The sequence below is a fragment of the Sorex araneus genome, chromosome X (assembly GCF_027595985.1).
Source record: "Sorex araneus isolate mSorAra2 chromosome X, mSorAra2.pri, whole genome shotgun sequence".
In the NCBI taxonomy this organism is placed as follows: Eukaryota; Metazoa; Chordata; class Mammalia; order Eulipotyphla; family Soricidae; genus Sorex; species Sorex araneus.
The window spans coordinates 267,925,829-268,069,457 of record NC_073313.1 but is presented as its reverse complement, the minus strand read 5'-3'; the positions used below and the strand labels follow the sequence as shown (position 1 = coordinate 268,069,457).

General features: G+C 48.1%; 2 protein-coding genes across 2 annotated transcripts in view; one reads left to right on the top strand and one right to left on the bottom strand.

The window, feature by feature from the left end:
- MOGAT2 (monoacylglycerol O-acyltransferase 2) overlaps positions 1 to 2,852 on the bottom strand; it is a 22,459-nt gene extending 19,607 nt beyond the window's left edge. The window contains exon 1 of the mRNA XM_004610829.2: positions 2,762 to 2,852. Coding sequence (XP_004610886.1) covers positions 2,762 to 2,852 — 91 coding nt within the window. The remainder of the gene's footprint in view (positions 1 to 2,761) is intronic.
- A 27,161-nt stretch (positions 2,853 to 30,013) lies between these two features.
- Positions 30,014 to 132,463, top strand: MAP6 (microtubule associated protein 6). Its single transcript, XM_055119723.1, has 4 exons — positions 30,014 to 31,617; positions 112,432 to 112,645; positions 115,658 to 115,848; positions 131,158 to 132,463. The coding sequence occupies exons 1-4, from the start codon at positions 30,698 to 30,700 to the stop codon at positions 132,317 to 132,319; spliced, it is 2,487 nt and encodes an 828-aa protein (XP_054975698.1). The 5' UTR covers positions 30,014 to 30,697; the 3' UTR covers positions 132,320 to 132,463.
- Positions 132,464 to 143,629: the final 11,166 nt, after the last annotated feature.

The following is a 143,629-nucleotide window of genomic DNA, read 5'->3' as shown; positions in this document are numbered from 1 at the left end:
AGAGAGAGGGAGGGAGAAGGGGCGAGAAGGAGGCAGGCAGGCAGGATGGAGGCAGGCAGGCAGGAAGGGGCGCATCAAAGCGCCTGTGGCCGTGGCAGCCGGAGGGTGAGCAATTTCCTCCGTGTGCCACTGTGGTTCTGTGGTTCAACCGTGCGCAGGCAGCATGGCTGGGTGTGGCAGTGAGGGACACTGTGGGTGGGTGTGGCAGTCAGGGCAGGAGAGAGCCGAGGACACGAGCACTTGCCAGAGAGCCTCCTCCGCTCCGGTTTCCTCACCCACCCAGCGTGTGCCAGGAGCAGGGGAGCCCCACTTTCCTCTCCTTTCCCCTCTCCAGCCCGAGGGGAGCCCAGTGCTCCCCCAGAAGCCCCCCCCCATTCCCTCCCGAGGCACTGAGGTGCGGGCTTCGGACAGGTGCCAGGATGCAGCTTTCTGCCTCTGGAAGGTCACGCTTCGGCCCGAGCCCCCCCCATGCACCCTGTGAGCAGCTGCTGGGCCAACTCAGGCTGCTCCCCTGTGCCCTGAGCCCCCCACTGCCCCAGGCCCTGAGCCCCGCCAGTCTACACCGGTCGCTCTCTCTGTCCTTGTTCTTTGCTCCCCTCTGCTCCTGTCCCCTAATGGTGCTGGTGTGTGCGGTGGTGCTGGGGGCCAACTCGAAGCCTCTGGCCTGCAAGACAGCTGCTCTGGGGGGCTCCCTTCCCTGGACCTGCTTTTCTTTTTTGTTTGTTTTGTTTTATTTTGGGGGCCACAGCCAGTGGTGTTCAGGGCTTACTCCTGGCTCTGCACTCAGGAATTACTCCTGGCGGGCTCAGGGGACCCTATGGGATGCCTGTGTGCATCCCAGGTCAGCTGTGTGCGAGGAAACACCTTACCCACTGTACTATCGCTCTGGCCCCTGGGCCTGTTCTTTCAGGGGGGCACACCCAGTGCTACCTGAACTACTCCTAGCTCAGTGCTCAGGGACCACGCGGTGTTGGGAACTAAACCTGTGCCTCCTGCGTGCAAAGCCTGTGCTCAGACTGTTGAGCTCTTTTCCTCTGACCCTGCCCCTACTATTCTGTTTTGTTTGTGCCCAGTAGTCACTCCTGGCTCTGCACTCAGGGATCACTTCTAGCAGTGCTCAGGGGATCATATGGGATGCCAGGGATCCAACCTGGGCCGACCACATGCAAGGTAAGTGCCCTACCTCCTAACTATTGCTCCAGCCTGCCAGTAAATATCTTGGACTTCTGGTTCTCAGCAGCCTCCCCCTAGTCCTTTGCTCAGGGCACCTGTGTCCTATCTGTGCTGCACTGCGTTGCACAGCCGGGGCCCCAGGGGGCTGGAGGCAGCGTGACCAGCCAGTCACACATTTGCTGAAACTCTGAGAGTAGAGCAGGTGTCTGCCGCCCGGGGCCCCGGCCCGTGGCCTACATGGCTCTGGGCCACAGCGCCCTTTGTCCAGGAGCCAGCAGAGGTGTGGCCCGCCAACACAGACCCTCACCTCACTCTCCCCACACACGGGCTGCCCGTTTCCTCCCGTCCCTGCTCCCCTACTTGGGCAGCTGGGAGAGCCCCAGTAAGGGGGAAGCCAGGGCGTACGAACACTTGGAGAGTTGGAGGGAGAAGACAAATGGGTTTGGGTTTGAGGGTCACTTCCAGCAGGGCTCAGGGGTTGCTCCCAGCTCAGTGCTCAGAGGTTGCTCCTGGCGGTGGTGTGCTAGGACAGCGGGCCCTGGGGATCATGCCAGGCAGGCTCTCGGACAGGCTGAAGGCCCCAGAGGCGCTGGAGATGGAACCCAGGACAGGCTTGCTTGACCGGGGGCTGGGGAACCTTGGAAAGCTGTGGGTTCTGCAGGAGACCGTGATGGCTGAGCAAGTCACACAGAGTCTATTTTCAGCCCCGGGGATATCTGCAGGGGTGAGTACCGGCCCTGGGGGTAGGGGGTGTGGCATTCCTATTCAGCTGAGCCCCCACACTGGGAGGAGGAACCTGTCTAAGCAGACCTGACCTCGAATACCTCAGAAGTGGCTCCTCTGGGCTGGGACTGGGGCAGGGGGGGAGGGGGGAGGGAGCGGGGCAGGGCACCATCCTGTGCTCCCTTCAGAGGGTTGGGCACATCCCTGCAGAAAGGTGGAAAGGTCTCACCCTTCCTCCGTCCTGCAGAATTTGGAGCTTCCTTCTTCCTTCCCCCCCACCCCCAGGAAGACACGCCCACCCGACAGAGGTCAGGCAAGGCTTCCCCAATGGTCCATAGAGGTTTCTGAGGCCACTCACTCCCTGCCCCTACTCTAGCTGCACCCCTCCCTCCCGCCCTTCCTCTTCTCTCACTTTGGACAGGAAGGAAGAAAGGAGGAAGGAGGGAGGAAGGAAGGAAGGAAGGAAGGAAGGAAGGAAGGAAGGAAGGAAGGAAGGAAGGAAGGAAGGAAGGAAGGAAGGAAGGAAGGAGGAGAAAGAGGGACAGAGGGAGGGAGGGAGGGAGGGAGGGAGGAAAGCAGAAAGGAAGAAGGGAGGGAGTCGATGAGGCAGGTGAGGAGCCCAGTGCTGTCCCCCACCCCAGGCAGGGCCTCCATCCCAGTGTCAATGGGGAGCCCACAGTCCCAAAGGCCAAGGAAGCTGCCCCGCGCCCCAGCTCCCTCCCCTGCACCCCACACACCAGGCTTCTCTCTGCTCAGGGGCTCTGGGAGCCACCAAGCCCTCTCCACATCACAGGTGCCCCCAGCCCTTGCTTGCCCCCTGCCCCCTACACCCCAGCTGGCAGCCTGGCCCTGCCCGGCTACTCACCCATGGCCAGGAAGGTGAAGACCCATTGCAGCACCGCGAAGGTCTGCAGCCTGCGCTTCCAGGGCACAGAGTAGGGCGCGAACTCCACCATGCTGGCAGCTGCTCTGCTCACCCCGACACCACTGGCCTTTTGTTGTTGTGCAAGCCCTGAGAGAGGGCGGAGGGTGCCCTGCCCAGGCCTCTGCCCCCGCCCGCTTCCAAGGAGGAGAAACCTTTGCCTCCGCCTGCCTGGGTCTGGGCAGCTGAGCAGGAAGAGGGGAGCCGCAGGCCCAGCCTTCCTTATCTGCAGCCTCCAGCAGACAGGCGGAGCTCCAAGTCCACTGCAACCCGCTCCCGCCCGCCCCCTGACCCCGTCCGCTCTCCCTCACTGACCCAGGGTCCCATTCACTCTGCCCCCTGGCTGACCCGCTCTCCCTGGCTCACCCGGGGCCCCACTCTCTTCTCACCCCAAGACCTGCCCCGATGCCACCCTTGTGCCAAGTCCTTCCTACCACAAATTTGCTCTCATAGCTCCCAGCTAAAATCTTTTTTAGGGATTTATCTTTATTTTGGGGCCACACCAGGTGGTACTCAGGCATGCCTCCTGGGGGGATTGGGGGACCCAGGGGGGTGCTGGGGATTGAACCCAGGTCAGATGTGTGCAAGGCAAGCACCCTCCCCGCTGTAAGATCTCTCCAGCCCATCCTACTAAAATTCTCTTAGCTGCCTCCACCCCATTTCTTCCATTTCTTGCCTCTTTTCTCTGATCCAAAGCCTTCTTTGGGGTGGTGACCCAGGCCAGGTGGTTTAGGGGGATGGATTCAGGGAGCCGTGCACACGTAGCCCTCGTAGCCCTCGGGGACTCTCAGAACTGCTGTCCTGTCACCCCCCCACTGCCCTCTGCACTCTGTACCACCACCCACCCCACCCCCACCCTCTGTCCCCCCCACCCCACCCCGCATGCCCTCTGTCCCCTCCCCCTGCCCTCTGCTGCACTCCCAAGGCACCACTGTCTCCCAGGACAGTCCCCGACCAATTCATGGATGGCCTTCATAGTCCTGGCCAGCAGCTGTTTGTTTTGGGCCACTGGGGGTGGCACACCTATCGGTGCTGGGGAGCAGTGGTGTCAGGGTCAAACCCAGGACCTGGCACGCACAGGGCGGGGGGCACCTCTCGGACCCGCACGCCCTGCCTTGACCTATCAGCGGTCTTAGACACACGACCCCACCCTTCGGAGGACGCGCGCTCCTACCCCTGCTGAGGTGCCCCTGTGCCCCCAGACTCAGGTTGGGGCTTCTGTGCCCACAGCCCTTGGGCCTGCTTTGCGTCCCCCCAACTCCCTCCCTCAGGGAATTTACCCAGGCTCTGGGTCTTGTGTCTGTGGAGACCACAAACCGCAAGTCCAAGATGGATTTATTTCCTCTCTGCTGCCCGGACCTCACCAGCTCAGCCCAGGTCACTCCATTTACCTGGTCAAACCTCTGGGTGACTCTTGACCCTCCTCTACACACACATCAATTGGTTGGCACTACACCACTACTTCCCCTGGCTAATAAATACATATATATTTGGTTTGTTTTGTTTTGGGGTCACACTCTGCAGTGCTCAGGGCTTACTCCTGGTTCTGCACTCAGGGATCACCCCTGGCAGGCCAAGGGGACCATATGGAGTGTCAGGAATCAAACCCAGGTCAGCCATATGCAAGACAAGTGCCCTACCCGCTGTACTGTCATCTCTCCAGCCCTGTAAATGCACTTTCTGGATGGAAGGTCATTGAACATATGGTCAGTGTACATAGGGTGCATCTCCACAAAGCAAGCACATTCTGCACTTACAGAATTTGCTACTTGACATTCTTTTTTCTTTTTCTTTTGGCTCATACCTGCAGTGCTCAAGATTAACTCCTGGTGGGGCTACAGAGACTGGGGGTCGAACCTGGGTTGTCTAAGACAAGCAGCTTATCTTCTATACTATCTCTCCAGCCCCTGCTTGGCATTCCTATAAGCATCTTTTGGTCCACTTTGTACACATTTCTGCTAAGTGTGTGCCTGGAAATAAAATTACTTCATCTCACAGTATAAAGTCACAATCTCCCGCAACGGGTATCCAAATTACTACTCCCACAAGCCTCTAGGAGAATTCTGGTTGCTCCATATTCTCCTCAACATTCAAACTTTTATTTTTATTTATTTGTTTTTAATTAATTTTTAAATTGAACCACTGTGAGAGACACAATCACAAAGTTGTTCACGATTGGACTTCAGTCATACAATGTTCCAACACCCATCCCTTCACCAGTGTACATTTCCACCCGCCAATGTCCCCAGGATCTTCTCTCTCTCTCTCTCTCTCTCTCTCTCTCTCTCTCTCTCTCTCTCTCTCTCTCTCTCTCTCTCACTCTCTTACTCTCTCACTCTCTCACTTCCTCTCTCTCTTTCTCTCTCTCTCTCCTTTTGGGCATTATGACCCATATACTTCTACTAAAAGGTTATCAGGCATATATACCTTTGCCTCCTTTCAGCACTCATTTCCGACCATTACTGTTATAGTAGTCTCTTCTCTGTCCCATCTGCCACCCCCCCATACTTGTGGCCAGTCCTCCTGGCCCCTGTTTTTGTTGTCCTTGGGAATTAGCCTCAAACTGTGTTTTTGTTTTTTATATCCCACAAACGAGTACACTTATTCTATGTCTGCCTGTCTCCCTCTGACTCATTACACTTAGCATTCAAACTGCTGAGCTGCAATGGTACTTGATCGTGCATATAGACTGTTTCTAATGTCCAGTGTTTATTGCTTATGGGTGATCACAGGAGGTCATTTCCTCTGATGTTCTGTTCTTGTCTTTTGTTGATATAAGTTTCTCTGACGTTGGAAACCTGCTTTTCTCATCTGGGCCTGCCTCTTTGATCAAACTCTCTGACGATTATTTTCTTTATGACCTCTGTCATTCACCCTTCCTCCCTCCTACAGCCCCAATACAGCCAAGTGTCTGCCAGGCCAAAGAGTTCTTGGGAGTTGTGCCCAACTATTTTCTCAAACAGTTGCACCAATGTAGGCTCTTGCAGGAATGTAGGAGAAAGCTTAGAAGTCCATATACTCTCTGAACCTCAATCGGGGTCAGAGACCCTTCTTCATGTTTATTAAGGATGTAAATTAGATTTTTTTCCCTTTTGATTTTGGGGCCACACCCAACTGTGCTCAGGGCTACCTTCTGGTTCTGGGCTCAGGGATCACCCTTAGCAGGGCTCGGGGGACTATATAAAGTGTCAAATAGTAAACCCAGGTCAGCTGTGTGCGAGCCAAACGCCTTATCTGCTGTACTATCGACCCGATGTAAATCAGATCTTGCTGAGGTCTTGACACACACTCCATCATTAGTGAGAGCAAGTATTTCCTCTTCCATGAAAAGCTTATTTTGGAGGGTGAGCAGTGCTCGGGGGCTGCAGGGGCCTCTCCTGACAATACCCAGCCAATTGGGACGGACGGTTCAGTGTTCAGGCCAAGGATGTGGCACTGCTCTGGCCCTGGGAGCCAGGAGCAACTAGGGTCATTGTTGGCACTTGCAGGCCTCAGGCTACACTGGGGCCATGGCCACGTAGCATCAGGGGGCTGAACTGGAGTCCCGCACACAGAGGATGTGCCCCTGACTCCTGGCTCCCCAAATTTGCTTAACGTTGCCCATTTCTCAGCAGCACTTTTTGTCTGAATTTGAAGTTTCAAATGTGTGTAATCCTCCCTCGGTTGTGTGCATTGTGAATTGCTTCTCCCGATTTTAGCTTGATCTTTAAGGTGTCACTTGATGAGCAAACATCTAAATTTTTAATAGACTCACATCTCTCCATTTCTTATTAAATAGACATCGCTCGGTCTGGAAATCTTTTCCTATATTTATTTCCCAGTAAGAATTTGAGTCAGGGAGAAGGCTGGAGTATACGCTTTGCATGCAGACTCTCAGATTCGGTCTGGGCACCATCAGACACTGCCAGCAGTGTCCACCAGGAACCTGGCTTGGGGTAGCCCCCAAGCACAAAGCCCCCCAAATCAGAGATAAGTTTTCTATATATGAAAGTCCATATATGGAAATTTTATTTAAATGAGCTTGGGAGCGAGACATGAGTTTCACTCAGGTGATAGAGCCAGAAAAAAGGCCCCTGATGATTGATTTTCAGGCTGGTGGGGGAAACGGCTCTGCTCCCCCCCCCCCCAGCAAGCCCACTCTGCCAACTGCTCTCACTGGCCTATAGGCTGAGGACAAGTCCTGTCTTCCACTTCTTGGCATTGAAACTTCCAGAAGTTTATTCAAGAGCTATCTGTCTCTATCTCTTCTCTATCTCTGTCTCTTCATATCTATCTCTGTCACTGTCTCTATCACTCTGTCTCTATCTCTGTCCCTCTGTCCCTGTCTCTGTCTGTCTGTCCCTCTCCCTCACTCTTTTTCTCTCTCTCACCTTGTTCTTTCTAGAGGCATCTAGGGGATTAGCCTGCTCCTCTGCAGCCCCTAGTTGGAACAATTGTTGGTAAAGTGCAGAGAAGAGTGGCAGAGTGGGAGGAGGTACTGTTGACCGAGAGAAAGTGACAGACTGACCAACAAAGACCTCACTCCTGCCTGTTCACTGGGGCATACGCATCTGGCATATGTCTGGGGGGTCGGAACAGATCAAGTCTGTAAATGCTTTGCTCCAGCACTGTGGAACAGTTAGTCTGCCAGCAGCTCAGGCAGCCACCAGGTTGCACTGAGACCCCCTTGATCTAACTGGCCTGGGGGTGGTCCCCATCATTGAGATTTTCAGGCACCAGAGTTCCCAGGCTGAGGTGAGGCTCTTTGCAGGCACAGGAAGAGCCCACGTTAACCTCCATCCATGTCCACACTCTGTCTTTCATTACAGAAAAGAATTTCCAGAGAAGTAATGCAGCAAAATCATTTTTCTTAAAGGAAGGTACTTAGGACTGTGAGGAGAAGGGCCCGAGAGACAGTACAGGGGCTAGGGCGTGTGCCCTGCATGCACTCAACCAGTGTTTGATCCCTCAAATCTGCCAGGAGTGATTCCTGAGTGCAGAGTCAGAAGTAAGCCTTGAGCATCACTGGATGTGACCCTCCAAACTAAAGAATGTAAGGAGAGAGCCTCAGAGTAAAGGAAGCAGGGTACCCCAAAGAAAGGCCTGGGCAACCCCAGAGAGCAGTGTCATAAAACAAAGGGAAGAGAAATTACTCACCTTGAGACATGGTGTGGTGGCCTCAGAATGGGGTGCCCTGTGCTGGTTTGAGACACTGATTTTTTTTATTTTCAATTTTTTTTGGGGGGTGGGTCATACTTGGCAGTGCTTAGGGGTTACTCCTGGCTCTGCACTCAGGAATTTCTCCTGGCAGTGCTCATGAGGACCATATGGGATGCCAGGGATTGAACCCAGGTGCACTGTGTGCAAGAAAAGCACCCTACCTGCCAAAATATCTCTTCAGTACAAGACACTGATTTTTATAAAGTTTTTCCCCCAAGCTACCTGAGCTTGGGCCGAGGTTGTTGCCAGGCAATTGTCAAGGAGCAAACGTTTAGCTCAGGTGGCCCTTTCTGGACAGGGCCTGGACTTCTTCTATATAGAACCAACAACCTCCTAATGTCTATTACTACTGAGAAAGGTCCAGACTTTGGAGAAAAGATAATTACAAACTAGGGTGTTTCAAATGCCAGCAGTCCAATTCCAATGATGGGATTCCAAGAAACTAAGGATTTTTTTTTCAGTTCTTCCTCCTCATTGACTTAGAGAGATGATGCTCCAGATAGGGAACGAATCCCCGTCTTTGACATAAGTCACACTTTAAACACACAGCCCCAATTCTAAAATAGTCTACCTATGAGTATTAAAACAGTTCAAAAACTGGAGATTCCTTGTGAACCTCAGAAGTTTCGGTCCCTAGACCTCTCTGTTTTTAGGCACTTTGAGAGATATCAATGCTCTTCCTAAATCCCTCCATTACATGCTCGTTTTTCTTAAAGCAGTATCATGCTGGAATTTCTTTCAAAAGGGCCAAATAATTTTAGAACTGTAGTGCTGCACTGTAGCACTGTCATCCCATTGTTCATCGATTTGCTCAAGCATGCACCAGTAATGTCTCCATTGTGAGACTTGTTGTTACTGTTTTTGGCATATCAAATACGCCACGGGTAGCTTGCCAGGCCCTGCCATGTGGGCGGGATACTCTTGGTAGCTTGCTGGGCTCTCTGAGAGGGATGGAAGAATCGAACCTGGGTTGGCCGGGTGCAAGGCAAATGCCCTACCCACTGTGCTATCGCTCCAGCCCAATTTTAGAACAGCACAAATCAAAATTGTCAACCCAGTGAATGATATGAAGCTTTACTATTTTTTATTTGTCTGTAGGCAGTGCTGATGGCCGTAGGGTTTATTCTGCTCAACTATGATTGGTTCCCTGTTGGATGAGATAGCATCCTCCTGGGCAGATTCTCCTGCTGATGTTAGCAGAATCTCTAGGTGCTTCATTGGAAAACAACCCAGACGGTTTCATAGGAAGAGTAGGTTGATGTACCCCTTAAGTCCTGACTGGGGGGACCTAATAAACATGCCTGTCTTTGGCCAATTATCAGATCCCCTCCTTCCATTTTGTATGTGAAAAGGAAGAGAATGTCTTTGGGGGTACTCACCCAGATACAAGGGCACACCCACTGGTCTATGAAGTGTCTCGGTTTGCCATTGGACACTGTGATACAAAGATTCTCTCCTTGTATTGGTGGCTCTAAGAGAAAATTCATTTAGAATTCCTGCTACTGCTCTTTTCTTAAAGCCATCAAGGAAAGTCTTTTGCCAACAGACCTCCTTCTTACCATCGCTTGTTCTTTGCTTGTTACTGAGGGATCACCTCTAATCTCTTGTGATGATTTGCAAGAAATTCCTTTCGGTGATATTGACTTCTCGTGGCTGATTGATGGTTTCATATCTGAAAGGTGTAAAAGGCAGACATTGTGCTGAGTACACAGTATCAACAATGCTTAATGTAGCCCAGGAGTCTGGCTGCCACCCAGCTATCCGGGCTCACGCATGTCTGTACTTGAGTCAAAGATAAAACTGTCACACTAATACTGATAGTAATTAAGCTTTCCTAGTAGCTGATGGGTTTGCAACATTATGGAAGCAGCGGCCTCCTTTTGTTGCCAATGTGACAAAATTCAAAGTGATCTCATGCCCAGGAATTTGGGGGTACTATAGTTGTGCCTTCTGCCCTGGCTGTTACTAAGACTGTTATAAAGCGGTCTTTTCAGAAGCCGACAGAATGGTCTTGCTGACATTTCTGTGAGGAAGTCTCCTCTTAAAGGAACCAATCACAGACAAACTTCTGCATGGCCCCAAAAGACATTTATCCAAATGATGGAAGAAGCAGCGTGTTAGTAAGGAATTACCCCACTGAGCAGCACCAGACCCTGATGGTTTCATAGGAGAATTTTACCAAGTCTCTGAAGACTAGAGAGTCCTAACACATAAACATAATCTCAAGACTTTTTTCTTATCATTTATTTGTTTATTTTGTTTTTTGGCCACTCTGTGCTCAGGGACTGCCCCCTGCAGCGCTGGGGGACCACGTGGTGGTGACAGGGATCATACCTGGGACTTCCGTGTGCAGAGCAGCCTTTTGAGCTATCTCTCTTGCCTGTTACACCAGTTTTGAATATGTTTAGTTTATTTATTTTTTAATCCTGCTTGGGATTCACTTTATTCTTGGACCTATGGTTTCAAAGCTTTGAGAATTGGGTGTGGGGAGATATTGGTATTATCTCCTTAAATATTTTGTCTGCTCTTTAATTTTTTCTTCTTTTGGAACTTCAGTTACATGGACTTCAGATCCTTTCAGAGTGTACCAGTAGCTCTTGGATACTCTATTTTGTTTATTGATATCTTTTTCCACTCCTTTTTTCCTTCATATTTTATTTTATTCTTTTTTTTTTTTTTTGGCTTTTTGGGTCACACCCAGTGATGCACAGGGTTTACTCCTGACTTTGCACTTGAACTCCTGGTGGTGCTCAGGGGACTATGTGGGGTGCTGGGAATCGAACTCGGGTTGGCCATGTGCAAGGTAAATGCCCTACCCACTGTACTGTTGCTCCAGCCCCTCCTTCATATTTTATTCTTGATAATTTTCATTGACATATTCCAGTCCAATGATACTTGCTTTGGATGTGATTTGTCTGCTGATAATCCCAGCATTGTCTGTTCTTTATTTCTCATATTTTCACAGGGATCTTTGTCATTATTCATTTTTAATCTATGTTAGCTTTTGAGGGTGCTGATTCCTGGCTGGGTGCTCCGGAGCTGAGTGGGTCCTGGGAGACCATTTGGGATGCTGAAGATCAAGTCTGGGTTGGCAGCATGAACGGCAGCACCCAGCCCGCTGTACTATCTCTCCAGCCCCAGCTTTATCTTTTACTCTTGGGGTTTTGAGGTCATTCCCAGCCTTGCTCAGGGCTTACTCCTGGCTTGGGGCTGAGGGGTCGCTACGAGCCGGAAGCAAACCCAAGACTCCACATACGCAGGACAATTGCACTGTCCGTGAGCTGCATCCCCAGCCCTGTGCCGGGCTGGCTCTGAAAGCTGCAGCTCAGGACACTGAGTTATCGAAGCAGAAAAGACCAAGTGGACCTGAGACCAAAGTGAAGTCCACAGGCGGTGTGATGCAGAGGATTCCCTGAGCAGCGGACACCGAGCGTCCCCCACCCACTGTGGTCAAGGCCTGCCTGTTGTATCCTCATGCCCCCAGCAGCAGAAGGGGTCCTTTCTACTTAACAGTGCAGCTCTAAAGGCCAGGCTCTCTGTGATGCTTCCTTGTTCTGGGCACAAAAAAAAAGACATGGACGGGCCCCTGCTCTGTTCCTCTGTCCCCAGGTGACGGAGAAAATACAACCCCTCCATCAGCTCCATTTCTCTCTCTGTGGAACCGAGGTAGCATTAGAGCATTAGGAGAAAGAACTAACATTTGGGGCTGGAGTGATATTATAGCAGGTAGGGCGTTTGCCTTGCACGCGGCCGACCCAGGTTCGAATTCTCAGCATCCCATATGGTCCCCCGAGCACGCCGGGAGTAATTCCCGAGTGCATGAGCCAGGAGTAACCCCTGTGCATCGCTGGGTGTGACCCAAAAAGCAAAAAAAAAAGAACTAACATTCAGGACCTACTATGAGTTGCATTTTCCATGAATATTATTAGAGCTAACATTTTTATTTTGGGGGAGGGCCACACTGGTGGTGCTCAGAGCTTACTCTTGGCTCTGTGCTCAGAGCTCACTCCTAGCTCTATGCTCATGGCTCACTCCTGACAGGGCTTGAGGAAACATATGGGATGCTGGGGGTCGAACACTGGTTGGCTGTGCTCAAGGCAAACACCTACATGGTGTGCTATCACTCTGGTCCCAAGAAAGCTAGCAATTTTTACTACCGACTATGAAGAAAGCAACCTGAGCGCACAATTTCATTTCACCGTCAAAGCAACCTGATGAGGTCACAGCTGTTAGCATCACTAATTGAGGGGCATGACAATTGACACCTCAGGGGAAACTTAACACGGCCCCCGCAAGTGGGCACTGGCCCTGTCCCAGCTCTGAGGGGCGCTGGTCCGCCTGGGATCTCAGCATTCACGGCAGGCAGTGTGGGGGTGCAGCCCCGGTCCTCCTGCCCCAGAGCTTGCTCCTTGTGTGATTATCTCTGGCTTCCTTTCTTGACTCTCTGTGAAATCTTCAAGCTCAGGAGCCCTGAGTCCTCAAGTGTGGGAGACAGAGGACCAGAGAAGAAAGAGCATGTGGTTCTCCTGGGGTTTTGTTTGCTTGTTTTGTTTTCTTTGATGAAACCTAGAAAAGAAAAGGAAGGCAAAAGAGGGAAAAGGGAGAATGGGAAGGAGGGAGAGGGCCAGAAAGCCCTTCTCAGAGGAGATGCTCCCCCTGGTGGACATTCTGAGGGCGCGGGCCGGCTAGATTTCCAGAAAGGGCTGGGCAGCGCCGGGAGAGGCCCCATCAGAGAGCTGTGAGTCAGGTGGCAGAGATGGAACTACCTCTGGCACGGATAAGGTTCCTCTCCTGGCCTTGTCAGAGTGAAGAATTCTGAGCTCTCTTAGGCTTTCTCCTCTGCTGAGCCCTGTTCTGCGTGTGATCCCTGGAAGAGGACTCAGCTGGTTTTACAAACTGAGGAGGAAACAAACTTTAAAACCTTTTTGGTTTTACAAAAAGGAGGAAACAAACTCAGAGGCTGGGACAATTTCTGCAAGTCACACTGACAACCCACCTAAGACACATTCTTCAGCACATTTTGAATGGGCCCACTTCTTCCTCCTCAGCTTTCCGTCTCCCCACAGGCTGTCCTCCACGGCCCTGCTGCTGCAATGGGCTCCTACTATCGCATCTGCTGGCTTAGCCAATTTGCTCAAAGGAGCGATTCCGTCTACCAGCGGTGGGCTGTGGGGTCACAGTCACTGCAAGATCGATCCTCTTTGTGGAGTGATGCTATACACTTGAAGAAGGTTCAAGCTCATACTCACAATATAAATACAGAGTTTTAAGCAAGTGTTACCACATGAACACACACACGTGCATATGTGTGCACGCACACAGAAACACACTCATCCTCTGACTCCTTACCCTCCCACAGAATAGTCCCTTTTGTACATGTGCACATTTTTTTAAAATTATGCAACTTCTCAGCTTCTCACCTACATAGTGATGTCCAAACACTTCTCTGGCAGACACATGCCCACACGAGCTGCTCTCCCCACACTCCTCTGCCCTCTCCCTGCACACCTGCCCCCTCCCGTCTCTGGGCTCCTTAGATCTGCTTCACTGCCTCTCCCCTAGACCTTCAGGCTTTTTTTTTTTTTGCTTTCTGGGTTACACCCCGGCGATGCTCAGGGGTTACTCCTGGCTCTGCACTCAGGAATTACTCCGGACAGTGCTTGGGGGACCATATGGGATTCTGGGAATCAAACCCGGGTCGATGTACTATCATTCCAGCCCCTCCTCCAAGCTTTACGGTGGGCTCACAAGTGGTATGTAAGGTGGGAGCCCAAGGTGGAAGAGCACCCAGAGTTCCCCCCCGGAAATGTGAGCTCTGTGACCCGGGAGGGGCCCTCTTGACAGGTCATTGCACCTCGGACAAGTCATTCAGGCTTAATAAGGACATCGTAAGGTCCCAGTACCAGTTTCCACGGGCACCACCGCACAGTCCAGCTCCAGTCCAGGCCTCAGAGTTTCCTGGGGCCCTTGCTCTGTCACAGTTACTCAGAAAGCCCTGCCCCCAGGACCTCGGGCACACCTCTCTCCAATCCTCCTTCCTCCCTGTCTGCACTGTCCCTCCCGCACCACCAGGACCCCAGCCCAGCTCTGGGCTGGCCCCGGGTCAGACGTTCTTCACACCCCAGTCGCAGGAGTTACACAAACTCACACCTGAGCCAGTTGCTCTCCTTGCCCAGGCGGAGCAGCTGGCAGAGGGTGGTTTGGCAGCTCTGCTCCTTGCCCCTCTCTAGGGTTTCCTAAGAGATCAGAACTGCTGAGGCCCAGGGTCCCAATTGCGTCCCAGCCTGCTGAAGTGTGATGCTCAGTTCTGGGAAGCCAGCCGCAGCCGCCTGCCCCCGTGGCCAGCCCAGGACCCTGCTAGATCCTTATGATCTCACCAGGTCGAGGAATCTGCCTCATTATGACAGGGTCAGGAAGGGTTCCCACATCCAGCACCGCTTGCTGTAGGTAAAGCGTCATGGGGGATTTCTGTCATTTCAAGTTGCAAGTTTTGTTTCGTAACATCAACTTCACTACTTGTAGTTTCCAAAGTAAATAGGTTTGGGGTGCCCATGACTATGTATCATACGATATCTGCAACCTAATTTTTTTTACTTTAAAAAATTGATTTGGGTTCTGTTGATGAGATTCACAATACTGCTTATGATGATTTTAATGCACATAAATCCACCACCACACACCCCTCACTGCTGTACCCACCTCCCTGCCCTACTTGCAGCCATCTGTTTGCAATTTAACATTTGCTCATTTTGGTGCATGCTTTTTATGCTTGAAACTTTACTTAAACACCGCGATTCACAAAGTTGTCCATAATGCAATTATCTCATGCATTCAATGCTTTGACTAGCAATCCCACCACCAGTGTGACCTTCCCTCCACCAATGTCCCCAGGTTCCCACCCACCCCACAGGCCTGCTCCCTTAACAGGTACAAAATAATTCACTCCATATTTTTTGTTACAACATATATTTCACAATGGTGTTGCTCAAGTCATTATCTGGGATTTACTAATTTGCTGTGTGGGACACCAGGCTGTCAGTCCCGTGAAATTTGGAGCTGTCACATGACGCGTGTGCGGTTGTGTGCTCCAGGAGCTGTGGATCTGGGATGACTCAGGACTCAGAATCAGGGACCTGGGCCGCCCCCACCCCAGGACGCTCCTGAGATCTCTGCTTGGAGGCCAAGCCTACCTGTGATGACACAGCTGCAGCGTCTCTCCACTTGGATGAATTTTTTCTGTTGTTGTTGTTCTCACATTTTGGAGCAAATGTATTTTTCTTCTAGGGTTTTTTTGTGTGCTCTTTTGTTTTGTTTTGGGCCACACCCAGCTGTGCTCAGGACTTACTCCTGGTGGTGCCCATACACTATGTTGGGGATCAAGCTGTGTTGACTGCATGCAAGGCAAGCACCTTAACCTCTGCTTTTTTTGGGGGGAGGTCACACCCGGTGATGCACAGGGGTTACTCCTGGCTCTGCACTCAGGAATTACTCCTGGTGGTGCTCGGGGACCATATGGGATGTTGGGAATTGAACCCGGGTCGGCCGCATGCAAGGCAAATGCCCTACCTGCTGTGCTATCACTCCAGGCCCATGCACCTTAACCTCTGTACTATCTCTCCAGTCCCCCTTTTCCAGGCTTTAAATATTGGTACAAACCCTTGAAAAGTTCATGGGTTGTAACTATGAGGTCATAAAATGAATAAAAGTCTCTGGGGTCTGAGAGATGGTTCGAAGGCCAGGGGCAAATATTTTGCATACAGTAGCCCCAAATCTCATGGTCCTCCGAGCACCATCAAGGACAATCTTGAGCACTGCTGAGTGTAGCCCAAAACCAAAACCAAAATAAAAATCAGAAGTCTGTTTTTCTGTGAAGAGGATTGGTCTCCTAGAAAGTTTGGAGTTTGGTACCAGGGTCCCCTCTGCTCTCAAGGGTCTTAGGATGGTATAATGGGAGGGAAACCTGGGCAGAAAGAGAAGGAGGGAGAGAGGGAGAGAAGAAAGAAAGGAGGGAGGGAGGGAGGGAGGGAAGAAGGGAGAGAGGGAAGGAGGGAAGGAGGGAGAGAGGGAGGGAGGGAGGGAGAGGAGGAGGGAAGGAGGGAGGGAAGAGATCCAGGAAGTCGCAGGATTCCCTTCCTACCTCCTGACCTCCTCTGGCCTCTCCCTGTCCCTCCCCATGTGTCACTGGCTCAGGTCTGGTTCTCTTGAAGTGTTACCCCTCAGAGAACTTAAGGCTCTCAGCTAATTGGAGAGGAACCAGCACCTATCTCCTCTTCAGTATTCTGTTTCCGCAGAATTCCACCTGTTTGTGTGCCATGTGAAGGCAGGAGAGAAGACTTGGGGTTCAGAAAGGTCAGTTGCCTCACATGCTGACTCAGGCCTGAGTTGGTTCCATGCTCTGGAGTGGGTCACTGTTTCTCTGAGTCCCGATTTCCTCTGCAAATACACAATGAGTCAGATTTCAGCTCATGGCATTTTCTTTTGTTTGGTTTTGTTTGCAGGCCACACCTTCTGGTATTTGAGGGTTACCTCTGTCTCTGTGCTCAGAGTTCACCCCTTGTGGTGGTCAGCAGACCATGCAGTGCCAGGGACCTACCCAAGGCTACCACATACAGAGAGGCATTACAGCCTTTGCACCATCTCCCTGGCCCAGAGCTCATGGTATTTCAACTCATGGGTTATTGGAAGGGTCCGCTGTGAAGCCACAAGCACAGTGCTTGGCTGTAAGCTCTCAATAACCAGTGAGTTCTTCCCTCTGGGCATTAGGGTACACACAATCTCATCAGTCATTGAGTTTGGCCAACTGGGTCCTGGTGTTCTTTTTCTCGCAATCCTTGCCACCAGGGCACCGGGATGCCAGTCCTGTGTGAGAAATGGAATGTGTGGTCTATTTGCTGCATAACTGGTATCACTGGGCAAGCCAGATGCTTTATTTAGTGGCTCTATCACCTGTCACGTTCTGTCTGGCAGAATCACTTACCGGCCAGCTCTGCTCCTCCTGCCCTGCCCTTCACTTTTGCACTGTTCTGCTGCCCCGCAGACCTGCAGCAGGCAGAATGTGCATCCTCTTGGCTAAATTCTCAGTCCCAGTTGCCCCAATCAAGGGAAGGGAACATTGATTCTAACCAAAAACTGCTTCTCCCGAACATTAAACTTGACCTTACTATTTAAGACCATTAGAAATGCACCTCCCTCTGTCTTAAAAAAATGTAATCACTTAATTTTAGTGCTCATGATGGAAGAGTTTGAGTCAGCGAAACCATATGATAGATTGTGGTTAATGCATTTTCTTTGCAGAAAGTGGATGGCTTGTGTCCAGCTTCCATCAAAAATGCAGACATCCTGCAATGGATAGCAGCGCAAGCTTGGCTAACTCTTCTTCCCCTCTCATAAATAATGCCATGTGGCATTCTCATGTCCAGGAGCAGTACCTCAAGTATGTGAGTCAAGTACTGATCAACCAGCAAGGAATAAGGTTTCTAAATTGTCCTGCAGGTGCCATCACTGCTCTATTCACTGCCGTAACCATTATCAGCACCAGCTCCATCAACACACCACCACTCCCATACTGCCACCCCCTTCCCTACCACTATCACCCTCCTCACTAAGTCCACTAGGAAGCTACTGAAGAGTCTTAAATAGGGGGACAAGTGTAATCCTCTGGCAGGTAGGCAAAGAGATGCCACCTAAAGTTTCCAGATGTGGCTGATTCATAGTTTCATTAACTCAGATCATTAGGAAAGAGATCATTGGAATGCCATTAAACTTTATAGTGTACAGAAAAGGCATGAGTGTCTTCTTTTAGAAGGTATGTTTAAAATATTCATATTGATAGTATTATAAATCATGATACTCAATAGGAAAAAGGAGAACATCCAAATATTTTTTTTGTAAAGTCATCCTAGCACTACTGGTCACTGACCAAATGACACAGTAAAAAGAAAAGAAGAAAAGGACCAAGTTGATTTACAAGTAGTAATATGAAAAAGACGGAACATTTTAGAAATCAAATTCTGAAGCACAATAGAGGGACACCAAGCCCTCACCAGATAAGAATTTAGTGAGATAGGGTAATGTTAGCAACCTATATTATAATTAAGTAGCGTAATGTTGGTAATGTATATTATAATCAAGTATGCAAAATGATCAGAGCTTAAAAGACTTAATAATGTCCAAGGAAGCTGAAAAAGTCACACATAGTAAGTTTATCACGTATTCTTGAGTTTTAAAATATTTTAGAAAAATTGGAGTGGAAGGAGGGTTTCTAAATATTTTATGCCAAAAAGTCAACATCATCCTATTTAATGATGAGATACTGGAAACATTCCCATTAAAGCTGGGAACAATAATTCTAGAGGTACATTAGGAGTAATTGGATAAGAGAAATAAATGGGAAACATAAATAAGAAAGGAGGAACAGCTGTCTCTTTTTTTGGCTTCACAAGCGATGCACAGGAGCCTGGGGCTACTCCCAGTGATTCTTGGCTCATCAAGCTTATAGTTGGATGTGAGGACAGGAGGATGCGGGGAGGCTCAGGGGACTCACTGACCACCTGAGTGGTAGTTGGGGACCTCACAGCCACACCTGGTGGTGCTGGGGGTACCCAAGGTTCTACCTACTGATGCTCAGGGGAGCATGTGGTACCAGGGATTGCGCTGCGGTTAGCTTCAAGGCATGCTCTCTAACTCCTGACACTAAACTGTCATTTTGGGGACTAGATTCAGGAATATCAATAAACTATTAGAACTAGAGAATTTAGCAAGGTTGTTGAGTGATCAATGCATGCAAAAATCCAATCATCTTGTTGGTTATAATTATACTGAAAAATACAACTTAAAATATGTCATTTTAGAGGGTAGGGAGGTGGTAGAGGGGTTTGCTTGCTTTGCATGTGGTCAATTGGTTTGATCCCCAGCCCTGTGCCTGGTTTTCTGAGCTCCCCCGGGAGTAGCTCCTGAGCACCTCTGGCAGTGGCCTCCTCCCAATGGAAACAAAAAATGTCATTTTAAAGAAACACATGACAGGACAGTCATTATTCCTAGTCACTAGAGAAACGCAAATTAAAACCATGAGATACAGACCTATCAGAATGACTTAGATGAAAAAGCATGTTAGTACCCAATTTTAACAAGAGCGTAAAGAAAGTGGTTTGCTTGCCCACTGCTGACAGGAATGTAAAATAGTTTAACCATAGTGAAAAAGGATGGAGTTTCTTCAAAGGTAAACACGTACACACGCACGCGCGCGCGCACACACACATACACACACTTCCCATATAGTCTGTAGTCCCTGAGCACATACACTAGAGAGAACAATCTCACCAAAAGGCTTGTATTTGAGTATTTGCAGATATTTTATTTTGGAACCCTCAAAATGGAAATAGCCCAAATGTTCTTCCATGGCTGAGTCATTGCCTTGGCCCAGGGCAGCCCATTGGCACAGCACCTGCTTTGCAAGGTTGAGATCAGGAGTTTGACCCCCAGGATCTCCCTGTGTTCCCTGCATAGTGCTCCCCACCACTGCTGTCTGAGATCACATTGCCACAACAAAGTGTGCCTTTGCCACCATGGGGTTTTCAAGCACCACAACTGAAGTGTGCAACCCCCAGCGAGTATCACAATCAAGTGTGTGTGACTCTTAGTCATCCCCACCACCACAAAAAAGAATAAGAAAAGAGAAAAAGGTTTTTTTAAGTGGTATACTATACATTGGAATAATACTCAGAAAAAAAAACACCCCAAAACTATTGATATATGCATCAGCTTGGATGAATCTTAAGGGAATTATTCAGAGTGAGGAAAAAAATCATCTACATTAGATTATACACTATTTGAATCCATATAGGCAACACTCTCAAATGCAAAAATCTCAGAGATGGAGATCAGTGGCTGCCAAGAAAATCAGGGAGATTAAGGAAGGGTGCAAGAAGGAGTTCCGTTGTGGCACTAAAACAGTCACACATCAGTCTGGAGAGAGAGTGTGGGGTTCAGGCTCTTCCCCTGCATTCAGCCAACTCCTATTGTGTCCTCGGCTACACAGAGTAAGCCAGGAGTAAGCCCTGAGCACTGCTGGGCATGGCCTCCAAACTGAAAAGCAAAGTTAAAAGAAAAGAGTCAGGGGCCAGAGCAATAGCAGAGTAGGGAGGGCACTTGCCTTGCATGCAACTGCCCTGGGTTCAATCCCTGGCATCCCATATGGTCTACCGAGCACCGCCAGGAGTAATTCTTAAATGCAGAGCCAGGAGTGACCCCTGAGCATCACCGGACGTGACCCAAAAAGCCAAAAGGGAAAATAAAAAAGAGTCAAGTATCTTGATTATGGTGGTATTTACAAACATCGGTATATGTGACAAGCAGGCATAGAACTAGAGATGACACATGAAATCCAAAGAGCAAGGCCTGTAGCTCAGTTCATTGTCTGCTATGAATGCCAACTTGTTTGTTTAGATAATGTATCCTAGATATCTGAGATGTCATTGTTGGGAAAAGATAAGTTACGGATATAGGGTGCCTTTCTGTGGTATTGTTGCAACTTTTTGTGAATTTACTGTTATTTTAAAATAAAAAGTAGAGGCCAGAGCAATAGCATAGTGGACAGGGTGCTTACGTTCCACATGGATGACCCAGGTTTGAATCCGGCATCCCACCTAGTCCCCCAAGCACTTCCAAGGAGTGATTTCTGAGTGCAGAACCAGGAGTAACCCCCGAGCATTGCCAAGTGTGGCTCAAAAACGAAACAAAATAAAAAGTAAATGTCAATTCCAACTAAAACAAAAGCCAATAGAGAACATAAAGAACCCCCAAATCAGTGAGTTTTACCATCGCTACAAGCACAAAGTCTCAAAATTAATATACTATTCAGTAAACCCCATTTAATTTTATACAATGTTGTTGAAAATTTTTTGAGAAGTTGATGAGCTGATTCTGCGATTAAGAGGGAAGGAGTTAGAACAGACTTTTATTGTTGGCATTGTGAGAGCAGAGAAATTCCTCTAGTTCAATCCTGCTTGCCCGAGTCTTGGACAGTGCCTGGTCCCTAGGAGGTGCTCACAACATATAGGTGGGGGAAGTGACAAGGAGAAAGGGAGGAGAAAGAGGAGAGATTTAGTCTGCCAAATACCTACACGTACAATAATTTGAGACCATGATATTGGCACAGGGCCAAGTAAATAGGATAATAAAATAGAATTTGCAAGTTAATTTACACACATCTGAAAACTTATTAGATGCTAGAGGAAGCATTATTCACCTGGAAGGAAAGGATAAACTAGTTAAATACTTATGCTTAAAGAATTGGCTGCTTCTACAGAAAAAAAAAATCCTATCTCCTTCTCTGTATCAATTAAAAGCTCCTTCTCTGTATCAATTAAAATTACCTAACTAAAAATGGATTTCTTTTTTCTCACAAAAAGAATTCTTGGACTGGGCAGGTGACCCAGAGTAGAGCACTTATCTTTTTCCTTTTTTTCTTTTTTGGGTCACACCCATGAATGCACAGGGGTTACTCCTGGCTCTGCACTCAGGAATCACCCCTGGCGGTGCTCAGGGGACCATATGGGATGCTGGGATTCGAACCCAGGTCGGCCACATGCAAGCCAAATGCCCTACCCGCTGTGCTATTGCTCCAGCTCCAGTAGAGCACTTATCTTGCATGTGTGAGGTCCTGGGTTCCATCCCCAGCACTGTAAGTCAATCAGTCAATTAATCAATCAATCAATCAATCCAAATAAAACACTGAATTCTAAAAATCAGCCAAGAAAAATATATCATTACCAAAAATAAAAAAACAGAGGTAGCAGCCCCCTCCCCCCACCACCACCATGTCCCTTCCTTCTGCCTGTCCCTCCACAACCCTCTGCTGGCAGCTTCTGTTCTCAGGCTTGTCACCTCACGGTGGCAAAGGGCAGTGACTCACTCTAGCTCAGTCTTATTTACAGACAAAAATTAAAAAGAGAAGCAGAAAGAAGGGAGTAGAAGTCCAAGTACTGTTATTGGAAGAGCCGCCGTTTCCCCAGACGCCCCGGCGGCCATCTGTTAGGCCATCTGAGCACGTGGCCATCCCTGGGGCAGAGAAGTGAAATCACTGGGAACATTGCAAAGAGAGGAAGAAGGGAGGTCAGCCACCCAGCCTCACATCAGACATGAAAACATATTAAAAAGATCAAGACGTGCCTGGATTCTTAATGGCTTTTGATTTGCTTGTTTTGGTGCTACATCCGGCCATGCTCAGGGCTTCCTCCTGGCTTTTCACTCAGGGACCCTCTTGGTAGGACTCTGGGGGACCATATGGGGTGTCAGGGGTGAGACTAGGGTCAGCCACAAGCAAGGCAAGTTCCCTACTCACTCTACAATTGTTCTGGCTCAAGACTGATCTGTTTTAAGGAACTTGGGTTTTGAACCATCTCTAATACATAATTTCTTTATTTTTGTAGTAGAGGGATCAAATCCAGGCCCTCACACAAGCAAAGTAAGTGTTATATCTTCTATTTATTTATTTATTTGTTTGTTTGTTTATGTATGTATATATGTATTTATTTTTGGTTTTTGGGTCACACCCAGTGATGCACAGGGGTTACTCTTGGCTCTGCACTCAGGAACTACCCCTGCCGATTCTCAGGGGACCATATGGGATGCTGGGAATCGGGTCGGCCACATGCAAGGCAAACACCCTATCTGCTGGGCTATTGCTCCAGCCCCAAGTGCTGTATGTTTGAGTCACATGCCAGGTCCTCCAACATATGATCTATACTTAATCGTCTAAGCTTTCTCCTTCTATTTTAAGTTTTCTCTGTACTGTTTCTAATTTCTTGGATATGATAACTAATTAAAACACTCTAATTTTAAATTTTTGTTTCTGAATAAAGTCTGTACTTAGGCTAAAAAGTTCACTGTGAATATTGTTTTCAGCTGCCTCTCATAACATGCAGTGTTTTCATTTTCTTTCATCTCTGAATAGTTGTTGAAAAATATTTTGTGAACAAATATTTCCAGTTTTTATATTCATCACTAAATTTGAATAGGATGTATATTTCCTGATGTAGTAGGATGCAGAGTTGATTGCCTCTATTGATTTATATTAAAAAATTTGTTTTTCCTAAATTGAAAAGGTTCCTGACAAGATGCAGTTTGGCGTGGGGTGAAGGAGACAACCTGGGAACACTGGTGAAGGAAGTTGACAGTATAGTGGGATCTGTGATGGAACATTATATGTCTAAAACTCAACTATGAATAGCTTTGTAAATCATTGTGCTTTAATGAAATTAACTTAAAATTTTGTGGGTCCACTCCTTACAGAGCTCAGGGCTTACTTGTGGCTCTGTCTTCAGGGATTTGCTGGCAAACCTCAAGGGGCCCACATTGGTGCCAGGGATCGAACCGGGGTCAGCTACATGCAAGGCAAGTACTTACCAGCCCCTTAAATTTATTGATTTAATTTTGTATATTCCTAATAACAGTTTATGCCTTACCAGTGATTAGATGTGTTAAAAAATAACTCTCTCGTTGGTGATGGAATGTTGCATTCCTTCTTAAAATTTGTCTGTTTTGCTTTATATATTTTGAAACTGTATTCTTAAATGCAAAGCATGTTACACATTTATCGTGAATTATTTCTTTTATTTTTATGTGTTGACTGTTTTTGTCTTTTACCATACCCGTAAGTGCTCAGGGCTCACTTCTGACCCTGTGCTCTGAGATCACTCCTGGCAGTGCTCAATGGACCATAATACACTGCAGGAATTAAACCAGGGTCTACGTCATGCAGTGCAAGCACTTTACCTCCTATAGTGTCTCTCCGGATTGTTGACTATCTTTATCCCTAATAATGTTCGGTTCGGTTTGGTTTAGTTTTTTGTTTGGGGGCCACACCCAGTGATACTTTAGTTGTTACTCCTGGCTGGCTCAGGGGACCATATTGGGTGTGGGGGATTGAACTCAGTCAGCCACATGCAAGACAAGAACCCTTGTTTTGGCACCCCTGTTTTGTTTTGTTTTTGAGTGATGGGTGGGCCCCATCTATGCTCAGTCAACCAGGCCAGTGGTTCAATTTAAGGGCCTGAATATCTGGCTCTGTTTCGATGGGGATCAACCAGCCCATCCTGGAGGTTCTCGGGGCCTACAGGACAGCATCCTGTCATGATCAGGGGATCATGTGTGCTGGGAATCGAACTGGAGTTAGCGTCATGCCAGGCAGGTGCCTTAGACCCTGGACTATATCTACGGTATCTCTCTCTCCCACGAATTAATATTTACCAATACTGTCTTTTCCCTCAGCACACCTCCTTCAAATATTTGTCATTTTCCATTTTATTCTTTCATTTATTTATTTATTTTGGTTTGGGGATCACACCCACATTGCTAAGGGATTATTCTTGGCTCTGCACTCAAGAATTACTTCTTACAGTGCTTGGGTGACCATCTGGGATGCCCAGGGATCGAACCCCTGTCTGCTGCATGCAAGACAAATGCCCTACCAGCTGTACTATTTCTCCAGCCTGTCATTATATTAAATATGTCTCTTACAAACAATGTAGAGTTATAGTTTGTGTTTAAACCTGGTCTATATCCTCTGTCTTTTAATTAGAATGTTTCCACCATATACATTTCCCCCAATCACTAATTTGGAAATATTTCTACTCCCTTCTATTGTGTTTGCTCTTTGCTATGTTTTGTCTGTGGTAATTTTTTATCCCGTTTCCAGATTTAGTAGTTTTCTACATGCCTGTATTTCTTAATTCTTTCCTTTCTTCCAATGTGCATTAAAAAATTCTTTGGTGTAGAAAACTCCCACTCCACTTCTCCCTTCCCTCCCGAACAGCTGCTCTGTTCTCATCACATGCCTGTGTGCCATGGTGTGCTCACGGTCCATCTTTCGTGCTTGCAGGGAGTGAGGCTCTCAGAGAGTAGTGCAATACTCTCATACTGGCTGGGGTGCTCACGAGGTCTGGAGTCCTCTAGTTGCCGTTTCCGCATGTGTGCATAGGGGCTGCACTCTCTCAGTGGGGCACTCATGTGCATTATGCTTTTGCAGTGCTTGCAGGACTCACACGTGTCCTTGCTGGGAGTTGAACTGGCCAGGGTGGCACTGCTTGGCAGCCTTGGATGTTCACACATCATGGATGTTCACACATCATTTCAGGTGTGGTGTTCTCTGGGGGTTACAGACAACAGAGTTGTCAGAATTGCTTTTGGCGCATGCAGGTGGCACTGAAGGCCAGACTCAGGACCTCACACTTACTAAGGTCATCTCCTGGTCCCCCTCAAGGTAGATTGGGTTTTGTGTGTGTGTGTGTGTGTGTGCGCATGCGTGTGTGTATGTGTGCGTATGTGTGGTGTGTGTGGGGGGGGGTGGAGATCAAACAACTCAGAGCCTCATGCATGCAAGGCTCTAGTCTGAGCTACATCCCTACAACCTGCAATGTGTATTTTCACCTTAATAAATGTTTTAGGTTAACAATTCAATCACTATCTCTCCTCACAAACAAGGGTTTAGAATGTCTTGAATCTAATCATTCCTCTCAATTTAAATGACATAATTTTTCTTTTTTTCCCTTTTTTATGGCTTTTTGGGTCATACCGAGTAATGTTCAGGGGTCACACCCAGCGATGCATTCAGGAATTACTTCTGGTGGTGCTCGGGGGATCATATGGGATGCCAGAGATCGAACCTGGGTTGGCTGCGTGCAAGGCAAACACCGTACCCACTGTACTATTGCTCCAGCCCAATTTTCCAGTATTTTATTTTTTTATTATTATTATTTTTTTGGTTTTTGGGTCACACCTGGCGATGCACAGGGGTTATTCCTGGGTCATGCACTCAGGATTTACTCCTGGAGGTGCTCGGGGGATCATATGTGATGCTGGGAATCGAACCCGGGTCGGCCGCGTGCAAGGCAAACACCCTACCCACTGTGCTATCGCTTCAGCCCCTGAAAATTTCCAGTATTTTAGTTCCTTGCTATTTTCAAGTTAGTCCAAGTATGACCAGATCCGTAAGCTGAAATAACTAAAATACTAAACAGAGACACTAAAAATCAGTAATTCAAAAGCAAGAGAAAAATATCTTTTTCACATGAGTTGGGAAGGAGGAAGGTGTTCCAATGCTGCCAAGTAGTGCCATCCTGTTAGATTTTGCAAGATTGGGTTTCTTCCTCTTGTTCTTTTACCTTCTCCATTGAGAGCTTAATCCTGGCACCAGACCATTCTTAGCCATCTATCACAGTCGTCTTCATCACTCAGATGCTAACTCACCACTACTATGCCCACACACTACCCTTTGGAAAGAACAAAGATGACAACCAAGACCCAGAGACTATAAACTAAAGCTCCCGGAAAAGAGCGCCGCAGAGTGTCATGACCCCATGCTAGGCTGTCTTCACTGGGGCACCTCGGAGGGGGCACGGGTTGAGTTTCCCTCCCCACCCAAGCGAACCCCAGCAGCCTAAAACCTCCAGAACCCAACCGCTGCCATGCTCAAGGCCACTCTCAACATGCTCACAGGAGCCTCACCCAAGAGGATATGAACATCACCCAAGAGGGGACAGGCAGAAAAACCCAGGTATGCAGAAACCCGTGACTGAAATCTCCAAGCCCACTTGAATTGGGACTGGGCCTCCTCCCCCCAGTTCCCAAGTTTTCCAGTAGCTTGGCAATTACGCCCACAAACTGCCCCCAGCACCATGTAATCTCATCAATGGCTAAGACCCAGAGACTATAAACTAAAGCTCCTGGAAGAGAGTGACACAGAATTTCCTGGAGCACTCAGCCGTGACACTCTATCTCACTTACTTATCAAAAGTAGCACTCATTTGTTTGGTTTTAACATACTTGATTGCATTCTCTTATTTATGGGCTTAAATGGCTCCAGAATGAAATACAACAACCTTCTCACACTTACCTTTTATTGTGGTGGGAAGGTGCTTGGTGGTGGGATTGGTGTTTGAATATTATCTGTAATGAACTATTGTAAACTACTTTTATGAAAATAAAATTAAAAAATAAACAAAGATGAAACTGAGCACAGGTCTTTCAAGGAGATAACCTGGAAGAATATAGGTTACTCTTGCTGTGAGGGAGGTTGGGAAATTTAAATTCTGATTGGATGTCCAAAATCCCACTAAAATGAAGGAAGGAAAGAAAGAGAGAAAGAAAGAAAGAAAGAAAGAAAGAAAGAAAGAAAGAAAGAAAGAAAGAAAGAAAGAAAGAAAGAAAGAAAGAAAGAAAGAAAGAAAGAAAGAAGGAAAGAAAGGAAGGAAGGAAGGAAGGAAGAGGGAGGGAGGAAGGATGGAGAGAGAGAAAGAGAAACAAATGGAATGAGAGGGAAAAAAGAAAAAGGAAAAAAGACAGAGAAAAAGAATGAAAAGAGGGAGAGTGGAAGAGGAGAGAAGGGAAGGAAGGAAGGAAGGAAGGAAGGAAGGAAGGAAGGAAGGAAGGAAGGAAGGAAGGAAGGAAGAAGGGAGGGAGGGAGGGAAGGAGGGAAGGAAGGAAGGAAGGAAGGGAGGGAGGGAAGGAAGGAAGGAAGGAAGGAAGGAAGGAAGGAAGGAAGGAAGGAAGGAAGGAAGGAAGGAAGAAGGGAGGGAGGGAGGGAAGGAAGGAAGGAAGGAAGGAAGGAAGGAAGGAAGGAAGGAAGGAAGGAAGGAAGGAAGGAAGGAAGGAAGGAAGAAGGGAGGGAGGGAGGGAAGGAAGGAAGGAAGGAAGGAAGGAAGGAAGGAAGGAAGGAAGGAAGGAAGGAAGGAAGGAAGGAAGGAGGAAGGGAGGGAGGGAGGGAGGGAAGGAGGGAGGGAGGGGGAGGGGAGGGAGGGAGGGGAAGGAAGGAAGGGAGGGAGGAAAAAGAAGAAGTGCAATTTAGGGCTGGCGAGCTAGCTAGTCTAGTACATGCTTTGCAATCAGGAGTCCAGGGCCTGAGTTTAATCCTCCTCACTGGTGAGAACTATTAGGACCTTAATATAGAGTCAGAAGTAGGCCATGAGCCCCTCTGAGTTTCATTCCATGCCTCACCACCCCACCTCACCTTACCATCCAGCCAAAATAATAGCTGAAGGCTTCTATTAGCAAAAGAAAAATGGTCTTTGGGGATCAAACAAATGATCAAACAAATATCTTTTACTGACATCATCAAACATCTCTTTTGGTCTCTGACAACATTAGCCTCATAGTCTCTCATTAAATTTATCCTTTCCAGTAAAAAATGAAAAAAAAATGGCTCTTACAGATACTTCCAGCTAAAGTCTAGCATTTCCTTTAATCCACCCAACATGAGTCAGAGGCTCATCACTGGTTACCTTGTCAGGGGGATGTAGTGCCATGGCAAGCCATCCCTGAAAGCTAATTAAGACTAACTCCATCTGAATGATCAGGACTGAAAGTAGGACCCAAAAGGCCACTTGATCGTCATTTACGAGTCACGATTATCCTCCAGACAGAGGCTGAGCTGAGCAGGCCTGTAGCAGATAATCACTAGACTTCTCTGTCCCCAGGGGGCCATTGGTGGCTCGGGGAGCGTGTAGGTTGGTTTGGAAGTGGCAAGTGCTCCTGGTTGTGATGCTCCTGATGCACTTCCTCTTCCACTAGCAGAGCCCCTGTCTGTGTCTCCTCAGTCACTGAGCTCCGTGTAAATGGACCTGTTGTTCCCACCACACCGTCTGCTGTTTTTTTTTTGTTTTTTTTTTCTTTTTGGGTCACACCCGGCGATGCACAGGGGTTACTCCTGGCTCTGCACTCAGGAATCACCCCTGGCCGTGCTCAGGGGACCATATGGGATGCTGGGATTTGAACCCGGGTCGGCCGCGTGCAAGGCAAACGCCCTACCCGCTGTGCTATCTCTCCAGCCCCCCGTCTGCTGTTTATTGGTGTGTCTCTCTCCTAGTCCTCCCTCACCATAGCCTGCAGTTTAGGGTTAGAATCTCTCTGAAGTACAAATGGGGCACCAGGAATCCAGACTTACAGGAAAGAATGGAAAAGTCTCAGTGCCTCTTCCATTGTTAATCCCTTAAAAAAAAAACCCACACACAGAGAGAAAAAAAAAACACCTGTTGAAGTCTTATTGGAAAGGCTTCAAATCTCAGGGCGTTCTGTAGAACAGGGAGGAGGATGGGTCAAACCAGATTGTGTTGTTTATACAACTGTGTCTTCTGATCACTTGGAAAGAGCGCCAGGAATCATTTTGTTTGTGGAACTTAAATTAAATCACCAAGAAGCAAAGAGCCAAGTAGGAGGAAATTCAGCAGATAATTGACTTGATCCTAGCTGTCTTTTTTATCCTGTTTGATTCTGAGGTTAAAAAGAATGAAAGAGACATTCACAATTATTCCCAGTATAAACACTCAAGTAACTTTCTTCCCTAGAAACACCAAAGCCCCTGGCTTACATGATTCTGAAAACTCCATCCTATGGCAGAGAAGCAGAGTTGAAGGTCAGGGCATACAGCTAAGGACAGGGAGCAGAAGGCAGTCCAGAAGAAGATGGAGAAACATCAGGAGACCAAGAAGTACTCAGAGAAGGTGTCTAAGAGACAGGCCTGATTGGGAAGCTCCACCTATGAATTGCTTGGTGGGACTGTCTATACATTTAAGGGTGATGCTCCATGGCAGATGTGGTGGTGAATGATTTTAGAACAAAACTTAGTTTTTTTCTTTTTCGTGGTGTCAGGAATTGAACTGAAGGCCTAAATGGGCAAGATAATTGCTCTACGGCCCTTTTAAAAAAGCATCTATTCTGGGACAGACACTTCCCCGGGTGAAGGGGGATGTTTGATTATATATATGTATATGTATGTGATATGAATCATATATATATATATGAATCCTCCTCCCCACCCCGTGATTGACCTGAAGTTTGGGACGGGAAGCAATCAGCGTAAACACAGCTGGCTCTCCCGAGCCCGGGACTTGAACCCACCGAGGTCCCAGATTCGGCTGTTGCCTAGCGACGGAGAAGGGAGGAGCTGCGGCTGCGGAGCGCGGCGAGAGGACGAGTTCGCAGCCGCGCGCGCTGACGACAGCAGGTGATTTTCCCCCACCCATCCCTGCAGCGCGCTTGCTCTCAGCATCTTTCCTGGATTTTTTTTCCCCTCCTACTGTTGAACGACAGAAAAGGGTGGGGCCGCGTCCCTGCAGCAGAGACGGCGGCGGCGGCAGCGCTGCAGCAGCATCGAGAGCCGCGGCCGCAGCAATGCTCCGTCTCGGAGGGAGCTGATCGCCTCCGAGCCCCGCTGGGTGGTCCGGCTTGGAGTGGACGTCCGCGGTAAGGACATCCGAACGCTCCTTCGGCAGACACTCTTGCCCGGGCCTTCCCCTGCGCCATGGCTTAAGCCGGCGGCCACCGCACCTTCGTCTCCTAGCTCGGCCGCAGCCACAGGGAGGGGCGCGTCCCCGACGCCCTCGCTCCGGACCGGGGACGCCGCGTCCCTCGCCCTGCAGTGCCCGCAGCTGACTGCGCTCCCCAGACCTTTGCAGGCGGCTCCCGGAGGCCTTTGCAGCGGGTAATCGAAGGACCGGACAGACTCGCCTGCCCGACCTCCCCGGGGGCTCTCAGCAGCAGGAGCACCAGGTAGCCCTAGCCGATCCGGGAAGGGGAAGCGGTGGGGACGAGCTCGCCAGCTGGGGGTCAGGGGCCCGAAGGAAGAGTAGAGACTTGTTTCAGAAGCCACCGAAAGAAAGCGGGAGGGTCGGCCTTGCAGCGCGCATCATGGCGTGGCCGTGCATCACGCGGGCCTGCTGCATCGCCCGCTTCTGGAACCAACTGGACAAGGCGGACATCGCCGTGCCCCTGGTTTTCACCAAGTACTCGGAGGCCACGGATCACCCCGGCGCCCCGGCGCAACCGCCACAGCCGGCTCCTGCGCCCCCCTCGGCGCGTACGGTCGCCATAGAGACGCAGCCGGCCCAAGGCGAGCAGGATGCGGTTGCCCGGGCAACGGGGCCGGCGCCAGGGCCAGCAGTGGAGCGCGAAGGCGCGGGCGCCTACGGCCGGGGAGGGGCGGCCGCTGGCCTGGGTTCCGGCCAGGCTGTCGGCTCCGGCTCGAGTTCGGGCACCGCGGACTCGGTAATGCGGCAGGACTACCGCGCCTGGAAGGTGCAGCGGCCCGAGCCCAGCTGCCGGCCGCGCAGCGAGTACCAGCCGTCGGACGCGCCCTTCGAGCGCGAGACCCAGTACCAGAAGGACTTCCGCGCGTGGCCGCTGCCGCGCCGCGGGGACCACCCCTGGATCCCCAAGCCCGTGCAGATGCCCCCGGCCTCCCAGGCTGCGGCCCCCGTGCTCGGGGCGCCCCGGCGCCGGCCGCAGAGCCAGGAGCGCTGGCCGGTGCACGCGGCCGCTGACGCCCCCGAGCAGGAGGCGGCCCCGGGCGGCCCCTGCGGGCCCGCGGCGGCGGGGAAGCCGTCGGGCGGGGACGAGCGCGACACGCGCAGGAAGGCCGGGCCCGCCTGGATGTTGCGACGGGCCGAGGGCCTGGGGCCAGAGCAGACGCCGCTGCCCGCCGCGCAGGCCCAGGTCCAGGCCCAGGCCCCAACCCCGGCCCCCGAGACCGGCAAGGGGCGCGAGGCGGCCGACGCCCTCAACAGGCAAATCCGCGAGGAGGTGGCGACGGCGGCCGGCAGCTCCTACAGGTGAGACGTGGCCCGCGGCACCCGGGTATCGCCCTTCTCTCCCCAGCTCACTCCACAGGGCCCATCGCCCTCACCCCTCCACCGCCCAGAGAGTGCCCAGGCCTCGCAGGCGCCTGCCTCCCCACCCCCCAGCCCCAGCCCCAGCCCGGGCTACCCCCATTCTCAACCCCATCGCAGACAATCTCCCGACCACTCTGCTCTTTCCCTTTTCCTCCCTGCCTGCCCAGGGCTTCGTTTATCCCGTTTCAGCCACCTGTTCCCCAGCGCCGCCCCAGCTCCGAGGCTCCCTTAAGCACTGATTCGCCGACTGGGCTTCGGTTCGGCCCGCCCCGATGCCCCAGCCCCATTAGCCTGGACGCTGCTGCAGGCCTGGGCGCCTTCCCGCGGAACCCCACCATGCCAGGAGGAATGCCAGACGCTGGCTTTTGTGTTCCCAACGCTTTCGCTAGTCCCACGCCCCCGACCCAGTTCATTAGGCTTTTCATTCTTTCCTTCCCCACTCCCAGTTGCTGGGAGACAGCCAAGCGCCACACCCCTTTCTGGAGTCCCTGCAGGCCCCTGAGAGACCGCCCCTACCCCGCCCATGCCTCTCGCTTTGGGGTCGGCCCTTGTGTTTTTTACTGAGTTTCCTAATCTTCTGGAGCTCAGGTTCTGGTCTATAAGACGGGATTGATTTACAGGATTGCGCACAGAATTGTCAGATATTGCTCACAGAATTGTTCCTTCATTGATTGATTTAATATGAAACAGTCAACATATTTTTTGAGCTCCTCTTCCGTGGCCGTTGATGCATTTCCCGTTTCCTCTTGCCCTGTGAGAAAACCTTACTAGCCAAAAAACAAAAACAAAAACAAAAACCTTTTTTCGGCACATTTCAAATTCTTGTAAATGATACCTTCGAACAAAGACTGTCTTCCTCCAACCCCCTCCCTTTCTTCCCTTTCCTCCTCTTCCTCTTCTCCTTCCTCCTTTTTCATTCTTTCATCTTTTTAGAGTTCTCCCTCTGCGGCCACCTCACCCTCCAGATGCTCTCACCTTTCATTTATCCCGCTGCCCTGTCCTCTGAATGCTTAGTTTTCAGCCCTGCCCTTATATTTTAACCCAAACCAACTAGCTAGAAGATCATAGTTGACCCTGAGCATCCAAAATGTGGTTGGTGTCTTTGGGGAAGGAGATGTCCATGAAGGATAATTGAGCTAGAGGTGTCCACAATGTGACTTCCGAGGACCTTCATTGCTGCTGCTGCTAAATGTCTCCTCAGCTGAGGGTGTGGCCAGGAGGACTGCAGAGCTAGTGGCTTTTGCCAAGACCCTGTATGCATCTACATGTCAGATGGGTGCCCTTCTTCGATAGTCCTAACACCCCCTTACATGCCATGGTTGAAATAGCATAGACATTCTCTCCATTTCCAAAGAATAAATTTTTAATGTGACAGTGGTTTGTTGTATTAGATATCCTTCTCCTGTGAAGGGGCAATGCGCCCCTCCCAGGTTTTAACATTGGAAGGCGTAGCACAATGGAAAGGGGGAAGTGAACCTGTCATGGCTTTCTTTTTTTATTATTTAAATTTATTTATTTTTTAATTAGTCACAGTGAGGGTACAGTTACAGATTCACACATTTTCGTGCTTGTTTTTCCCTCATGCAATGTTTGAGAGCCCATCCCTCCACCAGTGTCCATTCTCCACCACCAATGAACCCAGTATCCCTCCCACCCCAATCCCATTCCCCCCTACCCCATTTTGATATCTTTCTTTTCTTTTGGGTGTTGTGGTTTGCAATAGGGGTATTGAGTGGTCATCCTGTTCAGTCTCTAGTCTACTTTCAGCACGCATCTCCCTTCACTCATCTGTGGAATATAAAACAACAGAGTAGGAGACTAATACCCAAGAATAGAAGTATATAATACCAGGAGGTTGGCTCCATAGCTTGGAAGCTGGCCTCACACGCGGTCGTGGCTTTCTTGCCCTATTTTGTTCCCTGTGAACCCTGAGGTTGACCCAATGTCACCGACTTGGGGCTCCATCTCGTTTCTTCCTACTGCCATTCAACTACTGTCTGGCAGATAGAAACGTCTCACAGGGAGGAATGAGCTATCCTCACCTCCATCCACTCTATCCCAGTCATCTCAGTGCAAGTACTTGGGGCTATATCTTTGCTCCACTGGGTCTCTTGCCCCTGGATGAGCACTTCAGCTCTGTAGTCAGCACGTCAGACCTTACAGATAGAATTACGTGCATATGGCAAAGGTCAGCATTGACTGGGACAACCTGTGTTCTTGTAGTCTGTGAGAATGATTTTTATTTAGTGTTTTGGCCACACCCAGGAGTGCTCAGGGGTAACTCTTGGCTCTGAGCTGAGGGATCATTCCTGGCAGTGTTCAGGAGATTGTAAGGGTACTGAGGATTAAACCTGGGTCGACCTAATGCAAGGCAAGCACCCTACTAGGTGTACTATTGCTGCAGCCCTGAGAATGATTGCTTCTTAATAACTAATAAAATTCCACCAACCTGTCAAGAAAAATCTCTGAGCACCTCAAAGATATTTTGTTTTTCAAATTTGGGTCTTTAGTAAAATTTAATTATGCACATGACTTTGGGAACCAGCTGTTCCCCTTTGCTGTGTAATCAGGAGGATTTTGAAATATTAAGGGGATAAATATTATTATGAGACATTGATTTCTTTAATGGACAATTTCAGTGCACAACAAATTTGATGTGATATTTAATGGTTTTTTCCAGAAGAAAAATTAACCAATGATAGGGTAATGCACTCTGAGTAAAGGGAGATATGAAAAAACAATATGAAGAACAATGCTTAGAATTTATAGTTTTATCATAACCCTGATTTCTCCAACCCTCACGTTCCTTTCCTCATTTTCTTTTCCTCCTGATTTTACATATGCCCTATGACTGCTACAGATGAGCCTTACGTTGCCCCAGAAGCCAAGTTGGGCTCCATTTCAATGGTAATTTGATTTACAAACCCTTTTCTTCTGCCATGCTACATAAATCACAGTGGTTTACACCATGGTGACTGGCTCATCTCCTGGGCTTTACAAATGACAGCTGTCACATGATATCAATGTGAGCAGTTTGCTTAGAGAAAGGACCCATAATCCATCAACATAATATACATTGGTGTATAATGTAAAATAGATGACCAGCACCCATAGTCATATACATGCTAATTGGTTTTCCCTCCGATATGCAATCAGATAACATCAAATGTCCTTTGACATGACTGTGTTGAGACATTTTCCCTGTCTGGCGATTCAACTAATTCACAACCCATCCACATTTTTAGCCTTGAATTTTTGCATTCAAATGATATCTGAGGTAGCATTGGAATTATTCACCATCATGAAATTGATTAATTTTTAATACATTCATACTATATAGATGATATTATGAAATGGAGAGGCATCTTATTTATCATTTTTAATATTAAGGATGGATTTCACTGGGGAGTACGCTAAGATTTTAGACCTGGTGTTCTCAATTAGGAAATAGATGAGTCATAGGAGGGATTAAAATTTCCCTCTCAGTCAACCCCATTGCCCTGGCTGTCAGTTAATAAGGATAGATGGGGTAGCAGGTGTTTCCCATAGAAATGCTAATGAGGAACTTTTCTGGAAGAAATCAGTCAGAGGTACCAGGAGGTCGAATTAATAAGGCAGAGGCAAATGCTTGAATTAAAAAGCAGAAACAAGGAAATCAAAAGTAAGGAGCCTTCACTATCTGCCCTAGAGTCTTCTGTGAAAATCAGATCAAGGCCCTTCTGCCTGGGTTCAGGCAGACCTGCCGGTGTCCAAAAAGCAGCTGCCTGTCCCCCAGATTCTTTTCGAGTACCTTGCAGTAATATTTCAAGGCCAAGCTCACGTACTGCATTTTCAGTGATGCCTTCCCAGATCCTGCACTTAGAACTAATTTTTCTTTTTATACTCTACGTTTCTTGTTTCCTGCTTGATGGGAAGCTATTTTGTCTATTTCTACCTCCCCAATCAATCACTAAAAGATAGGCTGTGTTTGTTCTCTGTAGACCTCTCATAGCACACCATTGTGCCTAGGAGTTAGAACGGTTTGCTGAATCCAGTGGAAATTTTAGAGTTTGGTGAAAATTTGACTCACATACCTACTGGTTATTCTTATTGTTTCATTTAGTTGAATTTATTCTATAAAATAACCTGCAAGCCCATGCTGTGCATTAGGATGCTGGGGATACCTAATGAAGGTATAATAACTTTTATGCTTATCAAGCAAATTGTGTTCTTCTGGGGCTGGAGCGATAGCACAGAGGGTAGGGCATTTGCCTTGCGCACAGGCAACCCAGGTTCAATTCCCAGCATCCTATGTGGTCCCCTGAGCACCACCAGGAGAAATTCCTGAGTGCAGAGCCAGGAATAACCCCTGTGCATTGCCAGGTGTGACCCAAAAAGCAAAAAAAAAAAAAAACCCAAATTGTGTTCTTCTTAAAAAGAAATCCAAATACAACTTGATTAAGACAAATCTTTAATAAGAATAAATTCAATACCAACTAGTACTGCAAGTAAATATTCAGCAGTGGCAGGCAGCAAATCTCACTCCAGTCTGACTTCTTCCAAGCAATAGTTCTCAACTTTGACCTTACATTGGGATCACTGAGGAAAAATGCCTAAGTACCTTGCCCAGAAATTCTGATTTCATTGGTCTGGATCATGATGTAGACAGCTGAATTTTTTTAAATTTTATTGAATCACTGTGAGACAGTTACAAGCTTTCATGTTTGGGTTACAATCTCACAATGATCAAACACCCATCCCTCCACCAGTGCACATTCCCCACCACCAATATCCCAGGTATACCTTCCCCTTTTCCACCCTCCCCCTGCCTCCATGGCAGACAATATTCCCCATACTCTCTCTCTACTTTTGGGCATTATGGCTTGCAACACAGACACAGAGAGGTCATCATATTTGGTCCATTACCTACTTTCGGCACACATCTCCCATCCCAGCTGGATCCTCCAGCCATCATTTTCTTAGTGATCCCTTCTCTATTTTATCTGCCTTCTCCCCTCTGCTCATGAAGCAGGCTTTCAACTATGGGGCAATCCTCCTGGCCCTTGTAGGGCAGCTGAATTTTTAACATCTCTCTCAAGACAGTCTGATGTGCAATTCACTTTACAACCTACTTTCCAAAGATAAAGATTCTTAAACTTTTGCACAGGAAAGAATTCCTCTGAGAGCTCTGAAAATACAGCTTCCTGGGCCCGTGCTCAAATATCTGATTTAGTAAGTTTAAAGTGAGGTCCAAGAACTTCAGTTTTATTTATTTATTTTTTAATTGAAGCAAAATAGATTTTATTGAAAGAACTTTAGAAATGTGAGGAGAGAGAGATGTTAAAGAGAGAACAAGAGGGTTTCTTCTTCTGCCACTTCTTCTTTTGAAGAAAAAGTCCAAGAAATTACACTTTAACAAGTGCTTGAGGTCATTTGGATCCAGGTAAACTTCAGACTTGACTTGGGAAAGCATGACTTGTTCAGAGTATCTTTTTTTTTTTTTTGAGTCAGCCGCGTGCAACGCAAATGCCCTACCCTCTGTACTATTGCTCCAGCCCCAAGAGTTGCTGTCTTTATGGCCCTAAGTTTCCTCGTATTCCAACATGGTATCCTTTTTACATCCTTCCTTTCTATGTTGTCACTTTTCCACAGCAGTATTTAATAATATAACCATTTTTTGAAATTGAATCACCATTTTACTGTGAGATACAGTTACAAAGCTTTCATGATTTTCAGTCATACAATGTTCCAACACCCATCCCTCCACCAGTGTACATTTCCCACCACTAATACTCCCATATCCCTCCTGCCACCCTCCCTCCCCATCCTGCAAGCACTTTTATTCTCTCTCTCTCTCTCTCTTTCTCTCTCTCTGCCTGTCTGTCTGCCTGTCTCTCTCCTTTTGGGCTTTATAATTTTCAATACAGCTACTGAGAGGCCATCACGCTTGGTCATTTGCCCACTTTGAGCACACATCTCCAATCCAGAGTAACCCCTTCCAACCATTATTGTCATAATGGTCCCTTCTCTGTCCCAACTACTGTCTCCCCGAGCCCTGGAGGCAGATTTCCAACAGTGGACCATTAGTCCTGACCCTTGTTTCTACTACCTTTGGGTGTTAACCTCTCACTAAGTTTTTTTTGGGGGTCACACCCAGCAATGTTCAGGGGTTACCCCTGGCTTTGCACTCAGAAATTACTCCTGGAGGTGCTTGGGAGATCATATGGGATGCCAGGAAGCAAACCCGGGTTGGCCGCATGCAAAGCAAACGCCCTACCCTCTGTGCTATCACTCCAGCCCCTCTCACATTTTTTTCTTCCTTTCTTTTAATCTCCCACTAATGAGTGCAGTCATTCTATGTCTGTCCTTCTTCTGACTTATTTCATTTAGCAATGATACTCTCCATTTCCATCCATTTATAAGCAAATTTCATGACCTCATTTTTCCTACATCTGTATAGTATTCCATTGTATAGACATACAAGTCATCTGTTCTCAGGCACTCGGGTTGTTTCCAGATTCTGGTTATTGTGAACAGTGATGTAATGAACATATAATACAGATGTCATTTTTTGCTGTATGGTTTTGCAGCTTGGGGGTGGGGGGATATTCCCAGAAGTGGTATTGCTGGGCCATATGGTAGCTCAATTTCTAGTTTTTTGAGGAAAGCCCAACTTGTTTTCCATAAAGACTGGACCAGTTGGCATTCCCATTAATAGTGAATGAGATTCCCTTTCTCCCCACATCTGTATCAGCACTGGTTGTTCTTATTCTTTTTGATGTGTGCCAGTGTCTGTGGTATTAAGGTGATATCTCATTGTTCTCAATGATATGGCCAAAAGGCACATGAAAAAATGCTCTACATCATTAATCATAATCGTGTTTAATTTTATATTTGGAACAAGGAAGGGATTTAGTTTTCTTTTTTCCAAGATGGAAAATCATTTAACCCAATACACTTTGTTATTGTTATTGGCCATAACTGGTCTTTGGGGATTACTCACAGCTCATCCATGCTCACAAGTTCAGTTGAGCATTGCTCAGGGGGTCATGTGGTGCCAGGGATCTAATCCAAGCTCTAGTTCTCCTGCTCCCAGTGTACTTTTAAATTTTCAGCCTTTATAAAGAAAACAATACAAAATAAATAATAGGAGCCATAATACAATGGGTAGGACACTTGCCTTGCATGCCGCCAACCTGGGTTCAATCCCCAGCACCCCATGTGGTCCCCCAAACCCACCAGGAATGATCCCTGAGCTCAGAGCCAGAAGTAATCCCTGAGCACTGTCACACGTGCTCCACTCCCCTGACCCCTAAAGCAAATTTTAGGCTTTCTGCACCTCTCTTCCTACTTCCTTATCAGGAAAAAGAGGCAGATCTTATACGTGTTTCATCACTAGCTTATATGCTGGGATATCTCTCTGAGCACCATATTCTCTTTCATCTGAGTTCATTACCTTGCTGACCTTCTCTTCTTTCTTAGGCTGTTGAAAGTATTTTGTTGTGTCAGGGGTCATGTTCTTGTGGTGGTGCTTGCACACTTGGTTGTGGGGTGCATTTGAAAGGCTCACGCATGTAAGACAGACACTTCACTGAGCCACATCTTTGGTTCCTCTTGTTGAATAGAAGCCACCCCAGTGATGCTCGGGTGGAAGTGCTCTGGGTTCTGCAGTACCAGGGCCAGAGCCCAGCACTATGCACATGTTCCACATCTGCGGTTTCGCCGGTCCTTGAAGCTACCTTTAATTGTTTTGTTGCAGAGAGTGCTTTATTGCTTTTTCTAATTTAATTTTGCTCATTTGAATTCATTTTTGTATGTTAATCTTCTGTTTGGCAAACTCCTAGTTTTGTCTGTAGGCTCTCTTGGACAGTCTTTGAAAATATGTGTGTTTTTAGAAAATGCCAATTATCTACTTTCTCTTCCAGTATTTGTATATGTAGGGGGAATGAGTGTGTATGTGTGTGTTTTGCTGTGTTTGTTAAAAATAGTCTAGTTTGGGGGCTATGGAATAATAGAGTGAATGCGGCACTTGCCTTGCACACCGCAGACTTGGGTTCAACCCTGGGGACCTCTTATGGTTTCCTGACCACCTCCAGGAGTAATTCTTGAGTGAAGAGCCAGGAGTAACTTCTGAGTACTGCTAGGCGTGGCTCCAAAACATTAATAATAATAAAATGTAATAAAATTGGTTGGTTGAGTGGGGGAGTCACACTGGTGGAGGGTGTGGTGTTGGAACACTATGAAAACCTGTAATTAATAATATTGTAAATCATCTTGCCTAAAATAAAAATTGATATAGCCACCAGTAGCAGGTTGATGACCTGAGGATGCTGGCAAAAAGGAGACCAATAAGAAAGCTGTTGATATAATCCAGAGAGAATGACAAAGCCTGAACTGCAACTCTGGTCTGGAAGGTTTAACACAGGAACAGAACAGTACAAAACAACAGAGCCTAATCACCACTTGAGGTGCAAAGGAGAGGACGTAGCCCAGATGGCTGAGCTTCTGGTTTGGGTTCCTGACAGTGGTGCTGATCCAACAGGAACAGAATTTTATGTAGACTTCTCTAAGAATGCAAAGGAGAGAACAAGTGCAGCTTTTTTCCCTTCCCATCTTGGATGCCATTGTGATGACTGGGGCTCCATGCTGTTTGCAGTGGTGCTCACTAGAGGGGCCAACCAAATTCAGCTTTGCACACTTGGTCATGGTGCTCCCCAAGGGCTGCTCTTTCAGTGGTGGGATTCACACATGTGATCAATGGGGGTCCTACTCATGCCTCTCATACTCCCACATCTTTTTAGTTTGGTGCTCACCAAAGTCACATGTTTAGCTGTAGTGGGCAGCAGTGGGCAGTAATGTGCTCTGTTGCTCACAGTTCTGCGGATCACAGAGAGTAGACCTGCTAGGATGACTCATGTCAATGGCTCCAGGGATCGAACCTTCTGCCTCTCCTTTGCAAGGCAGGCACTTCAGCCACAGAGCCAACCCCTGCAGCAGCTGAGTTTATTTTTAGCACAGAAGTCGAGTTGTCAATAAGTGGTCAAGAGGCAGTAGAGATCTGAGCTGTATATGCAATTTGAAACAGGTGTGGATGTTATTAAAGCTATGCAATCATCACTGAGAGATAATAACAACAACAACAAAACTAGCCCTAACAAGGGCCAGAGCAAATAGTACAATGGGTAAGGGACTTGCCTTGCACACCGTCAACCTGGATTTGATCCCCAACACTTCCATATGATCTGGTGAGCACTCCCAGGAGTAATTCCTGAGTGCAGAGCCAGGATCAAGCCCTGATTTCCACCAGGTATGCTCCCCAAGCAAACAAACAAACATCAAACAACAACAATCACAATAAAAACTCAGCCCATCCCCTATAGAATGAACTGTGAAGAATACACATATTTGGCCGGTGTTGACAGCAGAAGTAGTCATGAAAAAGACAAAGAAGCAGAGATCAGAAGGATGAAAGAAAACTAGGAGAGAAACTTGCCATGGATACACCATTGAGTATCCAACTCAGCAGTGCCTTTTGGAATTTTACTGAGGAATTTCTGTGTGCAAACTATTTTCTAGATTATTGGTTGATTTTGTATAGTTAACTCTCAGAAATATGATAACTGTGATTATCTCCACAAAGAGGAATGAAGATGCAATTAAATATTGTTTTTTCTTTGTATGAGGGAAGCATAAACACAAAAGTGTATAAATCTGTAAATGTGCCCTCAAGGTGATTCACTAATTAAAAATAAATTAATTAATTTTAAAAAATTGTTTTTCCCTAGTTTAAAAAATGACATCTCTATATGTATTAATTTAAAAAATCATACCAGTAAGAGTTCAAAATCTGCAGTCATAGAACCACTTAATGGCCAGGCACAAAGCTAAAGGAATACAAAAAAGTCCTTGAAGATTAAAGATCCATCCCTATAATTAGTTTAACTTTGAATTTGAAATTATAAACATTCTATCAGTGTAGACAAGTGGATTTCTAATTCCCTAATGTAGGAAGGAAACTGCACTATGATCCTCAACTAGCAAACTAAAAATTCCCATTGCTGTTCACTCATCATGATGTTAGTTTTCACCATTATCAGCCTCATAAGGATAGCTAGTTGAGTGCCTGCTATGGGTCTGAGAGGTGGCTAGGAACCTCAGCTACATTCTCTCCTGCGCTCTCTGCAGTAGTTCACAGACATGGTGTTGTTGCTTCCCTGTTAGAATGTAGGGGCCACGTGACCTCTTCTTTACTTTTAGGTCTCAAGACTTTCACTGTACCTGGCACTTCTTCCATTTCATATTCTCAGCTCTGTTTCAGCACACAGAGTGTCAGCTCTGTTTCAGTACAGAGCACACTGATTAGTGCCTATTCTATATAAAATTTAGCTTGATAAACTAACAACATAGTCTTGGCTTTCAAAAAGCTTTGTTTATTAGGCAAGACAAGTGTGATGAAGAATTGTAGGTGCTTTGAGAAAGTCTGTGCAGGGAATGGTGGGGCAGAGGAGACAGGTTCAGTCTCTTTGAATTAAGGATTATCTGACAAAGAGCTCTGAAGAGAGGGCTAATGCTCCAGAGATGAGTATACATATGAGTAAATGTACCGTGGGGGAATTGTAAGCAGTTCTGTGCAGATAGAGCTTAGACATCTCATTGGGTGAGAATAGAATTATGAGAGGTAGATTGGGCAGGTAGGCAAGGGTCAGATTCCTCACCTATAGGCAGAGATAAGAAGCAGGCTTAGATTTGGGAGTTTATAAAAGGCAAGTAGGAGTGAGGAGAGTGGACTGGCAGCGTAGTATCTGGGAAGGAGGCTGAAGACAGAGACGGGATGAAGTTCTCCTGCAGGAAAGATTGTATACTAAAACTGATGTATAGAATAAAATGATCATTGGAAACAGGCAAGAAGGGAGAGAGAGAAATCTGGAGCATTTTCCAGATTTCTGGATGTTTGGGGGGTGGGATGATGATACATTATCTGAGCAAGGTAGCACCATCTTGAACAAGTGAGTTTGAGATGTCTTAAGATCTGCATGGTGATGTTCAATAGACAATGAAAATAGAAACCCTACAATACTTGTAAGCATGTAAGTTGTACAATTAACTTTCTAGACCACTTAAGCATTATTTACTCAAGTAAAACTTATCTTTAATAGAAACATGTTTAGAAGGATTTGTACCAGAATGTGTATAACAACTTCTGTTAACAGTATATGGGGCCAGAGCCTTACTACAGTGGGAAAGATGTCTACCTTGCAGGTAGCCCACCTAGGTTTGATCCCTAGGATCCCACATGCTCCACCAAGCTCACCAGGAGTTATCCCTGAGCACTGCCAGGTGTGCCCTCCACTCCCACCCCCACCCCCCAAAAAAAACAAAACAAGATTTGAAGGAAAAACAGCCTGGATCAGCCTGAAGGAAAATCAGAAGTTGGAGAGATAAACTGTGATATGTTTTTCCACAGAATGTCCTGTAGCAACTTCCAGTAGGCAGAGCATTCCCCTTGCCCACCCGAAGAGATGCACATTCTCTATGCTGGGTGTTCCAATATGTTCTCTTACACAGCTACCGGAATATTGCAGATATCCTTGAGGATCCTGAGGTGGGAGAGTCTTCTTAATTTTCCTGATGGGTCTAGAACAATCTTAGAGGCACCCATAAGTGTAAGGAAGGCAAGAGAGTTACTGTCACAGTGATGCAGTCACAGTGATGCAGTCTGATAGAACTTAGCTGGCCACTGTTGACCTGGACGGTGGGAAGGGGAAATGCATCTGGGAATACCACAGCCTAGGAGACTGTCAGGGAAGGAGGTGGGTCCTCCCCTTAGCATTCAGAGGGAGCACAGCTTTGATCGATTCTAGTTACTGAGACCTATTTCAGGCACTTATAGAATCATAAGGTAATAAAATTGTGTTGTTTTTAAGTCATTCAATTTGTGATCATTTATAGCACTGGCTTATAGAACACTCATATATAAGGTTTCTCAATGGCAGCTAGTGCTGGCATTTTGGACAGAGCACAGCAGATAGGGCACTTGTCTTGCATGTGGCTGACCTGGGTTTGATTCCTCCGTCCCTCTCGGAGAGCCCGGCAAGCTACCGAGAGTATCCTGCCCTCACGGCAGAGCCTGGCAAGCTACCCAGGGTGTATTCAATATGCCAAAAACAGTAACAACAAGTCTCACAATGGAGACATTACTGGTGCCCGCTCAAGCAAATCGATGAACAACGGGACGACCATGCTACAGTGCTACAATTCTTTGTTATGATAGCAGTCCCGTGCACTATCAGAGGGTTAGCAGCATCCCTGGCCTCTCTCCAGTCCAGGCCAGCAGCTTCCCCACCGTCCACCACACCCCCAATTTGTAATTGCCAGTAATGCTTCCAGATTGCTGAAAGCCTCCTCCCTGGGGCAGGGGCGAGATTCTGGGCCAGAGAGATAGTACAAAGGGTAAAGCTTCGGCCTTGCATGTGGCGCATCCCCAGAATTGCATATATTTGGGTTGTTTCCCTGAGCACTGCCAGGAGTAGTCTCTGAACACAGAGCCAGGCATGACTCCTCCAAAGAAAAGATCACCCTGTCTTGTAGAGCAAACAAAAATAAAATGATTGCAGTGCTCCATAAGATGGATGTGTCTCAGTGACATAATAATAAGTGAAAGAAATCAGGCACAAGTACACTTACTGAGTGATTCCTATTATGTGGCGTTCAAAGTTGAACCAAAGTAATTGACTGTGACGGAAATGAAAATCATGGTCCTCCCTGAGGGTGGAGAGCTGTTGTTGGCTACAGGGTGCCTTCAGGGAACCTTCCAAGATGTTGGAGATGTTCTCCGTCATGACCTGGGTGTTGATTATGCAAGTTTATACAGACAAGCAGGTAAGATGTTTGAACTTTACTGAATGTTTAGAATAACTGAATACTTCCACACTGTCACCAAAAATAGATGAACTAAATGGGGTTGTAGGACTTTCAGAAGAAAAACCCAGGTACACGGGAATAGGCTCTGAAGACACCAGGCAACATGGCACAGAGACAGATGGTTCGTCCCTTCCTGTCTCCCCACCCCTTCGGGAGCCTGGCCCCCATGCCCACTATCTGCCTCCGGGCCATATTTAAGCGCACCACCAGCCTTGATCCAGAGGCTCACAAATGAATCTCAAAATGGATTAGATCCCTATGGAGATAACTCTGGACCCCAATCATTTACATATTTAGAATTCCAGGAGGACTCGGCCTCTTTCGCTGCCGCGTGACCTCTCATGATATTCATAATAAGCAATAGAAAATAAATTATCTGGAATCTGGCTGTGGCAGACAGGCTTGAATGGTGGTGGGAAAATTTGAAATAATGGTGGTGGGAAGGTGTAATGGTGGTGGGATTGGTGTTGATATATTGAATATAATCAATGTGAACAACCTTATGAAAATAAAATTTGAAAAATAGAAATAAATAAATGGAGTTGTAGGTTTGATGCTCAGGAGAAAACACAGAGCAGGGATGAAAGATTTGGACATCTGGGCAGTGAGTGACAATAACTGTGGGGTGGGGGGCGTGAATAAGAAGCTAATGCTGAGGCAGAGCCCAGCAAGCGCTGGCCATTTGGAGACGGGCAGTAGGAGTCATTGGGACTGTGGGGTCGCATCTCGTCCTAACCCGAGTGAGATTTAGACCCTGCCATTGTCTCGTTCTCCCACCTTGGCTGTGTTAGATGACCCATGTGTCCTATGTAATGATGCCCCTCCACCCACCCTCTTCTACTTTTGTCCATTTTATTTGTTTTGGGGTCATACCTGGTGGCACTCAGGGCTTATTCATGCTCTGGGCTCAGGGATCACTCCTCAAAGGGTTCGGGGTCCCATATGAGGTGCTAGGGGTAGATCCAGGGTCTGCCATCGGCAAGCACCTTACCCCTATACTATCTCTTGGGCCCCCTGTACTTATGGCCAAATTAAAGGAAGAGGTCTTTGTAGGACCTAGCCTGGTGTTACTTCCTTTGGTGGGAAAAAGAAGCTCGGGTCTTGGCTGACCCCTCAAGCCACAAGACCCACAAGTACCTCCTCCAGGTGATTCTCCATAGAGCTGTTCCCTGTCTCACTGCCCGCTTCACACCAGTGCATCAGAACGTTGTTCCAAGTGGCCAGTTATCCTAGAGTTCCTCTCTGTAATCTTCAATCACAGGAATTATTCTCGGTTCAATTGTAATAGTGGATGAAAGACAATGGCAGAATGCAAAAGGAGATTATTAGAGAGAACAGACATAATTGAGTTTCAGCCTCATCTGCTAAGTACTTACTCCCTGCCAGCTGCTTTCACATATCTTTTTGCTCAGACTGTACAGTGACCTTTGAAGGGGAGCTTCTCTCTCTGAAGGTGATGATAGGGTCAGCCAGGCCCTGGACTCTGAGGTTGAGAAAGCTGAGAAAGCTGTTGTGGCCAAGCTGGCTGAGGTCCTGGTTTTCCTTCTTCCATGCCCACTAGTGTTTTTCTTGTGCCATGCAGTTGCCTCCTGCCCTGTCTCGTGTGTCCAATATGCCATTCTTTTGTTTTGTTTTGTTTTGTTTTTTGGGTCACATGCAGTGATGCTCAGGGGTTACTCCTGACTCTGCACTCAGGAATTACTCCTGGCAGTGCTCGGGGGACCATATGGGATGCTGGGAATCAAACCTGGGTCGGCCACGTGCAAGGCAAACATCCTACTGGCTGTGCTACTGCCCCCAATATACCATTCTTAGGGTTACAACCACCAAACTTTCTGCTGCCTTCCTTGCCCTTTCTGTTAATCCTGGACAATCCTCCTCCATCAGCCTGTTTCTGCAGTGGGTGAGAAGTGAGGGGGTCCCATCACTCTTGTCTCCAGTTCTCCATGGAGCCCCTTCCCTTCCAGGAGAAGGCTTAGACCCCCAGTCTGAAGTCCAGAAGTTTCTGTGGCAGGGGCTGGGGAGTAGGTGGGGCATTTGCCTTGCACATGACTGACCAGGGTCCAATTCCCAGCATTCCTTATTGCCTCTCTAGCCCAGCCAGGAGTGATTCCTGAGTGCAGAGCCAGGAGTAAACCCAGAGCATCGCCAGGTGTGACCCCCAAACCAAAACCAAATAAAAACGGTTTCTGTGACCTATTTCTGTGCCCAGGACTTTTGTCCTCCATTCCATTCACAAACATGCTGTTCTTTCCTGGGCCTTCTTGGCCCTGGGTGCAAATGAAAAATCACAGGGTGACTTGGCCGAATCTAAGCCTGCGCTGGGCCTTGCCAAGCCCCACCTCGTGACTACTGTTGATGGGTTCCTTCTGCCCTCCTCCCATCTACTTTCTAAATCCTTCCAATCCTCTGGGCTTTTAGTCCATTGTGAAAGAGGCTTAGCCCAGAAAAGCAGGGAATTTGGTTGGATTTGTTTGATCATAATATAATAAGTTCACTGTTATCTTAACAACATGCAAAGGTGGGGGCAGCAAACTCTGAGGATTCACAGGAAGAGCTCAGGATTTGGCTCCTGGGAGTCTGCTGTCTGTGGAGGGAGGTGCCTGGATACAGGCCAGCTCAGCTGGTGGGCCAGGGACGGCCTTCTCCGGGTCCTGGGTTAATTAATTAATTAACTAATTAATTAATTAAACAAGGGTTAGATTAATTCCATGGTAAGATTTGTAGATGGGGCAGTCGTGTGAGTCCTGGGAGGTGTCCTGGGTCCTGTGGAAGACTTGGTGACCATTAAGACTGGCTTCAGTTAAAAATAAAGTCATGACATCTGCACTTGTATGTTTCATTGCAGCATTGTTTACAATAGCCAGAATTTGGAAAAGACTCGAATGCCCGAGAACAAGATAAAGAAACTTTGGTATATCTACACAATGGAATACTATGCAGCTGTTAGAAAAGATGAAGTCGTGAAATTTGCTTACAAGTGGATTAACATGGAGAGTATCATGTTAAGTGAAATGAATCAGAAAAGGGACAGACACAGAAAGATTGCACTCATTTGTGGAAAATAAAGTAACAGAACGGGAGACTAACACCCAAGAACAGCAGAGATAAGTACCAGGAGGATTACTCCACAGCTTAGAAGCCCCCCTCTCGTGCTGGGGAAAAAGACAGCTCAGATAGAGAAGGGACCATCAAGTAAAGGGTGCTAGGAGGACCCGCTCGGGATGGGAGATGCATGCTGAAAGTAGACTATAGATTAAACATAATGGCCACCTAATACCTCTACTGCAAACCACAACACCCAAAAGGAGAGAGAGAGAGAGCAAAAGGGAATGCCCTGCCACAGAGGCGGGGTGGGGTGGAGGGGATTGGGTGGGGGTAGTAGGAGGGATGCTGCGACCATTGGTGGTGGAAAATGGGCACTGGTGGAGGGATGGGTACTTGACTATTTTATGACTGAAATGCAAGCACCAAAGTTTGTAAGACTGTAACTGTACCTCACGGTGATTCACTAATAAAAATTTTTTTAAGTCATGAAATTTGCTTATAAATGGATTGACATGGATAGTATCATGCTGAGTAAAATGAGTCAGAAGGAAAGGGACTTACATAGAATGACTGCACTCATTTGTGGGATATAAAATAACAGTATGATACTAACACCTAAGGACAGTATAAACCAGGGTCAGGAGGATGGTTCATGGTAGGAAACTTGCCACAAGTGGGGGGTCAGGGAGGGCAGTTAGGACAGAGAAGGGGCAACTATGTCAGTGATCACTGGAAATGATCATTCTGGACAAGAGCTGAATGAAGTAAAGCAATATATATGATACCCTTCAGTTCCTGTATTGCAAACCATAGTGTCCAAAAGGAGAGAGAGAGAGGAGAGAGAAAGGAGAGAGAGAAGAGAGAGAGAGAGAGAGAGAGAGAGAGAGAGAGAGAGAGAGAAGGAAAGTGCCTGCCACAGAGACAGGATTGGAGGATGGTAGTAGGAGGGAAACTGGGGACATTGGTGGTGGGAAATGTACACTGGTGAAGGGATGGGTGTTGGAATATTGTATGACTGAAACCCAATCATGGAAAGCTTTGTAACTGTGTATCTCACAGTAATTTCATTTTTTTAAAAAAATCCTTAAGAGGAAAAGAAAAAGTCTGTGTTGAGCTGAGTCTGGATAGCTTCAGCTCTGAGTGATGGTGGAAAAGCCCGCCTTCTCATTTGTAGAGTGAGAACAGTAGAAGGAAGAGAGTGCTTGTACCCAGTACCCACCCATTACAGCCTGTGCTGGCTGATTTTCTTATTACCCAGGAATTGGTATGCTACCAATACGAGTCTCCCTCCCTTCTCGTATTAGTCACTGCTAGGAGCTGGGGAATACAGCAATGAACTACGCACAGTTCACGTCTGAAAGGAGTTCCTAATCTAGCGAAGGAAGCACATGCTAAGAAAAGAACAGTATAGACAGTAAGTGCAATAATAGAAAGATGCCAGGATACAGAGGGATGTGCCAGAAGCGGGGCTCCAACACGCGAGTCAGCAGTATTCCTAGAGGAGGCAGCCCGATGGAGTGTGTTCAAAGCAGGGAGTTAATTCAGTTGAGATGGTAAAAGTTAGGAACCCTGTATCTTCAACAAGTAGATCACAGTGAAGAACATTTCAGAGTATTTCAGATCCTTTCAGAAGCCTAGTGACTTTAAATCCTACTTACCACATAACATATTTTCTGATTTTTCTTCCTCCCTGGTAAAACAGAGCCAGTGATACCTACCTTGCAAGGTTGTTGAAAAACTTTGATGTTCCTTTAAGTCTTGAAACTCTGGGGTTGGAGAGATAGATAGTACAGCAGGTAGGGCATTTGCCTTGTAAGTGGGAGCACCTGGGTTTGATCCCTGGCACCCCATGTGGTCTTCTGAGCTCCTCCAGGAGTAAGCCCTGAGCACTGTGCCAGGTGTCAACCCAAAACAAAACAAAACAAAATTTAAAAAATTTTTAAAAATGGTTTTAATTTTAGACATTGTGATCTATAATACTATTAATGATACGGCTTCATGCATATTATGTTTCAACACCTTGCCCCTGCCAGGATGCTCCCCACACCCTCAGACTCGTGCCCCCACCACAGTAAGCTTGGTTCTGTAGACCAGTTCTTATCTTCTGTTGCCTTTGGCTGTCAGGCCCTGACTATGCTTCTTTATCTCCCCCATCTGAAAGAGATCATTCTGTGTCTATTCCTCTCCTTATGGCCAACATCACCGATACTCTCCAGGTTTATTTATATAACAGCAAATTGCATTACTTAATCTTTTCTTATAGTCCAGTAGTAAATAATTGTAGATGTATTCCAAGTTTCTTCATCCAATTATCACTTGGATTGTTTGCATATTTTGACTATTGTGTTTTCCTTCATGTCCAGTACAACCACAAAAATTATTTTTCTTGAGCTTGTCAAGTGGCTTGAGATATAATCTAAAGAACCTTGTTGTGGGGCCGGAGCGGTAGCACAGTGGGTAGGGCGTTTGCCTTGCACGCGGCCGACCCGGGTTCGATCCCCGGCATCCCATATGGTCCCCCAAGCACTGCCAGGAGTAATTCCTGAGTGCAAAGCCAGGAGTAACCCCTGAGCATCGCTGGGTGTGACCCAAAAAGCAAAAAATAAATAAATAAATAAATAAAGTACCTTGTTGATTTAGTGCCTGTCAGGTCATGGTGAGAGGTTGGAATTTTATTCTAACTATGATGGGAATCCATCAAGGGGGTTTAATTAACTAAAAGTTTAAATAGCCAAGCTGGCTGCTGTGAGAAGGAAGTAGAAGTAGGCAGAGCAATTCATTCTGAGATTCTGAGATTATAATCTTATATGTAATACTATATATTATATGTAATGGGCTGGAGTGATAGCACAGCAGGTAGGGCATTTGCCTTGCAGCCAACCCGGGTTCGATTCTTCCACCCCTCTCAGAGAGCCCGGCAAGCTACTGAGAGTATCTCACCCGCACAGCAGAGCCTGACAAGCTACCCGTGGTGTATTTGGTATGCCAAAAACAGTGACAAGTCTCACAATGGAGATGTTACTGGTGCCTGCATGAGCAAATTGATGAGCAATGGGATGACAAGTGACTATTGTGAATAGCTACAGTGAACACAGGAGTGCAAATATCTTTTCTGAATCGGGTTTTGGCTCTCCTTTTTGGGTTTGGAGGGTAGATGCCAAGAAGTGGGATTGCTGGGTCATCTGGAAGCTCAGTTCTTAGTTTTTGAAAAGTGTGTTTTGAGTTTTGACTCTCTTACCTATTTACTATTACACACCAGTGCCCATGCTTGGTGCCTGGTATTTAAGATACTAACAGTTATTAACTGAACAAATGAATGATGTATGTAGCATTTAGCATAGTGCTTAGCTCATATTAAATAATAAACAGGTGGCATTATCTTCATCATCATTATCCCCACTGAGTTGAGTACCACTTGGCCAATATCAAGAGACACTTTTGCTCTTCTAAGAGCACACAAAATTTGTGGAAGAGAGAATGGGATGCTCAATATAAGTTTTTTTTAATTAATTTGTGTTTTGTTTGAAGGATGAGGAAAGACTGAAAAGGGAGTGTGGCAGTTAGACAGAGAAGGGACCACTATGACAGTGGTGGCTGGAAATGGTCACTCTGGATAAGAGCTGAGTGCTGAAAGGAGGTAAGGGATATACATAATAACCTTTCAGTAACAGTATTGCAAATCACAATGCCTAAAAGGCAGGAGAGAGAGAGAGTGGGAGAGAGGGAGAGAAGGGGACAGAGAAAGAGAGAGAGAGAGAGGGAGAAAGAGAGAGATGCCTGTTATTGGGGCTGGAGCGATAGCATAGCGGGTAGGGCATTTGCCTTGCACGTGGCTGACCCAGGTTCGATTCCCAGCATCCCATATGGTCCCCCAAGCACCGCCAGGAGTAATTCCTGAGTGCAGAGCCAGGAGTAGCCCCTGTGCATCGACGGGTGTGACCCAAAAAGCAAAAAACAAAAGAGAAGAGAAAAGAAAAGAAAAGAAAAGAAAAGAAAAGAAAAGAAAAGAAAAGAAAAGAAAAGAAAAGGAGAGAAAAGAAAAGAAAAGGAGAGAAAAGAAAAGAAAAGGAGAGAAAAAAGAAACATGCCTGTTATACAGTGCAGACTGTAGGAGGAGGGGGAGAGAGGAAGAAAAACTGGGGACATTGGTGGTGGGAAGTGTACACAGGTGAAGGGATGGGTGTTGGAACAGTGTATGACTGAAACCTAATCATGAACAACTTTGTAACTGTGTATCTCACCTTGACTCAAAAATAGAAAGAAAAAAGAAAGAAAGAGAAGGGATGGGGCATCTGCACTGCATCCTGAAGAGTCAGTTTCATTCAGAGCACGATGAGGTGTGAATTTAGGGACCAGATACCCAAATATAACAGGTGTCCCGAGGTGAGGAATGACACTATCCCCAGGGTTCCTTGGTGTCCTCTGGAAGATTTGATGACCATTAGAACTAGGCTTTAGAGACCAAGGAAATAACTCATAATGCTGCAGTTAATTCCAAGGGCTTTGAAAGGCTTTAGTTTGATCCCCAGCACTGCAAGGCCCCTGAGCCTTGCTGGGCTCTGAACCAAGTCCCGTAAGATCCCGGAGCCATGCCATGGAGGCCCTGTTTATTTAAGAAATAAAGCTGGGTTTGATTTATGTCTCTATAACTTAAAATCTGTGTGACTTGTCAGGAAATGTCTAGACTGGTCGTCAGCAAACTTTCTGTAAAAGAAAGAAAGGGATATATCTCTCTATATCTATCTATAGGTTTTGCAGACCTTTATACATTAGACATTATGAGAGAACACATTTCTCCAGAGTATTATTGACAATATTTTAAAATAACTATAGTAGTTGAACACAATGAGAAAAATCTAATTTTTAGGAGACTGATCTTAGCTAAAATGAGAGTTTCTGTGCATCAAATTTGTTGCATATCTTTTAAAAAAACATTCTTAGGGCTGAAGCAATAGTACAGTAGGTGAGGCACTTGCCTTGCACACGGCTAACCAGGGTTCTATCCCCAGCATCCCAGATGGTCCCTGTGCACTGCTAGAAATAATTCCTGAGTGCAGATCCAGGAGTAACCCCTGCCTGGGCCAGGTGTGGCACAAATCCAAAAAAGGTCTTAGCACAGAACCGAAGAAAACTTGTACAAAGCTGAATTTGACAAACAGGCCATAGTTTTTCCATCCTTGATTTATGTTAGTAAGGTCAGGGTGTTGTGCCCCAAGTTTTTGAGTAGTGAAGACATTCTGAACAGAGTGCTCAGAAGGCTTGGCTGAGAGTCAAGAAAAGAAGTGCTCATGTATGTTCATCGCAGCACTGTTTACAATAGCCAGAATCTGGAAAAAACCCGAATGCCCCAGAACGGATGACTGGTTGAGGAAACTTTGGTACATCTATACAATGGAATACTATGCAGCTGTTAGAAAAAAGGAGGTCAAGAATTTTGTAGTCAAGTGGATGGGCATGAAAAGTTTCATGCTGAGTGAAATGAGTCAGAAAGAGAGAGACAGACATAGAAAGATTGCACTCATCTATGGTATATAGAATAACAGAGTGGGAGACTAACACCCAAGAACTGTAGAAATAAGTACCAGGAGGTTGACTCCATGGCTTCGAGGCTGGCCTCACGTTCCGGGGAAAGGTCAACTCAGAGAAGCGATCACCAACTACATTGTGGTCGAAGGCCATGTGGGGGAAGGGAGTTGCGGGCTGAATGAGGGCTAGAGACTGAGCACAACGGCCACTCAACACCTTTATTGCAAACCACAACAGCTAATTAGAGAGAGAAAACAGAAGGGAATGCCTTGCCACGGTGGCAGGGTGGGGTGGGGGGGAGATGGGATTGGGGAGGGTGGGAGGGACACTGGGTTTGCGGGTGGTGGAGAATGGGCACTGGTGGAGGGATGGGTTCCCAAACTTGGTATGAGGGAAGTATGAGCACAAAAGTGTATAAATCTGTAACTGTACCCTCACGGTGATTCTCTAATTAAAAATAAATAAATTTTAAAAAAAAAAAAAAAAGAAGTGCTGAGAGTCTTATCAAGAACATCATTTATTTTTCCCAAGTGTGGCATAGTTTCCCTCTGTCTCCTTACAACTCAAGCAAGAGGACACTGATGGACATGTGAGAGTCCCTTTGTCCTGCTGTATAATGAGTAACCATCTCATCTCTCGTGGCAACTAAGAACACAAGATACAGGCGTCACCATTGTGAAACTGTATTCGTCTCTGGATATTATGAACATTCCATGTAAGGTTCAGGGAATCGGGTCATTAAAAGGCACATAGGGAGCACAATCCACTTGCCTGACTTCCAGCACCCAAGAGCATCAGAGCAGAGAGCTTCTCCGGGAGAATATTGCTGTCCTACGTGGAAGCCCTGGTCCAGCATTTCTCTAGGGTCTCCCAAAGATAGCTGTGACAAGGATTTGGTGGTTCCAGTTGCTGGCATTCTTTAACCCACTGAGAAAGTGCCAACCCAAACTACAGTTTGGGAAAGGTGGTGATTCATAAGCTCTGCCAGGCTTCTAGCTCGATGGGAGATTTGGGTAGGGAATGTTACCTTGAAATGGAAAGGATTCAATTAAACTTAATCCAGTTCATGTTTGTTGGGTACATCCTATGAATGAGAGTCTGAGCTAGGCTCTGGGGCTAGGACCAGGCTCCAGTTTGTGACATCCTACTTTAATCTATGTTTCCTACTACTTCCGTTGTAGGGAGAAATAGGGCGAGGTAGAGATAGGGAAGGTGGTGATTCAGGAAGAGGAGGACTCGGAGAAGAAGTGGCAGCAGAAATATGCATTCTTTAGATCTTTAGGAGTGGGACTGCTAGAAAAGGAGTGTTTTGAAAAGAAAGTGGCAGGGATGTAGCCCAGTGATAATGTACAAATTTGGCCTGTGTGAGTTCCTCAGTTCAATCCCTGGTCACCCCAAAATAACATACTTAAAGGTATTTTTCAGGGACCAGCGAGAGTACCATGGGCAAGGTGCTTGCCTTGTGTGCAGCTGAGCAACACTCCATATGGTCACCTGAGCATTTGCTAAAAGTGATCCTTGACTGAAGAACCAGGAGTTAGGCCCTGAGTACTGCTTGTGGCCAAGAAAACAAAAACAAAAGGGTATTTTTTTAAAGAAGGAAGGAAGGAAGGAAGGAAGGAAGGAAGGAAGGAAGGAAGGAAGGAAGGAAGGAAGGAAGGAAGGAAGGAAGAAAGGGAGGGAGGGAGGGAGGGAGGGAGGGAGGGAGGGAGGGAGGGAGGAAGGGAGAAAGAGGGAGGGAGGAAAGAAAGAAAGAAAGAGAGAGAGAAAGAAAGAAAGAAAGAAAGAAAGAAAGAAAGAAAGAAAGAAAGAAAGAAAGAAAGAAAGAAAGAAAGAAAGAAAGAAAGAAAGAAAGAAAGAAAGAAAGAAAGAAAGAAAGAAAGAAAGAGGAAAAATGAATAACTGTGGCTAGTGACTGAGCAGCCACCATGCGTGGATCAACCAGACAGGGACATCAGAGAATCTCAATTCACACCCCCCAAGTCCCACCCTTCCTTGCCCCCCAAAAGAGCATATCCAGCCACTAAATTTACTAGTAAACTTGGTAACGTTGTTTCAAGTCTGAGTCTGAATTTCTCTTAAAATACAACAATTTTCTTCCCCCTCAAATGAGGAACTATTTCACTTGTCAGAGGTGCCCTGGCTGCCCACATGATTTGTAAGCGCTCAGGGTACTGCAGGTCACTCTCTAAGTAAGACCCTTCAGAACTGAGTCTGGACTCAGAAGGCACCTGAGTTTGGACGCCGGGAGAACAGTCACTCAGGAATGGGCTCTGAGTTGCAAATGCAGTTCTTGGATTGCAACTAGAAACATTGGAAATTGTCATAGTTCATCACGGAGTAACAGTGTGACCTCAGACACAGGGTTCACCCTGTACCCCAGCAATTATTAAAACATCAGTTTTAAGCAGGGAGTGCACCTGGCATTGATAGGCCATTTAAGGGACACCCATTGGCCTGTCCTGGAGCAGGAATGAGAGCCAGTGGCCAAGGAGGTGATGTTGGAGCTGGGCGCTGCAGGTTGCAGGGAAACCCTCTGCCTCTTCTCCTCCGGCTTCGCCCCTCCTCTAGCACTAGGGGTTCGCCGCAGGTCTGTAATCCATTCCGGTGCTAAGTGCCCATGCTGGGCTCCATACTGTCTCCAGTGCTCTCGGTGCTCATGGCCTGCAGAGAACTCGGGGAGGAGGGCTGTGTCGGAAAATCCAGTGACCCTGAAAAGGAAGCTCATGGTCAAAGACCGTTATATCCCTTTGATGTTGTTTTTCTGATGGAAACTTGTTAGAGAGACTTCAAAGGTTTTTTCCATTCTTTTTCCCCCTCAATATTCTCTTTTAGAACTTTAAAAATACATGACTAAATAGAATTCTTCCTACCTGGATTTTTAAAAGTGAACTTACTTTTGTTCCATTTGTTTCCAGTCTTTCCTGTGTCAAACAATTTATTTCTTATTTTTTTTATTTGTTTGATTTGGGGGCCATGCCTGGAGGTGCTCAGGACTTACTCCTGGCTCTGTGCTCAAGAATCACTCCTGGTGTTGCTCTGGGGACCAGATGGGGTGCTGGGGGTTGACCCAAGCGGTCAAATGCAAGGCAAATGCTTTACCCACTGTACTATCTTTCAGGCTCCGCAAACATCTCTTCTTTTGGGGCTGGAGCAATAGCACAGTGGGTAGGGCATTTGCCTTGCATGTGGCCGACCCGGGTTTGATTCCCAGCATCCTATATGGTCCCCTGAACACTGTCAGGAGTAATTCCTGAATGCAGAGTCAGGAGTATCCCCTGTGAATCACTGGGTATGACCCAAAAAGCAAAATAAATAAAATTTCTTTTTTTTTTTTTTTGGTAAACTTGTTCTCTGACCTGCAGTTGTCCTGCTCCTGTCTCTAGGCTCAGCTGCCTTGTGTCTGCCTCTTTATCCAGGAACTGTCTGAGGCACTGCTCTGTGTGTGTGTGTGTGTGTGTGTGTGTGTGTGTGTGTGTGATCAGCCTTCTGTGATTACTGATTGCCTTGATGACCCCCAGCACCTCAGACGAGAGCATTGAACCCTCCTTCGGGGTTCGCTAAATCTGGCTGGGAGTGACATGCTGCCCCTACCCCACCCCCAGCAGAAAGGCAAACATGCTCATATAACTGCACCTACTTGTATACAATCCCTTCCCTTTAGCATTGGTAGAATCTGCCATTATATGAGTATATCATGTTATTTATTTTCTATTTAGATTTTCCTAATTTTTAGCTATCACAAATAATGCTGCATAATTATCCTCATACGTGTCTCCCTGTGAATATATTTAAGAAGTGAAATTGTTGAATCTTGGTTTACACACATTTTACATCTTATGGATATTGAAAAATTGCTCCCTTGCCTTCATTTATATCTCAGCTAATAATTTATGAGAGTACCACTTTTCCTGGACTGGAGTGATAGTACAGCGGGTAGGGCACTTGCCTTGCATGCGGCTGACTTGGGTTCGATTCCTCTGTCCCTCTTGGAGAGCCCAGCAAGCTATTGAGAGTATCCCACCCACACAGCAGAGCCTGGCAAGCTACCCAGGGCATATTCAATATGACAAAAACAGTAACAACAAGTCTCACAATGGAGACATTACTGGTGCCTGCTCAAGCAAATCGTTGAACAATGGGACAGCAGTGCTGCAGTGCAGTGCAGTGCTTACCACTTTTCCTATAGTAATAAAATTTAATCATTTTGCCAATTTTGTAGTTTACATATGGTGTATTGTTTAACTTACATTTCCCTGGTTTTCAGTGAAATTAAGATTTTCATGTGTTTATTGAAAATTTGTATTTCTCTTCTGTGGGTTGTGTATTCTTGCTCTAGTTCATTGTCTTAGCAAAGTGTTATATTTTTAAAAACTGTAATAATTTAGATTATTTGTCCTTTTTGTGACTTGTCTTTTACTTTTTTTTTTTTTTTTTTTTTTTTTTTTTGCTTTTTGGGTCACACCTGGCGATGCACAGGGGTTACTCCTGGCTTTTCACTCAGGAATTACCCCTGGCTGTGCTCAGGGGACCATATGGGATGCTGGGATTTGAACCTGGGTCGGCCGCGTGCAAGGCAAACGCCCTACCCGCTGTGCTATCTCTCCAGCCCCTTGTCTTTTACTTTTGTCTCCTTTTTTTCTGTATTCAATGTCTTTTGTTCTTCTCTTAATGAGATATGCTTTTTCTTTTGAATTTAAGTTTCTTCTTTATGCCAAATTGATTAACATATTCTTTTATATTGTCTTCAGAGAGTTTTGAGGTTCATTTTTCACACATAAGTTTATAATATACTTGGAATTAGTTTTGTATATAATGTAAGGTAGAAATATATTTTCATGTTCTCCTTTGTTGAAAACCAAATCCAATTAACTGTTATTTATCTCTGATTCAAGTTTCCCTCTCGCTTATAACAAGTTCCCTTACTTGTGTGCATATATATATATATTATATATACATACATATATATATATTAACACATACATATATATATTAACAGGCAGGTATCCTTCTTGGTTATCCTTTTTAAGAATTGTCTCATACTTTTTTTAGTAATTTCTCCTTCCAATTTATTTCAGAATTAGTTTTTAACTACATTGAGAGTAAAAGAGAGAGAGAGAGAGAGAGAGAGAGAGAGAGAGAGAGAGGGAGAGGGAAAGTGCCTTCCATAGAAGGGGACTTGGAATGGAAAACAAATTATCAAATGCTTCCTTTCCAGCAGGTCCGACTCTGAGGGGGAAACTCCAAACAATAATAGTGAGTTTTTTTGTTTGTATGTAATCAAAGTAAAGAGAAAGTTAAGTGAGGTTTATCAACTACATAGGCGGGGTGGGGGGCTGGGGGGTGGGGGGTTGGGGGGACGTTTACTGTGGTTCTTGGTGGTGGAATATGTGCACTGGTGAAGGGATGGGTGTTTGAGCATTATGTAACTGATACTTAAGCCTGAAAGCTTTGTAACTTTCAACATGGTGATTCAATAAAAGAAAGGGGGGGCTTGGGAGTGGGCTGGAAACTGCAGACATTGGTGTGGGAAATGTAAACTGGTGAGGGCTGGTTGTTCAAACACTATATGACTGAAATCCAACCACAAACAACTTTGTAACTGTGCATCTCACTGTGGTTCAATTAAAAAAAATAATTCAAAAAAATTAAGCAGCTCTCACCTCCCCCCAAGAAGAGTACCTTTGACATTTTTGGATGTAGGTTAAATTTAAGATTTATCCAAAACTGAATGTATTTATAGTAGTCAATAATTCAAAGTATGGGGGCTGAAGAGATAGCACAGTGGGTAGGGCGTTTGCCTTGCATGCGGCCGACCCGGGTTCAAATCCCAGCATCCCATATGGTCCCCTGAGCACCGCCAGGGGTAATTCCTGAGTGCAGAGCCAGGAGTAACCCCTGCGCATCGCCGGGTGTGACCCAAAAAAGCAAAATAATAATAATAATAATAATTCAAAGTATGAGCAAGATATGCCATCCCATTTATTCAGGTCTTCTTTTTAATTTTATTTGGTTTGTTTTTATCAGGTTGTTTATATTTATCAAACAACATGGTTTATGAAGTTATGCATAATGCAGTTGTTTCAGGCATACAGTGTTCCGACGCCAATCTCACCACCCATGTGATATTCCCCCCACCAGTGTCCCAGTTTCCCTCCCACCCTCAGTTTGCCCCTGTAGCAGGCACATAACAAATCTATTTCATATTTCTTGTTCCAAGAAAACATAAAGGAATGACAAATGGAATTATAAGAAAGTTAATAAATAAGTGTCAGTTTGTGATGATTCATTGCTATATGATTTTAACCTATGTAAATTAAAATTTTTAATCACTTAATATAATAGGATTTCTACTTTACTTCCATAAATAAGTTTTCAACTCTGGTTTCTAAAATATATTACATTAGCTATTTTGTACTTGGGTATCATTACAGTAATAATTATGTCTTCCCTGTCATTAATAAACTTCCCTTTATTATTCTTCACAATATATTTTGGAGTTTACATGAAATAAATAAAGCTTTGGTAAGAACGAAGAGAATTAAGAACATTTAAAGGGGAAAATTTGAATAGGCCTATAAAAGTATAAAGCATTTTAACCTAAGAAAGGAAATATTGATTTTATATTAGAAAATATTTTATTAGAGATATGGCTTAAGTGTCTGCTAACCAAAGAGATTGCAATCAAAATCTCTATGGATGTAAAAAAAACCTGATAAGATATAGAACATTCAACATAATTGATAAATTAATTCATCTTGAAAATGTATAATCCCCTTAGCAAACTAGGAGTAAGTATATCTCCTTTAATGTAGTAGCAGGCAACCATAAGTACAGTGAGTGAATGCCGTACACAATCCTACGTGCTGAAAAGTTTGTCCTGTCCTTTAAAGAAGCTCTAATTCTTCGGATAAATCTAGTTTTAAGACTATGCATTTCCTAACATGTTGTCTGTCCCTGAAGCTCTGTATCAGTCCTTCAGCTCTGAATGATAATTAGCTGTGGGGAGTATTCCTGGTGAGGTGTTCATTTCCTTGAGATTCTGGCTCATGGAGTCTCATATGATAGATCTGATGTGGATCTTATATCCTTATATTGTTCCTCTTGAACTCATCCCATTTCCCTGGTGTGCTGTTTATTTCCTTTCTGACTATTATTTTTTTCTGCTGCTTTCTAGTGGTTTCCTCCAACTCATCTCGGAGTTCCTTGAACTTTGCTCAGCTGCTGTTAATCTGTTTCTATTGAGGTGTTTTTTTTCTTCATCATCTACAACACTCTACATTCTATATGTAGTTTTCTCATTTCAGCATTTATTCTTCTGCACTAGCTTTGCTGACTACCTTGCCACTGTTTCTTTGATCTCTTTAAACATTTTCACAATGGTGTCGCTAAAGCTGGTTGGTGCTGGTTTAAGCCTCTGCTCTTGTTTTCACTCATTGAGCTTGGTGGGCTTCCATGCATCTGCCCCATAGGCCTTGCTGTGCTCCTACCATACTGTGAGTAGTGTAAAATTTGCCTTGCATCTGGCCAACCTCAGTTCAATCCCTGGCACCAAACATGGTACTCTGAGCACTGCCAAGAGAGAGCCGAGAGCATGGAATCAGGAGAAGCTCTGAGCGCCACTGAATGTGGACCCAAAAACAAATAAAATTTATTTCCAAAACTTATTTAGACTTACATAGATCTTCAGTAATTTTTTTTTCTCACTGTTACTTTGTAAATCTCACTCCTGCCTCCTGGCTCCATATCCTGTCTGCACTTGTGTTACTCCCTCCTTCATACTTGAGTGATCATTATTTGAGGGAAGGGTGAAGAATTCTAGATGATCATTATTTTTCCTCTTAGTCCTTTAAAGGTGTCTTTCCTCTGTGTGTTAGTCTCCACTGTGATCTATGAAAGTCTAGTATCCCGCAGTCATTTCTTTGTATGTGATCTTTTCTTCATGCTCTGTTTCATGGTGTCTCTCTTTGTGTGAGCTCATCTACAGTTTACCGTAATGTATCTAAGCATGGGTCTGTTTCTCTGTTTATGCATTTTGTTTAGGCCTCCTTGCTTTCCTAAACTTGGAGAGGCAATCCTTTTCTGAGTTATACCTTATCCCAGTCTTCCTCTGAAGCTTCTATTTGACATGGTGTGTCCTTGGTGCCTTTTCATTACTCCTCATTACATTTTTTTTAATATTTTGCCATCTTATCCTTCATTTGGGGTAATTTTCTCAGCCTATCACTAATTTTCTCAAATATAATTTTGACCTGATCCACTGAGTCTTTAACTAGTTTCAGTTGTAGGTCTATTTGATCTTTTAAAATGTGCCATTCTTTTTCCGTCGAGTCCTGCCATCTCACTGTCATCTCACTATGACTTCTTTTTCCTTGTGTTTTTACTTTTTTTTTTGCTTTTTTTTAGGGGGGGGTCACACCCTGCAATGCACAGGGTGTACCTCCTGGCTTTGCCCTCAGGAATTACTCCTGGCGGTGCTCAGGGGACCATATGGGATGCTGGGAATTGAACCCGGGTCAGCCAAGTGCAAGGCAAATGCCCTACCCGCTGTGCTATTGCTCTAGCCCCTTCCTTGTGTTTTTAATAAAAACTTTTTGGTTGTTTTTGTTTTAGGCCACACCCAGCAGTGCTCAGGGCTTACTCCTGGCTCTGCACTAAGGAATCACTCCTGAGGTGCTCAGGGGTCCATATGTGGTACCAGGGATCGAAATTGGATCAGTCACATGCAAAGCAAGCACCCTACCCACTGCAGTATTACTCCAGCCCATCCTTTAAAAAGTTTTATAGGGGCCACCTGAGCAGTGCTCAGGGCTCCAGAGTCATGTCCTGGATGCTCAGCTCATCTGCTCCAGCCCGTGTTGCTGGCACACGCCAGTGATATGCACCATTACCTGAGCGCTCTTCCTGGACTTTATGTCTTTCAACATTTTGCACATTTATTTAATAGTTCGCAGAGGGTAGGGCGTTTGCCTTGCACGCAGCCAACTCGGGTTTGATTCCTCCGTCCCTCTCAGAGAGCCCGGCAAGCTACCGAGAGTATGTGGCCCGCACGCCAGAGCCTGGCAAGCTACCCGTGGCATATTCAATATGCCAAAAACAGTAACAACAAGTCTCACAATAGAGACATTACTGGTGCCCGCTCGAGCAAATTGATGAGCAACGGGATGACAGTGATTTAATAGTTCGGGTGATGGTAGTTTTTTGTTTAATGTTTCAATTTTTACTTAGACACTGTGATGCACAATTCTGTTACCAACAAGATTTGACAGTGTCAAAGTCCCTCCACCACTGTTCCTGGGTCCCCTCCCAGTCACGGGGCCATGCATTGCTTCACCCATGCCACCCAGGGCCACTCTTCCCTGCCACCCTGGCCGACCTCTTTGGATAGCACTGTCATTTCACGGATGTTAATCATCGTGGAAGATGACTTCCTCCTAGGGGTTTAAGATTGTATTGTGGGTTTTTAAAGTGGCCCTCTGAAGTGATTGTGTGTTATTTCCTGAGAGGGGCCTTAGGGCTTTGCTCATTTGAGGTTTGAGGTAAAATAAATTCCTCAGCTCGGAAATGACTTTGTGAGAAGAACAAATAGGGACCTATGTAGGGGGGGTCCCTATTTGTATGTCCCTATGTAGGGGGGCTACTGCAAATAGGGAATCCACACCAGTGTGAGATTTATGTTTAAAGTAGTGGTTGATCGCTCGCCCTGTTCCTACCCTCAGCCTGGCAGAACTTGGGGAACCATATGGCATGTTGGGGATCAAACCCGGCCTGGCCATGTGCAAGGCAAACACCCTCCCCACTGTGCTATCACTCCACCCCCTGTGGTTATTCTAATGCCCAGCAAAAGTATGTGCTAATCTCAGAGTCTTGGCCAGTCGTGTTTGGATTGGTTAGGAAACGCCCCACCTCTTACACTTTCTGCACAATTCCATTTCCTTTGGATACCAATCACTTCTGGCAGGTCGCAGGTTCTTGGCCAAGTTTAGCCACTGTGGCGTCTGAGAGTTGAACGTCAGAAGGCCAGAAGCAAGCAAAACATGGGGGAAGACAGTGCCCCGGCACGCAGCATGTCGGGGAGGGTGCGAACAAAAGGACGCAGGCAAGGGCTAACTCAGTCATCCACTCAGCCTGCTCCCCGCCAGCCCCATGCCAGTGACCATCTGCTGGGAGCTGCCACCGTCTGGGGGGCGAGGGTATCCATGGAAACCAGCCTAAGCTTGCCAGGAGGACTCTGTGGCTGCCAACCAGAGGGGAGAGTAGAAACAAAGTGCAACCAAAAGTGACAGACTGCTATGTGTGCAGGAACGGGAGGCAGGCGGCAGGGAGGGCTGGGTGAGCTCAGGACACAAGCCCAAACCACTCCTTTTTTCCTGTAGCACTGTAGCACTGTCGTCCGTTGTTCATCGATTTGCTCGCGCGGGCACCAGTAACATCTCCATTGTGAGACTTGTTACTGTTTTTGGCATATCAAATACGCCACAGGTAGCTTGCCAGGCTCTGCCATGTGGGTGAGATACTCTCAGTAGCTTGCCAGGCTCTCCGAGAGGGACGAAGGAATCGAACCCGGGTCAGCAAGGGAAATGCCCTACCCGCTGTGCTATTGCTCCAGCGCCAGTGGCCTAATGGATAAGGCATTGGCCTCCTTTTTTCCTAGGAAATGAAACTTTTATTTGATTGTTTGTTTAGGGTCCATACCTGGCAGTGCTCAGGGCTTACTCCTGTGTTTGCACCCAGGAATTCTCCTAGTGGTGCTCTTGGGGGAACCGTAATTGATGCCAGGAACCCAGCCCTGGTGAACTGCAAGCAAGGAAAGTGCCCTGCCCACTGTGCTATCTCTCTGGCCCCGGAAATTTAATTGTTTTTTGAAGGGCAACTTAGTAGCAAAGTAACAACACAAACTTGCAGTCTCCTCAAATCCCTTCACTCTGAGGCAAATGCTTCAGCTCTGGGATTTGCCTTTGTCTCTGCATATTTTTTCAATGTTGGAATCATGCATTTCACATTCCATGTTCTACATTCTAAAGAGTTGTTTGGAGTCAGGCAGTTAGCCCTGATGAAGAGTGTGAGGTCTGGAGTAAGAATTCTGTCCTAGCCTTGCCTTGCAGATCCTGGCTTCATGAATGAATTCGAAATGCACCTTCCCCAGGGGCTGCTACACCACCACCTCAGCCCCTGGGGCCCACTTTAGTCATTTCACTAGTTTTTCAAGGAGATATTCCATATGCACTTAAGTGGTTTTGGAAAAACCTGTGTCTTAAGGAAAAGATAGATGCTCCTCTGGATGAGAGAACAGGAAATTGTTTGGCTTAGCCGTTTCTGAAAAGAGCTGTTAAAGAAAAAAAGGGAAAATGACAGTCCCCAAATGGAGCCGTTCCTTCTGGCTCCAACTGGAACATAACCCCTGATCCAAGTCCAGCCTAAAACCAGTCAGCACGATACCCAGAGGAGTCCCGTCAGCATAGCCATCCTGGATTCCTTAAGGAAAGATGGCTTTACCTGAAATGATTTTTTTTTTCTTTTTGGGTCACACCTGACGATGCACAGGGGTTACTCCTGGTTCTGCATTCAGGAATTACTCCTGGCAGTGCTCAGGGGACCATATGGGATGCTGGGAATTGAACCCGGGTCACCCGTGTGCAAGGCAAACGCCTTACCCACTGTGCTATTGCTCAAGCCCCTGTTTTATGCTTTTTACACACAGCAGAGCTCAAGATGCCTGGCTCGGCACTTCAGGCCACTCCTCATGATCTCGGCGGTGCCCAGGATCGAACCTGGATCATTTGTATGCAAGGCAAATACCCTTCCCACTGCACTATCTCTCTGGCCCCTGCATTCCAGAATCATTTAATAAAGTCAGTTAGATCTCTACATTTGTGGCTGCTGGTATTTTGGGGTTTTGGTTTTTACAGTATTAGGGTGTGTGAAATGCTGCATGATATGAGTCAAAGGAGTAAATAATATAGGGGACCATGTATCCTGAAAGTGGGGTTCCCACTGGTACACCGAAGAAAAATTTCATGAACATCGTTTACATAGATGGTGGATAAGGCAAGTACCCTGCTGAGGTTGAAATGAAATGCTTATTTGAGGAAAAGAGAAAGTAACAAAGACTTCAGATAAGCAAGACATAGGGCTTAAGGGGAAGTGAGGCCCAGGGAAACAGTAAGGCTGCCTTCATTTCTCCTCATTTTGTGGCCTCATACTTTCCTCCGTTCCCATTCCCTTGCACTCTCCCCCGAGATAGGTGGAATGCCTGGGCTCTGAGGTTCTGCCCGTGTTTGGCACCTCCATGGGTTGCCATGGTAACCACAAAGCTGCTCAGGCACCAGTGGGCATGGCTTTGATATGCTGAAGTATTCCAGTGAGCACAACATGAGCTGAAGTTTGCTCCATCACTGGGACCTGCATTTGTTTCTCTGGTTGTAACAAAGGGGAGAGACTTTGTAGGGGAGAGAAAACTGCAGATTTTCTTCTCACAGGAAAAGTTGGCCTTGCTTGCCTGTAGGATGTTTGGTTTAAGCATGAAACTGGAAAACCTTCCACCCTGCTTCACTTCTCTCATCTTACCTCTTATTCTCATGACTTTATTGATGCCCTGAGCTGTAAACTATCTAGGCCTGCTCCAGCCAGCATCCTTACTGCTCCTGTCACCCTCCAGAGTGACTTGCCATGATTGAGTGTCACAGCTGCCTGGAAAAGCACCCGTTACCCATTCAGAGTGCTTTCTCCACTGGCTTCCTTCTTTAGGCTTTTTCTGGTTGATTCTTCAGCAGAATACTTCACTAGAGTGCTGACGGCTGCCACGAACCTGTGGCCAGGTCACAGGGAGGAGTGAGTAGGGCTCAGCGAGGGCTACTTCCTTCCTTCTTTCTTTCTTTCTTTCTTTCTTTCTTTCTTTCTTTCTTTCTTTCTTTCTTTCTTTCTTTCTTTCTTTCTTTCTTTCTTTCTTTCTTTCTTTCTTTCTTTCTTTCTTTCTTTCTTTCTTTCTTTCTTTCTATGTTCTTTCTTTTTTGGTCACACCCAGTGGAGCTCCTGGCTCTGAGCTCAGGTATAATTCCTGGTGGGCTCAGGGAACCATATGGGGGTGCCAGGGATTGAAGCTGGGTCAGCCACGTGCAAGGCAAGAGCCCTATCTGCTGCACTATCGCTCCAGCCTGCCCCTCCTTCCTCTGTTTCCTTCCACAGTTGCTGCATTGCAAAGCCTTACCTTCGAAGGCAGTGTAGTGAATAGGGGGGCTTAGAAGTCCTCTGTCCTGTCACCTCTGTCCAGAGGTGACAGATGAGGATCATGGCTGGGTTTGTGACTTGCATTTGGGAAATTTCAAAAGCGGGAACTGTATGGAAATACTTTGGACTCCTGGCCCAGAACTTTCCTCTCTCACCAAGCACCCCGCCTCTCCAGCCTGCGTCGTTCAGATCGCATCGCAGAAGTACACTCAGATGAGTCCTGTGAAGACACTATAAATAGCTGGGTTTATTTTATTGAATGTGCTTCTACCCTTTTAAATATCTCCTTTAAAATATTTATTTATGAGTCAATGCTGTCTGTTTTCCTGGGAAACTAGAAAGCAGAAATTCTGTCTTTTCCCCAAAAGTGTCAGTAAATACTTCTGAATGATTGAGATTCCATTCCAGATGGTCTGCCCTGCACTTTTATTATTTTGCTTGGGAAAAGAAATAATTTCAGGAGAAATTTAAAGCATCTAAAATTCTAACACACAAGGGCTGGGGAGATGCCTCCAAGGCCTGGAGCACATTCTTTACTTACCCGGTCCAGGGGACTGGGGTTTGGGCCCCGCATTGCCTGTCTGCTTGCCCTGCTGGGAGTGCCCCTGAGCACTGTTTGTCTGCAACCCCAAAACAAAAACAAAAAGTGGATGTAATCCTTGATATAAGATGATAATTATGCTTCTTTATTAGGCTTTAAGATTAATTCAACAATTATTTTTGAACACCCATCATGAATAAGAGAATGAGTCCATATTTTTTGTAGGGAGGGGAAGTTTGGGTTACACCCAGCAGTGCTCAAGAGTTAGTTCTGGCTCTGTGTTCAGGGGTCATTCCTGGCAGTGCTGGGGGACCATATGTAATAGTGGTGGGAGATTCAAACTAGGGTGGGTCTCATGCAACTCAGGTACTTAATCTTTAACCCTATAGTCGAAGATTTATTTTATTTTATTTTATTTTATTTTATTTTACTTGCTCTTTGGGTCATAGCGGCAATGCTCAAGGGTTACTCCTGCCTCTGCACTCAGGAATTACTCCTGGAAGTGCTTGGGGAAACATATGGGATGCTGGAGATTGAACCTGTGTCAGCCGCATGCAAAGCAAATGCCCTACCCACTGTACACTCAGACCCAATAATTAAAGATTTAAAGAAGAAAGTTTGTCTCTTAGAAGCTGGAAGCGCAATATGAAGCCCACCTTAAAATTCAGGCTTCGAGATGCCTCCTCACCCCACACCATCCTGACTTCATCCAGGGGACCTGGGAGGGGGACAGGTGAGTCCCTCTGCCCACCCAAACAGAACCCCAGCAGTCACAGACTCCAGAACCCAATTGCCATGATGCTCACGGCTGATCTCCACAGGCTTGGGACAAGACCCTCACATATGAGAATGAGTCCGCTGAAAAACCCAAGTATGCAGGTTTTGTGACTAAGATCTCCAGGCTCGCAGAGTCGGGAATGGGAACCCTCCCCCATCCCTCTGTGCTTCCAGGTCCCTGGCAGTCCACCCACAAACTGCCTCTTGGCGCCATATAAGTGCATTAACAGCTGTGATCCAGAGACTCACAAATAAATCTCAAAAGAGAGCAACACACTACAGAGATGCCTCCAGACCCCCAAATCACCATCCAGTTAAAATTGAACTCCAGCTCTAGCACCTGATTTTAAATTTCAGAATTCCTGGAGCATGTGGCCACTTTTGCAGCCACACAGTATTTCATACTTTATGCCATTCATTTACCAAGAGTAGCACACCACATTTGATGCGGTGTAAAGTAGAAGGCAACAATCTTGATCAAATATATATGTGTGTGTGTGTGTGTGTGTGTGTGTGTGTGTGTATATATATATATATATAATAAGCACACAAGGCTCAACCTGTCACAACATGCCTCTTATACAGGGGCTTAATGGCTCCAAGGTGAGATGAAACAGTTTTCACATACTTTCCTCTAAGGAAATCTTGTTGGATAATTGTTGGCTGGATTATTCATAACAAGCAATACAAAATAAATTACTTAGCATCTGCCTTTAGGGCAGACTTGGTGATGGTGGGAAAATTCAAACTAATGGTGGTGGTCAAAAGGAGAGAGAGAGAGAGCAAAAGGGAATTCCCTGCCACAGAGGCAGGGTGGGGTGGAGGGGATGGGGTGGATGCCAATGGAGGGATGCTGGGATCATTGGTAGTGGAGAAAGGGCACTGGTAGAGGGATGGGTACTGGATCATTGTATGACTGAAACATAAGCATGAAAGTTTATAAGTCTGTAACTGTACCTCATGGTGATTCATTAAAAATAAAAAAAAGAAAGGTATAATGGTGTCGGGATTGGTGTTGAAATATTGAATGTAATAAATCATTGTGAACAACTTCATAAAAATAAATTTAAAAAAATGCAGGCTTTGAGGCTGGAGAGCTAGTACAGCAGGCAATATGCAAGGCAAGGTTCAAGCCTTTCCTGAAGTGATCCCTGAGTGCAGAGCCTGAGCACCCCAGGGTATGGTCCCAAAACAAAATAAAATAGAATGCCGTCTTTGTTGTTCAGATCAGGGAGCCCAGCGACTGGGCCCTGCCTGCCTTTGAAGAGTCTTTCCGAGAGGAAGGGGGGCTGGAGGCTATGTCTGGAGGGTCACAGGGTGAGTGAGGAGAGACAAGAGCCCTTCTGTGGTCTTCACAGGGAGGGATGACTGAGGCAGGTGAGCAGGTGCAGCAGGTTTGGGTGACTTGGGGGTCCAGGTTGATGAGGGTGGACACTGGACAGCCCCTGTGGGAGCCTGGCCCTGAAGACTGCTGGGGAAGTCTGTGGGTTTGCATATAAGACAAGCAAGTTCATCACCATCTAGGGAACTGGCTGCCCTCAGAGTACAACTAGAGGCCCTATGTGGAGGCAAGGCTGAATCCTAGCGCGCTAGGAGAGAGCTGTAGGTCAAAACAAACAGGCGCACTTCGGGGAACAAGTGGGGAGATTATTTAAGGTATTCACTTGGACAAAGGCCTTTTCAGCAAGTCGGGGTGAGGTCAGAGAATACCGTCTCTGAGCAGGCAAGGCATGTTGCCATCTTGGGTAAATTACTTCCCTTTGAAGAATGTTTATTCTGTTTATGTTCTGCAGTGGTGGTACAGATCAACTGGATAGTTCAGTTATTTCTCTCAGTGTGCACAACTCTTGGGAAGCTTTTATTTAAAATGTATCCAGGAGGGGGCTGGAGATATAGTACAGAGGGCAGGGCATTTGCCTTGCATACTCCTGACCCAGGTCCAATCTCCGGCATCCCATAGGGTCCACCAGGAATAATGTCTGAGTGCAGAGCCAGGAGTGATCCATGAGCATCGCCAGGTATGAGCCAAAAGACTAAAGTATAATATAAAATAAAAATTAAAATGCGTCCAGGGAGATGTTTTGCGTGTAGAAGACCTGAGTTCAAAAATAAAGCAAAAATAAATACATTTAAAAAATAAAATTCAGCTGCTGGGACCAGACTCAGAGTCTGAGACTCAGAAGTCAGCATTCTAACAAGCCCCTGATTCCCACCCTGGGAAAACCTGAGGAGCACTGAGGTTGGAGACCGTCCTGGAGAACGCAGTGCTGGGCATTCTGGAGGATAAAAGACCATCCCCATGTACCCAGGGCTCTGGAGCTTCTACCAAACTTCAGTATCTTTAAACGGGAGTCATGTTTGGGATGGAGCCATCATACAGCAGGTAGGATACTTGCCTTGCATGTGGCTGACCCGGATTTGATTCCTGGTACCCCTTGTGGTCCCCTGAACCCTGCAAGCAGTGATCCCTGAGCACAGAGTCAGGAATGAGCCGTGAGCGCCAGCGAGTATCTCTAACTTCTCCCCTGCAAAACAATGAAGAATCCTATTTAGGGCCAGGAAGATAGCACAAGTTGGTAGAGTGTGCGTCTAGCACACACAAGTCCCTGAGTTCAGCACTGGAGAGAGAGGTGGGGCGGTGCAAGAGTGTGTGTGAGAGAGAGAGAGTGCAAGAGTGTGTGTGAGAGAGTGTATATGAGAGTGTGTGAGAGAATGTGTGTGTGAGAGTGTGTGTGAGTATGTGTGTGAGAGAGTGCATGTGTGAGAGAGAATGTGTGTGAGTGTGTGAGAGAGTGTGTATGTGAGAATGTGTGAAGAGTTGTATGAGAGTGCATGAGAGAGAGAGAGTGTGTGTGTGTGTGTGTGTGTGTGAGAGAGAGAGAGAGAGAGAGAGAGAGAGAGAGAGAGAGAGAGAGAGAGAGAGAGAATTATGTTTGGGTTGCTGCTTCATGGAGCAGCTGCTGAGGTAGGTATTAAACACACTGACAAAAAACATAAAAGATAAGGTCCACAGCCCCCCACCCCCACCCCTCCATGCTGCCCCGGCTGTCTGAGGCCAGCTGCTGGGGAAGCTAATATTACAGATGTCCTGATAGACGCGGGGAAGGCTAGAAGCGTAGCTAGGCAACCAAGCTCCCAATAGCAGGGCTCGCCCACTGCTTGGCCTAGAGGCAGCTGTGAGACTTCCAATTCCATGTTTATCCCCGTGGGTTACTATTTTTAACTTCAGACTCTTAAAAATATCAGCCGACTAACTGAAATGATTTTCAACACTTTCAAGAGAAAATATATGGGTACAAATGATAAAATAATTCTGAAGTCCTCTGGCCCTGACTAATTGGCTTTCAGCTTGGTCTGGATCTGCAGAGATTGAAGGGGTCAGTTGAGTCATACCTGGTAAGCGCCAGAGGTCACTTTTTGACATTGATGTTGATGTCAAAAGTCCTATGAGGTGTATGCCCCATTTTAATAAAGCAAGGCATGGCTGGAGCAATAGCACAGTGAGTAAGGTATTAGCCTCACACGTGGCTAACCTGGGGTTAAATCCCCGGGACCCCGTATGGCCCCCTGAGAACCACTAGGAGTGATCCCTGAGTGCAGGGCCAGGAGTAATGCCTGAGCATTGCCAGGTGTGGTCCAAAATAAAAACAAACAAAATAAATGACAAATTCAGGGTCGGAGAGGTTACAGGGATGTAGACAATTCCCTTGTATACAGCTGACTTCAGTTTGATTCCAGCACCCATATGGTCCCCTAAGCACCTCCAAGTGCCTCCACTCCATCCCAGGGCACGGAGCCAGAAATAACCTTTGAGCAACACTGGGGATGGCCCCAAACCGAAAAATAAATAAAAATAAGAGTGAGGCACAGGCAAGTGTTTGGTCACTTGTCAAGATTTCTCAGAAGAAAGGTGATGAAAGTGTCATGGGTGCTTGATTGCATGGGTTCCCTGCTTTTCAGGCCATATTCGCTCCAAGACTCTGGCACCCCAGGGCTAGAAAACCTTTTATGAAACCTGGGTTAGCTCTCCCAGTTTGTCCACCATAACCTTCCAGTTGGGTGGCTTTCACTGAGAAAATTCTCCCCAGCTCTCTGACTCAACAGCCCAGATCCTGACTGTTTATTTTGTTCCACATTTCATTTCCCAGCCCCCTAGTAATTATGCAGTAATTATTATGTTGGTAATTACCTCATTAGTAATCTGGTGTGAGAAAGCACAGTGAAAGAATAATAAAAGGGCTCTCTTTAAAGCTTCATGATTACAGATGACAAATAAGATTTTAAGAGCCCTTAAACCCTCATTAAGTGAAAAGGAAGAATTTTTTTCCTGCAAAATATTGTGACAAGTGTTGGCACAGTTTGTAATCAATACCCCTACTTCCAAAGAGCTCAGGTTTCTCTTGTGGTCTGCAGGGTGATCCCTAAGTAAGGGGGGTGATCGAAAGTGATAAGAACAGCCCCCAACAACCATGCCGTGGGGGAGAAGGGAGAGGTGGGGCGTACAGGCCATGGGCTTCATGAGTCCTGCAGAAGCCACCTCCCCTGACAAAGGAACCTGGGCACTCACTGGCTGCACATCAGCACCTCAGAGTCTCAACTACAGTAGCCAGCTGGGACCCTGAGCTCGAGTCTTTGCCTCCCCCCCCACCTCACTGACTCTCCTGCACCCCTTTGTTCTCTACCTCCAGGACCTTGATCACAGCCACGTCTTGGGGTCTTTGTGAATGTGTCTGTACCACTGGGGACCTTTAACAGTCCCCCACATTTAGTGAATTCTAAATTAAGTCGACAAATGTCCTCCTCAACATCTTTTCCACCGTCCCCGAATAAATAGAAGTTTTGTTTATTCACACTTTCTCCAGGCTTCGTGTCAATTACTCATTCCAGAAGCGTCTTTCCTTTGTCTCAGCTGCTGACCTGGTGAGAGGGACACACAACCGTCACACCCTTGCAACACTGCCGGAGGCGCTCCTCCCGGGTCTCCCCGACCCAGGCACAGCTGACGCAGGTGCCTGTCCTTAACTTCCTGAAACTAAAGCAAAGCCTGCCCCTCAGCCCTGGGCTGGGTCCATCCTCCACTGATTCCCGTCTACACGGAGTAGAACCAACCAAACCCCTCAGTCAGCTGTGTCCCCTGCCTGCCCTTCCTCCTCTGATCTTCGCTCCCACTCCTCCTCCTCCCTCCGGCTTGCACCAATCCAGCCACATTGGCCTTTTCCTCACACATCTCTCCCACCCCTTTTTGGGGGGTGATCTTTCAGGTCTCTACTCAAGTGTCATTTCCTCAGAGACAAATTTGACCCTAGATAACACTGTGCTCACAGACACAATTCAGTCACCTCGAAATTAGTACCATTTTAGCAAAAAGAAATTACTACCACTTGGGGCTGGAGTGATAGTACAGCAGGGAGGGCATTTGCCTTGCACACGGCTGACCTGGGCTCCATCCTGGCATCCCATATGGTTCCCGAGCACCACCAGGAGTAATTCCTGAGAGCTGAGTCAGGAGTAACCCCTGAGCATCGCCAGGTATGACCCAAAAATAAAAAAGAAAAAAATGAATTACTACCATACTTGACATTTTGTATAACTGATTGTTGTTTGTTGTCCATTTGCCTGGCATGTAAGACCAAGACCCTGGAATGTAGGACCAAGACAGCCAGACCACCACTTCTGTCTGCTATTGTTTTCCAACCTCCTGCTAAAGCAGTTAGGCTAGTAAACGTTGGATAGATGAATAAGCGGATTATAGATCATCATCCAGGAATCCCTCAGAAAGTGCATTATTTGTGGAAAAATCCTAAGTTTGAACAGAGTATCTGACAACAAAGAGAGCCTTAATTTTCAGGTTTTGTGTGGCTTAACATAAAGAATTAAAGATGGGTGGTGAGCCAGGAGAATAGCTCAGAGGTAGGGCTCAGCCTTGAAGCCCTGGGTTCAATCCTTAGCAGCACAAAATAAAAAGAGGCAGATAGATCTGTTGGGAAGGTTATTGCCTCCATAAGACCTGTGAGAAGGGAATTTACAGACACTAAGAAAACTCTCAAAAGCTTGGTGAACATGCTGGAATCACTTCAAATACTCTATGTTCATTCAGATGGAATATTTCTATCAAGATACATTGAGTATAGGTTTTGTGCAGATATGTTATTGTACTTAATAAACTGCCTGCAATTCTAAAATAATTCATCTGTTCTGGTCCAACAAACAAACAAAAAAATTAAACAAAAAAAACGGAGCAGGAAATGAAAGGCTTGCCCCTCAATGCTGCCTGATACTAGTGTAGCAGCTTATTAATACACTGGGTTAAATGATCTCTGGAATTTATACCAACGTTGAAGTAATTCTAGGTACTAAAAGAGCTGACTTGCTAGTTAGAAAGATGGATGGATACACAGATGGATGAATGGATGGATCGTTGGATGGATGATTATTTAGAAAACTCTTGTTTCCACATTAGCCTAGACTTTACTCCTGAATGGCTGGCTATAGTTTTGTGTTTGTGTATTTTTTATCACCCCCACAACCCACTTTTTCCCAACCTATAAGAGCCGTGTTATTCATTTGTTATACTCCTGAGTGGGAAAGGGGGGTATACCTAGGATATGGGTGGTGGGGAATGTGCACTGGTGGAGGGATGGGTGTTTGATCATTGTGAGATTGTAACCCAAACATGAAAGCTTGTAACTATATCACAGTGATGCAATAAAATTTTTTTAAAGGTATACTCCTAAGGGCTTATGTCTTCTGAGTAGTAGGTAGTTGAATACCAGTATTAAAAATTATAAAATTTTGCACAAGGATACCCATTTAGCCCTTCCCCTGGTTGGATTATAATCTCAGATGGTTGGACATGGAAAAACTCAGAACATTGGAAAGAGATTTTTGCCGCCCCCCCCCCAACACAATGTACATGGTTAAGAGCAGAGCTGGCATGGATGAGAACCCAGAGGAAGACTCTCAGGTTTGGGGCTGCCACCCTCTAGGTGGGTAACATTGGGGAAGGTGTCTACCACTCCTCATTTCCATGGAAATAGAATAGAGCTAAATAAAGTGAGAAGGGCACACAATTTATTTGAACCCCTAAGGAGGAACTGTATTGGAAAGCAATAAGAAAGAAACTCATAATTTTTAGGCGGTTGATTAAATCATTGATTTGAAATAATAAATGTCTGTGTGGTGTCCATAGGATCATTTCTCCATTGCTAGACATGTAGTCATGTACTTGGTGTCTGTGGCAAAAATACCAGAAATGCTTTTGCAGGTGGTATTTGCTGGACGACATGGATTGTATTATTCCAGCTAAGTCACATAATTGGATGCTCAGAGCCTGTCTCCTGGGAGAGAGAAATGATCGCTTTTCATGGATCTCCTTTTAGACCTGACCTTGGTATTCCTTCCTGTCACCCCCTCCATACATCAAAGTACCTGAGGAAATAAGAATTTTCTCTTTCAACTGAATCTCACTGGGCCCTTGGTGAGGATTTTATTCCACAGCAAACCTGTGACCTTCCAGTCAGCTACCTTTGCCTCTGCTCTTCTGCTGCAGGTGTGGTTTTGTGAGCTAAGACACTAGTTGACAGCTGTCCCTCTCCAGGTTGGGAATGGGCTGTGTCCTGCTGGTCATGTGTTAACTGAACCCCTGGGTAGGAGGGGGTGTGGGCAGAGGAGTAGGGCAAGGGGAAAGATCAGTTAAGAAAAATATTTCTCTATTTCATTAAAGCCTCACAGTACCACAGCAAAGGAAGGTGATGTGATCTCTGCTTTGCAGACAAGGAAGCTGAGACTTAGGATAGGTGGCATTCTGGAGGTTACACAGCTGGTAAATGGCATATTTGGAATCCTAACCTATCCTCCTCCTCCCCCACCCCCAAACACTCAGGTTCATTTTAACTCTTTCTAAAATAAGGTATTGACCATTGACTTCAACTTGTCTTCACTGCAATTCTGGGGATCCACCCCGGGGCCTCCCACATACAAGGCATCTGCTCTACCACTGAGCTACTTCCATAGTGCCCCCCCTCGGTCTCTGTGAGGCCAATACGGACACCCCAACCTTTGTTAATGATTCAAAGTGAATAGAGATTGTGAGGGTGACCCAAGAGACCTGGACCTGGCCTACATCTAACAGGTGACTCAGGTCATGCTAAAACTCTCACAGCAGCACCTCCAGATGCTACCTGGTGCTAGGTGCTGTGCCAGATGCTTTCCAAACAGTTTCCTTTATTCGTCAGCTACTCAGGGAACCACACAGTGCCAAGCATTAAAGCAGGCTGGCTGCATACAAGGCACACACCTTAATCCTGGTACAATCCTGGTACTATCCCTGGTACTTTGACCCTAAGGTAGTTTTCCTTTTTTTCTTGGTTTCGGTTTTTGGGCCATATCTTATGGTACACAGGGACCACTCCTGATAGGCTTGGGGACCATAGGGGGGTACTGGGGATCAAACCAGGGTCAGCCTCCAAAGTAGCATTCTTTAAAGCGTTCCCTCTGATCAATTGCGTTAAAGACCCCAAATGCAAATTCAGGGGTTCAACACCCAGGCTGGGACAATGGAGTTTTTCATCATTAACAAATTCTTGGATAATGTTGAGTTCTCAAAGTCTGAGAAAACAGTTTTTCTTAAAAAGTAGTAACTTTTTAAGAAGCTCCTAGTGGTTAGTGAGACATTTACAATCACTCCCTGTTGAGAAACCTTTCAAAGTTAGACATTTTGCATTTAAAAGCAGTTTATGGATCCTTTCATTGGAAAATGAGGTTAGAAAAAGATGCATGTAAGCTGAAACTCAGTGCCGGGCTTAGTTGGGTGAATTTTACTGGACATCCAAAGGAATTTGAGGGAATTTATTTTTAGAGCTAGATAGTAGGTCACAGCTAAAAATTTCAAGTCCTCATATTCATAGCTAGGATCTGGCCTCCAGTGTGTACTTAATAGATTATCACATATAAATAAACCTCTTTTAAAGTACCTGGAGTCAGAATCAAGTATATAAGGTATTTTGTATAAATAATTCTATATAATTTAAATTTTAAAGTTATGATACTTTGTCAGATATACTCTTGTGTGTAAGTCACTGTATACAAAACTGTAGCAGCAGATCAACTTTAACTCAGTACCCTGCTTGTCCACCCTGTGGTGGGTGCAGCAGGTTAGAAGAACTCATTCTATTAGTGGCTTCTTCCAAAGATTCAGATAATCAATGCCAATTCTTCACAAACTCTTCCAAAAACAGACAAGGGAGATTGCTTCCCAGCTCATTCTGTGAGGCTGGTATCACCCAGATTCCCAGATCAGACAGAGACCATGAGCTTTCCCGGCAAGGGCAGGAGGTGGCCACCAGTGAGTCACAGAGTTACACAGAGAAGCAGCCAGGCAGTTTCCAGAGAGAGGCTAGAGACAGACCAGCGAGGGACCAGGAGGAGGAGGACAGTGATGCCGGTGCATTGGTAATGAAGGCACGCAACGTGCACATGCACACACACACACACACGCTCACAGATCAAACACTCCTCCCTAAGGCCAGCAGCCCCGCTCTTTCCATTGTTCTAAATAGCTCATTGTTTAAAAAAATAAAAATTGTGTTTTGCTTTTGCTTTTTTGGGCCACACCCAGCTGTGCTCAGGGCTTACTCCTGCCTTTGAACTCAGAAATTATTCCTATCAGTGCTCAGAGAACCATATGGGTGCAGGGGATCTAACCTGGGTGTCCCATGTGCAAGACAACCCTACCCACTGTACCAGCTCCAGCCAACCACTGTGGATATTCAAAATATGTTAGCAGGAGATGTGAACATTGAATCATGTCTTAGGAGCAAGAATTGGGACTTACTCGCGTGACTTGCTTTCTCTTCTCCCGTGCTCCCAGCTCGGCAGGTTCTGCCCCCACCCAGGGATGAGAGGCCCTTCCTGAGGAGCAGGGCGGCCAGCCCACCAGCCACTCTCCGGCCTGGCTTTACAGACTTGAACTCAGACCTAGAGCTCGTTTCCCCCGTTGTTGTATTCGGTTATGGCTGCTACAGTTTACAGTAATTTCTTCAGCCTAGTGATGACTGCTATGGAAAAAAAAATGTCTAATCCTTATTTATATCCTTTGGTCTAAAAAGGATATATTTTGAGTTGCTTAGAATTTAAAGTCTTTTTTTATTTATAACTAATGCTTATTGAATGGTTGAGAGCATACTGAATTCAGAATAAATTATCTGGGGTCAGAGATACAGTACAGGGGTTAAGACCTTGCACATGCACAATTTCAGTTTGATCCCAGCCCCACGTGGCCCCCTGATCATCACTGGGCGTGGCCCTGGAGGTCTCCAGGCACCACCAGGCTAGCCCCAGTAGCCCCAGCCCAACGGGAGCTGCGCAGCGGTGCATACTGGGGCTACTGCATGGAGCCACTGGTCCCATTGACCAAGAATGACTGGGAGAGGCCTCCTAAACATGACTTTGGGGCACCCTCCTGCAAATCAGAAGTGATCTTGTGATTTCAGGGTACCAGAAAACTGCTGTTTGGGTACCCCCTTGGTTGGGCACAGTTGCACCTGCAGGAATCCCAGGCGAAGACAATAGTAATATCCAGACGTGGGGTCCGAGTATGTCTGGGGCCTCTCCACCGCCGCTTCCCAGATCTGTGATTACAGAAGGTCATTTTACCTTTCTGAACTCTGTGTTCTATAAAATAGGAACAGTAACTTCTATTCGGAAGGGTTCGTTTGAAATGAAACTAGATCAAGTGTGTAAATCAGACATTTTAGCTTGTTGTAAAGATAAAATTCAGGCTGGACAAATGCCACTCAAGCTAACTTACTTCTGTTTTCTACTAACCCTTTACATTTACTCTCTGGGGCAATTTCTTCCCCTGCCCTCATGTGAAATTTTGGCAAGTCTCAGAACTTCTACAGCAAATTTTAGAAAATAAAGATCCTTTCATCGTTAAAATATCCAGCTTCATATTATATCGTTAAGACATCAGTCAGCTCCAGGTCAACACTCTTACCCCTCCTACTGCAGGGGAGCTAAGATGGGGCTTCAGGGTCCAGCCTGCACAGGGTGAAGGGGCTAGCATTGAGCTGGAGGTGAGGGCCCTGGAGGTGCGTTCCTGCTCAGGCGGCTGAGGTGGTGGGGGTTCTCTGTGCCAGGTGCAGCTGGACTCGCCCTTTGTTAGGCGCTCTGGGGCCCCCATTGATCAAGAGGATTTCCTGTGGTGAAGCTGCCAAAACTTTCTCTGCCCTGAACATCCCATGATGCCTCCAACTTCTCCCCACTGAGACGGTTCCCCTGGAATCAGCCTTTAGGCCCCTGTAGTCCAGGGAAACTGCACGTGCTGTTGGTCCTGACCAGTGAGCACAGCACCCCCTATGCAGACATGTCTCTTTAAGGGAAGGAGTTGGGCCACAGCAAAGTGATGCTAAGAGGTTACTCTTGGCTCTGCACTCAGAGATTATACCTGGGGGACCTCGGGAGACCATATGGGATGCCGGGGATTGAACCCAGGTCAACCATGTGCCAGGCAAATAGCCTGCCCACTGTACTATCACTCCAGGGCCCTGTCTGCCCCTTTTGATTACTCAGGACTCCCTCTTGGCCCACGGCCTCCCCCAAGGTCCAGGGCTCCTTGAGCCTGTCTCCGTTTTGTTGAAAACTGACCCCTTCCTGGTGCAGAGTTTCCTCTCTCCCTTGTTCTTGGCCTTTCCCTTTAAAAAATTCTGCCTTGTCATCTCTTGCCTCCCTTTGGAACATACTATTGTCTCAGGGCCTCAGTTGAATTTTCCATATCATTCCTGGTACATGGTTATTAATCTGCTCCCCACCCCCAGGCACAGCATTCCCCGCGCCCCACCCCACCCCCAGCTCCTGTTTCCTCATCTCTAAAATGCCAGCAAAAGTAATGGTGCCAATTTTGTGGGTCCCTATGACATTCAACACGATAATGCAGGAGATGTCCTTCACCAGTTCCTGGCACCAAGAAGGTTCTCTGTAACAGAAACCACCTTCACTGTCATCACCTTTGTCATAACCCAACTCAAAGCAGTTCCCTTTCTAAGTTGGGGGGACACCCTACTTGCATGTCTTGTTACTGACCCTCTCCTCTGATTGTGATGCCAGAGTGCATGCACAAGCGCAAGCGTGCATACACACACACACACACTTATACACCATACACAACATAAAGGCATACATACACATACACAGAGGACACAGACACAAGACACACACTTGCACACAGGACAGAAACACATACACACACACATACACACACAAAGGGTCAGACAATAGTACAGTGGGTTCAATCCCCAGTATCCTATATGGTCCCCTGAGCACAGCCAGGACTAATTCCTAAGTGCAGAGCCAAGAGTAACCCCTGAACACCACGGGGTGTGGCCCGAAAACAAATAAGCAAAAAGAACAGACATACACACACATATATATAGACACACACACACACAAACACATGACACATATAAGCACGGACACACATTCAGTGCAGAGGCCATCTGTGGGTCTCTGTCCCTCTTTGATGCAAGTTTTTTGACAGCAGCATCCTCTCTGTTCCCCCACCACACACATACATACACACACACACACGAAATTCATTTTTCATTTTTGCCTTACACAGGTCCTTATGAAACATAATGAAGCAGTGGGTCTGTTTGGCACCTGCTGCTGCACTGTCAGCCGTCTCTCCCGGGGCCCTGGAAGCCCCTAATGGCCAGTTTCTGAGGCAGAAAGATGGGGCTAATCTCATTGTTGGGAAACAGCCTCAGAGGCACCCATGTGTTAAAGGGTTATAAGCATGAAGATAACTTTTGAGTCTCACACAGTGATGTTCTGCATTTTTTCTCTTATGCTTTTAGTCATCTCTGCTTAGGTTTTGCATTAGCCAAACAAAAGAGAGAGAGAGAGAGAGAGAGAGAGAGAGAGAGAGAAGGGGTAAGTCATTGGGGAGGGGGCAGGTCTGTTTCCAACATGTCAGCTGCTTTTTCTGTCACCCAGACCCCTCTGCAGGCTCCATAATACTGCCTCTCCTTCCACATGCTTCCCATCTATTCATTTTCCTTTTTTTGTTTATGTTTTCTGGGGTAACACTCAGCTGTGCTCAGTGCTTAGTGCTTGGCTCTGCACTCAGGGATCACTCCAGTGGACTCAGGGGACCACATGTGATGGCAGGCACACCGGCTGCATGCAAGGCAAATGCCCTACCCACCGTACTGTCGCTCTGGCCCCGTCTGTTTTTCTTCTCTGCCTCTCACTGACTTGGGCTCCTTATACGTCATCCCCAGGTGCTCAGGCCTGCCTCAAGTCTATCTGGGGCTCTAGACAGTGACGTTACCTCTCTGTCTTTAGTTCTCTCCTCCTGAAAATGGGAAATAATAGAGTCCTTCTCCAAAAGGCCATTCTGAGTGTATTCGAGTGCCTGGCGCACTGTGGGCCGTCAGCAAAGGGCATCATTGTTGTCCACGGTCAAAAGAGGAATCTGTTCACTACTGAATGATTTGTTAAGAGAGTTGACACTGCAGCTCCAGTCACTAAATAAAAGGAGGGTGAGCCTGAAGCCTCTCCCAGCCTCCCATTGTCCCCCGTGGCCGGAAGTCCCCCCAGCCACATCACCACCTCACCCCCACAGTGGATCCTGCCTGAGTCTCACAGGCCTCTCTCCTCATTAGCCAACTCAGCTGTAAAGTGAGCTGGGCACCCACCCCACCCCCCGGCCCCGTTCTGCTCAGGCGATCCTGTTCCTGGAACTGAGCCTCCTCGGGTGCCTGCTCTGGGCCTGGGGTGTCCAGAGAAGGTTGAAGTGGGGATGGACGAGCTGTGGGAGCTGGGTGGGACACCTCAACCTGACCAGACCAGCAGTCCCTGATGGCCTCACGCAGGAGCCATTTGTGTGGAGTCTAGTCAAGAGTATGGGGACCAGTAGAAGCTTCTAGAAAGAGCGATTAGCCTAACCTGAGACCAGAAGCAGCGCTGGGCTTACTGACTGAGGTGGGCTGTGGCTGACTGCACCGAGGCCGTGTGAGGGTCTGTGACCAATGGCTGTGGAGATGGCAGGACTGTGTGTTCAGGCTCTTGCTCTCTCACCAGCGCCAAAGTCTGCTCCCTCAGGCCTGTGCTTGCCCATGAGCTCAGGCATGATTTAGTCTAGTATTTAAATAAGGAAACAGTCACTGTTGTTTGACTTTGGGGGGGGGGGAGTGGTAAACAAAACTGATTCGTGGAGAGCAGTAGGAAAGGGTCTGCTTTATAGTCAGCCCTCACTGGTTCTGGACCCGGCTTCAGTCCTTGCGTGTGTTAGCTCTGTGCCCTTGAACATGGCGCTGGACCTTGGTTTCCTACTTCTAAACGCCGAGGTAAATCCCGGCCCACGACAGCACTGTGGGGGTCGGGGTGAAGGGCACCGCGAGGCCCAGTACCCCCCGCCCCACCCCTCTCACTCCCCGGTCCTTGAGGTGTGACTGAGATGTGAGCAGCAGAGTGGGGCCTGGCCCAGCTGCCTCTGCGGAACCTTCACCCACTCACCCCCCACGCAGTGGAAGGGCTCCGCCTGCCCTCTCCCCACCCCTCGGGGCACTTGGGGGGTGATGGTGGGGTCTAAGAAGAGCCCAGGAGACCCGAGGTCTGCAGTGGGTGGACTGGGTGGGCCGAATGCAAGCCTCTTCCTGCTGGCTGTGCCTCTCCCCGTTTCCTCCCCGCTGCCCCGTCCACTTTGCCGGGCAGCCACTTCTCCCGGAGACAGGAGGAAGGGGGAAATCACAGCAAGTAAAGCTGGGACAGAGACATACCTGTAGCTGTCTGGGCCCTCACGGGCCAGCTTGCGGCACTTGAAAGGTGACAGTCTGGGTTCAGTCTGACCCTGCCTGGTTGAGACACCCAAGTTCTTGCACCGATCTGGGGCGCAAGGGACCTCAAGGCTTACAGGGCTGCCCAGAAGGCCAAGGAGCCCGTGGGTGGGCCTTGCTGTCCTGGGAGAGGAGGCCAGCGTGCGGGAGAAGTCCCGCCTCATGCTGCCGACAGAGGGCGCTCCCCCCGTGATTTGTCTCCAGGGCGGTGGCTGGTCTTCACACCAGTGCACATGACAGCGGTGGTCCGCAGGTGTGTGTAGAAGGGCTCACGGCCACCGCTCTGCCCCCTTGACTGAAGCTTCCTGAGCCGGTGTGCAGGACAGATGCTGCCCCAGGTGTCAGCCGAGCCAGCAGGACCATTCTCTGCAGCCTTACTGAGAGAGGGACAGGAGTGATGGCAGCGCGAGCAAGGCGCTTGCCTTGTGTGCCACCAGTCCAGGTGTGACCCCCGGCACCCCCTATGGTCTCAGGATCCCTGCCAGGAGGGATCCCTGAGTGCAGAGCCAGGAGTAAGCGCTGAGCACAGCCAGGTGTGGGCCCCAAAACAAACACACAGAAACTTTATTTACAAAATCTAAATTTTGTTATTGAGGAAACCCCTCTGGATTTTGTGAAGCTCTTTCCCTGCTGAGCCCCCGGCCCGCCCGCCAGCTTCCCTGACCTCAGCTGAGCTTGAGCAGAAGCTGCCGAAGGCAGAATTGAACGGGGTTCCATTCCCATGAATCATCCACAACAAGAAATAAACATGACATTAACCACAAACAAAATGGCACCACGGGGATATCACCTACTTGATATTTTTATGCTCCATAATATTTAATAATTTCTGAGCTTTCGTCATGCTCCAGCACTGCCAGACTTTAATTCATTCATAATTTCAGACAAGGATAGCCTGCAGCCTTCATGCATAATGATCATCAAGAGTTTGTAGCATATTTTTTAAAAAAAATTCTTATTCAGTTATATCCTTCTGACGTGTTCCTAGAGATGGAGTTACTAGATCAAGGGAAAGGCCTCAATGTGAAAGGCCTCCTTCTTAGTTTACGGATTCAACACACTTGTGCACGGAGCACGTTATTAACAACCACCGGCCCTGCCGCCCACGCTTCCTTATTGCAGGAGTCCACGCTTCCCACCACATAGCTGCCGGTAGGGGGCGCTGCCCTGTCCCACTTTGGCAGGCTATGCAAAAACCAATGCCTTCAAGATTTAAATGTAAAAAGAAAAGTTGCAGATTAACATTCATATGGTTTTAACATAACGAAGACTTTTTTAAAATTAAGTTGTATTTTTAAATTTTTTTCTTTGGTTTTTGGCCAGTTGTCAGTGCTTATTCCTGGTTCTGTGCTCAGGATCACTCATAGTGGTGCTCAGGGACCATATGGGATGCCGGGGATCAAATCTGGGTAGCAGTGTGCAAGGCAAGTGCCTTATCTGCTGTACTATCTCTCAGGCCCCCATAGGGAAGACTTTTAAAGCATTACCTCAAGAGTAAATAATGGCAAACATGGGTCAGTTGTATCATATATAAATGTAGAACTTATAAATGAAGATTGCACTCGCAAGGAAGAAAGACAAACTGGAATATACTTGCAAATAATGACCTTTTATTCTTTAGGTTTTGGAGCCACAGTGTACAGTTTGGTTAGATTGTGTAAGTGTATGAGGCTGTGCAACCATCCCTGAGAGATACTTTAAGAAAACTGTCACCCCTGCCTAGTCACTGCCCGCCCTTCCTTCTCCCTTCTCCCAGGATTAAGCCACCACCCGTTTTTCTGTTTCTAGCTGGCGTTTTCTAGAGATTTCATGTAAATAAAATCATGTCATATGCATTCTTTTTTGTCTGACTCCCTTCAGATAGCTTGTTTTTGAGAAACAGGCATAATGGCTCGTCCTTTTATATTGCTGAGTATTATTCTAGTGCATGTATGCACCCATTTTGCTTCTTCATTAGCTGATGAGCACTTATTTGCAATTTGCGGGATTACCATAAATAATAGTTTTTAGAACTTGTGTCCAAGACACATTTTCTTATTTCTCGTTGGCACTTAGGAACAGAATTTCTAGGACACATGGTTAACTTTATTTTTTTCTTTTTGGGTCACACCCAGCGATGCTGAGGGCTTACTCCTGGCTCTGCACTCAGGAATTACTCCAGGTGGTGCTCAGGGGACCATATAGGATGCCAGGGATCGAACCCGGGTTGGCTGCGTGCAAGGAAAATGCCCTACCCTCTGTACTATCACTCTGGCCCCCAGTGTATGGTTAACTTTAAATCAGTTTTGTTTCCCCAGAGTACAGAAATCCCGTTGCTCCACGTTCTTGCCAATAGCTGGAGTCATTAATGTTCTTTATTTTTGTCAGTTTAGTGAGAATATGGTGATAACTCACTATGATTCAATTTGTATTTCCCTAATTTCTGGTAGTATTGATCATCTGTTTATGTACTTTGCCATTTGTGTATCTTCTTACGTCAAATGTCTAGTAATGTTTCCCTTTGTTAAATGGGTTGTTGGTGGTTTTTGTTTATTTGGGATGAACTTGAATTTTCACTGGGGGCATGTCATACCTAAGAAATTTTGTCTCCTCCTAGGTCACAGAGATGTTCTTCTGTGTCTTCATTCAGAAGGTCAAATAGTTTTCTGATTTACAATTATCACTGTAGTTCATTTCTAATTAAGTTCTTTCTTTTGGTTTTTGGGCTACACCCAGTGGTTCTCAGGGCTGACTCCTGGCTCTATGCTCAGAGATCACTATTGGAGGTACTTGAGGGACCATAAGGGATGCCAGGGATCAAACCTGGGTCAGCCACATATAAGACAAGTGCCCTACCAACTGTGTTATCACTCTGGTCCCTCTAATTTTTTATGATATAAGGTAACGATTGAGATGTTTTCCTTTTTTTCATATGGACATCTAATTTTCCCAACCCTCCTCTCCCATTGAATTACCTTAGTATCTTTGTTAAAAATAAACAACCATGTCTCCAAGCAGTGGTATGACGACCATGTTTAACACCTTAGCTCCTCTCCTCTGGAATAAAAGGAGGGACCTGACATCTGGAAACATCTGGCCAATTTCCTGCTATGAATAACTTGCATGTGACTGATTTCAGGCTACCAGTAGTTTAACAGTTTACCAAAATTCCTAAAACTTAACAACCAGCTCTGTGAATTGGTGTGAGCCTGTTCCAGGGAACTATCGCATGCAAAGTATTGATCTTTTTGACAATTGTAGCACATTTTATTATTGAGGCTTTATGACTCAATAAAGTCATAAAACAAAAATTTATTTTGAAAGCAGATAGAATTTCTTTTTATTTATTTATTTTTTTGCTTTTTGGGGTCACACCCGGCGATGCACAGGGTTACTCCTGGCTTTGCACTCAGGAATCACCCCTGGTGTTGCTCAGGGGACCATATGGGATGCTGGGAATCGAACCCGGGTCGGCCATGTGCAAGGCAAACGCCCTACTTGCTGTGCTATTACTCCAGCCCCGAAAGCAGATAGAATTTCTTTCTCGAAATTATTTTGGCAATTTTAGGCCTCTTGCATTTTCATATAGATTTTATTATCAACTTGTCATTTTCTAGAAGAAGTCCTGCATGGGTTTTTGATAGAATTCTTTTTAATTTCTTCCCATTTTTGACTTTGGTATATATCTACTCAGAGCTTCCATTTTTCTCCACAATATTGTATAGTATCCAATGCAAAGGTGCTACTGTCTTTTGCTCAATTTATTTCTATTTTATTCTTTCTGATGCTATTGTTAATAGATTTTTCATTTTTTTAATTCTATTATTTGTTAATAGGCCATAAAAGTCTAAATTATTTTACATATAGTCACCAAACACCCATCAACTTTGCTAACTCATTAGTTTGAGCGTTTTTGTTTTGTTTTGTTCTGGGGCCATACCTAGCAGTGCTCAGGGCTTGCTCATGGCCTGCACTCAGGGATCACTCTCCTGGCAGGCGACGGGGACTCTATGGGGTGCTGGGGATTGAACCCAGATTGACTGCATGGAAGACAAGCACCCTAGCTACTGTACTATCACTCCAGCCCTCCAATTTTTATATTTTGGAGTCAGTTTTTGTCATTTGAATCTTTCTAAACATGTATTCATTTTATATGCAGTGTAAAATTTGTTGACATAAAGTTGGTCTTCATATTCCCTTAACATTGGCTGACGGGACCAGAGTGATGGTACAGTGGGTAGAAAACTTACTTTGCATGCAGCCAACTCAGGTTCAATGGACCCAGAGCCCACGAGGAGTGACCCCTGAGCACAGAGCCAGTAGTAAGCCCTAGTACCTCCAGGTATGGCTCCCCAAAGCAACTTGAGCTGATTTTTTTAAAGAGGGTGTGGGAATTGAACCTTATTTTTTAGAGTAAATCAGCATGTACCTCACAGTACATAATGATACTATTTTTTAGGATCAAATGTTTAAAAAACATTAAGTACTTCCAATACACAGGACAAAGAACAGGAAAGTTCTGAATAGTTAGCACGTCTTCTCTAAGATCATCGCACGCAGAGGGGAGGCAGCCCAGCCGTCTTTCCCTACCAACAGGACACACTAACCACGTTTTCATTTCCTGCCGGAGAAGCCATTTTTCTGCAAGTAATGAACACAAATCCTTGGGCATCCAGGTAACCCAGAGAGTGTAGCTTTCCCCTCCCTGGCTCCACTCTGTAACTCTCAGATCTCACAGAACCCTTCCCCTCCCCACCCCACCCCAACATTCCTGGGATTAATGGACTCAGTAATGAAGAAATGGGGGAATCAGGAGGTGAGAACGAGAAAATGAATATATTCTCCTTCCTTCCTTCCTTCCTTCCTTCCTTCCTTCCTTCCTTCCTTTCTTCCTTCCTTCCTTCCTTCCTTCTTTTCTCCCTTCCTCCCTCCCTCCCTCCCTTTTCCTTCCTTCCTTCCTTCCTTCCTTCCTTCCTTCCTTCCTTCTTTCCTCCCTTCCTCCCTCCCTCCCTTCCTTCCTCCCTCCCTCCCTTCCTTCCTTCCTTCCTTCCTTCCTTCCTTCCTTCCTTCCTTCCTTCCTTCCTCCCTCCCTCCCTTCCTTCGTTTCTTCCTTCCTTCCTTCCTTCCTCCCTCCCTCCCTCCCTTCCTTCGTTTCTTCCTTCCTTCCTTCCTTCCTTCCTTCCTTCCTCCCTCCCTCCCTCTCTTCCTTCGTTCCTTCCTTCCTTCCTTCCTCCCTCCCTCCCTTCCTTCGTTTCTTCCTTCCTTCCTTCCTTCCTTCCTCCCTCCCTCTCTTCCTTCGTTCCTTCCTTCCTTCCTTCCTCCCTCCCAAGTGTTCCAATGCCCATCCCTTCACCAGGGTACAAACCCCAAAGTTCCTTCCTTCCTCCCTCCCTCCCTCTCTTCCTTCGTTCCTTCCTTCCTTCCTTCCTCCCTCCCTCCCTCCCTCTCTTCCTTCCTTCCTTCCTTCCTTCTTTCCTTATTTTCTTTCTTTCTTTTTCTCTTTCTCCCTTTCTTCTTTTATCTCTCTCTTTTTTCCTTTCTACTTTCAAGTCAAGGAATGAATTCTGGCCTCATACATGCAAAACATGTGCTATCTCCCTGGCCCAAAATTTCCACATAGCCTCTCATCTTTCTCTAATTTTTTTTTCTATCTGAGATCACTGTAACCTAACCAGCATGATTCCTCACTTTTCCTCCTCCACACCAACTACATGTTTGTTATTCTGTGCCATTTTTCTTCACCACACTTACTAGCATAGTGCCTAGTAAAAACTGCAACTGAAATTAATCTATGTACTAAAAATGATAACTAGGAACCATTTTCATTTTTTAACTATCTGTCCTGATCATTCTATTTTTTTTCAATTTGAAATAATATTTATTGAATCACCGCGAGATACACAGTTACAAAGTTTTTCATGATTGGATTTCAGTCAAAAAGTGTTCCAATGCCCATCCCTTCACCAGGGTACAAACCCCAAAGTCCCTGGTTTCCCTCCCACCACCACCCCCATCCCCAACCTCCACCCCATCTTACCCATTCGATACATCTCATATAGCTTGAGCTTTCCATGTGCCCGGGGACCTGTGTAGGACAGGGACCACAGTTAAGGATAGAATGAGTTCATTTTCCTGATGAGAGGACCTGGGTCTTGACCCCGGTCATTGCCAACTGTGCCCATGTCCCACCTTGCTATATGGGAGGGTCTTTCCCACCCATTCTCTATTCACATTAGATCAGTGTCAAAACTTCTTTACATCCCAAAACTGTTTGTCTTTGTCTGAGTGTATATACTCTCCTCATTTAAGAAAAAATCGTATTTTAGGTGCATATGTTTACTGGCCATTAGTGAGTAAGCAGAGTAATCCTAGATGATAAGAACTTCAGTATTCTCTGTGACATCCTTTCTCCTTTGTACAAAAATGGAGCAGAAAGAAGCATGTAAGCTCATATACATGCATCCAGCAGCAAATTCTTCCCCTGACCCTCCTCTATGGGCTTAGTCATGGATCTCCAGATCCCCTCTCTGTCACCTCTGTCACCCTCTAGGCTCAGGGACATTCTTTTACTTTGAAACTACAGATTCTACTTTCTTTAACCAACTCCTGACCATAGCTCTGCAGCCATGCAGGTTGTCTTCCTTCCTCTGAGTCTGTGAAGGGACCCACTTCCTTCCCTCTCTGGGAATTCTTCCCTCTCACAAATATAGGCAAGGTTTTTTGAACAGAGCTTTATTATGTTTCCATGACAACATAAATTGCCTTTGAATATCTGCAGGATGATTTTAGACCATTAATACTTAAAAGCATGGTTTTCTCAGTCAGTTGAAGAATGTTATTGAATATTTTGTTGTCAAAAGGATGGGAGATGATGTTACTTCCCAAGAACTTATATGCATAATAAATAAAGCTAGGACTCATGGGAAGAGGAACGGATTTTATATATGACTGTAGTTGGCAATGATGCATTAGTAGTATATGTCTCCACATGTGTCAGGAAGTGATTTATACCAATTAACACGTGTGATACTCTTCCCAGCAATGAAATTGCTCCTAGTGTAGCTGTGGGTCATTGTTTCTTGTAAATGTCAGGCTTTTCCGAACCAGTTTCCAATGAAAGAGCAGCCTCTGTTCTCTGTTCTTTCCTTTTACACTGTCTTTCCACGGCCCAATCCTCCTGCCCCTCCCCCACGCCCCCACCCCCCCCCCCCCCCCGTTCCAGGACTGGGCTTCATCAATCACTCAAGCTCCCACCTGTCTTGTCTCTCCCTCCATAATTGCTCTTTCAATACCACCCCCTTGAATCACTTCGAGAAAATGTGCTTAAGCAGGACCAGGCTTTCAGAAGCCAGCATCTGTTTACAGGGGACACTCCGTATTGGAGGTGCAATTAATCACGCAGCCATTGAATGCGACTTTGTTCTGGTGTCAAGTGGAGTGCTTTCAGAACCAGCCTGACAGGGAGCTGCTCTAGGGCTGTGTCCACTCTGGGCTTGAGCATGTGGACTGCAGTGGTCAGAGGCCCCTGGGACAGCTGGACGGATGTGCCGCCGTTAGCATGCTCCCCTGCAAGGTCAGCAGAGCCAGGGCCTGTGGCGGCAGCTTGTCCACGCTGTGTATCTAGCTCCATGCTTGCAATGTGGACGTAGATCAGTGCTTTTTTCCCATCTTCCCCCACCCTACACTTTATTTAAACACTGTGGTTTTCAAAGTTGTTACAATGATTTTTTACAGGCATCCAATATTCCAACCCCAATCCCACCACCACTGTCGCCTTCCCTCCACCACTGTGTCTTCATTTTTCCAACCACCCCTCAGGCCTGCCCCCACAGAAGGCCCACAATAATTTATTTTGTATTTCTTGTTACCACTAAATGGTCGACAGAGTAATCAAAATATATAGAAGAAAATTTGTGAAAACAGTGACATCCCATCCAATCTGGTATGCTTCTACTGGGGTGTCAGTGTTATAGTTTGGAGGTGTCATACGGCCACAAATGCATCCACACACTCCAAAAATCCAGAACTTTTTTGTTTTTAAAATAATGTAGGAGTGCTGTTATTTGTTCAGCCATTATTAAGCTGATTGAATTGGGCATGAACTCCACATTACTTTTTTTTTTAATTGTATCACTGTGAGATAGAGTTACAAAGCTTTCATGTTTAAGATTCAGCCATACAATGATGGAACACCCATCCCTCCACCAGTACACATTCTCCACCACTGATGTTCCCCGTATCACCACTCCTGTATCCTCCCCATCCCAGTCCTCACCCTGCCTCTATGGCAGACAATTTTCCCAATAGTCTCTCTCTAATTTAGGGCATCATGTTTTTCTAGAAATTTCCCACCACCATTCAAGCCTACCTGCCAGGGGCAGATGCTAGATAATTTATTTTCCACTGCTCATTTTGAATATCATGAGAGCTCGCACAGCCATGATTATAAATGTAAATTTCTAGGTTGTAAATGATTGGGTTCCAGAGACATATCTTTATGGCACTAATTCATTTTGGGATTTAATTGGGAGTCTCTGGGCCAGGGCTGCTGGTACACTAAGATGGCACCCGGAGGCAAATTGTGGGCATGACAGCCAGTCTGCTGGGCAGATGGGGACCTGGGGAGAGACAGACCAGGTCCTCTGCCGCTATGCAACCTGGAGATTTACTCCTGGAACCCGCATACCTGGGCCTTGCTTGTGGAAGCTCTTGGTCACCAGGATTCCATCTGGAGTAGGCGGAGAGACTGCACCTGCTCCATCTGGGGTGCCCCAGTGAAACTGGCCCAGTATGGGGCCCAGAGAGATCTCTGGCGCTGTGGTGTCTTCCAGGACTTGCCTCTGTGTCTCTAGGCCAGGGCTATTGGTGCACTAAGATCCACATTACAAAATTTTCAGCAGATTATAACTTGGTGAGGTCCATCCTGAGACGGAGGAGTCAGGCTGGGGGTATGGCAGAAATTTTGGATTGTGGAAATAAGTGGCTGCCAGGGGCTCTGCTTGGGCAGTCACAGGCCAACCTGCCCCCCTCCATTTTCCCCCAGTCTGTTCAGCCATGCACGGGTCTGAGCTTAACTGTGGCTTTTGATCTCTTTTGAAATTTATTTAGGGACCTCTGAAGCAAGGCTGACAGTAGAGTTTACAGGGTGGCGCTGGAGTTGGTTCATGGGGGTGACTACCAGTGCTTCCATGTGTATTGAGAAGTGGAGGGAGGTAGCCCAATCCAACTCTGAGAAAGCCTGGAGATTTCAGTCACAAAACCCACATACCAGAATTTTTGGAAGATTGTATCTTGGTAAGGTCCATCCTGAGACATGGAGTCAGGTCAGGGGTATGGTGGCGATTTTGGATGGTAGGAGCAAGTGGCTGCTGGGAGCTCTGTTTGGGTGGGCTACCAGGCCAACCCGCCCCTTTCCAAATACTTCAGTCTGTTCAGCCATGTGTGGGTCCAATATTAACTGTGGCTTTAGATCTCTTTGAAGATTGATCTATGGATCTCTGAAATAAGGCCAACAAATGAGGTTGTGTAGCTGAGTTGTGGGTGTAGCTGCCACATATCTAGCTTTTGGCCGTTTAATTTTTTGGGAAACTTGGTCCCAAGTTGTTGGGATCTGGCCATAGGCACAGCAGCAATTTTGGGATATCAGGAGGCCTGAGGCACCATCAGGCTGCTGATACACTCACCCCACAGGTACAGGTTTACCTGCTGGCAGCACCAAGCCCCCAAATCCAGAATATTTAACTGGGCATTCTGGCCAGAGGCATGGTGGCAGCTTTTGTGTGTGAGTCTGTTGTTCAATATTTCTTGAACAAACAGCTCTGCCTTGAAAACCCAACACATTTGTTATGCAGGAGCCCCATCTGTTGTGTTTCTGACTCAAATATTCTCCTTGCACCCCAACATCAAACCTGTGATGTGGACCCGTGTGATTTCTCCCCAGACGAGCTTGCTCAAGGGCAAAGCAGGCAAAAGACTGACCTGAGGGTCTGTGCCAGGATTGAGCCCAGGGGGCACTTACCCCAGAGCCCCAGGCACCCTGTACCATGAACCCCTTTCTCAGTTCTGTCCAGAGGTCCCGGCATCTCTCCTTGGGAGCCTCCACCCGCGGCCCCCTGAGCCCTGCTGTCCTGTGTGCTCTGACTCAGCATTTTCACCCGCAGGAGAGAAACCAAGACACAAAATGCTCTGTGTCCTGGTTTTCTCTCAGCAGCAGGCCCCAAAGCAGGCGCATTCTGCCAGCTTTGGGACATAGCAGCCTTTTCTAGTGTAGCTGGAAAATTTTTGGTGTTGAGCCACACTCAGTGATGTTCAGGGGTTACTCCTGGCTCTGCACTCAGGAATCACTCCTAGTGGTGCTCGGAGGACCATATGGGGTGCCGGGGATCAAACTCAGGCCAGAGGGGTGAAGAACAAGTACCCTACCCACTGTACTATTGCTCCAGCCCTGTGGCTACAAAATTTTTCAGTTTTGTTTTGGTCTGATTTGGGGCCTCACCTGGCAGTGCTCAGGAGTTATTCCTGACTCAAGGATCACTCCTGGTGGGCTTGAGGGACCATATAGGGTGTCGGGGATGGAACCCTGATATGCCTCTTGTAGAGTGAGCCCCCTCCCTGCTGTACTATTACTCTGGCCCCATGGCTGCAACATTTTTAACCTTGTTTTCTACCCCAGGGTATCCCCTTCTCTGTTACCTGGAGGCCACAGCCTTGCTGGGAACTAGAACTTCTCTGTTCTGCCCACATACCAGGGCTGGCACAAAGCCTGGGAGTATTTATTTATTCAGTGGTAGCAGGGATGAGCCTAGGGTCTCACAAAAGCAACGCTCCGCCGCTGAGCCATCCCCCTGGCATTGGTGTAATGGGCCCCTCTGTGGGGAAGAATACCATTTTCTTGTTGGTTTTGGTTGGGGGACCACACCCCATGGTTCTGGGGGGCTACTCCAGCTCTGTGCTGGTGTCCCAGGGTCCCACGTGAAGCAGACCTGCCAGCCCTCTGGGTCAGCTCCCACCCAAGTCCCTGAGGGAAGATCGCAGTGTGACTGGGCCCTCTGTTAGAGCCTGCTGCTGGCTGACAGGTTCCTCTGAAACTTAGCAGCTGAGGCCAACATTTGTTACGGAGCCAGTTTCTAAGGGTCAGAAAGCCGGGAACAGCGTAGCTGGGTGACCTGTGCTCAGGGGCTCTGAGTCACCCAAGCACTTGTCTGGACCTGGAGCCCAACTCCGTTCCTGGCCTTTGCCTGGAGCAGTGTGTGTGGCCTGGCTCTGGGCAGTCTACTGTCCCCACCCGGTCACCCAGAGAGTGTGAGGAGGCAGCGGCACCGCCCGGGGAAGCTGCCTCAGGACCCACGTAGGGGTCCACTCTTTTTTGTGCGGCTTATGCCTCGGGGTCGACTTACGTGTGACCACGTCCAGGGGAGGGACTTAAGCTCCCCCAGAGGGAGGAATGTCAAAGAAAACACAATGACGTATTGTGAGGGTGGGCAGAGGCCAGAAGATGCAGTGACAGCCTTCTGCTCCTCCCTGGCGGGGCATCCCAAGGCTTCCCAGCCAGCAGCCCATGAGGGTGACAGCAGCAGGTCAGAGCCGCCCAGAAGGCCACCGAGAATGTCATACATGGGGGCTCCCAGGAGTTCAGGTAGGGCGTGAAGAGCGTGCAGGGAGCAGGGAAGACTCGGCCAGCATCTCGCGGGACCGTGTGTTTGGGAAAGAGCAATACAGTGTTCTCAGCCGCAGAACCTGGCAGGGGTGTGGTGAGAATGACACAGAGGACACGTACATTTTCTTACTTTTTTTTCTTTTTTCTTTTTTCTTTTTTGCTTTTTGGGTTACACCTGGCGATGCACAAGGGGTTACTCCTGGCTCATGCATTCAGGAATTACTCCTGGCAGTGCTCGGGGACCATATGGAATGCTGGGAATCGAACCTGGGTCGGCCGCATGCAAGGCAAACGCCCTACCCGCCCTATCAAATCGCTGCAGCCCCCATTTTCTTATACTTATTCTTCGGTTTGGGACCACACCCGGTGGTGCTCAGGGGCCACTCCTGGCTCCGTGCTGAGGGACCATGCAGTGCTGGGGTTTGAGCGGGACCTCCTGCTCACAAGGCATGTGTCTTGGCTCTCAGTCATCTCCCCACCTTCAAGAGGACAGTTTTGTTTTGTCTGGTGCTGCATTGATCAATTGTTATTTCCCCCTTTTTATTGAATCACTGTGAGATACACAGCTACAAAACTGTGCATGATTGGGTGTCAGTCACACAGTGTTCCAACCCCGCCCCTTCACCAGTGCACATTTCCCACCGTCAGCGTCCCCAGTATCCCTCCCACCCCTACCCCCACCCCAGTTTTAAAGAGCTTAATTCAGTGCCCAGTGCTCAGAATATGCTCACTAAGCAATGGAGCGATGACAGAAGAGACGACAGAATCTCCTCACTCCCTCGGCAGAGCAGAGACCATGGCGGCACAGGCATCTCTGGGCCCCCTGGTGCTGCCCCGCCGGCCACCTCTCTTACTGCTCAGCGCAGATCAGCCCTTCCTACCTCACCACCTGGGCTCCATCAGCTCCACCAGGTGGTCTTTATCACGGAGCAGAGAACATGGCTCTCCGTGCCCACGTCAGAGGAAGCAGTTCCCCATCACACTGGGATGTGGGGCCGCCCCGGGGGCGGGGGGGGGGGGGCTGGAACCTGGAGCACAAAAGCACACTCTGGGGGCCTCTGAAGTCAAGGGTCTTTGATAGTTAGCTGAAGCAGGTCCAGAGAAACACTGGGGATGTTTTTATCATCCCATCCCTCTTCACAGTCAACATGGACCATCAGGACATTGGAATGGGCTGTGGGTGTCCACCAAGGAGCTAGCTAAGGACACTAGCCAGTCTCCTACCACCGGCTCTTCAGCACCAAGAGCCACATCCAGACCTAAGGAGCTGCCCACCTAGTGCTTTGAATAAACATCTACTAGCTCCCCCCCATGAGAAGAGAAGGAAAAAGGGGTTTGGGCAGCCAGGGGTGATGGCTCACTTTTGCCAATTTAGGGAGGGCACATAGAGATTATTAGAAAAACTCGGGACACTAGAAATGCTTGCTTCTATCAGGAAAACTCTTTCCTACAAAGAGCTAAGCACTTGGCATTGAAGGCATATGCTTGAGGAAGTGGTTTCAGGGCACGTAGAAACTACACATTTAAGGCTGGAGTGATAGCACAGCGGGGAATGCGTTTGCCTTGCACACGGCTGAACCAGGTTCAATCCCCAGCATCCCATATGGTCCTCTCAGCACCTCCAGGAGTAACTCCTGAGTGCAGAGCCAGGAGTAATCCCTAAGCATCGCCAGGTGTGACCCAAAAAAGAAAATAAAAACTGCAGATATGAGCAGACTTATAAGGACCTGGGGTGGGGCGGAATGCTTGATCTGTCATTTCTCTGAACGGTTTCTGAGTTTGCTCTGCCACTCTGGGGCAGGGGCCAGGGGAGCCCAGATAGAGAGAGCTCAGTCCCGGAGGGCAAGGGCCTCAATCCAGGGCAGAGGAAGAGATCGGGGATGTCACCCCTTCCGCAGGCAAGTGCAGGCCCTGGAGAGCAGCGCTTGGCTGGGCTCAGCGGGGAGGGGGTCAGGGGCAGTTACAGACGAGACAAAGCAGCCCTGAGCTGCCTTCCTTAGCTCCCGCCCAGTGATGAGCCCTTCAGTCCAGTGGAGAATGTAAGGGAGATCTGCAGATCTGGGGCTCCGAGAGACGGCCTGGGTGTGGGGCCGGGCAGGGCAGGGCAGGGCAGGGCAGAGCTAGGCGGGGCAGGGCAAGTCATCCCCCAGCTCCAGCCCTGATCTATACGGTCCTGGTCAGCAGTGAGGGGTGTCCCTGCAGCCAAGCCCGGGAGACGGGGCCCAGAATCAGGGTACATTCATGAATTGTCTCTGAAGTGTCTTATCCCTTGAGAGACAAAATGGACTCAGGAAAGAACTGAAGTGAAGCGTCGGTCACCACACAGTTGGTGGAAACAATAAAATGCCCAGAGTCCCAGAGATGGGAAACGCGGGGCTTTGAAGAATCCCTTAAATTGAGGTGGTCGTAGCAGAGCGGGGCTTGCCCATAGGGAAGTAATGGCCGAGGGCTCCCAGACACAGCGGTGCTGCCTTGCCCAGCCAGGCCCCAGGTCCTGGCTGCTGGTCACCTTCCTTCCCTTCATGGACCCACCCTCTTGCGCCCAAACAGCTCACCTGGCTCCTGGACTCAGGGAGGACTGGCACCCCTTTGTCTCCATTTGCGCTGAAATCCAGAAAGGTGTGTCCATGGTTACAGGGCCATGGACTGTTGGCAAGAGGCACTGGGCTTGTCTGGGCTGAGCGTGCCTACGTTTCATGAATGGACCCCACAAAAGCACCTGCAGTGTGTGTGTGTGTGTGGGGGGGGGGGGTTAAGCCGAGCGCCTCTGGGCTCTGGATGACAGCAGAGGAAAGGTGTGGGCAGCAGAACCAGCTGACCTGGATCCTGTAGGTGACAGATGGACTGGTCAGGAGCTGGGCCCAGGTAAGCTGCTGACCCTCGCTGAGCCGGGGTCACCCTCGTTTGTCAAAGGGGCTCTGAGTCTTTTGCAGCACTATAATGGAACAGCTAAACTCCCTCTGTCTATAAGGGCATCCCACAAGCTGTAGCTTGCTCAGGTTTAGATCCTGGAGGTTCTGTGGAGACTTCAGGGAAACAATTGGGGGTGAAATCTGCCACAACTATCCTGGACTTAGGGGACCTGTTCACCGGGTTTAACGTGAAGATGACGTGCCCAGGAGTGGTTCAGGATCGGGCTTCCAGCCTCTCCCCACAAGGACACACCCAGGGAGACAGGCAGAGATGTGGGCACTGCAGAGCAGGGGAGCCGGATGCCGGGGCAGCCTCAGAGCCTGGAACCCCAGGTCTAGAATCCAGTTCAAAACATGGTCACTACTGTGTGGTCACTGGGAGGTCCTCCCCAAAGCTCAGGGGTTCAGCCGAGGGGTGAGAGGAAGGAGGGAGTCAGGAGCCTTAGGCAGGTGCCAGTGGTCAAAACCCCAAATATGACCTGAGTCAAGTGCCAGGCTGGGTGTGGGGCCCAAATGACTCCAAAGTGAGGCCATCAGGACTGGTTGGATCTAAGGGCACCGGGTGCAGGCAGGGAGGGGCACAGCCTTGATACCACAGTAGAGGGGCACCGCCCACCCTCACCCCAAATCCCCTTCTCCAATTTCCCCGCCTTCCTCCGCCTCCCTCCGTTAGCTGCCCTGCCACCCACCAGCCAAAGTTCCGGGAGCCTCCCCAGATTCCTCCCGACCTCGGGCTCCCTCTGCAGCTCTTTCCAACTCTTGCACATTTCCTCCCTGGCGCAGCGCCCTGGCCTGTGTCCCCATGGCTGCCGTCTCCCTGCTCCCTCCATTGTCCCCATGGCCTCCTGCCTCCCAGGCCCCCTCTCTCCTCCATTCACCCTCTGCCAAAGCTCTCAGATGAATGTGGCCACACTTGGTGGGCAGCTCCCTGGGACTCTCCCAGAGCAGGGCTGGCAGAACTCCCCAGCGCCAGCCTCCCCTGCCATCCGCATAACGTGGACCCAGCGCCCCACCACCACCACCACCACCGTGCACCCAGACCACTGCAGGCCCTGGCGGGGGAGTTTACCTTCCCCGAGCGTCTTTCACTTCCCCTAAACTGTAGACCTCATCCTGGCTGCCAGTCGCCCCCTCTCTCCTGGCCGGCTCCCTGCCAGCCTCTCCGACTCCCCATCCTGGGCTGGTATGGCAGCTCCTCCTCTGTCCCCCTCTCCTCCCACCCCAAGGCCAGCCCCTGCTCTCACTCAGCTCGGGCTTCTGTCCTGCCGACCCAAAGCACACAGCAAAATTTTTTTTTAATGAATGAACAAATGAATGAATGGGTGGGAGCGAGCAGTGGGGAAACAGAAGACAGACAATTGGACAGGGAACTCGACCAATTGACTCTGGAAACGCCACATCTGAGTTGTCGGTGGGGGATCAAGGTGGGGGTCAGGCTCCTCTGCAAAGGCACGTCGGAAGGTGGAGGGGATGGTCTCAAGAAATTGTGGTCTTGGGTGGGTTTTGAGAGGTGGTTGGGAAAATTGGGGACAGTGGTGGAAGGAAAGTGATAATGGTGGGATTGGTACTGGAATATTCCATGTCTGTAACAAATCATCATGAACAACTTTGCAAACCATAACGTTTATAGAAAGTATAGGGGGGAAATTTATATAACTAAGCCTTACCTATTTCATATAAACTCCAAATTATATTAGCACAGACTTTCTTTGAAAGTTTTATTAATTAAATTGAAATTTATCAGTTATAGAGGCAGGGAGGGGGGAGGTATACTGTGATTCTTGGTGGTGGAATATGTGCACTGGTGAAGGGATGGGTGTTCAATTATTGTATAACTGAGACTTAAACCTGAAAGCTTTGTAACTTTCCACATGGTGATTCAATAAAAGAATAAATTTTTTAAAAGAAGAAAGTTGTATTAATAACAGATAGGACATGATGAGATACAAGTATAAAATAAAATTTAATGCAGTATACTTTAGAGCTGAAAACTTATGTAAATGAGAATAAGCATTTTATTATATTGTACTAAAGGGTTTTATTTTCCTTATTTACATAGGTTAAAATCATATAGCAATCACTGTTTGGCTCTTACTGATTTATTTTCTGATCACTTATTTGCCATTTCTCTCTCTTTTTTATTGAATCACTGTGAGATACAGTTACAGAGCTTTCATAATTGAGTTTCAGTCATGCATTGATTGAATACCTAACCCTCCACCGGTGCACATTTTCCACTGCCAATGTCCCCAGTATCCCATCCACCACCACCACCACCCCATTCCACCCCCTGCCTCTGTGGCATTGCCCTTCCTTCTTACTCTCTCTTTATGTTTTTGGGCATCATGGTTTGCAATACAGATAATGAGAGGCCATCATGTTTCGTCCTTAGTCTACTTTCCACATATACCTCCCATCCCGAGCAATCTCTCCAACTATTGTTGACTTAGTGATCCCTTCTCTATCTCAATGGTCTTCTCCCCCAACACATGAGGCAGGCTTCCAAATCACAGAGCGATCCTCCTGGCCCTTGTCTCTACTGTCCTTGGGTGTTAGTCTCTTATTATGTTTTTTTTTTTTTGCTTTTCGGGTCACACCCAGTAATGCACCCAGGAATTACTCCAGGCGGTACTCAGGGGAACATATGGGATGCTGGGAATCGAACCCGGGTTGGCCGAGTGCAAGGCAAACGTCCTACCCACTGTACTATTGCTCCAGCCCTTTCATATTATGTTATTTTATATTTCACAAATGAGTGCAGTCATTATATGTCTGTCCCTCTCTTTCTGACTCATTTCGCTTAGCATCATACTCTCAATGTCCATCCACTTGTAAGCAAATTTTATGACTTCATCTTTTCTAGCAGCTGCATAGTATTCCATTGTGTAGATGTACCAAAGTTTCTTTAACCAGTCGCCTGTTCTCAGGCACTCCAGATTCTGGCTAATGTGAACAGTGCTGCAGCAAACATACAGGTACAGTTGTCATTTCTACTGTGCTTTTTTGCATTCTCGGGATATATTCCCAGAAGTGGTATTGCTGGGTCATATGGAAGCTCAATTTCTAGTTTTTTTGAGGAATGACCAAAAAGGCTGGACCAGTAGGCATTCCCACCAACAGTGAATGAGATTTCCTTTCTCCCAGTATCCATGCCAGTACTGGTTGTTCTTGTTCTTTTTGATGTGTGCTAATTTCTTTGATGTGAGATGACATCTCATTGTTGTTTTGACTTGCATTTTCCTGATGACTAGCAATGTAGAGCATTTTTTTCATGTGCCTTTTGGCCATTTGAGTTTATTTTTCAAAGAAGTTTCTGTTCATTTTTTCTCCCCATTTTTTTTTTTGCTTTTTGGGTCACACCTGGCGATGCACAGGGGCTACTCCTGGCTCTGCACTCAGGAACTACCCCTGGCCATGCTCAGGGGACCATATGGGATGCTGGGATTTGAACCCGGGTCAGCCGCGTGCAAAGCAAATGCCCTACCCGCTTGTGCTATCTCTCCAGCCCCTCTCCCCATTTTTTGATGGGTTGGAGGTTTCTTAAAGTTTTGTTAGAACAAGTAATATAAAGTAAATTTGTTATGTGCCTAAGGGGACAGGTTGGAAATGAGAAGGAAAATGGTCATATTGGTGGAGGGAAGGTCACAATGGTGGTGATGGAACACTAAATCCCTGAAACAGCTGTATTCTGAACTTTGTAAATCATGGTGTTTTTAATTAAAATAAAATTAAAAAGAAAAAATTGTGGTCTTGGGGGCTGTAGCTATAGTACAGCATAAAGTGCTTGCCTTGCATGCAGCTGATCCGGGTTCAAACCCCAGCACCCTATATAGACAATGAGCACTCCAGGAGTAATTCCTGAATGCAGAGCTAGGAGTAACTCCCACATGAGTTGTGCCCGACCACAAAAGAAAGAAAAAAAGGGAAAAAAAAGAAAAGTAAGAAAGAGAGAAAGAAAGAGAGAGAGAGAAAGAAAGAGAGAGAGAGAAAGAAAGAAAGAAAGAAAGAAAGAAAGAAAGGAAGGAAGGAAGGAAGGAAGGAAGGAAGGAAGGAAGGAAGGAAGGAAGGAAGGAAGGAAGGAAGGAAGGAAGGAAGGAAGGAAGGAAGGAAAGAAAGAAAGAAAGAAAGAAAGAAAGAAAGAAAGAAAGAAAGAAAGAAAGAAAGAAAGAAAGAAAGAAAGAAAGAAAGAAAGAAAGAAAGAAAGAAAGAAAGAAAGAAAGAAAGAAAGAAAGAAAGAAAGAAAGAAAGAAAGAAAGAAAGAAAGAAAGAAAGAAAGAAAGAAAGAAAGAACTTGTGGTCTCAAAGCTCACCTCTGAGCCACTGCCCCTCAGGAGGCTGGATAACCAGCAAGTGGCTCTGCATTAGCCAGAAAGAGCTGGATCAGCTCTGACCACCCCAGAGTAGAAGAGGGTCGTAAGGACATTGTGAGATATATGGGTACACTTGGAAGATGTCACTGATTTGGTTACAAACGACTGCAAAAAGAGCAAATATTATAATAAAGTGAGTCACAAAATGTTATGGTCTTCCAGCTCATATAAAGTCATCTTTACACTATACTATTTTTTGCAGCTTTATAATCTATTAAACTTGCGATACTATTATGTATGAACCTCCCTTAATTTAAAAATACTTTATTGCCATAACCATGCCGCCAGACCCCTGCACCAGGCTGCTCCATTCAGGGTGTCCTGGAGGGGAGCAGATGAGACCCCTCCCCACCCCAAGGGACCCATCCCCAGGAGCCAAATAGCTCCAGAACTCAACCGCCGCCATGCTCACAGCTGCTCTCCACACGCTCAGGTTGAGCCTCACCCACAAGTGATCTTATACCTGGATATCTCATACCTCACACTACCCATACTCCAAGAGTACCACACCACATTTGATGGGGTTTAAAGAAGGAGGCAACCAATCTTAGAGGGAAACATTTTTTTACAGATAGATATACATATTTATATATAAGCACATAAGGCTCAACCTTTAACAACATGTTAGTGATCTCTTACAGAAGGGTTTAATGACCCCTAGGTGAAATACAACAATCTTCACATTGTTTCCTCTAAGGAAACTTTTCTGGAGCATTTTCAGTGGTTTTTCATAACAAACAATATAAAATAAATTGTTTTGGTTCTGCTTTGGGACAGGGGTTGGGGTTCAGGATGGAAACATCCAAACTATGGTGGTGGGAAGGTGTAATGGTGGTGGGATTGGTGTTCAAATACTAAATATAATCAAATATTGTTAACTACCTTATAAAATAAAACAATAAAACAATAAATTTTAAAAAATAGTTCATTTCCAAAAATGTTCACTATCAGCTGAGGCCTCAGTAGGTCCCGTCATTTCACTGGGGGTTTCCCTTGGTGTGATACTGACCAGGGCAGGGATGGCTGGTGGTCTGGGGGATAGGGAGGGTGGCTGCTCCAGTTCCCTAAAGAACTGTAGTGAAGTGCACATCAGTTGACTCTCCCTTGCATAACAGCTTTCTCTGTGGCATGTGATGCTGTTGGGTAGCATTTTACCCACAATAGAACTTTCAGAATTGGCATTCATCCTCCCAAAGTTGGCAGCTGTTTATCAGCTAAGTTTAAGTTGTGTTCTTTTGTTCTTTCTTTTCTTTTTCTTTTCTTTTCTTTTCCTTTCCTTTCTTTCTTTCTCTTTCCTTCTTTCTTTCTTTCTCTTTCCTTCTTTCTTTCTTTCTCTTTCCTTCTTTTGTTCCTTCTCTTCCTTTCTTTCTTCTTTCTTTCTTTCTTTCTTTCTTTCTTTCTTTCTTTCTTTCTTTCTTTCTTTCTTTCTTTCTTTCTTTCTTTCTTTCTTTCTTTCTTCTTTTGGGGGGATAGGGAGCCATACCTGGCAGTGCTCATGGTTGACTCCTGGATCTCACTCAGAATCACTCCTGGTGGTGCTCCAGGTACTATATGGGATGCTGGCCATGGAACATGCAAAGCAAGTGCCTTACCCCTTATACTATCTCTCCTGCCTGTTTATATCATGTTCTAAATCCTTTTTTGATCATTTCAGCTGTGTTCACTATATCTTCACCAGGAGTAGATTGTATTTCAGAAAACTCTTCTTTTTGTCTTCATTTATATTTAAAAAAAAAAAACTTCTCTATTATGGTTGAAATGGCAGAAATTCTGTCTTGTTTTGGCTCTACTTCTTTTGATTTTTTTAATTTATTTTTTAATAAGTGAATCACCGTGAGGGTACAGTTACAGATTTATACATTTTTGTGCTCATGTATCTATCCCTCATACAAAGTTCGAGAACCGATCCTTTCACCAGTGCCCATTCTCCACCACAAATAAACCCAGCAACTCTCCAATCCTCCCCAATCCCATTTCCCCTCCACCCCACCCTGTCACTGTGGCAGGGTATTCCCTTTTGTTCTCTCTCTCTAATTAGGTGTTGTGGTTTGCAAAAAAGATGTTGAGTGGCCATTGTGTTCAGTCTCTAGTCTACATTCAGCATGCATCAATCTTCCCCCACATGGCTTCCAACCACATTTTACTGGGTGTTCCCTTCTCTGTCTGAGTTGCCTTCCCCCCAGAATGTGGGGCCAGCTTCCAAGCCATGGAGTCAACCTCCTGGTACTTATTTCTACTATTCTTGGGTGTTAGTCTCCTACTCTGTTATTCTATATTCCACAGATGAGTGCAATCTTTCTATGTCTGTGTCTCTCTTTCTGACTCATTTCACTTAGCATGATACTTTCCATGTTGATCCACTTATATGCAAAGTGCATGACCTCATTTTTTTTTTTGCTTTTTGAGTCACACCTGGCGATGCACAGGGGCTACTCCTGGCTCTTCACTCAGGAATTACCCCTGGCGGTGCTCAGGGGACCATATGGGATGCTGGGAATCGAACCCGGGTCGGCCACGTGCAAGGCAAACGCCCTACCCGCTGTGCTATCGCTCCAGCCCCGACCTCATTTTTTTCTAACAGCTGCATAGTATTCCATTGTATAGATGTACCAAAGTTTCTTCAACCAGTCGTCTGTTCTAGGGCATTCGGGTTTTTTCCAGATTCTGGCTATTGTAAACAGTGCTGCAATGAACATATAAGTGCAGATGTCATTTCGATTATACTTTTTTGCTTCTCTGGGATATATTCCCAGCAGTGGTATTGCTGGGTCAAATGGGAGCTCAATTTCTAATTTTTTGAGAATCGTCCATATTGTTTTCCAAAAGGGCTGAACCAGTCGGCATTCCCACCAGCAGTGTAGAAGGGTCCCTTTCTCCCCACATCCTCTCCAACAGTGGTTGCTTTTGTTCTTTTGGATGTGTGCCATTCTCTGTGGTGTGAGGTGGTATCTCATGGTTGTTTTGATCTGCATCTCCCTGATGAGAAGTGATGTGGAGCACTTTTTCATGTGCCTTTTGGCCATTCGTATCTCTTCTTTGGGAAAGTTTCTGTTCAATTCTTCGCCCCATTTTCTGATGGGGATGTATGTTTTCTTCTTGTAGAGTTCAACCAGTGCTTTATATACCCTTGATATCAACCCCTTATCTGATGGGTTTTGTGTAAATATCCTTTCCCATTCTGTAGGTTGTCTTTGTATTCTGGTCACTGTATCTTTTGCGGTGCAGAAGCTTTTTAGTTTAATGTAGTCCCATTTGTTTATCTCTGTTTTCATGTGGTTGGCCAGTTGCATGTCATCTTTGAAGATACCTTTATCTTCAGTATCATGGAGGGTTTTGCCGACCTTGTCTTCAATGTACCTTATGGTTTGTGGTCTGATATTGAGGTCTTTAATCCATTTTGATCTGACTTTTGTGCATGATGTCAGGTCGAGGTCTAAGCCCATTCTTTTGCATGTGGTCGTCCAGTTGTGCCAGCACCATTTGTTGAAGAGACTTTCCTTGCTCCACTTCACACCTCTTGCCCCCTTATCAAAGATTAGATGATCATACATTTGGGGTTGTGTGTAGGGATATTCCACCCTGTTCCATTGGTCTGTAGGTCTGCCTTTGTTCCAGTACCATGCTGTTTTAATTGTTACTGCTTTGTAGTAAAGTTTGAGGTTGGGGAGGGTGATGCCTCCCATCGTCTTTTTCCCAAGAATTGTTTTAGCTATCCATGGACGTTTGTTGTTCCATATGAATTTTAGGATTGCTCGATCCGTTTCTTTGAAGAATGTCATGGGTATCCTTATAGGGATCGCGTTGAATCTGTATAATGCTTTGGGGAGTATTGCCATTGATTCTCCCTATCCATGAGCAGGGGATATGTTTCCATTTCCTCATGTCCTCTTTTATTTCATGCAGTAGCGTTTTATAGTTTTCTTTGTAGAGGTCTTTTACTTCCTTGGTTAAGCTGATTCCGAGGTACTTGATTTTCTGGGGCACAATTGTGAATGGGATTGCTTTTTTCATGTCCCTTTCCTCTGCCTCATTGTTTGTATATAGGAAGGCCATGGATTTTTGGGTATTGATTTTGTAGTCTGCAACTTTACTGTATAAGTCTATTGTTTCTTAGAGTTTCTTAGTAGAGGCTTTAGGCTTCTCTAGATATAGTATCATATCATCTGCAAATAGTGAGAGTTTGATTTCTTCCTTTCCTATCTGGATGCCCTTAATTTCTTTTTCTTGTCTAACTGCTATGGCAAGTACTTCCAGTACTATATTGAAGAAAAGTGGTGAGAGTGGGCATCCTTGTCTTGTGCCTGATATTAGAGGAAAGGCCCTTAGTTTTTCCCTATTGAGGATAATGCTTGCTGTAGGCTTGTGGTAGATGGCTTCGACTATCTTGAGGAAAGTTCCTCCAAAACCCATTTTGGTGAGGGTTTTCATCATGAAAGGATGTTGGATCTTGTCAAATGCTTTCTCTGCATCTATTGATATGATCATATGGTTTTTATCTTTACTTTTGTTGATATGATGGATTATGTTGGTTGATTTCCGAATGTTAAACCATCCTTGCATCCCCGGGATGAATCCCACTTGATCATGATGTATGATATTCTTGATGAGTTGTTGGATCCTATTTGCTAATATTTTGTTGAGGATCTTCGCATCGGTGTTCATCAGGGATATTGGTCTATAATTTTTTTTAGTGGTGTCTTTGTTTGCTTTTGGTATTAGGGAGATGTGTGCTTCATAGAAACTGTTTGGGAGAGTTCCTGTTTTTTCAATTTCCTGGGAAAGCTTGAGGAGAACTGGCAACAGGTCTTCTTTAAATGTTTGGAAGAATTCGCCAGTGAATCCATCTGGGCCTGGGCTTTTGTTTTTGGGGAGATTTTTGATCACAGTTTCAATTTCCTTAATATTAATGGGTCTATTCAGGTATTCCAAGTCTTCTTTGTTCAGTCTTGGGAGATTGTAAGAATCAAAGAATTCATCCATTTCTTTTAGGTTCTCTTGTTTTGTGGCATATAGACCTTCAAAGTAGTCTCTAATGATCTTTTGAATCTCACTGGTTTCTGTTATGGTGTCCCTCTTTTCATTTCTGATTCGATTTATTAGGGTTCTCTCTCTCTCTTTCTTTGTGAGTCTTGCTAGCGGTTTATCAGTTTTATTTATTTTCTCGAAGAACCAGCTCTTTGTTTCATTGATCTTTCTGATTGTTTTTTTGTTTCCATGTCATTAATTTCTGCTCTAATTTTTATTATTTCTTTCCTTCAGTCTGGTTTGGGTTCCTTTTTCCGGTCCTTTTCTAAGGTTTTGTTTTGGCTCTACTTCTAATTCTACTTCTCTTGCCATTTTCACCACATCTGCCATTACTTCTTCCACCAGTCTTGCATTCCTCAGCATTGTCCACAGGGCTTGAAATCAACTTCTTCAAACTCAAGTTAATGTCAATATTCAGACCCAGCTCCCATGATTCATGAACAGTCCTAATGGCATGTAGAATGACAAGCCCTTTTTCATAAGGTTTTCAGTTGACATTGCCCAGATGTCATCAAATGACTCCTTGCTCCCTGGGCTGCAGAATGGGTGTTGCATTGGAAGCATGAAAACAACATTCATGTATATCCTTTTGCTTGTCTCCTTGCACGGCCAAATCAGAGCTCTGCAATGGCCACCTACACTGCCAGCATGAAACTATATCTTGAAGGGATCTTTATTTCTGAGCAGTAGATCCAACCATCAGCTTAAACTATTCAGGAAACAGGGACTGGAGTACTAGTGCAGTGGGTAGGGTGTTTGCCTTGCACACAGAAGATCCAGGTTTCATCCCCCATCCCCCACATGGTTCCCTCCAATCAGAGCCTGCCAGAAGTGATCCCTGAGCACAGATCAGGAATAATCCCTGAGTATTCCTGGGTGTGGCCCCAAAGCAATCATCGTCATCATCATCACCATCACCAGAGGATAGAATCTGGAGAGAATAAATACAGCAAGTATGGCTCTTGCTTGGCACGCGCCAGCCCAGAGTCTATCCCCAGCACCCCATATGCTCCCCAAGCTCCACCAGGGGTGATCTCTGAGCGCAAAGCCAAGAGTAAACCCTGAACACTTCCAGGTGTGATCCGCCAGAATTAATTTAATTAGCTATTCATAAAACAGATGTGCTGCCAGAAAGGCTTGGTCTTTCTTTGACAGAACACAGACAGTGGATGTAGCATCATTCTTACGGGCTTAGGGCTTACAGGGCAGGAAATGGGTATCAGCTTTTGTTTGTTTGTCTGTTTGGGGGCCATACTGGCAGTGTGCAGGTATGACTCCTGGCTCTGTGCTCAGGGAACCATATGGGATGCCAAGGAATGAACCAGGATCAGCCACATGCAGGGCAAGCACCTTACCTGCTGTACTAGCGCTCTAGCCCAAACATTTTATTTAAATCCTCTATTTTCTGTTCAGTTTGGTTTGGTTTAGGGGTCACACACAGTGATGCTAAGTTGTCACTCCTGCCTCTACACTCAGGAATTACTTCTAAAGGTGCTCGGGGATCATATGAGATGCTGCCTAGTCAGTCATGTGCAAGGCAACTCCCTACCCACTGTGCTACCTCTCTGGCCAGGTGTCAGTTTAACTTTGGGTCATGAACTTCATTAACCCCTAGAAGAGAGTCAACCTATTCTTTGAACACTTGAGTTCAGGCATTGACTTCTCTCAGGCTGTGAAAGTCATAAATAATAGAATTTTTTCCATGGAAGTCTTATTTTATTTACCTGAAAACCTATTGCTTAGTGCAGTCGCCTTCATTGATGACCTAACGGGGTCTTCTGGATAAGCCGCTGCATGCAGCCACCACATCAGGACTTACCTCTTCCACTTGTGCTTTGTCACGACCGTATCTTCCCTGAAACCTTATGAGCCAACTTTTGCCAACTTCAGATATCTCCTATGCAGTTTCCTGACTTCTCCGCAGAATTGGGGCATTGCTTCCAGCCTCTCAACCCCCACCCCACTCATTCCCTTCTTTGCTGTCACGATGGCTGGGGAAATCACATGCACTTACTGTAGTCTTGCACACTTGGTGCACCAGAGAGCACGTTTTCACTGATGTACCTGAGAATCCACTCCAGCAGTGCTGCTGGGACTCAGCAAGTGGGATGGTGCCAGGGATCAAACTCACAGCCTCACATCTGCAAGGCAGGCACTTTACCATGTCTGGGTTCCTCTATATTAGGGGTTAAGGCAATGTTTGGGCTGCTTTGATCTTCTAACACAACCACTGATTCATTCCCCATGTCAGCAGCAAGACTGGTGTTCTTGCATTTGTGAGTTCTCTGGAAGAGCACTTTACGTTTCCCTCAGGAACTTCCCTTGGCATCCACAACCTGGCTGAATTAGTCTAGATTTTGTCAGTCTTTTTGTTTGTTTTTGTTTTTGTTTTATTTTTTGACCACACCTAGTGGTTCTCAGGGTGTACTCCTGGCTCTGCACTTAGGAATTACTCCTAGCAGTGCTTGGGGGACGATATAAGATGCCAGAGATTGAACCCAGATCAACCGCATGCAAAGCAAGTGCCCTACCTGCTGTGATATCACTCTGACTCCAGATTTGGTCAGTATTTAAAATTTTTTTATCAAATATCCATGGGATAAACCATTACAAAGCTGTTTGTGACTGAGTTTCAGTCATATAATTGTCTGACACCCACCCAAGCAGCACAGTAGACCCTCAGACAATGACTTAAGTAACATCACTGTGAGACAGAACAATGGTCACAAGTTGACTCTTATGGATCTAATATTTGATTATCCCATTTGCTTTTCTGTCATAACAAACAATATGAAGTAACTCTGTGCCGGCTAAAGTGGGAAACTGGGGACACTGGTGGAGGGAAGGGCACCTTGCTGGTGGAATTGGTCTTGCAACATTGAATGCCTGAAACAACTGTATAATGAACAACTTGGTAAATCACAGGGCTATAATAAACAAACGAACAAACAAGCAAAAAACTCGAAAGGCATAGAGTTGCCTCAGACCCACAATCTGCACCAACACACTTTATCTTCTGAATGATACACAGGGGTGCAATGGAACAAGGCAAGCCTCCAATTCTGTTCTATGAGGAAACAAAAGGGTTTTTTCCCCCACTTTGTTTAAACACTATGGGTTACAAAGTTGTTCATGATGATTTGTTCCAGGCATTCACTATTCCAGCGCCAGTCCCTCCACCCCTGTATCCTTCCCTCCACCTTTGTCTCCATTTTCCCAACCACCCCTCAAGCCTGGCCCTGTAGCAGGCCCATAATATATTTTATATTGCTTGTTACCATTAAATGGTTAATAGAATGATCAAAAAATTATTTCCATAAAAGAAAATTTGTGAAAATTGTTGTGTCTTACCATGGGGACATTAAGTCCTTGTCTGGGGGTTTACTGAGCTGTTGTTGCAAGTCTTCTGGGTTAATGTTTTTGTTAGTCAACATTGGCTGGCTTCTGTATTGCATTCCATCTGATCTGGTGTGCTCCTTCTGGGATGTCAGTGTTGTAGAGTTTGAACATGTCACATGGCTGCAAATGTGGACATGCGCTCCAGAAAACCCAGAATAAGTAACTGGGTAGTTAACTGGGCAGTTAAATATTTAACTTGGCATGGCTTCCGGGCCTTCCAGAAGTACATGGAGTTGGAGAGAGGAAACAAAGTTTGAGAGAGGGGAGAGGCCTAGTCCACAGTGAATAAAAATAGCTGTGTCAGGGCTCCAAACCTGTGTGTCCATCTTCTGGGGGCCCCTGCTAAGCCAGCCTGGGAAGGACCACACTCCATAGATGTTCGTGACCATAGATGTTCGCTACCATAGATGTTCCTGCCCCCACCACATGACTTCTCGTGATCCCACCCACAGCACAACCAGCAAAGACCTCAGTACCTGCAGGGTGCAGACACAGGATGCCCCAACTTTGCAAACTAGGTGGCCCCTTTCACAACAGCTCTGTACTTGGACCCCTGTTCTGCAGCTTGTTGGCCGTCTACATTCTGTCTCAGTAAGAGAATCAGCTGGCTAGAAACCATGACACTGCTGCAAATGAGAAAACTCATCTCCTGGCTCCCAAAATACAGAAAAATGTAGCAGATGAGGGGTCACTGGAGGGCCGGAGGGTCAGCACTAGAAGCCATTCACGCCAAGACTCGTGAACACTCTCCGACACCCATGCAGTCCCCCCACCATGTGTGCTGCTGTGACAGCTCTGTGATGCTCAGTACATGGTGTTTATTTAAGGCTCCACAGGCATCTAGACATTCCATAGATTTTTATTTAAGGAGATTAAGATGGTGAATATTCTAGCAGTAGGCACAGCAAGCCACCTGCTGTCAAAGGAATGAATTTCCCTTAAGGATTATGATAAAGGGGTTCTGCATGAGTGGTAAAAGGGCACTGCCTGTGCCCACAGGCCCCAGGATACTAGAAGAGCCCAACACATGATCTCACTGATCCCTCTCTACCCTGACTACACACAGCAGACATACAATCATGTATGTGGAAGCTATGAAATGATTTTTTAGATTAATTTTTAGACTAATTTATTATTATTATTATTATTATTACTATTACTATCATTATTATTATTATGGTTTCATGGGCTGGAGTGACAGCACAGCAGGTAGGGCATTTGCCTTGCACGCAGCCAACCTGGGTTCGGTTCCTCTGTCCCTCTTGGAGAGTCCGGCAAGCTACTGAGAGTATCTCGCCTGCACAGCAGAGCCTGGCAAGCTACCCATGGCGTATTCGATATTCCAAAAACAATAACAAGTCTCACAATGGAGACGTTACTGGTGCCCACTCGAGCAAATCGATGAGCAACAGGATGACAGTGATACAGTGATTATTATGGTTTCATACACACTGTGTTCAGGATTTAGCCTGGTTCTGTGCTCAGAGATCACTTCTGGCACTTGGGGGGCCATACATGGTGCTGAGGATTGAACCCAGATCAGTCACGTGCAATAGTACTTTCAGGCCTCTCAGCCTCATTAAAAATATATATATATATATATATATATATTCAGTTTCTGTGGTTTACAATGCTATTAATAAGGTGTGTCATACACACAATTCCAACACTGCAGCCATCTCCAGTGTATCCCTTCCCCTTCCTAAGGACATCATTGGCCACACACAGACTTGATCATATGGATTCGATTTCCCATTCTGTTGCTGCCTTTGAACCTTCGTCACTATCTAGCTGTGAATCTTTGCTTTTGTTTGTCTTTTGGTTTGGGGGCCACACCTGGCCATGCCCAGAGTTTTACTCCTGGCTCTGCACTCAGGAATCATACTTGGCAGAACTCTGAGAACCACGTGTGATGCCACAGAGTGAACCTGGGTTGGCCACTTGCAGGGCAGGCACCCACCTCATTATACTATCCCTCCAGCCCTGGTCGCATGAGTGAGATCACTCTGCCTCTGTCCCTTTCATTCTTCACTCAGCATGGTATCACCTACTTCCATCTATGTTGCTGTCAAGCGCATGACTTTCCTTTTTCTTAGCACTTCATTGTGTATATATATGTAAAACAACTTCTTGATCCATTCATCTGAAGTTGGCCATTTGGGTTGTTTCCTTATCTTAGCTACTATACTGAGTGATGGACGTAGGTACGCACATATCCTTTCGAATGAATGTTTTTGTATTTGGGAAATAGATGTCAAGAAATGGTATTTCTGGGTCATATGGTCATTTTAGATCTTGGGGAATTGAGGTCCAAAGACAAGAATCGCCTGTGCCCAATCACTGACATGGAGCTGGGAGCTCGATTTCCCTTCCCAGGTACCACCACTGCTGCCACCACCACCTCTGCCAGGGGGCAATGAGGTCTTGCATTTGTCTGGAATGACAGTGGCGCCGATGCCTCCTGCAGCCTGCCGAGCGCTGCAGGCGTGGCTTGTGTGGGAGTCCCGCTGGTGCCCCCACAGGCCCCGGCTCATGTGTGCTTTCTTGTGTCTCACAGGAATGAATTCAGAGCGTGGACCGACATCAAGCCTGTGAAGCCCATCAAGGCCAGGTCCCAGTATAGGCCCCCGGGGGATAAGATGTTTCACGAGACCAGCTACAGCGCCCAGTTCAAAGGGGAGGCCAATAAGCCGACGCCAGCTGATAATAAGGTCATTGACCGCAGGAGAATACGCAGCCTCTACAGCGAACCTTTCAAGGAATCTCCAAGGGTAAGATGTCTGGTGGGGATCCTCCAGCACAGAAGACGTTCCATTTCCTGTGGCGTAGAATCCAGAGGGTCTTTCATCAAAAAGGAAACCATTCTGGGGGCCAGGGTGATAGTACAGTGGGTAGGACAATTGCCATGCATGTGGCAAACCCAGGTTCCATCGCAGCATCCCATATGGTCCCCCGAGCACATCAGATGTGATCCCTGAGGTAAGCCAGGAGTAAGCACCTCCAGAAGTGGCCCTTCAAAAGTAGAAAAAAGAAACCATTCTGGGTGGGCCCCCATTCCTTATACCAGCAGGGGTATATTTGCTACTTTCTCCTTTTATTTCATAAACAAATGCCTGCTTTAACATTTATATAATCAAAAGAAAGAACAGATTGGCAAGTCTTCAGAGAACTAGCGTCTGATTTTGCAAAATCTAGGGAAAAAATAGTCACAGAAAAAAATCCCACACAACCCTAAATCTCCTTGTCTTGCTAAGACTGAACGTTTTTGTTGTTGTTTGGTTTGGTTTGGGAGTCACACCCAGTGGTACTCAGCACTTACTCCTGGCTCTGCTCGCAGGAATTACTCCTGGCAATGTGCAGGGTAACAAAACCAAACCCAGGTGGGCTACATGCAAGGCAAGCGCCCTATCCACTGTGCTATCACTCCAGCCCCTACTAAGATGAAGTTTTTGCCCCTAAAGCACTGCCCAGGGTTTGGGCCTCCCCCTGCCCCAGGCTCCTGACTTTTCAGCTCCAGTGACATGACACTTCACTTCATGCCACCTAAGTTTCTGGTTATTGTCCACCTTTTCTCTTTTTTTCCCTTTTTTTCTTCTTTTTGATGTTTGCACCATGCATGGTGGTGCTGTACTCAGGGATCATTCCTGGAGGTGCTCAGGGACCCTATCAGCTGCTGGGGATTGAATCTGGGTCAGCCACCTGCAAGGCCTTCCCCGCTGCTCTATCTGCACTTCCTTCCTTCCCCTTCTCGTCGAGGGACACTGTCTACCCACAGTTCTCACCCCCATGCCTCTTGCTTCAGCTCTAAAAAGTGCTCCAAGGAGCTTGATAAGCAGCTTATGAATGACATAGATTAGTGTAACTTGCATTCAGTTTAGGGACTTTGCTATAATTCCACACCTGCCCTTATCTCCATCCCAGGAGGGTTTATGTTGAAGATGAGGCTGCTAAAGCAGGATTGACTCATCCCATAGCTTAGTCTATGGTGTCCAGCCACGGGGGGTTGGTGCAAATATCAGTTCTCCTGTCTGTAATGGCAGAGAAAGACCAAGAGCCTGCACAGCCTTTTATCTGTTTTTGCCCTAAAGTCTTTCACTCAAGTCGAGCTTCCTATTGATCCCAGGACTGGTTTGCAGGTAAGGTAACTCACCATCCGGCTTTTTCTCACCATCTCCAGCAAAAGTCCCGAAGGTTCCACGTTCCATCAAACTCTCTGTTCTGGGCAAGCCGGACTCCACATGGGTCAGGGGTGATGAAATCCTGAGCTCAGCGCGTGAACGGCCTGAGCTGTGTGCCAAGTGTCCCCTGTGTGCACCATTCTCTGATGACATGGGACCCAGATGGGGCTGGCTGGGGACAAAAGAGATTCAAGGGGACCAAGAAGACTGGAAAGGTAGAGATGGGTGGGAGTGGGTGGACGGCGAGGCGACCAGGGGACCTAGAGTATCTTGCGGAGTAACTTACTTAAGTATGTATTTATTCATTTGGAGCCTCCCACATAAGGCTCGGGAGAGCCGGGAGCCCCTCCAGAGATTCTCCGCCAATCAGGCCAATGCAAGGATCTGAGGTTGTGTTGCTATTTGGACCCTACCCTGCCAGGGATTAACCGGGCCACCTGGCAGTGACCTCCAGGGGCCTCAGGAGCCACACCTGGAGGTGGTCAAGGGTCTCTAGGGCTGCATCTTGGAATACGGGGAAATGTGGGGCCAGGAACTGAACAAGGTTGGACTCAGGCCAGGCATGTGCCCTAACCCCTATACTCTGTCCCGGCCTTGATATTTAATTGACTTTTTAAAATAGGGGCTACACCTAGTGATGCCCAGGAGGCCGTACACTGTCAGGGGTTGTGTTCAAGGCCTGGACCTACAGACAGTGCCCAACCACTGCAGCTGTCTCCATGACCCAGAGTCCTTGTTGCAAGCCCTGGTGAGGGGGTAGGGGGTAGGGGATAGAGGGTGTTGTCGGTGCTCAGAAGTTGCTCCTGGCGTTGTTTGGGAGGCCCTGCAATGCTTGGGCTGGAGCCCGGGTCTCCTTCTTTTGAAGCATGCGTCAGCCTTGTCCGCTGTCTCTCCACCCGACCCAGAGGCCGTAAGAAGACAAGGCCACCTCAAAGGCATGAGGGGCAGAATTGGAGGTGGTATGGGGGTGGGGGAGGGCCGTGGTGTGGGCTTCAAAGGCTGCTCTGGGGGAGACAGGCTGGGGAGCCAGCCAGAGGGGCGGCACGGAGGCCAGGCAGCTGCAGACAGGGCTGAGAGTGGAGACGCCCCACTCCGCGGGAAGGTGAGGCTGTGCCTGTCAGAGCGCCCCCTGTAGCCAGAACAGGGGAAGGCCTGTGTGTGGTGGTAAACAGACTCTGTCCCGCTTCCCCAAGGCCCCGATGCAGGACCATGGTGTGCAATAAAGGGCAGAAGGACAGTGGGGGAACAGGGGCTGAGTCCCCAACTCTCCCTCCGCCACTGCTCAGGTACCTGCCTGAATGGGGCACCGGTGAGACGCAGCAGGGAGGGGAGTGGGAGGGTTCAGACACCACCCGGGCCCAGGTCAGGGGGCCAGCCCCCGCCGACCCGATGGACCTGCAGGTTCAGGCCAGAGGCCCCTGGTGCTTCCTGCCCGGAGCGCATCGACAAGGCCCGGCGTGAAGGAAGTCCTCAGGCTGCTCCAGGCCCAGCGTCGCCCCTACCCGGTGTGACCATCCAACTAACCCTGTTTTCTCTCCAAATCTCTCCCACCCTCCCCCTTTCTCCGTCTCTGTCTCTGTGGTCTGTCTGTCTCTCTCCGTGCAGGTGGAGAGACCCAGTGTCCAGAGTTCCAAACCAAAAAAGACCTCAGTGAGCCACAAGCCGCAGAGGAAGGCCAAAGACAAGCAGGTGGGGTCGGGCCGGGCGGCCAAGAAAAAGGGCGTCGAGGCCAGCACCGCCCCCGCCACCAAGGAGCAAAGTAAAGAGATGAACAATAAACTGGCTGAGGCGAAAGAGTAAATTTCACTGCACTTTCCTTTTCTTCTCTCCTCCTCCTCCTCCTCTTCCTCCTCCTCCTCCTCACTTTTCTTTTCTTGCTTTCATTTTTTTTTCTTCACCAACCAACAAAACAGGCCACAGAATTGGTTAGAGGCTTCTCATCTGCCTTGGTCCCGAGCGCTCCCAGCGCTCCCGGCTGTGGCCTTCCTGGCCGGAGGGGCCTGTCTCAGAGGCAGTATGGCAGGCAGGCTCCTCCGACCGCGAGAGCAGCCGGGGCCTGCGTGCTGCCTGTCCCTCCCTGGGCACCGGGGCCGGCGCTGCCGAGCCCCAGGCCGCCCCCTCCCTGGCTGCGCCTCTGCTCACGCGGGCTGCGGGCTGCTGAGAAGGATGCAGACCCGGCAGCAGCCGCAAACAGGGCCCCAGGCGCAAGGAGCATCCTGCTAAAGCTCCAGAATGTCTTAGGCCTCCCCCTCCTCCCCCTCTTCCCCATCCTCCTCCTCCTTCTCCCCGCCTCCTCCTCCTCCTCCTTTTCCTCCTCCTCTTCCTCCTTCTCCTCTCCCCCGAGGTCCGTGTCCATGGCCAGTTTTGAACTTTCCCAATCTGTAGCGAGTTATCACATGCCATGGCAGTTCCATGTGGGCTTCAGGGACTGATGATATCTGTGGCAATAGGGACAAAACAAAAGACACATAAGCCTCGGCCTCGGTCTCACTAACATGAGTTGTGTCTGTAAAGTTTAAGAAAATTCTTAGTGGTCTTTGGTGAGAAATGTTTGATAGCCTTTGATTGCTACCAATGGGCTTATCAATGGCATGCCAGGTAATAGATGCCCACCTAGACTGCCACTAGGCCAGGGGTAAGGGCTCGGTGTGTTAGGAACATTCTAGATGTCATAGGAAGATGACAGAAACCAGGGGACAGGGTTCCTCTGTTGACCCTCAGTCTAGTCAGTGCTGCCAGCTTGGCAGAGCAGCTGTTAGAAATGACTGAGGAAGAAAGTTCCAGGTGTAGGATAGTTGTACGGAGAACATGACCTTCTCGCTTCTGAGAAACACCAGGTGGGAAGGAATGGAAGTGGCCGGCCTGGCGACTTGACTCGCCCTGCCTGAACTGCTCTTGCTGTTTTTCTGAGAGGACAGAGGCTTCAGCTGAGGTAGTGGGAGTTATCTGGTGAGCAAAAGGCCAGGTGAGTCCCATGCTAAGTGACTAGCAAGCCTTCTTCACCTCGTTAACAACTAAAAGCAGCTGTCAGTGTATTATTGTATGTTGTGTGTCTGTGTGACTGAAGTCCCCTGTGGTGACAAGTACCCCCTTAGCTGTGCTAGAGTTGTATTGTAGGCAGAGAGTTGCTGTGAAAAAACCCCAGTGGTCGTGAGAGAACCCCCCAATACTTACCAGGAAAGTTAACGTTTGCGAACATAAATCCCTGTGGCGTGTATTTCTCAGTGTGCGTACCTACACACGTCCTTCTCGTCCAGACGGTTGCCACACTTTGAAATTGGTGGACTGTGGAACAAGGCCTTTTCTTGGGCCTTCTGTTCTTCTGTAACGAAAGGGTAAAGAGTGAAACTCTCAGAGTTCCTTACCTCCAGAGTCCCCTAAGGTCCTTCTGGTTTGGAGGAAGCAAAACTTCCACACAATCTCCCTTGTGTTGACCCTTCAAGCTGCAAAGTCTCTGTTTACACCCCTTTGTCACCTTGGGAAGGGCCAAGGGAGAAGTCTTGGGCGAGTCAGTTCTGCCTGGATTGTGCGGGATGGTATCTCTAAAGAGAATAGAGTGAGGGGCTTACCAGCCCGCACCCATCTTTCTTTCTTACTCAGAGCGTGGATCTGGGAAGAACAGAAGAAAGTAGAAAATATTAGTGAGCTTCAACTTGTGAGTCAAATTTTAAATCAGTCTGGAAGTGTCCAGAGTAGATCTCAGTTCCAATTCTAGATTCTTGCTAGCGAATCTTAGTATTAAGCAGGCAGCAATTTATCTAGACAACTGGTCAACCCAAGCTCTTCTTGGAGTGTGGCACTGGTCAGGCTTGTCGATGGTCACCACAACTTCTCTATAGATTTCTCCCTAGACTTCTCCAGGGATAGAAGCAGTAACTTTGCATTGCTCAGGAGAGTCTTCAAGTCAACCTTTATTTACTGAAAGCCTTGGTGCTGGCCACTGGGCTGGAGGTGGGGAGTATAGAGAAATCTCTCTCTGCAGTCACCCAGTTGGATCCATATGGCCTGCTCCTGTATCGGATTCAGTTTATGCTGCCCAAGTTGAGAATTTCCCATCCTCCTTTTAGCCTCCCTTCCGGCCCTCCCTGATCTGTTCGATGTCTTTCTCAGCCTTTGGCCTCCTCATTTTTCTCATACCCCAGCCAAGAGAAACCTGTGTATAGTTCACTCTGACTCTTGAATGTGTTGCTTCACTGGCGAGAGTGATTTCTACTGTTTACAAAGAAAATGCTACCGATTTCCTCCTAGCTTCCAAATGACTGTTTGAATCTGATCTCCATTGCATACGCCGTGATGTTGCCTTTCTGAAGGTGACCAAGCTTTCATTGCCTGTTCTGCCCACTTGGGGACCACACTTCCCTGAGGTTTCCCCAATCTTTCTGGCTAGAGAGAGAGGACTGACACTTTCCCAGTCTCTGCCTGAAAAAAATCATCCCTAACTGAAAGGGAGAAGGCTCAAAGGGCTGGCATGCACGCTTTGCATGTGGAATCCAGGTGCCTTGGGGAGCAGCCCCCAAGAATTGCCAATGTGTCCCAGTGCTAATAACAGTAACAATGTCCCCTGAAGCTGTGTGTTGGCTCCCTCAAAGCTTTTTCTTATCTGCTGGTGCTCCCATTTGGTCCATTATATCTTTGCCTCTCTAAGGCAGACAAGAAGTATCTCCAATTTTTGTGGCCTGGGTTTTGTTGTGTACCACTTATTGTCTATCTAATGTGTAGCACACACCTCTCTTGGTGCTATTTCATTTCTGCTGTTAGTAAGAAAACGAGAAAAAAATATTCATGTATAGCCAATTGATTGTGACGTGCTTGTGGTCTGTGCTTGCTCAGAAACAAACCAACCACCAACACCTTTTTTCCAATTATAAATAAATGCTGAAGACGAACCCCACGTTCTTGATCTTCTTTCCTTGGTAAAGCCCAGCTGAGTAGGTGAAGGAAGCAACCTTTGAGCCACTCTGCACGAGATGAGCTGTGCCCTACAGTTTTCTGGGGTTCTCCATAATGCAGCCTGACTCTTTGAGGTTGACTCCCCGATACTAATTGCGAGCATTCAGAGCTAAGTGTTGAGAGAGGCGAAGATGGACCGGGAGACCTGCTGGCCAACAAGGTAGTGTAACGTTTGGATGCTGTGTTGCTGGGATGAGTGACCACCTGTGCCAGCGTCGTTCCGCCACCTGGAAGCCTGGGCCCTGCTGCTCAGCCCCATCCTGTTAACCAGCAGGACCATGGGTGCGGCAGAGGTGCCGCCTGATCCAAATTAGTTCTGGCTATTTGGGAGGGGTTCACCTATTCCCTGGGTCTGTGCATGCCTAACTTGGGGGTGTAAAGGCAGTCAAAAGAGAGGCCAAAACAGGGTAGTATTGTACCAGGGAGGATATGGCATCATACCAGCGATGACAGATTTCTTCCTCCTGGGTGGGGGTTAAAGATTTCAGGGCAGGACCATCTAAAGAAAGTGGGAGGTTGCTGGCAGGGTGGAGAGAGACAGGCTGGAACCTCCAGTCTTGGGTCAAGCTCACCCTCTATGCACCTGCTGCTAATGTGGGAGACCAGAGTCTGTACCTTTATGGGGGACCCCTCCCCCACCCTTCTTCCTCCTCTTTGACCCAATACCTATGATGTGCCAGGGACTGCATGAGCCCTAGGGGAAACCAGGATGACAGGTCGCAGTGCGGCATGAAGGAGGAGGCCCTTCTCGCTGGTTCTGTGGATCAGCGAGAAGCATCAGAGTCTGGGTAGGTGGAGCCCAGCAGGGCAGAGCAGAGGCACAGGCATTCCAGACAGGAAGTGGCACAGCCAGGCTGCAGAGGGGTCACACCAGGTGAGCTCAGGTCCAAGAGGTGGGGGGGCGGGGGGAATCATTCGCTCCGGCAGGTCAGAGGGGGCCGAGCTGGGTCATGACAGGGCTGGCGGGGGCCTCCACTCCATACACCAGACTGCACCCTGCCTTTGCATGCTCCCTGCCATCCTGCTTCTCAGCCTCGCTCACACATCAGGCAACGCGTTCAGGACCTCGCTCCCCTGGGCTTGGAGCCCTAGGCTGGGGCTTCCCTTCCACTGTTTGTCCACAATTTCTGGCTTCTGGGAGCCACAGCCGGCCCAGGCAAGAGTCTGATGGAAAAATCACTGTACATTTGTTTTCCAGATGGGGGAGAAAGCATTAACATTGCACCCACTTGCCTGCTCCCGGCATATTAGGTAGAGCACACAAAATATTGGGCAGCCACTTAAACAATAGGTGAAGGAGGATGCTCTGGGTCTCCTCAATCAGTTAAGGAAGGTTTTGATCAAAACCATGGAAGGAGAGAGATGGAAAGAAAGACAGGAGAGGAACTGAAATCGAAAGAGAGGCAGAGAGGAAAAGTAAGAAGGCACGAGAAGGGCCCCACTTCAGTGAGCAGAACAAGACCCTTAGGCTCCACGCCTGCAAACTCTCAGTCTGCACAGCCTCCGCGATGCCTAAACCCTTCCACCCCTCACCGGGTCACCCCGGGATGCCTCTGGGAGCAGAGTCAGCACCGAGCCCTACTCATGGGGTCCCAGGTGCATGTGCACTGACTGTACACCAGAAGAGTATGCCCAGCCAGGGGAGATTCCTACAGTCCCACACCCTTCCTGGATCTCTCCAACTTTTGGTGTCCTCGGAAAATGGGGACACTACCATGCACCCTTCAAAGAGAGGAGTGAGCAGAAATGGCTCAGCCCTTGTGCTACAAAATCCAGGTGGGATACCCGTACAGACCACCGGAGACTCCTTCCCCTTTGTTACCCAAAGGTCTGTGCTCACGCTAATGGGCTGACTGACTCGGAGGAATCTCTGATCATCTGTGAACATGTTTGAGGCGAGCCTTGGATTCAGACCCCTTTGAAAGGGACTGAAGCCATAGCACAGCAGGTAGGGTACTTGCCTTACACACAATCAGCTGACCTGGGTACAGTGCCCTGGTACCATATCTGGTTCCCCCGAGCCTAGCCAGGTATGATCCCCACACAGCCAGGAGTGAGCCCTAAGCACTGCCAGGTATGGCTCAAAAAATCAAAACCAGATCATTCTGGATGAAGTCCAGCTGGAGACCAGAGAGATTGTACAGGGTTAAGGCTCTTGCCTTGCATGCTGTCTACCCTGGTTCTGCCAGGTGTGAGACAAACCCCCACACCCATACTCACCCCCTGAGTTCATAGTCCCAAACAATTATATTAACAATGTACATTTAACTGATTCTTACAAAAGAAAAATTTTTTTTAACTGTTTCCTCTACCTTAACATGTGGAGCAGCTATTTGCTTAAGAAGTAGAGATAAAAGGAACGTTCCAGGAGGAGGGGTGCCTGCCAGCTATCTCAATCTGACTAGAAATCCAGAGGAAGCAGGGGTATGGCTCTGGACCCCCAGGCTGGCCTTTCTCCCCTTAACCCACAGGACACTAGGGCTGGGTCTACTGAATGGGCTGCAAATAGATGGACTCTTAACTAAGCTCCACCTGTACGGCATGGGCCATAGTCTGACTGGGTCATTGCTTCCCTCCAGCAGGCCCCAGGGCCCTCTTTTTTTTTTTTTTTTTTTTGCTTTTTGGGTCACACCCAGCGATGCTCAGGGGTTACTCCTGGCTTTGCACTCAGGAATTGCTCCTGGCAGTGCTTGGGGGACCATATGGGATGCCGGGGATCGAACCCGGGTCAGCCGCGTGCAAGGCAAACGCCCTACCCGCTGTGCTATCGCTCCGGCCCCCCCAGGGCCCTCTTTGAGTCAAGTCAGAGGTAGTAGAAGAGGGGGTCTGCACACATACCTGGCTCGTTCATCTAGTCACCCAACCGAGTCAGCCAGAGTACCCACCGGCCAGCCCGGTTTTCTCGTCTGGCTACTAAATTAATGGGGTAGCTGAAAGGCACAGTCGGTGAGTCCAGAGCTAATGAATCTCAGTGCAGACATTTCAGCCTAAGTCGAGGGAGCGTCCGGTACGGACACAGAAATCACCGGCCCTGCCCCCAGCTGAGCGGCCCAAGAGTGTCTAGAGCACGCACGCGTGAGCTGTCACACCCCGCTTACGCCATCCGCAGGCTCCTCGGGCTGAGGAGCCGCTGTCCCTTCCGTGTGCCATGCTGCTTCTCATCCATCCTTCCCCGCGCACCCCACCTCCTCTCCGGCTGCCCTCTGCTTCTCCACCCGGCTAACTCATCCTGCAGGACTCCGCTCAGGGACGCTCCAGGAAGCCCTCCGCACCGCAGGCTGGGTAAGACGCCCCCCACCCCGTGCGCCTCCACCATGGAACTTAGCCCCTGTACTGTGTCACGCGCTCATGTGTGTGTGTGTGTGTGTGTGTGTATGTGTGTGTGTGTCCATCTGTCTGTCTGTCTGTCTGTCTGTCCCTCCCTCCAGGGCAGGTCCTCGCTGTGTCTTTGTGCCCTAGCTCCTGGGGAAATATCTCCCCTAGAGAGTGTCCTCACAGCAGTGGTTTTCAGCCTTCTCTATGTCTACAGAACAGCACTCGGCGCGGGCCAGTGGTTGAAAAACCACTGTTGGAAAGTGTCTGTTGAATGATCAATGAGTGTGCAAACAAATGCCATTTCTCATCTGCCTTCACACTCGCCACAAGGCTCTACTCTGCCTCTCATTGGCTCTCCCCTCCCCAAAGGGGTGGTTTTAAGATAGGTCTCAGTGGCAGCCAGCCCCCCAGCAGCCCACGGCTGGCTTCTGACGGTCACCTGGCCACTTTATTTCAACAGTCCCGACTTAATGAAATTACGGGCTCTGGCTAAAAGTGTCCTCTCTGGGGGGCTGGAGCAATAGCGCCGCAGGTAGGGCATTTGCCTTGCATGCAGCCGACCCAGGGTCAATTCCCAGCATCGCATATGGTCCTCTGAGCACCGCCAGGAGTAATTCCTGAGTGCAAAGCCAGGAGGTAATCCCTGTGCATTCCACCCCCCCCCCCAAAAAAAAAAAAAAGAAAGTCCTCTCTGGAGGCAGTGAATCCCAGCCCAGGCCAGTGCCAACTCCTAAACCTGAGCAGAGAAGCCACCTCCAGCCCACGGGGAGAAGCCTGTCACAAGAGCCCCCAGGCTGGGTGCAGGGACCCCTGCTTACTAGCTGTGTGACTTTGCCTGCACTTCTTTATGTCTCAAAGAGACCGTGATAACACAAGATCCCATCACTGCTCGCAGTCCAAGTGGTGCTGGAACGCAACATGGCAGCATTTGTTCAGCAGGGCTGAGGCGGTGCCATTCCCATCTGTTTGGTCACAGAGTTTGGGGGTTCAGGGGTGAGAGTCCTCTTCACAGGAATTCCCGCATCATGTCCCTGGGCTGTCCTTGAGGACCCAAGGAGGGTGGCCGCAAACACACTCTACAGACCAGGGGTCCTGATTGTCTGCGGCTCTGGCAGGGGCACCACAGCCCAGTTATACATGCCCGGTCCCAGGCAGTGAGGCAGCTAGAGCAGCAAGGGTGACCCACACCCAACACCAGGGGGAAGTCCTTCTCTTCCCCTTCCCCCCATCCCATGCCCTGCCCACTCCCCACCCCTGGGCACCCCAGAAATGTCCATGTGCAAATTTCATGTCTGCACTCACATGCACGGTTTCGATGGAGCCCCTCTGGGCAGCCCAAATCAATGTTTCATCAGTCACTTGAGATGCTCTTCTTAGCCCCAGCCCAGCACACAAAGGACATAAACCCTTTGCATGTTCCCAGGAGCACAGAACTAGACGGGGACCAGGCTTTCGCTGCTGGGGGCTTTCTCCCAGCACTTTCATTCGAAAAGCGACATCAGGAGCCAGAGAGATAGTCCAGGGCTTCAGGCACCCAGCATGGTCCCCCAAGCATCACTGGGTGCAGCCTTGCAGGCCCCAGCACCGGTGGGTCAGGCCTGGTTGACCCCCAGCATGGCAGGGTCCGAGCAGCACTGCGTCCCTGGCCCGGCATTGAACCACCCCCGCCCTCAGAGAAGGGTCATGGGGAGCATAATAAAGTCCTGGTAGCCCGCAGAGACAGTTACTTACGCCCTGGGCTTTGAATTATTGGTGTTAAAAAGACCAAGGATGTGCTTTAAAATATTTATTATGAAACTGGGAGCTCAGTGTTTTTCTCAGACCGAGGAAAGGGTGTTGAACAGCAAAGGCAGACTGAACAGGGGCCACTCAAGGGCAGAGTGGCAAAGTCACGCAGCTTCTAAGTGGGGAGCCAGAGGTGAGGCCAGCTTCGGGGGATGAGAACCCACCCTTCCTGCTGCTGGTGGGGGCAGCTTAGGGCCCCTGGGATGGCCAGGAACCAGAGAAACAGTCTCAGCCTACCGCAGCCTCAGCCTGCTGGACTCAGTGGCCATGGACAGCAGCCCGGGGCACGCTGCATTGGCTGCAGTCACACTTCCTGCCCCCGTCCCTGCCCGAGCCCAGAATAAAGCCTTGTGGTGGCGGCATCTTTCCGGTGGGTTCTGTCTGGGTTCTGTCTGCTTCTCCTGCACTGCCAAGTCGCTCTGGGTGTCCTCTGGTGGGCCTGGACTGGTAGACGATGCGCAGCCACACAGGTAGGGTTTGCAGGTGTGGGAGTAGACGGCAGCCTCGGGCCAGGCAGCCACCACCTCCCTCGTGGGCCTGGCATGCTGACCGAGGGAGGTAACCCTGTGTTTAGGGTGTGGGAGGACTGGGGTGAGGAGAGCAGAATGTGGGGGCCAGGGACATGGTTCCGAGAGCCGGAGCGTACCTGGCAGGCTCGAGGCCCTGGGTCCAGTTCAGCACCTCCCCTGCCCTGAGCAGGGGGCCACCTCGCCAGCTCCAAACGTTAGGTCAGCACCACCAGGCTGTGGGGCCAGGAGGGCCCCTGAGTGGCTCCCCATAAAGAGTCTATTGGGACTGATATTGGGACTGAGCACTGGACCTGCAGAGGCCAAGGAACAGCTTCCGTCTCCACTCCCAGGTAGAAATGGCCCAGGCCACGTCCAGTCAGAGCCCGGTCAGCAAGGAGGCACCTCTCCGGGTGAAGGGATGCTGCAGAGAGCTGCTGTCTTGGACAGGGAAAAAGCTGTCTGGGGCCTGTCATCCTCAGAAAAGGGGCCGAGTATCCCACATTTACTTAGTGACCATCCCTTTGTGTGTGTGTGTGTGTGTGTGTGTGTGTGTGTGTGTGTGTGTGTGTGTGTGTGGTGGTTGGGGGCCCACGCCTGGTGATCCTCAGGAGTTCTTCCTGACTCTGTACTCAGGAATCACTCCGACAGTGCTCTGGGGACCATCTGGGATGTTGGTGATTGAATCTGGGTTGGCCTTGTGCAAGGCAAGCATTTTACCAACTGTGCTACCTCCTCACACCCCACTTTATTTTTTTGGAACTAGGGATTTTCCTATTGATGCTGGAGAACTGTATGCCACACCAGGAATTGAACTGGGTTTGGCCACATGCAAGGCCCTGGCCACTGTGCTATTCCTCTGGCCCCTGCCCTGCCCTTTCTATTTTGTTTTATTTGGGTTTTGATTTTTGGGGCCACACCCAGTGGTGCTCAGGGGTTACTCCTGGCTCTGCACTCAGGAATCACTCCTGGTGGTGCTCGGGGAACTATATGGAATTCCAGGGATTGAACCCAGGTCAGCCGCGTGCAAGACAAATACCCTACCCGTGTACTATTGTTTGCGCCCCGCCTGCCCTTCCCTTCTCAGCTGCCTTCCTACCTCTGGAAAGCGGGGCTTGGCGGAGCCCTTCCTGCCTGGCTGTTTATTGGGTGCAGAATCCTCTCAGTAAACCGGAGCAGGCAGTCCAGTCCGCAGGCCAGGGAGGACGACCGGGTGGTGGTTACAGCTTGATTTGGCTGAAGTTCGGCTTTCCTCAGGACCACTGCTGGTGGTGCCCAGGCAGAATTCGGCGCCTCCGGCACTTGTGGCTTTTGTTGTCTCTGTTTCGTAGGTAGGGCTTGATGCGATGGCCTTGATGCCGTGCCCGACTAGGAGGCTGAGGGAAGCTTCTGTGTCCCCAAGGCTGAGGGACTCGCTGTGATGAGAGGGAGGGGAGACCAAGCCCTGCAGGGTCATGGAGAGCTTCTGAGGGACTGGGAGGTGGTGGGCACACAGGGATTACCCAGGGCAAAGGTTCCAGAGGAGCATGGTGGCAGGTGTGGATGCCCTGAGTCCTGGGGGTGAGGCGGGGGGACAGAGAGCCAGGTGGGAAGCAGGAGACCAGCTCCGCCTCCATGCGGAGGGCGAGGGAAGTGGGGGGCTGCAGGACAGGGCCCTTGGGAAGGCCCCTCTGACGGCTGTGAGAAGAGTGGGTTGCAGGGCCGCAGAGGTGCAGAGAGTGGCCAGCTGGGGAGGGCCCCAGGCCGGCCCAGGAGCGCTGGTCTGCCTGGGTGCAGTGCAGGCAGCGGGAGACGAGTGCCCAGGCCGACTGTGAGCTTCCGCGGGGGCCGCGGGGCGGCTGGTTAGCCGGGTGGCTGCGTCCTTGCTAAGTCTTCTCCTTCCACCTTCTTCATTCTGAGAAGTGCGAGGCGCCGGGGCTGCGGGTGGGAAGATTGCCCCGCCGTCGGGAGCCCCGGTGTAATGGGGCAAGCTGGGCAGCACCCCAGTGGGAATGTGCCCTCTGGGCCAGGGCTTCCAAGGCAGACAGGGGGAAGAGGGTGAAAGGGGCCATCCAGGAAGCAGGAACTAGGTGTTGGAGGCATGCGGCCCCATTATGGCCAGTGAAAGGAGAGAGGAGGAGGGTGGGGGCTGGCCACTCCCGGTCCTGCCTTCCTCTAGGGCATTCAGGAGTGGCCACTGGGCTTAGGCATCGAGTGTGGGGCTTCAGTAGTCCGTGGCTCTGTCCGTTACCAAGCACAATTGCTGAGGCAGTGCGCCCAAGCACCCTCCCACAGCAGGAAGGCGAGGCCAAGACATCCTGTGCCTCTGTCATCCAAGCCCTGGCATTTTTCATCGTCATCCCCATTTTACAGATGGGGAAAGTGAGGTCAGCTGTGACTGGATAATTGTCAAGAGCAGTACAAAAGGCAAGTGAGACCAGCAGGTATTTCTAGAAGGTGAAAGGAGCCCTTGTCATCTCTGTCTTGGGAATATTTGCAACTGGGTCAAAGGCTTTGGTGTGTCCCGACTGGACTGTGGACCGAGGGGGACTGGAGCCAACCGCTGTCTTCTCAGTGTCTACTTTGATCCCACCCTTTGTGTCCCTCACTCGGAGGGGGTAAGCGCAGTTTCTGTCAGTCCCATCAGGCGTGGGACCCAGGCAGGGTCAGTGAGGATGTGCGTGAAGTGTTTCTGCTCAGAGGAAGCCAACACATTTGCTTTGACTTTTAAACTGAATGAGGCTGTGGCAGGGGAGTAAGGCAGGTGAGGTGTTTCCTCACTCAGGGAGCCAGGGACCCTTGACTGACCCCTGGCACCGCATGTGGTCCACTGAGCACCACCAGAAGTGATTCATTAATAAAAGTAACAAATTATTTTAAATAGCAAAATTTAAGTTTCTTTTCAAAGAGCTTAAGGGGGTGAGGTTGAAAAATGACTAAATCCATCCCCTCCAAAACTTCAAATTATAGATCATTACACTAGAATTGAAAATAAGATGCCTTGTGATAAAAGTTTTTTCATGGTTAAAAACAAATTATATTGTCATTGTGTCTTTCAAATTAAAATTCCAAGTGATTGCTTCTCGGCCTTTTGGCTAAGGTCAAGTGTAAAATTCCAAGTGAATGATTCCATTACACATTTTATGTCAGAACTACAGAACTAATCTGTTAGATGTTCTAAATGCCAAATGATTTTAAACACCACAAATAATTTTAAACTAAACATACTGATATTTTTCCTAATATAAAACTTTTTTAAAAGCTATAATATTTTTATTAGTTTTACTAATTAATATTAATATTTTATATTATCTTTTGAACTGGAGTGATAGCACAGCAGGTAGGACATTTGCCTTGCATGCGGCTGACCCAGGTTTGATTCCTCCATCCCTCTCGGAGAGCCCGACAAGCTACCGAGAGTATCCCGCCTGCATGGCAGAGCCTAGCAAGCTACCCATGGCATATATGCCAAGAACAGTAATGACAAGTCTCACAATGGAGACATTACTGGTGCCTGCTCAAGCAAATCAATGAGAAATGGGATGACAGTGCTTCAGTGCTATATTATCTTTTTTTTTTTTGCTTTTTGGGTCACACCCAGCGATGCACAGGGGTCACTCCTGGCTCTGCACTTAGGAATTACTCCTGGTGGTGCTCGGGGGAACATATGGGATGCTGGGAATCAAACCTGGGTCAGCCGCGTGCAAGGCAAACACCCTACCCGCTGTGCTATTGCTCCAGCCCCATATCTTTTACTTATCATTTACTTATATTGATATTTTACTTATCATGTCTAATCTAAATTCCAAACCCTCTGATGATTAAAGACATGGGTAAAGGAAACACGTTTATTAGCCAAAGCCATATAGGTTTATATCACTGACACTGTATCACTATCATCCCGTTGTTCATCAATTTGCTCGAGCAGGCGCCAGTAATGTCTCCATTCGTCCTTGTCGAGTGCTAGTGTGGCGTACTAAATATGCCAAAAATAGTAACAAATGACGGTCTTCATAGGGTTATAGAGACAAGAAAATTTGGGGTAAGCTCACAGCTAGCTAGGAATGCCCACTTAGTGGGAATATGGGGCTTGGCAGTCCAGGCTGCAAGCCCCCCCTGCAAACGCTGGACCCCCACCTTGGGGCTGGCCTGCCTCTTATACTTCTGTCAATCGGGGCGCTGAGTCCCTGGCCTGTGGCCGGGACGGTCTGCAGCCAGCCTGAGGTCAGGTCTGGGCCCTGCCCACTGCTCCTGTCTCTTGTCTGGGCTCTCTCTCAGCCCATCCCTGTCGCCAGGACCCGGCAGGAGCCGTCTCGTCAAGTCCCAGCTCAAGGCCATTCTGGATTCCTGTTTTATTTCTTCTCTTGGGCCAGCGCTGGACATTAGGGGACTGTGAACCCCACCGTGAAGCCCACTGGGCGTCGCAGACAGCCGTGTCCCTCGGCCTGCGCAGCCGTGCTTCCTGCCTCCCCAGCCCCTCTAGGTCCATCATGATGCTCAGAGACATCCAGGAGGCCCCTGACAGTCAGTGTCAGTGCCCAAGGAGCACGGGTGCGAGAGACTGCACATGGCCATCAGGATTTCACTCTGGAGTCAGAGTCCAAATGGTCCCCGTAGAAGTCGAGATACTTCTAGGGAAAGAGTAAAGTGATCATAATCGTGCTTAATAACATCCTGGTGCCAGTGATCTGTGCACATGTGTTCCTGTCCTCAAAGGTTTGAGTGACTGTCATGGTACCCAGTGAATAGGTGACAAGCTAGAAGCCCAGTGACATTAATAAACATGTGAGGTCAAGCAGAGTTGCCAAGCAGAGTTCTTATTGGACCTGCTTTTTTGCTTGATTTTTTTGCTTGTTTTTTTTTTTGGGGGGGTGGGGGGACCATCACACCTGACTGTGCTCAGGGCTTACTCCTAGCTGTGAGCTCAGGGATAACTCCTAGATGGGCTCAGGAGACTATATGGGGTACTGGGCTTTGAACCCAGGGAAGCCACGTGCAAGGCTAGCACCTTCCTTACTGCACTGTCCCTCCCGCCCTGGGCCCGGCTCAGCAGTAGAATACAGACCTTGTCTGTGAGACCCTGGTTTTCCCTCCTGAGCACCACACACAGAGAGATACATGCATATTCATATACATACATATACACGTATCTCTACATATATACTACACCCATACATAGGTACACATACACATGTACTCATGTATACAGACATCTACATATATGTACTTACACACATATATATGCACACCACAGCCTACACACACACACACACACACACACACACACACAGATGGCTTGGACTGTTAAATTGCTGAGGTGGCCTTAGCTTTTCAGCTCTCTCCTTACAACTCCACAGTGTAAGAGCAATAATAGTCATCAGAGACACTGCTCCAGGCCAGGCTCCCGGGGGGTCAGCACAGGCCCAAGGGAGGGGGAGACACAGAGTCTCGAGTCCTCGTGGGGTCCCTCTCCACAACCTCTGCCACTTGGCCTTGGTGAACCTCAGTTTCTATATCTGACCAGGCAGGTGGTAAAGCCCTCCCTGCTGCCTGCATCCCGGGGCTGCCCCATGCCTCAGTGCGCTCTTGGCAGCACTGGCACAGGGTGATATGGGGTGCTGTGGGGTGCTGTGGGGTATTGCGGGGTGCTAGGGCCCACAGTACTGCCGAGGAGCTGCCGTAGCATGGAGAGCCCCAAGGTGCTGCACCTGGACGGCTCGTTGGTGTGGCCATGCTTGGGTGGCAGTGATGTCCCCCTTCTCCGCCACGTGACTGGGCTGGGGAAGGTGGGCATCCGGGAACCAAGAGAGTTTCGAGGAGCTGAGCCAGTAGCCTTGGAATAAGTGAGGACCAACCCCCGGAGTGAAATGGAGGTGAGAAGGCAGGACCACTTCACTGCCTGGATGGGGAGTCCCAGCCAGCCACCCAACAGAGATGGGTGTGGTGGTGTAGGGGTGAGGCAGCACTGGGGTGGGGGCATTGTCTGAAAGCATGTAGAAGCAGTGACCAGTCAATGGGCTTCTCATTCTCAGTGCTGCTGCTCTCACCAGGACAGTGACCAATACCTCCCCCCTGGACTGGAGGGGAGCAGAGGGGCACTTGTCTTTCCTTTCACATCCTGGGCCCTTTGCCTCTCCCCATAGCTACCTCTTACCTAGAATGTTGGTGGAGCAGAAGGATACTCGGGGGCGAGGGGGCCCAAGATCAAGGCAAGAGCAACTGAACTTGGAGGCCCATCCGAATGGTGGGTCCCAGCCACCCCGGAGGCTGGGGGAGAGGCCAGAGGAATTGGGGAGGGACACAAGGCAGCTCCAGTCCTTCTGCAGGCTCCTGGCCCTTCCCACACCCCAGGGCCGCACAGGTGATAATCAATTGGCAAGCACATGGAATGACATAGTCTGCCGCCTGCCCATGTTCCGCCCTGAGAACATGGCATCAGCTTGATTCCCAGCGCTCCAGCAAGGACCGCCTGCCCAGACCCCCCTCGGCGGAACTTTGCAAATGCTCTGTGCTCTGCCCTCCCCAGCCTGCCCTCCGCCCCGACAGTGACCCCCTCTCTCTCCTCTGCAGGAGCCGCGCGGAGCCCAAGGAGTCACGTAAGAATCGAGGTCCAGTAACCACAGAGCCGCATGTGGAGCCAGGTCCTGTGGGCCCGGCGCCTCTGAAAGATCAAAAGCCGGGGGTCCAACAACCTCCAAAGGATCAAGGCCCGCCGGCCCCCCAGCCTCCGAAAGAGCCAAGTCCTGTGGCCCCAGGACTACTGAAGGATCCAGGACCCAAAGTCCTGGCAGCGGCGAAAGAGCAAGCTCCCCCGGGCCCCGAGCCTGTCAAGCACGTGGCTCCTGGGGTCTCAGCACCCACCAGGGAGCCTCCCAAGAACCAAAGTCCCGTTGCTGCAGCAGGAATTAAGGACCAAGGTCCCATGGCCCCAGAGCCTCCCAAGAACCAAAGTCCGTCAGTTCCCGCACCCGTCAAGGATCAAGGGCCTGTGGTGCCTGGGCCCCTGCAGGATCCGAGAACCACAGTCACTGCACCTGGAAACAAGGAAGGCCCCGTGGCCCCAGAGCCTGTGAAGAATCAAGGTGGAGGAATCTTGGAGCCTCAGAAAGATCACAGTGTGGCGGGACTGGCACCCGCAAAGAGCCAGGGCCCAGGGGTCCCCACACTAGTCAGGGACCAGGGCCCCCTGGTCTCAGGACTAATCAAAGATCAGAGTCCTGTGGTCCCAGGGCTAGGCAGAGAGCAGGGTCCTATGGTCCCCACGCTAATCAAAGACCAGGGTCCTGTGGTCCCCATGCTAATCAAAGACCAGGATCCTGTGGTCCCCACGCTAATCAAAGACCCAGGCCCTGTGGTCTCCACACTAATCAAAGACCAGGATCCTGTGGTCCCCACACTAATCAAAGACCAGAGCCCTGTGATCTCAGCACTAATCAAAGATCAGAGTCCTGTAGTCCCAGCACTAGTCAGAGATCAGGGTCCTGTGGTCCCAGAGCCTCCGTGGAAACAAGGCCCTGTGGTCCCTGAGTCCATGAAGAATCAAGTTCCTGTAATTCCGGTGCCTATGAAAGGTCACGATCCTCTGGTGCCACCAGCAGCCAAGGACCAAGGTCCTGTGGTCCCTGAGCCTTTGAAGACTCCAGGTCCCCGGGGCCCTCAGCTGCCCACTGTCTCACCCCCAGTCAAGATCCCAACTGTCCCCCATTCGGAATATATCGAGGGTTCCCCTTGATGCTCACCCCCTTACATGCCGAGGAAGGCGCTGGCAGTGAAAGGGCCCCCGCCGGGGGCAGCCAAGACACATAGTTAATCTGCATGAAACACGTATTGTATAGTCTTGCTGGAATCTAATAAATTTGGTCCTTCGGGCTCAGCATTATCTGTCTTTGGCTCCATTTGTGTGTTTGTGTGTGTCTGTGAGTGTATAAGTGTGGGAGGATATGTGAGTGAATATGTATGTGAATGTGTGTATGCAATTTTGTGCGAGTGCATTGTGTGTATGTGAATGTGAGTACATATATGAGGATGTGTGTTTATGGGTGTGTGAATGTGTATGAGTGTATTGTGTATGAATATGCATGTATATGTGTGAGTGTGTGATTATGCAAATGTGAGGGTGTGTGGATGCATGGGTGCGTGAACTGTGAGTTTGTGTCAGTAAGAGAGTGTTAGTGAATGTGTGTGTACATGTGAATGTATATGTGAGAATGCACATGAATGTGTTTGTGTGTGGGTTTGTGGATGTCTGCACATAAATTGTGTGTGTTATGTGAAGGTGTGAGTATTTAGGTATAGATGTGTGTGAGAATATGTATGTGTGTGAATTGTGTGTGTGTCCCAACAAGCATATACACACAAACAGGCATGGGGGGGAGGCTGGAGCAATAGCACAGCAGGTAGGGCGTTTGCCTTGCCTGCTGCCAACCCGGTTTCGATTCCCAGTATCCCATATGGTTCCCCGAGCACCGCCAGGAGTAATTCCTGAGTGCGTGAGCCAGGAGTAAACACTGTGCATCGCCGGGTGTGACACAAAAAACAAAAACTAAAACAAAGAAAGAAAGAAAGAAAGAAAGAAAGAAAGAAAGAAAGAAAGAAAGAAAGAAAGAAAGAAAGAAAGAAAGAAAGAAAGAAAGAAAGAAAGAAAGAAAGAAAGAAAGAAAGAAAGAAGAAACAGGCATGAGGGGCAGAGACACAGCCACCCCACTCACATCAAACAATCCCATGACACCAGCTGGAGGGTGTCCAGTGGAACTCCGTTCTGAACTCCCACCTGTGGACAGCATCAGGGCACATGCTATGGGGCTCCATGCCCCAGGATCGCCCCCCGACTTATCAGAGTTGAGCTCTGATAAGCTGGTCACAAACCATGGCACCCACCCCAAATTAGGATCCCCAGTTTGCTAGAAGGACTGACAAGATTCAGGAGAGCACTGGCTGAGCATAAACAGATCCAGTGAAGGGGAGAGAGGGGCAATGCAGCAGGCCATGGGTGCCCGTGCCCTTGCTAGGCGGTGCCCCCACCGACCCTCCACCAGGACTGGGCAAAGGCAGAAGCCAGTACTTTATGTTCTGCTGTCTAAGGGAGAACCTATTTAGTATGGCTTCGTAGGTTACACACTTTGGGGGCCACCCCCCTTGTGCTCAGGGATCACTCCTGGCTCATTCGGGGGACCCTATAGGGTGCTGGTGATCAAACCAGGGCCAGTACATGAAAGGCAAGAACCTTACCTACAGTACTATCCCTTCAACTCCTGATTTTGTAACTTATTATTGTTTTTACCTGAATGTTAATACCATTACTTTTTTTTTTGGGCAGTGTTAAAATTTAAACACAGGTCTCCTGCACTCAAGACTTTAGCATTGATCTCATCCTGGCCCTATTGCCCTTCATGGAGGCAGTGGGGTGGATGGCTGGGTCCTACCCAGTGGTACCCAGGGGTGACCACTGACTCACTGGGGAACCATATGCAGTGCTGGGTCACACTGGGATTGCCCACATGCTAATCATTTTTATGGGAAAAAAATTCAGTTTCTCAGACCCAAGGATTATGAAATCACAAATAAGATAAGGGGAGAGGGACCCTGTATGTATATCAATTCTCAGGTCAGGATCCAGGAAAGGCCAGCTAAGCCCCGGGTAGGTCAGGCCCAAAGCTGCAGAAGACACAGTGCAGGGACAGGGTGGCCCGAGGAAACTGCTAGGGCTTCCCCTAGCACCTGTCAAAGGCCAGCCTCCTCAGGAAAGCCCCAGACACTCGTGAGGCTAAAGCCTGCATCTACTGACGCCCTCGGACCCAGGTCAGCTCAGCCAGGCGCCCCCCTCCTTCATGCCTGTGGCAGACTTGGCCTTGACACCCACATCATGGCATGCTCAAAGCTGGGCATCTGGGTCACTGTGCAAAAGACGCCAGCATCAATTACTGTAGCATGAAGGGCCGGAGAGATAGTACAGTGGGTAGGAACTTGCCTTGCACGCAGCTGATCCAAGTTCTATTCCCGGCACCCTATAAGGTCCCCTGAGTCCTGCCAGGAGTGATCCCTGAGTGCAGAGCCAGGACTAAGCTCTGGGTACTAAAGAAACCAAAAGCAAGAAAAAAAGTCCACAGTGCTTCATTGATTCCCGACCAGAGCTGCTCCTCCCCAGGAACATGCCAGCCTTCCTTTTATAGACACCGGTTCTTTTGATTTATTTTTGTTTATTTTATTTTGAGGGGATGGCCCTACCTGGTCATGCTCAGAGATTACTCCTAGCTCTGTGCTCATTCCTGGCAACTCCTGGTGGACCATACGTAGTGTCTCAGTTCAAAGTGGAGTCAGGGCCTGAGCAATAGCTTAGCAGGTTGGGTGTTTACCTTGCATGTGGTCGACCTGTGTTCAAATTCTGGCATCCCATGTGGTCCCCAGAGCACCATCAGGAGTAATTCCTAAGTGAAGGACCCAGGAGAAACCCCTAAGTATTTGCCCAGTGTAGCCCCAAAACAAACAAAAAAGAAAAAGAAAAAGTTTCATGCCAGGCAAATGCCTTGTCCACTACACTGTCTCCAGCCCTGATGTAGACCCCTTTATTAACCTCTCTCTCTCTCTCTCTCTCTCTCTCTCTCTCTCTCTCTCTCTCTCTGCGCGAGCGCTCGTGTGTGTGTGTGTGTGTGTGTGTGTGTGTCTGGGGGTGTCTATTTTTTCTAAATAAAACCATTTTACTTCAAATAATTTTAAAGGCTGGAGAGATAATACAGGGGTAAGGCATTCTCCTTGCACACAGTTACCTTAGTTCAATCCCCAGCACCCCTGAGGGTCCCCGCCAGGAGGGATACATCAGTGCAGAGCCAGGAGTAAGCCCTGAGAACCGGCCAGGTGTGGTCCAAAAACCAAAACAAACAAAAATACTTAATAAAGAGTTCCTTTCAAAAGAGTGCAGCTTGGTTCTTCCAGGGAAAAGATCACAGAAAGTATAGGTGACTTCCAATAGTCCAGGTTTCTGAGCCAGATTCCTATCTCACTTCCAAAAGCACTTCGGATCCCTGTCTCCAAAAGCCACATCTGCACTCTCTCTCTCTCTCTCTCTCTCTCTCTCTCTCTCTCTCTCTCTCTCTCTCTCTCTCTCTCTCTCTCTCTCTCTCTCTCTCTCTTTCCTGGTTCACAGACCCTAAGAGCTTATTGCCATATGACTTGTAAGTGTTTGGTCAAGCAAACAAGAAAAGCCACAGTGAGACTAAAGAGTATTTGAAGAAAGCTGGAGAGAGAGTACAGGACATAGGCACCTTGCACATAGCTGACCCCATTTTATTCCCAGCATTGGTTCCCTGAGTATCCCCCAGAGCAATCCCTGAGCCCAGAGCCCAGAGTAAGCCCTGAGCAACTTAGGGTATGACTTAAAAAAAAAAAAAAAGAAAGAAAGAGGGCCTGAAGCGATAGCATAGTGGATAGTTCACTCGCCTTGCACACAGCTGACCCAGGTTCAATCCCTGTTACCCTATATGGTCCCCAGAGCCCGCCAGAAGTGATTCCTGAGTGCAAAGCAAGGAGTAACCTGAGCAGTACCCGATATGGCCCCAAAATAAAAATAAACAAAATAAAACAAGCAAAAAAAAGTATATGAACACCTTCCTCCTGCTTCCCATTCTCCCTCTGACCTACACACATGTCCCCAGGACACACAGATGACACAGGTGCCTTTCTGAGATGGCGACATCCAGGATTCCAGGTAAGCACCTCTCCAGAGAGCTGCCAGCAAACCAGGTCTGGGAGTGGAGGTGTAGGGATGTGGGAGCCCCACCTGGAGGAGACTGCACCTCCCAGGGCCAGTGGGAGGGGAAAGCAAAGGACAAGCAATCCAAAGGCACTCTGGAGGCTTTTTATTATTTATCAATGTTATTTTTTTAATTTTTTAATTGAATCACCTTGAGATACACAGTTACAAAGTTGTTCACGATTGGGTTTCAGTCATACAGTGTTCCGACACCCAACACCCCACACCCCACACCGGACACCAGTGTATATTTCCCAGGCCAAAGTCCCCAGTTTCCCTCTCGCCCTCCACCCCGAGAGCACAGTGTGGAGGGCGTTTGCCTTGCCTGCGGCCGACGGGGGTTCGATCCTGAGCATCCCATATGGTCCTCCGAGAACCCTCAGGAGTGGTTCCTGAGCACAGAGTCAGGAAAAACCCCTGAGGATCGCCGGGTGTGGCCCAAAAGCAAAACAAAACAAAAACAAAGGTTGGAAAGAGAAGGGTCCAAAGGAGGCCGAGAGAGAGAGAGAAGCTGCGGGGCACCAGCGGCGCTGGGGGGTACGGCGAGGCGCATCAGCCCCGGCGGTGGCAGCTGGCTGGGTCTCCGCGAACCGGGCACCAGCGTTCCCGCCCTGGTGCCCCGCGGCGCCCGGACGCCCGGGGTAGGGCTGGGCGGGGAAGGACGCGCCGCGGCTGGCGCCACCTGCAGGCCGGGACGGGAGGCGCCTCCGGGTCGGAGCGGCCCCGCTGGCAGCCGGCTGGGACCGATTTTTATTCCGCCTCCGCCTGGCAAGGGGCCACCAGCCAGGCAAGGGAAGGTGGTGGTGGAGATTCCGGGTCTGCCTCGCAGTGAATGGAGCGGGGAGGGGGTTAATGCTCTCCTGTTGATCCACAGAGAGAGGGGGGGAAAGGGGGGGGGCAAGGGGGGCAAATAGAGAGGGGGGGAGAGAAGGAGGGAGAGAGGGAGGGAGAGAGAGAGGAGGAAGGGAGGGAGAGAAGGGAGAGAGGGCAGGGAGGGAGAGTGGGAGGGAGGGAGAAAGGGAGGGAGGAAGAGAGGGAAAAGGGAGGAGAGGGAAGAGAGAGGGGTAGAGGGAGGGGGAGAGAGGGAGAGCATGGGCGCCTGCACACACAGGGTAAAGGCCTCACATCGCAGTGAGCAGACTCTGCTGCACCCCCAGGAGTGACCCCTGAGCACTGCTGAGTGTAGCCAAACTCCCCTCTCACCTCCACCATGCAAATGCGGAAGTCCACAGGGAGCTTCAGGGCATATGCTACCCACGGCTTCCAGTCCCTGAGACCTGTCCCGCTGCCCGCGCAGTCGTGGCTCTGCTCTTGTCTCCATGTCCGCGGCCAACCCCCTCACACAGTTGAGAATTCATAACTGGACATGTGAACTCCATCAGAGCACTCGGGGACAGGAAATGCAAAGCGGGTTGGTTTTGTTGAAGCACATGCAAAGTGGTTGAAGGCCTCTTTGCTCAGGACAGAGCAGACAGGAACTCGAGCATTAGTCACTTCCCCAGAGCCTCCCTATGTGGCCAGCCACAATTCCAGGAACTCAGGCCATCCTGAGCAGGAGACAGAGGAGTTGTCACTATGGCTGCCCCCAGCACAAGCCAGGAGGGCGCTGGCAATGAACGCCACCCTGAGCTCCTGATGCCAGCCCAGGTGTGTTGCTCAGGCCCTTACCCAGGCACCTCTGTGCCCCCCAGCCCCCCAACACACACTGTTCCCTGACCTTTCTATAAACCCTCTCCTCAAGTCTGCCACCCTCCACCCACCCAGCACTTTGCTTTCATCTGCTCTCAGCCGTCCAGCTTCACCCCCAGACCGACCAGCACCATCTCGCACCCCCGCCAGTAGTGTCTGGGGGTTCATTATCCTCCTCTTCCTCCTCAACACTCACCGTCCCTTTTAGATGGCCCTGATTATGTCGCATATTCCAAACTCTTCCTACTTGCCCTTACACGCCTGACAGGGGTGGACTCACATCTGCGGGGTGAGAGAAGGCCGCAGGTTTGGGGATGGAAGAATAAGGGTTTGGGGAGAGGCCTGGATGCAGTGACTTCAGAGGCAGGGGTGTGGGGTGAAGGCGGAAGTGGGAACCCCACTGCCGTGTGGACCTCGGCAGCTCCTGAGAGGGGGTGGGTTTATACAGTGATTCCGGGAGGTGAGAGGAGGGACGTCCAAGCCAAGTCCTGGGGAACACCAACGTTTAGGGGGTGGGCGAGGAAGAAGCCCCAGGGAAGCCTGCTCTGAGCAGCAGAGACTGGAAGGGCCTAGGGAGATATGACCCAGGGAAAGCATGGGAGGGTCAGAGACATGAGCTCTTCTCTGCCTATGGATTGATTTCATTTATTTTTTATTGTTTGGGAATCACACCCAGCTATACTCAGGGCCTACGCCTGGCCCTGTGCTCAGGGATCACTCACAGAGACACATATGGGGTACTGGGGATCAATCTCAGGTTGGCTACATGTAAGCAAGCTCCCTACCACTTGGACAATCCCTCCGACCCCTGCCCTGTAATTTAAAGGACTCATGGCGACCAATAAATAGTACAAGATTAAGGCACTTACCTTATACATATCCAACCCCGGATCAATTTCCAGGATCACATACCTGAGCATCACCAGTTATGCCCACCAAAAAAATCTAAACCAAAATATAATAAAGGGCCAAAAAGATGGTACAGCAGGTTCCATCCCCAGCACCACATATGGTCCTCAGAGCTCCACCAGAAGTAATCCCTGAGCACAGAGCCAGGAGCAAGCCCTGAGCACTGCTGGCTGTGGCTCCAAAACCAAAATATTAAATTAAATTAAATGATGTATAGAACAAAACAGCAAAATGTAAATGCATATTGAAGTTTTCAGATGGGTTCACAGAAGATTTCACACTATACCTCTCCCAACTTTCACCTATGTTTAAAGTTTTCTCTATTTCCAAACTAAGCTTGGAAGTAACAATCAGATCACTGGGGGCTTGGCAACTGCAGGGCCTCTGAAAAGACAGAAGCCTCATCCCAGAGAAAGGGGGGAAATGGGAGAAATGGAGTGTTTTCACACCTGATGCAGGAGTCATTTCCGTCTCCGTCAGCGACCTCTGGGTACCTCCACCAGCTCTCCCTGAGAAAGGACATGCTTGACCGTGCCAAGCGTGGTTGCTGGTATCTCCTACACAAGGACCATTCCCAGTGAGGCCAGCCCCAAGCCAAGGAGTTCTTCGTTTAAAAGGAAGAGCACTAAGGAGAGTAGAAACAGGCCAGGAGGTCTTCCCCATGGCTGGAAGCCTGGCACGAGTGAGGGGAGAGGGGGAGGGCAGTTAGGACAGAGAGTGACCACCATGACAATAATAGCTAGAAATGACCGCTCTGAACAAGGACTGAGCGCTGAAAGGAGGGGAAAGGACATACACGGTAACCTTTTAGTACCTTTGTGTGCAAAGCATAATGCCCAAAAGGAAAGAGAGAGCGGGGAAGAGAGAAAAGAAAAGTGTGCCACCGAGGCAGGCTGGATGGGGGTGGAGGGTGGGAGGGAAACTGGAGACATAGAGGGTGGGAAAGGTACACAGGTGAAGGGACGGGTGTCAGAACATTGTATGACTGAAACCTAGACATGAACCACATTGTAACTGTGTATCTCAGGTGACTCAGTTAAAAGAGAAAGAGAGAGTCGGGCCCGTGCTCGGCTCCGGCCGGCCGGGTTTTCAGCCCGGGCGCCCATGCCCCTGCAGAGCCGGTGGATGTGGAACAAGCGGGAACCAGAGACAGCTTTAGGAATTGGGGTTCCAGCAAGTGCCTGCACCCATGTATGGAGACTGTGAATTAAGCCTTTGCCCCACGCCGGCTAACGGAGGAAAGAACCTTCCTTCTTGGTCTCTCTCCCCTCCGGGAGAAGGCGTGGTGTCCGACATTTTGTGGGTCCGTTGAGAAGGTACGAACTTGGTGGCGCGGAAAAAAAAAAAAAAAATGTGTGCTTTGAACTTGAAACAGCCGCAGGATACAGAGCCAGCCCTAGTCGGGCCCGTGCTCGGCTCCGGCCGGCCGGGTTTTCGGCCCGGGCGCCCATGCCCCTGCAGAGCCGGTGGATGTGGAACAAGCGGGAACCAGAGACAGCTTTAGGAATTGGGGTCCCAGCAAGTGCCTGCACCCATGTATGGAGACTGTGAATTAAGCCTTTGCCCCACGCCGGCTAACGGAGGAAATATGTAATTTCTGGCAGAATTTTCCCAGGACTTTATACAGAAATCCAAAACCGCGCGGACGCAGTTAACATTTATAATTGTCATCAATGTGAAAGGGTTCCATTTGAACAGGTCAGACTTGGGGGGGAAACTCCAAATAATAACAGTAAGTTTTTGTTGAAATATTGAAGGTTCTTAATGTAACAGCCACCTCTGGACTATGAGCTAAGCAAAAGCCCCACGCTGGCCAACGTGGCGTGGAGTACACCATACTATGAGGCGCAGGAAGGGGGATGAGGGGGAAAAATTTAAAAAAAAAAATGGAAAAGGAAAAAGAGAAAAAAAAGAGAGAGAGAGAGTTATGTCAACTATAGTGAGTTTTGTGTTGAATTATGGAATGAAATCAAGGTAAAGAAAAAATGAAGTGAAATTCATTAGTTATACAGTAGGGGGTAGGGGGTGGGGGCGGGGGGTAAACTGGGGTTTCTGGTGGTGGAGTTTGGGCACTGGTGAAGGGATGGGTGTTTGAATATTGTATAACTGACATATAAACCTGAGAACTTTGTAACTTTCCACATGGTGATTTAATAAAAATTTAAAAAAAAAAAAAAAGAGAGAAAGAGAAAAGATTGTTTAAAAGGAGGAGGGGGCTGAAGCAATAGCACAGCCGGTAGGGCGTTTGCCTTGCACGCGGCCAACCCGGGTTCGATTCCCAGCATCCCATATGGTCCCCTGAGCACTGCCAGGAGTAACTCCTGAGTGAAAAGCCAGGAGGTAACCCCTGTGCATTGCCGGGTGTGACCCAAAAAAAGCAAAAATAAATAAATAAATAAATAAATAAATAAATAATAATAAAAGGAGGAGGTTGCTCGCAGGAGTACCCCGCTTTGCTCCTAAGTACCAGTTCCCGCACTGCGCCTCCGCCATCAGTCTGCCAAGGCTCCAAGTCACCATCTCACCCGCAGAACCCCAATGGCCTGTGGATATGCTGGGGCTTGGGGCCATGAGGGTGAGCTGCAGCCCTTCAACCGGAACCACCCGCAAGCTTTCTCTGGCTCAGGGCTGCACTCAGCGCTGGCAGCCTTCCGGGCTACTGAGCCCATGAATCAGACCATGACATCAGAATGGGATCTGCACTACCTCCAACACACACAGGAGCCCGGCAAGTTTCTCTGCCTCTGGGGTGGAGAGGGCTACCAGCCCCCTCCCGCTGTATGGTGTGATGGTTACTTCTCCGTGTCAACCTGACTTTGGTCCTCAGGGGGGCCAAACTGTTTGATTATACTATTCTGGATGTGTCTATGAGGGCGATTCTGGGTGAGGTTTAATTTGAATCATGGAGGGATAGCAGAATGGGCGGGGAGCTTGCCTTCCATGTGGCCGGCCCTGGTGTGATCCCTGGCAGCACATCTAGTCTCCTGATGACCACCAGAAGTCACTCCTGAGAGTCAGGAAGAGCCTTTGAACACAACCAGGTGTGGTCCCCGGGTTCGATTCCCAGCATCCCATATGGTCCCCTGAGCACCGCCAGGGGTGATTCCTGAGTGCAGAGCCAGGAGTAACCTCTGTGCATCACCGGGTGTGACCCAAAAAGCAAAAAAATAAAAAATAAATTAAAAAAAGTCGGGGGGGTACAGCAGGTAGGGCGTTTGTCTTGCACGCAGCCGACCCGAGTTCGATTCCTAGCATCCCATATGGTCCCCCCAAGCACCACCAGGAGTAATTCCTAAGTGCATGAGCCAGGAGTAACCCCTGTGCGATGCCGGGTGTGACCCAAAAAGAAAAAAAAATGTTCAGAGGAGTTTCATAAAATCTTTGAAAGATCGGGGCTGGAGAGATAGCACAGCAGGTAGGGCGTTTGCCTTGCACGCGGCCGACCCGGGTTCAAATCCCAGCATCCCATATGGTCCCCTGAGCACGGCCAGGGGTAATTCCTGAGTGCAGAGCCAGGAGTAACCCCTGTGCATCGCCAGGTGTGACCCAAAAAGCAAAAAAAAAAAAAAAAAAAAAAATCTTTGAAAGATCAAAAGAGTATAAATGGCTGAATAAGAGAGAGTTCACTTGGGTTTCAAGCTGGGACCTCAGTCTTCTGCCTTAAGACTTGAACATATAGGGCCAGAGTAATAGAACATAGACAGGATGTTTGCCTTGCACGTGGCCGACTCAGGTTCAATCCTGAGCATCCCAGATGGTCTCCTGAGCCCCTCCAGGAGTGATCTCTGAGCACAGATCCAGGAGTAACTGCTGGGCACTGCTGGGTATGCTCAAAAATAGATAGACAACAATAGCAAAAAAGGCTTGAACTTACACCATTGTTCATGGGAAAATTCCATGGCTGCTGGGTTCTTGCTCCGGACATGCACGACGGAGCTGCACACGGAGGGTTTGGTTTCTCCAGACGACAGGTCCAGAGCATGTTGGAGACTATTTGCTCTAAGGCTGTACCATCACTTCAGCCCCTCCACACTTTTTTTTTTTAATTTGGCTTTGGGGCCACACCCGGTGATGCTCAGAGGTTGTTCCTGGCTTTGCACTCAGGAATCACCTCTAGCAGGTCTGAAGGGAGACCTTATGGGTTGCTGGAAAGTGAACCCGGGTTGTCATGAGCACAGCAAGTACCCCACCTCCTGTACTACCACTCCAACCCCCACACTTTAGAGAAAATAATCATTATCAGGGACAAGCAATGGTACAGCAGGTAGCGCATTCAATATGGTCCCCTGAGCACCGCCAGGAGTAATTCCTGGATGCAGAGCCAGAAGTAACTCCTGAGCACCTTCAGGTGTGGCCCAAAAACCAAACCAAAATAATCATTACTTCACATCTTGTTTGGCAAGTACCATGGGTTGCCTCAATTTATTTTCATCCCAATTTTGAGCTGAACACTCTCATCATTCCCACCTTTGGGAGGAAAGTGGAGCTCAGAGAGGTTAGGTAACTGGTGCAAAATAGCACAGCTGGGGGAACAAGAGCTGGGACGCCTGTTGGCCAGGCTTGCGAGGCTCCAGCAACTCTCCCACTAAGCGCCACAGCATCCCCTATCTGCTCGGAAGAAGCCCTGACTGGCCCCTCCTGTACACATCACTGAGCTAGGACGGGGTGTGGCGGGACACGGCAGGTAAGGGCCTGCTC

Bases quoted from the DNA above. Each gene is read 5' to 3' on its own strand.
- MAP6 (XM_055119723.1), top strand. From the start codon at position 30,698: ATGGCGTGGCCGTGCATCACGCGGGCCTGCTGCATCGCCCGCTTCTGG. The intron at 112,646-115,657 runs GTAAGATGTCTG...CTCTCCGTGCAG, and splicing joins CTTTCAAGGAATCTCCAAGG to GTGGAGAGACCCAGTGTCCA. The intron at 115,849-131,157 runs GTAAATTTCACT...TCTCCTCTGCAG, and splicing joins AAACTGGCTGAGGCGAAAGA to GAGCCGCGCGGAGCCCAAGG.